At 41.3% G+C, this 144,179-nt stretch overlaps 1 protein-coding gene across 2 annotated transcripts; it reads right to left on the minus strand.

Annotated features, from left to right (window-relative positions):
• Positions 1-782: 782 nt before the first annotated feature.
• itga6 (integrin subunit alpha 6) lies at positions 783-72,172 on the minus strand. 2 transcript variants are annotated; one of them, XM_033023951.1, is made up of 26 exons: positions 71,927-72,172; positions 45,681-45,808; positions 37,356-37,435; positions 35,874-36,129; positions 33,111-33,233; positions 29,747-29,951; positions 25,431-25,624; positions 23,220-23,308; positions 21,255-21,382; positions 18,649-18,744; positions 17,329-17,390; positions 17,075-17,241; positions 16,399-16,539; positions 14,010-14,128; positions 13,490-13,679; positions 12,914-12,994; positions 12,622-12,701; positions 11,819-11,893; positions 11,590-11,692; positions 11,228-11,401; positions 9,938-10,039; positions 9,732-9,854; positions 9,531-9,629; positions 7,535-7,660; positions 3,760-3,887; positions 2,450-2,583 (listed from the first exon to the last, which is right to left on the minus strand). In XM_033023951.1, the coding sequence occupies exons 1-25, from the start codon at positions 72,100-72,102 to the stop codon at positions 3,780-3,782; spliced, it is 3,225 nt and encodes a 1,074-aa protein (XP_032879842.1). In that variant the 5' UTR covers positions 72,103-72,172; the 3' UTR covers positions 2,450-2,583; positions 3,760-3,779. The 2 variants fall into 2 exon arrangements, with proteins under 2 accessions (XP_032879841.1, XP_032879842.1); XM_033023950.1 differs by lacking the exon at positions 3,760-3,887 and having other exon boundaries at positions 783-2,583.
• Between the last annotated feature and the right edge of the window lie 72,007 nt (positions 72,173-144,179).

Genomic DNA, 144,179 nt, shown 5'->3' on the forward strand with positions numbered 1-144,179 from the left:
TTACTCAGTTGAGTTCTACAGCTGTTTGTCCAATATTATGGTCTCTGCTCAATCTGGCTTAATTAATATCAGTTTCCCATGATCAGGAAAGACCATTATACATGGGAGCAGAATTAGGTCATTGAGCCTACTCCACCATTCGACCATGGCAAAGGGAAAATGATTCTAGATCCTGTTCAATTGCCATGACCCATGGTAGAAAGGTTGATTGATTTATTTGTGCAGAACAGTGATGGAAGTCCGACTCTTGCCTTGTTTCTCTTTTCTCTCTCTCTCTCTATATATATATATATATATGCATGCATAACAGAATGAATTATAATCTGATTTCCATACATGAATATACTAAGGTCATTCATGTGCTGCACCTGTTGATCAGAGCCTGGCTCTACTGTGGAATGTAATTAGGAATGTAATTTAGCCTAACCTTATTAATACCTAATCCAATTTAAAAAGCATAAATGCTGCATTCAAGTGCAAGTTAAAAGACTCACTACATTATGCACCAGATTGCACAATTTCAAGCTGAAAAATGTAAAAGCTCTCTTCCGTGGGGGGGGGGGGGGGGGTACACCCACTCCAACACCCTCCCCCCCTCGGTTGCTCCACAATTTCTCACTCTCAACTCTCACCCAATGTTGGTAGCCCTGAGTAATGTGATGTTTTTATTTTTTTTAATAATCTGTCCTTTGAATTCACTGATAATATAAAAATGGATGTCAATGTCTGCTTGAAAGAAATACCTACAAATGTGCAAAATGAGACAAAGGACGACAAGAAAATGAATACAGTATCATGTGAATTTATAAACAAAGCAGAATTGCAAAATAAAAAAGACAATCGGAAAACAGAAAAATGTTGATAAGGATACTGGAAAATCCATACGGATCCATAGTCTCATCATTAGTCATGAAACTTGTAAAAGGAAGAATTGCAACTTGAGCAGGTAATACACTTCTTAACAGAACACTATGGGTAAAGAAAAATAATTGAACCAAGTAGAAATCTTCCTTAACAGATTTATCCATTGTTGAACATTGCTGGTTTGGGAGCAAGATTGAAACATGGATCCACAGGTCAGGACAAAAGATAATCTATCTTTCAGATGGTATGTACAGTATGCTCATGCGCCAATTGTAACATGAATAATACTGAATTTAAAGATAACACAATCTGAAAGGGACAGCTCAGATAATTACCTGGGATAAAGACATTTTTCACAAAATAAAACCAGCAGACTATGAACCACAACCAGCACTTGTCCAAGGAAAAAAGTTGACCATTGACAGAACAACAAACCTCTTCTCCAGTCTCAGTGCATTTTGTAAACTCCCTGTGATATGGGCATAAACACCATCCCTCCCAGTAAGCTTTCTTTTTCTTAAGCACTGTTCTTCCATAATAATTGGGTTAGTGTCTGCAACTGGCTGAGCACTCCCTTTCAATATTCTCTTCCTCCTCCAATATAATAGACGCATAATCACCACCCTCATGCTCTCAGGCACAAAATACTTTTATACCATCTGTAAATTTTCTTTTTCACAACTTGCAAACTCGCTAACATACTTTCCTTTGCAATGTAAATATGTACAGTGTTTTTAAAGTATTCTTGCTTAATTTTATGGTACAAAAACATTTATCCTCCGATATTGTAAAGTAACAAATTACGTTTTTGGACAAAATGCTTTAAGAATTCGAACAAACCTCATGAGTTCATTAAATATTTACCTTCCTTTTTCAGTAGGATGTGGTGAGTGTAGTTATTCTGAATAAAGCTAACTATAAGCAAATAGACAGTGCTTCATTAAGATATAACACCCATTTTATTCAGGTCTATATCTTGACTAAAAATATTGACCAAAGCAATAAGTAGTCCATTTCTAAAAGCAAGACCCTTGAAGGGAGATCTGTGGCCCTACTATTACTAAATGGACAATTTGATGACAACATAAATACCAGGACATTCTAAAATATATAACTATTTACAAATCTGTACATTTTTTTTCAAACTCTACATTTCTGCTCATCTGGGTCCTGGCAATATCAATTAAAAATTAATTGTTTGTTACAGCTGACAGATTAAAAAAAGCCTAAAGCCAAAATGTTGCTTAAATTCAATGGAAGTATTTTTTCACACCCACATCCTGAAGCAGACACTAATTCAGTCTCACATTGCTGCACACTTGGTTTGTAAGGCATGTCTTTAGTACCAAAACTTGAAGCACAGTCTAAAAAGCTATGAACACCAAAATGCATTCTGATGTAAAGGAGGGAGACATGCTGAGATATTTGATGTGCAGAGCAGAAAGACTCTGCGTTATCAAGAATCATCCTTTGTTGAAGAGAAGCCAACGCTGTACCAATATGGATGAGTTGCTTTAGACTCCCAAATTCAATTAGTTTAAGGCATTCGTGGATTTCTTAGGAGTAGCTCTCATTTTCTTGCCAAGTTGTCATCCATTGTTTCTTGCCTCTTTTCTTGCTTAATTTTTCATCCTCAAAGGGGCGCTCTTCTTTCCGGATTCGAACTGCATGGTACCGTGGAACACTATCTTCATAACGGGAACGTTTAAAAAATCCACACTAAATGTGAAGAGGCAATTAAAAGAATCAGTTGTTTATAATACTATACCCGTAGGAATAATTCTAGAGCATGCAAACCTGCTTAAGAATGCAATAGTTATTAATATTAAACATTTATAGTAATAAAGTCAAAACCACCATTAGCCCACAGCCTTGCAACACAGAAAGCAAAGAGAAGCCTTAAGTTTAGATATTTTTCAAGGAACTTGAAAATAAGTCTCCTTGAGAAACAGTGGAAACAAATTGACTTGCAGTTCAGCAAGTTGATTGGTTCAGGAGCAGCTCAACAGATTACATTTTCAGTTAAAATTTCTGATGGTGACATGGGAAAAACATATCTTCAATTTATTCCAAACTCATTGTAGCAGGATAATTACAGGAAATTTAGGGAATGAACTCCATCAAAAATATTTGTAACAACATAACAGAAGTTACTCTTTCCCATGATGAAAATATTTGTTTCTTTCACTATTGACTCCAGCAAACAATCCATTTAAAAAAATATTACTTTGGTGAGGAAAGATGCAAACTATAGAAGTCTTACTGATGTATTTTTAATAAATAGGTTTGAAATTACAAATCAAAAAACCTGAATGGTGGTTCAGAAAATATCACTACACAAAGTACAATTTGGAAAGAAACAAATTAATGCTGGACGGATAACTGCCGATAAAAAGTTTAAATCATTTCTGAGAGCTGGAACGTGCGAAATAACACAAGTGCGGAAGTTCCCGTATTCAGTCACCTAAAGGGCAAGCACCATTTCCCAAACAAGAAGTTACATGCAAAGAAGGCTGCAGCAAAGTTGCACAAATACTGAAAAGCTCCAATAAATATGACAGCATCTGTGTGTCTAAGCAACAGTTGGGGACTGTGTTTGCTAATTCTTCTTTGTAAGGAATTACATTTTCAATTCAGAAATAATTAATAATCTAATTGTATAATTTAGAATTAAGTTATATATTTAAAATGATTCCCCGTGTTATTTTTAACATCAGAATATTGTATTTGTATATTATCCACACTCCAATAAGCAAAAGGTTTTGTTTCAGTGTTAATGCTGTCAATCTGTGAGATGTATCCCTTTTGAGGAACAGGAAGATTAAAGTGATGCCAAGCTCCCCACACCATGCCATTCCAATCCAACAATCAGAGACCAATAGACTGACTATTTACCAAATTAGTGACTGTCAACATTATGCATCAGTAGTAAGTCTTTCTCTGTCAGATGGCTGAACATCGATCTCAGCCTTGTTATACCTGCCGTCATAGTGGGAACCTTTGTTTTTGCCGAAGAAACCAAACTACAAGATACAATGTTTAATAATCATTTTTTTCTGATGCCACTTACCAGTAACCACTTGTTATAATGTAAAACTTGTTGTTTTAACTCGTTAAAAGTTGCACACATATTTCACAGTACGCAACCAATCATAACCAGAATCCTCAGATGTTTTCAAAATACATTTAAAATACATTCAGAAGTGCATTCAGAAAGTATTCAGACCTCTTCACTTTTTCTACATTTTGTTATGTTACAGCCTTATTCTAAAATGGATTAAATTCATTTTCCCCCCCATCAATCTAACACACACAAATACTCCATAATTAAAAAGTGAAAACAGGTGTTTAGCAATTTTTGCAAAGTAATTAAAAAAAACTGAAATATATTTACATAAGTATTCAGGCCCTTTACTCAGTACTTTGTTGAGGCACCTTTGGCAGTGATTACAGCCTCAAGTCTTCTTAATTGGAGTCTATAAGCTTGGCACACCTGTATTTGGGTAATTTCTCCCATTCTTCTCTGCAGATCCTCGCAAGCTCTGTCAGGGTGGATGGCGAGCATCGATGCACAGCTATTTTCAGGTCCCTCCAGAGATGTTCGATCGGGTTCAAGTCTGAGCTCTGGCTGGGCCACTCAAGGACATTCAGAGACTTGTCACGAAGCCACTTCTGCATTGTCTTGGCTGTGTGCTTAGGGTCGTTGTCCTGTTGGAAGGTGTACCTCCGCCTCAATCTGATGTCCAGAACGCTCTGGAGCAGGTTTTCATCAAGGATCCCTGTACTTTGCACCGTTCATCTTTCCCTCGATCCTGACTAGTCTCTCAGTTCCTGCCGCTGAAAAACATTCCCACAGCATGATGCTGCCACCACCATGCTTCACCATAGGTATGGTATTAGCCAGTGCCTGGTTTCCTCCTGACGTAACACTTGGCATTCAGGTCAAAGAGTTCAATCTTGGTTTCATCAGACCAGAGATTCTTGTTTCTCACGCCTTTTGGCAAACTCCAAGCGGGCTGTCATGTGCCTTTTACTGAAGAATGGCTTCTGTCTGGCCACTCTACCATAAAGGCCTGATTGGCGGAGTGCTGTAGATATAGTTGTCCTTCTGGAAGTTTCTCCCATCTCCACAGAGGAACTCTGGAGCTCTGTCAGAGTGACCATCGGGTTCTTGGTCACCTCCCTGACCAAGGCCCTTCTCCCCTGATTACTCAGTTTGGCCGGGCGGCCAGCTCTATGAAGAGTCCTGGTGGTTCCAAAGTTCTTCCATTTAAGAATGACGGAGGCCACTGTGCTCTTCGGGACCTGCAATGCTGCAGAAATTGTTTTATACCCTTCCCCAGATCTGTCCAGATCACAATCCTGTCTCGGAGGTCTACAGACAATTCCTTAGTCTTCATGGCTTGGTTTTTGCTCTGACATGCACTGTCAACTGAGGTGTGTGCCTTTCCAAATCATGTCCAATCAATTTAATTTACCACTGATGGACTCCAATCAAGTTGTAGAAACATCTCAAGGATAATCAATGGAAACAGGATATACCCAAGCTCAATTTTGAGTGTCATAGCAAAGGGGCTGAATACTTATGTAAATGTGATATGTCAGTCATTTATTTTTAATCACTTTGCAAAAACACTTTCTAAACACTTGTTCTCGCTTCTTCATTCTGGGATATTGTGTGTAGATTGATGATAAAAAAAATGAGTTTAATCCATTTTAAAATAAGGCTGTAATGTAACAAAAGTGAAGGGGTCTGAATACTTTCTGAATGCACTGTATAAGAACAGAAGAAATAAAGTTTGCAGTTTATAAATCACGTTCATTACATGTAGACTCATTTAGACATAATATTCATAATTTATTTGTTTGATTTCATTTCAATGTTATTGCCTTAGTTTATTTTTTTTAATTAATTATTAAAATCTCTAAATGTCCTTAATTTCCAATAATTATAGAATATTTCTAAATAATTTTAGAATTATTCTAAGATATCAAAAAATACTTATTTTGACAGCCTCTAGGTCAGGCGACGTAGCCAATGTTCCTTTCAACAATTTTAGAATCAGTTATACAGTGTGGAAACAACCCCTTTGGCCCAACTTCACCGCACCAACTAGTGCCCCCTCTGCACTGGTCCTACCTGCCTGCGCTTGGCTCATAACCCTCTAAACCTATCCCATCTATGTACCTGTTCAATAGGCAATAGGTGCAGGAGTAGGCCATTCAGCCCTTCGAGCCAGCACCGCCATTCAATGTGATCATGGCTGATCATCCACAATCAGTACCCCGTGATCATCCATAATCAGCCTTCTCCCCATAACCCCTGACTCCGCTATAAGAGCCCTATCTAGCTCTCTCTCTTGAAAGTATTCAAAGAACCTGCCTCCAACGCTCTCTGAGACAGAGAATTCCACAGACTCACAACTCTGTGTGAAAAAGTGTTTCTCTGTTCTAAATGGCTTACCCCTTATTCTTAAACTGTGGCCCCTGGATCTGGACTCCCCCAACATCGGGAACATGTTTCCTGCCTCTAGTAGTGTGTCCAAACCCTTAATAATCTTATATGTTTCAATAAGATCCCCTCTCACCCTTCTAAATTCCAGAGTATACAAGCCCAGCCGCTCCATTCTATCAACATTTGACAGTCCCGCCATCCCGGGAATGAACTTTGTGAACCTACGCGGCACTACCTCATTAGCAAGAATGTCCTTCCTCAAATTTGGAGACCAAAACTGCACACAATACTCCAGGTGTGGTCTCAGGACCTCTTTGCTCCTATACTCAACTCCTCTTGTTTTGAAGGCCAACATGCCATTCGCTTTCTTCACTGCCTGCTATACTTGCATGGTTACTTTCATTGACTGATGAACAAGGACCCCCAGATCCCATTGTAGTTCATTTTCCCAACTTGACACCATTCAGATAATAATCTGCCTTCCTGTTTTTGCTCCCAAAGTGGATAACCTCACATCTATCCACATTAAACTGCATCTGCCATGCATCTGCCCACTCACCCAACCTGTCCAAGTCACGCTGCATCCTCATAGCATCCTCCTCACAGTTCACACTGCCACCCAGCTTTGTGTCATCTGCAAATTTGCTAATGTTACTTTGAATCCCTTCATCTAAATCATTAATGTATATTGTAAATAGCTGCGGTCCCAGCACCGAGCCTTGCGGTACCCCACTAGTCACTGCCTGCCATTCTGAAAGGGAACCGTTAATCCCTACTCTTTTGTTTCCTGTCTCTTAAATGTCTCTTAAGTGTTAGGATAGTACCTGCCTCATGATAGCATCTGCTTTAAATTTTGCTGGGAATCTTTGTGACTCATCCTTGTTCCCCCTTCTTCTATTGCACAATACCCAAGTTGAATGACCTATGTTGGTTCTCACCACTGAATTTAGAGCAGCGCTTCCTCGCAGATTCTCTTTGGGCTACACAGCAAAGGCAAATGCCATCTGGTTCTTAGCATTGTGGCAAGAGCTGACATTGGCATATATGGGAATTAATTTTGGCCCAAAATAGAGATATCTACTACTGGCTGGTTTAAAGCAAACTGTGATCAACTAAGATAAATGCCAAAATACACCACAAAGATTCCAGGTTGATTTACCACGGTTACAGTAACTAGTTCTGGAGTCTGTGGAATAAAAGGATAGATGCACTCACCTTCCATAATAAAAATATTAAAAGTGCCAATAACAGAATTCCAGCCAGGATCGCAACAAAAATGATCCACCAAGGAATTCCAAAATAATGGCTCACTGTTTTTTCAGGAAATACTGTAACCCGTACCTGAAAGAACATTTAATAAAATTAAACATCACAAAAAAATGCTCCTTTTCATTGCTGGGTTAACCATCAGAAAAGCCACCGATCAAGCACATTAGCACAACAACATTACATTGGTCCTCACATCACAATCATTCATGCACACAAGGAACTGGTAAATTCTTTCATAAGATATATTTACCGAAACCATCCTCCAGCAACCAGTGTAACTGCAAAGAAATAACAATAAACTCGAACATTTCAACCTTCAAATGAAAAATACAAGAAAATTATATACAAGGGGCTCTTTGCGGTGCCACTTCTATGGGTAAATGATATTTGATTAAGATTGTGAAATTCTTGAGTCAGTTGAAAGCCTGAGATGGAGGTACTTCCTGAAGGCTTCTGCCATCAATTTTGTTTCGCTACTTTTCACTAATGCAGGCAACTTGTTTAGAGCAAGTTTAAATAATGTTCATTAAAATTCATTACTTCTACCCAAATTAACAAACATTACCGATGTGAAAGGTTCCCTTCAACAACATTTACAAAATCTATTCATTGAGAAAAATCAGATTTTCAGATTCAGATTCAATTTTAATTGTCATTGTCAGTGTACAGTAATGCAATAATTAATTTCCAAGTCTTCAAAAGTCAAAGCGAGGACCAACACAAATTGGAGGAATAGCACCTCATATTTCACTTGGACAGCTTAAAACCCAGCAGTATGAATATTGACAAGTAACCTTTGCTTTCCATCTCTCTCTCTCTCTCTCGCTGTCCATCTCTCTCTCGCTCTTAGTCCCTCCCCCATCATCGTCCTCCGACTAGTTTCACTGTCTTCCTGATTAAATTTTACTAATTGTATGCCTCATTGTCACCTTCTCCTCACCTAACAATGAACCATTCTACATTTTCCTTGATCATCGTCCTTTTTGATCTGTCGGTTTCACCCCCTACACTGCCATATCTCTGTGACTTGACACTCAGTCTGAAGAAGGGTCTCGACCCAAAACGTCACCCATTCCTTCTCTTCAAAGATGCTGCCTGTCCCGCCGAGTTACTCCAGCATTTTGTGTCAGTCTTCAAAATAATACTTTATTATAGGATAACGGTCACCAGATATTGATGTTTAAAAATCATCATTAAATCATTGCTAATTTGTAAAGATATGTAGTGCTGGGATCCTGTCAAAAGTGCTTGGATTTAAATCTGCATTGAAACCTCTAATATCGTATTTAAATAGCTGAGTAGATGGACATTTGCCTGTTCCAAATTCAGCTCTTCAGATACATTCAGCTCTCAAATCTTGCCTTTTCACTAAAAGCTGGAGTAACACAGCGGGTCAGACAGCATCTCTGAAGAAAAGGAATAAGTGATGTTTTGGGTCGAGACCCTTGTCCAGTCTGGAGAAGGATCTCGACCCGAAACGTCACCTTTTCCTTTTCTCCAGAGATGCTGTCTGACCTGTTGAATTACTCCAGCTTTTTATGTCTATCGGTTTAAACCAGCATCTGCAGTTCCTTCCTACACTTTTCGCTAAAAAATATTTGGTGTCATTACATACAGTTTCACTGTGGGCTTGATAGCCACAATTTTTCCATGTAGTGGCTGCATGTGGTGTGTGCCCCTTGCAGCCAACATGCAAGTGAAAAGTTATCCACAAATCCTGTGCCTCTTGCTTTTTCTAACTTCCTATTCCTTAAAAATCTATAGTCAGCTGAACTCATAAATCCTCACTCCTTGACTTCAGTAATTATACGTAAATGATAATTCTATTCTATCAAATGCAATGCCTTCACATTAACTGGAGAAAATATTTCAGAAAATATGCATTAATGACGTGTCTTAATTTCAAACATAATTTCTTCATAATGACTACAATGTATATTACCTCCGTTTCTGCATTCTTAACCACAATGTTTTTGGCTTTAGATTCTACATTTATCTTGGCTTTAACAATGATGTCAAGATAGTTCAGCTTTGAAAATTCCTGCAAAACAGAATTAAACACATTTAATAACCAATATGTTAAAAGGAATTGTAAAGCCTAAGATTTATAAAAGGTTAATGCACACTGCTCAGAGATATTTACCTCGAGGAAAGTGCTGTTCCATAGTCGTGAATGCAAGACCACAAATGCATTGCTATCAAGACCTCTGAGGGGACACTTTATATTAACACATTTAGCACTAGCACGCTTATGCTGGCCACATTCCTGTGGAACATCAAGGTGAATAGTCAGTTTTGAGACAGAAATAAATATTCCAATTCAATTATTAAAGTAACGCCTGCACTTACCAGAGTTGTATACTTGCTTTTACCTGTGAAGTAAGAAGAAACTAATCCTGTATTCTTATTGTCCTCAACTTCTCTTCTCTTTCTTGTTTGGATTGGAGTTTCCTAGAACAAAATAACTGAGTAAATTGCAACGGTCACAAAATGTTCTGTAAATTAAGCCTGTAATTATGGAATGTGTTATCCGTGTTATTTTCACAAAGGATCATCATTTAGATAATGCATACTCAACTGTTCAGGATTTCAGTTTTCATTTAATAATTTCTGTTAATTATTAAACCACATAATTTTTGTCCTTTGATAATAAACCTGCATTTTAATAATAGTAGGGATGTGTGGAAAGGAACTGCAGTTGCTGGTATAAATAGAAGATAGACACAAACTGCTAGAGTATCTCAGCGGGTCAGGCAGCATCTCTGGAGATAAATTATGCATGACGATTCGGTTTGGGACCCTTCTTCAGATTAAAGTATGCCTATTCAAAAAATCATTATAGTTCAAGAGACAAGAAGATAGAGATGCGATTTCCAACGTGCCAAGTTATCTTGTGCAATCCAAATGCTGCACTTTTGGGTTTCTGGCTGATCACATGGGTGATCACTTTTGGAAACATGATTATTTGGGCTTTTAAAGCATGACAGGCTGTTTACTTTCTATTATATATTTACCATCTTCTGAAAGTGAAATACATATCATTTTAATAAAACTTAATTTTCATCCCCTCATCTCTACCACTATTAAAATGCGGTTTTATTTTCAAAGGACAAACATTATGTGGATTAAATGAAAACTGAAATCTTGAACATTTAGGTATGCATTAGCTGAATTTTGATCCTTTGTGAAAATAACAAAACTGCATGTCGTACAAACACTCAAATAAATCTCAGTGACAGCACAGCTCGGCATGAAAAAGCAGTGCCGGATTTAGATGAAGAGAGGCCCTAAGCTGTTCCACTTGTGAGGCCCCCAGCGACCGGACAGCCATGGCGGCCAAATCTCCCACAATTCAAAGCGAGAGAGAAAGTGCCCAGCGTCGACCAGTTGCCGTTGCAGTGCGCATGCGCAGGGCGGCCGATGATGTGCTGGCCGTGGTTGTGCGCATGTGCAAGGCGCTTATATTTTGGAAATGTACACCCCGTTTTTTTCAATTTTTTCGGGGGGCACCCTAGAAAGTGGGGGCCCTAAGCTATAGCTTATTTAGCTTATACGTAAATCCGGCACTGTGAAAAAGTATTCATTTCTGCAGAAATAACTTAAATCAACCTCATCTTTAAACAGTCAACAGCAAATTACCTTCAAGTTTCGTTCGTTAATCTCACTGCTAGGCTGACAAGATACAGAATCAATGCCTTTTGAGGTAATTTTCATTAAATAGAGTAGCCATTTTCCATTGTAAATCGCCTTTGGCCACATGATTTCAAGCCAAGCATCGTCAAGAGTTTTAAGTGATCTTCCCAAATTAATAATCTGTGGAAGGATAAAAGTGTCCAGTGTAGATATCAAGCTCCCATTGTTATCTAAAGCAGCTGCTGTGAATCTCAACACAAACAGTATTCTGTTAAAATGGACAATTTAAAAATTACTACGCATTATTTGGATTAAAATCAAATGATATTAACTATATTTTTCTTTATAGACGATGTTACCACACTTACCCTGAACTCATACTGAATCAAACTTCCTACATCCTCTTCAGTCTTCATCGCACTCTCACCTACTTTTTTACCTCCAAAATACACCTGAGATGGTTTTGCAGCACTGTTCAATCAGAAATACAATTATTTGTTTATATTTTATTATAGTTTCTTCTATCCAGCAACACAAATACAATACAGAGAAAATACTTGCATCAAAACAAGACTAGAGGAATGTGTTCCTACTCACCCAACTATAGACAAGAGTAGTTCAACCACTACTCTGGCGGTAGCGACGGATAACAGATTAACCTGTTCACTAGTCCTGTAAATGGAAATGAAAAGTTTAATCACAAATTACCAAATTGATCAAAAAAAAATTAGTTTAGATTCCCCGACAGCTCAATTGAGCAAAGAAGAAAGTGGTGAAGCCTGACAAAGCAGAGTAATTAAATATCAGTTTTAAATTGGACATGGCACTGAATTTTGTTTTTAGAACAACCATTGGGAAAAGTTGTAATTCCCAGTCTTAATCTCTAACCAGTATCAGTGATAAACAAGGCAGGAAATTAAATGTTGGTTCATTTACTCAAAGTAAATACAAATTCATCAGTTATTCTGCCATTCCATTTCATTAATGTGTTACTAGATATTACCTTGCAGATATTTATTTCGCTTTATTTTAGGTGAGGGGAAAGATTTAATCGGAACCGGAGGGGAAACGTTTTCAAACAAAGGGTGGTGGGTATATGGAATGAACTGCCAGAAGGTATTTGATGCAGATAATATAACAACATTGAAAAGTCATTTGAACAGGTACATGAATACAAAAGGTTTAGAAGGATGTGGGTCAAATACAGGCAGGTGGGACCAATAGATGGAGCATCTAGGTTGGCGTGGGCAAGTGGGACTGAAGGGACTGTTTCCATGCTGTACAATGCTATAAAATGCAGGCTTCAAGTTTCAAAAGCTCAGAAAATATCTATTACGTCATCAAAGACTGCAATTTTTAATCTATGTATAAACAAAGTACAAATGTGTAATTTGATTTACGTTTCAAGCTGCAGGTTGATGTTAAGGTTTCCAGTGTCCAGCGTAATTCCAGTTGTACTCATGATCAAGTGGAAAGTAACCTAGAGATCAAAATCATCATTGTATTATTTGAACATTTCACTCAAATGTCACATGTGACAATAAACTGACCTTGAAACATTTAGCATATATCAACATCCTGTACAAATTGTTTCTCCAATTTAGAACACAGATAAACACAAATTCTCTTATTTTATAGCCAGTATAAATAATATAAATATGCATCATGGAATATTAAAGGAAAATAGCATACCTCTGATCCACGTTTTAGAGGATTTCCCAAATCACAATGTGCTTGAGATCCATTTTGATTTGCAATGCATACTACTTTGTCCTAATATAAAAACAGGAAATAATATAAAAGTAAGTTTCTGTTACCGTAAGCAATCAATTAAAAGGTAACCTATGCAAACATCCAATAAAATTAAGCGGTTGTTAGCAGGGAAATATACTGTTCCGTGTAGCATTAACTAATCTCAACCAGAGCATCCAGTCCCATTCCTAGCCTGTAGGATGCCTGCTGGTGTTACTTGAAACTGGTGTATTTGGTGGAAATGAAGAGGTGGAGGGAGAAGATAAAGTAATAAATCAAGATTCCCACTCTGATTTTCATCCTGCCTAATACGTAGCATCACACCTATATATTAGATAAGGACAAACTAGACCCATATGATGAGATATTATGTACTCCCTTCTATCCAGCTAAAATATGCTAACCTGGACGAGGTGTATGAGTCTGCTGGTATTAATTTATTCACCTTCCAACCAAAGACAATTTTGGGAGTGGCCAAAGAAGCAACAAGTAAATGGAGAAAGTTGAAACCCTCACCTGATTTAGGGATGATACTCGATATGCAGAGTAAGTCAATGTTTTGGGGAATGTTGCAGTCAAGTGAGCCTCATGCGCATCATCCCCATCTTTTTTCGGATTGCTTGGATCAGATGGCTTGTTAGAAACAGTTATTTCCAATACTATATCCTTTTGGTCACTTAATTTAAATACTGGCAATCCATTATTCCTAAAGAAACAGCAACAAAAATAAATGATTGCATATTTCCCTTCATATCAATGAACAAATGTATTGGAGCATGGTTTCTCCATGCTCCAATACAAGGAAATGATCTATTGGTTGCCTATCTTCAGTACTTAATCCTTTTTACATTTATTGCAAACACTTATTTCTTAAATAAACTTCAATTTTATTCTCTGATCTATTATACTTAAACAATTCTCACAAGGGGAAAAATTCCTAACTTGTAATTGCATTGTTGTAGATCTATAATAAATAAATCTATAATATTGGTAAAATGAAAAATAAAATAACAAGTCAAATTTAAAATAAACTTACACTTGTAAAGGAACAAATTTGTCCTGCTGCTTTTCAACTCTGGAGCCAAACCGATATTTTAGTTGAAGATTACTCTGGCATATGTGGTCAGATCCACAACCTTCCTTCAAAAACTGGATCTGTATTAAAATCACAACCAAGGGAAACCATGCTGTATCATACTGCAATATTTGAATGAAACAAGCTTACTAACGCTTACTAACGCTACATATGAGCATCCAGAGGCCTCAACCTCATCCATGATTGGTTGGAAAGCTCAGATTCAAATATCTACATTGCAGTCAAAAATAACATATAGGTGTGATCATGGCTGATCATCCACAATCAGTACCTGGTTCCTGCCTTCTCACCATATCCCCCGACTCTGCAATCTTTAAGAGCTCTATCTAACTCTCTTGAAAGCAACCAGAGAATTGACCACCACTGCCTTCTGAGGCAGAGAATACCACAGATTCCAAACTCTCTGGGTGAAAAAGTTTTTCCTCATCTCCGTTCTAAATGGCCTACCCCTTATTCATAAACTGTGGCCCTGGTTCTGGACCCCAACATCAGGAACATGTTTCCTGCCTTCAAGCATGTGTAATCCCTTAATAATCTTATATGTTCAATAAGATCCCCTCTCATCCTTCTAAATTCCAGAGTATACAAGCCCAGCCGCTCCATTCTATCAACAGCTGACAGTTCCGCCATCCCGGGAATTAACCTTGTGAACTTACGTTGCACTCCCTCAATAGCAGGAATGTCCTTCCTCATATTTGGAGACCAAAACTGCACACAATAATCCAGGTGTGGTCTCACTAGGGCTCTATACAACTACAGAAGGACCTCTTTGCTCCTATATTCAACTCCTCTTGTTATGAAGGCCAACATGCCATTAGCTTTCTTCACTGCCTGCTGTACCTGTATGCTTATTTTCAGTGACTGATGAACAAGGACCCCCAGATCTCATTGTACTTCCACTTTTCCCAACTTGACATAATTCAGATAATAATCTGCCTTCCTGTTTTTGCCACCAAAGTGGATAACATCACATTTATCCACATTAAACTGCATCTGCCCACTCACCCAAGCTGTCCAAGTCAACTTGCATCCTCATAGCATCCTCCTCACAGTTCACACTGCCACCCAGCTTTGTGTCATCTGCAAATTTGCTAATGTTACTTTGAATTCCTTTATCTAAATAATTAATGTATATTGTAAATAGCTGCGGTGCCAGCACCGAGCCTTGCGGTACCCCACTAGTCACAGCCTGCCATTCTGAAAGGGACCCGTTAATCCCTACTCTTTGTTTCCTGTCTGCCAACCATTTTTCTATCCATGTCAGCACTCTACGCAAAATACCATGTGCTCTAATTTTGCCCACTAATCTCCTATGTGGGACCTTATCAAATGCTTTTTGAAAGTCCAGGTACACTACATCCACTGGCTCTCCCTTGTCCTTTTTCCTAGTTACACCCTCAAAAAATTCCAGAAGATTAGGCAAGCATGATTTATCCTTCATAAATCCATGCTGACTCGGACCGATCCAGTTACTGTTATCCAAATGTGCCGCTATTTCATCTTTTATAATTGACTCCAGCATCTTCCCCACCACCGATATCAGGCTAACTGGTCTATAATTACCTGTTTTCTCTCTCCCGCCTTTCTTAAAAAGTGGGATAACATTAGCTACCCTCCAATCCACAGGAACTGATCCTGAATCTATAGAACATTGGAAAATGATATCCAATGCGTCCACAATTTCTAGAGCCACTTAAGTACCCTGGGATGCAGACCATCAGGCCCTGGGGATTTATCAGCCTTCAATCCCATCAGTCTACCCAACACCATTTCCTGCCTAATGTGAATTTCCTTCAGTTCCTCCGTCACCCTAGATCCTCTGGCGACTAGTGAAGTCTTCCTCAGTGAAGACACAAACAAAGCACCTGTTCAACTCGTCTGCCATTTCCTTGTTCCCCATAATAAATTCACCCGTTTCAGTCTTCAAGGGTCCAACTTTGGTTCTATGTTATCTCACCTTCTCATCCACTCCCTACACACTAGGGGTAATTTACAGAGGCCAACTAAAGTACAAACCTGCACACCTTTGTGATGTGGGAGGAAATTGGATCAACTGGGTGAAACCCAGGTAGACATGCAAACTCCACAGACAGCAACCAAAGTCAGGATCAAACCCAGGTATCTGATGCTCAGAAAATATCATCAAATCATTGTAATAGACCATTTTTTGTAGTTTTCGATGAGTTTACCGAGAAGACAATTTTCTTTGGCTCATTCCTCTATTGCGAGTATTGAATATTCAAGCAAAAATAAATTGTTTTGTGGTTTGATTCACTGAACAATAGAAAATAAACATTTCTGATTATTACTTAAAAATCAGACTACTAACCTTTGAGACTGTGGGCTCACTCTGATGAAGGACAGGAGGCAAGTCAATTAAGTTAGAATGCTGCCTTTTCTTGCGCCTAGATTGTTTGATCTCTACTTCAACTGATATGGGAATCGGGCGCAGTTTATCTCTGATATTGTCCTGAAAATATGAAACAAAAACAGTGTGCTCTTGAACACATTTATGTTCATGTTTAAGAAGGAACTGCAGATGCTGCAAAAATCGAAGGTAGACAAAAATGCTGGAGAAACTCGGCGGGTGAGGCAGCATCTTATGACATGATAACTGTTATGCATAGGGAAGCAGCCGGTTTTGATATGTACCACTACTTGCCTATGTACCAAAAATGTGCTTAAGTATGTTTTAAAGATAGCACAGCTACTATTAAGTACCGTGGATGGAATACAAGGAACTGCACATGCTGGAATCTTGAGCAAAACACAGTCAAACAGTATCTGTGAAGAGAATAACAAGCGATATTTCGGGTCTTCAAACTTCTGGAAAGTGAGGGACTGGATGGGAGATGAGTGTAAGGATGAATGGAAAAGAGAAGGTTCTGAAGAAGGGTCTCAATCTGAACGTCACGTATCCACGTTCACCAGAGATGCTACCCGACCTGCTGAATTACTCCAGCCATCAAGCCTGACTAAAATGTTTACTATTGATAGGTTCTCACCCGAAACTGCAGCTGTTGAACGATACACACCAATTTGTTTTGCTTGTCTAGTACAATAGTGCCCACAACCTGGTTCTCCTGATCGTTCGATTGACCAATGAAGAAGGCTCTCGATTGCAGTTCCAGTTTTTTTCTCTCAGTGTCAGCATCAAGCTGGTAGCTCACAGCTAAACAGGAAATTAATCATTTTCAAAACTCAAATCACCAAAAAGAAAAAGAACAAAAAAAAAGATGGTAGATTTTCATTCACTTACTTATCCTGGGGTTGAAATTACTGGGTTTAGCTGTGTACTTAAAGCATGCCTTGACGGTCACACTGCAAAAGAAACACCAAGGAGCATAATGGTCATCAGTTAGTTCCAATCAGAAAGAAGAGTTAATGAACAACAACTAGAAAAAAAATGAGTCTGTGGTCACGAAATATAACTAACTACACCCTGCAAAAACAAAATAGAAAGACACAAACAACTGGAGAGGCTGGAATCTTGAGCAAAACACAAGGGCTGGAGGGTCTCAGTTGGTCTCAGGCAGCATTTGTAGAAGGAAATGGCCTGATGACATTTTGGATTGGGACCCTTCTTCAGACTGGAGAAGGGTCCGGACATGAAAGGTCACCTGTTCATTCCCCTTCCACAGATGCTGCCTGATCTGCTAATTTCTTCCAATACTTCATGTTTTGGATGAAAGAGGTGCCTTTTCTAGCATTAAGATGAACAATGTTGTTTGAATTTGGCAGTTACTTTCTACTGATTTGGCAAATATGAATTAATCCATAGTTGTGTGAATTTGTCTCCAAAATAATGGCGTATACAACATCAGAGTATGTTTCCTGATGTTTACATCCATAATAGCGTTTCCAGTATTATCTTCATCTTCAAACTTTATACTTTTCTCCAATGGCTCAGTCATTGGTTTACACAAATGCTCTGTGCTATCTGACCTCAACCTTGACTTGAAGCACGATAGAATGTCAATCACAAGCCTTCATTTTTATTCTCATATCTCCTGCCTAACAAACTGAACCCCAGGTCAGGCTACCTGATCAATTTACTTCCACCTCTCCTAGTGCTGCCAGTCAGCCCATGATTACTCTGCCTGCAGTTTCCAGTCCATGTTTCTTCCTTTTTACGATACACTGTGTTCATATTCAGAGTGAAGGGAATTGAGATTTAGAATGTGAATTTCTGTTTTGTGCCTTCCTTGAACTAGAGGATGAAAGCAACATTCAAATTGTGAAGGATTTACACATGACACTCATCCATATATTTTGGAGTTTAATTAATCTGTATATTTTGTCTTGAAAATTGGCAAATTTCCACATTGGTAAAGGGATGTTTTTGATTTGAAACAGAGACTTTGTGTATCCAGCATCTACCAGAGATTACCATCATCTTAAAAGGCTTTCTGTGAACTCAGCTGTATTGGACATCTTGCCCACCAACATCCAACCCTCTCCCCCACTACCCATTACCCCATTAGATTCTATACCATGGCAGTGTTTTAGACTAGTGTAGTCAAAGCAGCTTGAAAGCTTACATTCATGTAGATGCTCGCTTTTGTTTCTAATTACTCACCAAATTCCTTGCCCACCAGGGCAATTGTTTTCATTAATATTAATATTCTTGGGTGTAGTAGTAACTGTTTTCTCAATATTTATAACAGGTCGAGTTCTGAGAAAAAAAACCAATAAAATAGTTTAGTAAAGCAAGTGGCCTCTAGATTCGTTAGTCTGTGAAAACTTGCTAAAACAGTATCGAGGGCTACACCTGCACATCCAGGACAGTGGACATCTTTCATGCATGCACTTTGTGCAAGGGATTTGTGCAATTACAAGACCCAAAACATCATGTTTTTGCTCCTCAGCAAACACTGACCACTAGTAATTTCAGGAGTCTTGTGTACCAGCTGTAACTGAGAATGACGGACGACTGACTTCACACCAGCATCTCTTTATGAGGAGGAAGCTGTACAATCTGCCGTACATCTGCAGCAACCATGGCATTATAGGAACAGGAATAGACATCCCGATTCTTGGACACTGCGGATTGTAGTGGAAGAGGTGGAAGAAGTAGAGTATTGGGCAGAAATAGTGTCAGCGGAGAGGGTAGCAAGAGAAATCAATACCTGAAGTGGAGAATTTCGTTTAATGCCCCATAAATGTGTATGAGGTTAGTGGAAGATCAGCAAACCCCATCTGACAAATACTGCACTATTATATGTGAGAAAGAATTGCAGATGCTGGATAAAATCAAAGATAGACACAAAATGTTGGAGTAACTCAGCGGGCGAGGCAGCATCTATGGAGAGAAGGAATGGGTGAAGAAAGAGAAGAAGGAATAGAGTCCCCCTTGTCCTCACCTTCCACCCCAATCCTCTGACATTTTCGCCACCTCCAACGGGATCCCACTACTGGCCACATCTTCCCATCTCCACCCCTTTCTGCTTTCCGCAGAGACCGTTCCCTCCGTAACTCCCTGGTCAACTCGTGCCTTCCCACCCAAACCACCCCCTCCCCAGATACTTTTCCCTGCAACAGCAGGAGATGCAACACCTGTTCCTTTACCTCCCCCTCGACTCCATCCAAGGATCCAAACAGTTTTTCCAGGTGAGGAAGAGATTCACTTGCACCTCCTCTAACCTCATCTACTGTTTCAGGTGTCAACTTCTCTACATCGGCGAGACCAAGCACAGGCTCAGCGATCATTTCGCTGAACACCTCCACTCAGTCTGTCTTAACCTACCTGATCTCCGGGTGGCCCAACATTTCAACTCCCCCTCCCATTCCCAATCCGACCTTTCTGTCCTGGGCCTCCTCCATTATCAGAGTGAGGCCCAGCGCAAATTGGAGGAACAGCACCTCATATTTTGCTTGGGCAGTTTACGCCCCAGCGGTATGAACATTGAGTTCTCCAACTTCAGGTAGCCCTTGCTTTCTCTCTCCATCCCACGAGCCTTACTGTCTCTGCCTACATTCTTTCTTTGTCCCGCCCCCGACATCAGTCTGAAAAAGGGTCTCGACCCGAAACATCACCCATTCCTTCTCTCCATAGATGCTGCCCTGCCCGCTGAGTTACTAGAGCATTTTGTGTCTAGCCTCACTATTATACTTGCACACTTAGCACTATTTGAACACTTGCATTAACATATCTCACACCATGCACACCGTTTTAGCTACTCAGCCATGGCAGGCATCTGATGGCTGACAGGCGAGTTTGTCATGAAGCTGTTCTATTTAAATGCAATTGCACAGCCAGGTTGTGGTCTGGGCTGTTTTAGAGCAACAATACTGAAGATGTTTACTGGCACTGCGGCAAGGATAACTCTGAGGTTCATTTTGTAAAATATTGCAGTAATTAAACTGCACAACTGCTTCTGGAGGACATGATATCACTCAATACCAATAAATCATGCCATGCACAGCTGTTTATAAGGGCTAATGCTATAGTCTGTTGTACAATGAAATTATCATGTCTTATTTCTGGGCATCTTGTTAATTGGTACAGCACACCTGGCAAATGTGAATAGAATGAAAGCTTAGAGCTTGTAAACTATACTTGATTGGACAAGATTTCTACATGCCCCCAGTCTATCTGGATCTGGAGCTTCTGGGCAATGATTTAGCAATGTAGACCTTGCCCAATAATCCACTTCTTTTGGTCATTTGCTGGTGATTTGATGATTTCTGTTGTAGGTCAGCAATCTATAAATTGGTGTATTTTTCTCTCTCATCCAGCATAAACTGGCCTGACTGCAGGACGTTTCGTACAACTCTGCATTTCTCAGCCCTTAAAATTATTTGTTTCCTCCCCCTCTCTAACTGTCCATCTTTCATACTCCTTTGCTTTTGTTTTTTCACTCCAACACCTATCAACCAGATTTCATCACTGTTTGCTCCTAGGCAACCCTGGTCTCACCTCATCAACAACATTCCTTTTGTCCCATCCATCCCTCCCCCACACTATTTTCATCTTTAAATTAACTTGTTATCTCTTCCTCAGTTCTGACAGAGGTATTAAACTGCATTATTAACTCTGGCTCTCTTTTCACATATGGTGTCAGATCTGCTGAATAGTTCCAGAGCTTGCTAAATTTTCAAAAACAAAATATTTTTGAATTGAAAATGTTGTGGGATCGATATATTACACTCCTATCTATATGGTTAATGAGCAAAGCATCTCACCTGTATATAAAGACTGCATCACTGAGCGATCCAACAGCCATGTCAGGATAGTGGTTACCATCTAGATCCATGTTGCCAGCAAGAGAGTAGCCAAAGTGGTCGACAGATTGGTCTTTCGCATCAAGGATCTGGTTTATTTGCAACAATTACATTTTATTATTACTTTATCAGTTAGAGAACTAAATCATGCATCAACTCCAAAATGCCAGGAGCTGAATCTTTGATTACCTATTTTCCAACATTAACTATACTTCAAAATATACGTCAATGTATGTAAAGCTTTGGCATGCCCTGGTGTCATGAAAGATGCTATTTAAATTGGGTTAACGCAGCAGTTGAATTGCTGCTTTACAGCGCCAAAGACCCGGGGTTGATCCTGACTACAGATGCTGCCTGTGCAGAGTTTGCATGTTCTACCTGTGACTGTGTGGGTTTTCTCTGGGTGCTCCAGTTTCCTTCCACATTCCAAAGGAGTGTAGGTTTGTAGGTTAAATGGCTTGTGTAAATTGTCAGTAATGTGATAGAACTAGCGTATGGGTGATCATTGGGCAGCTTGGACTCAAGTAGGCCGAAGGGCCTGTCTCCACACTGTCTCTAAACTAAACTGAAAGTTTCTTCAATTAATAGTATCGCTCAAAAAATAGTGATGTTGTTAACAATGAGGAGGAAAGGTGCAGACTATGGAATATCATTGATCAGTTGCTAAAATTGGCAAAAAAATGGCAGAATTTAATCCTGTTAAGTGCAAGATGATGAACTTTGAGAGGAGTAATTAAGAGTGGGACACAAACAATAAATGGTGGGGTACCAGGGAATATTAAGGAAAAGTGTGCCCGCAATATATAAATCCAAGGATCGCTGAAGCACTGGAATATAAAATGGTGAAAGCAGCATAAGTGATGCTCACCTTCGTTAGCAAGGGCATAGAACACAAGAACAGAGAAACTTTGGTTAGGCCACAGCTGAGGTACACTGTTCTGGTTGCTACAATAGAGGAAGGGCAGACTTGCATGTGAGAGGGTGCGGAGGAGATTCACTAAGATATTGCACAGGCCGGAGTGTTTCAGTTATGAGGAAAGATTGACCGGATGGGGCTTGTTTTTCTTGGAATGGAGGAGGCCAAAGAGGGGCGAGATGGGGGAAATGGATAAAGAGCAAAATTATAAGAAACATGTTGATTGTAAGCAAGCAAAATACATTCTTACCAGGTTTTATGTAAACAAGTCAGATAAATATTAAAATAATAAAATAAAATACAAAACAGTGAACCCATACTCATATTCTGCCCCAATACTGGAGTTAATTTTGACTAGACTACCAATTTATTACTGTTAAAAACTGTTAAATATACTGTGGCTTATTACATTGTAGAATAAAGGTACTATTTGAAATCTAGTGTAACTATTTCAGTTGGAATGGCAAGACCTTAAATGCATAGCAGGTATTTAGGCTGGCGATTTCAACATTAAAACACTCTCTCGGCTAACTAATAACTCCCAGTATCCTTTGATATGAACTGTGACCATGTTGTCTGTCAAAAAAAGAGCAAAAAAGTTCTGAAATACAGCCGCTATGCAAAATACATAATTACATGACTGATATGCATCAAAGTTATACCCAAGCAAAAAATGCCCTATAGTTTAACCTCTTTATTCCTTTAGATTCAATCCCCATTCATCTGCAGTAAATTTCTGACAATGGCAAAGCTAGTTATAATTACAATTCACAGTAAATGTTAAGCCACCATTTCATTTTGGTTACATAACTCACACAATAGGTTCTGCAGCCAAATCACAGCTGATCAATTCACTGCGTTATCTACTGCTAGAAATAACCCATGTTAAATGTACAACAGAATAAAATCACAAACATTATAACTTTGTTGTAAAATTGAAACAATTGGTTTTCTGAATAGTAACAAATCACAAGCCTCCAGTATTGTAAACATTAGTTAAAAATCCTTACCTGAGCTGGGATTGTATTTATTCCAGAACTAGACCCATGGTATATAAAAACTTTGCCATTGCCATCATAAGGCGCTCCAATAGCAATATCTGAAGACGGATTAGCAGAATAATTAGCGCCTACTTTATAAACAGCCACCAAGTCTTACACAGCATGTCACAGTGAATTAAAGAACAAAGATAAAAAGATGACTACACCACATAGTGATTAGCACTGTGGTATAGATCGTTGTACTGATTCAATTTCTATTTTTGCTGAAATCTGCAACTTTTCAAAGCTATATGAAAGTGAATAGGCTTGGCCAATCAATTAAAAGTTATCATAAGATCATAAGTGATAGGAGTAGAATTAGGCCATTCGGCCCATTAAGTCTACTCAGCCATTCAATCATGGCTGATCTATCTCTCCCTCCTATCCCCATTCCCCTGCCTTCTCCCCATAACCTCTGACACCTGTACTAATCAAGAATCTGTCTATCTCTGCCTTAAATATATCCACTGACTTTGCCTCCACAACCTTCTGCGGCAAAGAATGCCACGCATTTACCACCCTCTGGCTAAAGAAATTCCACCTCATCTCCTTCCTAAAAGAACGTCCTTTAATTCTGAAGCTATGTCCTCTAGCCCTAGACTCTCCCACTAGTAGAAACATCCGCTCCACATCCACTCTATCCAAGCCTTTCACTGTTCTGTATGTTTCAATTAGGTCCCCCTTCATTCTAAACTAGTTTAGTTCATTCCTAAACTACAGAAAATATAGGCCCAGTGCCATCAAACACTCATCATATGTTAACCTACTCATTCCTGGGATCATTGTTGCAAACCTTCCCTGGACCCTCTCCAGAGCCAGCACATCCTTCCTCAGATATATTGCCCAAAATTGCTCACAATATATAATGAATAAAGGAAAAGTTAAGAGAGCACAATAATGATGGAGCCAAAAACCTGGAACCAGCTTTTATGGATTAATTGAGACTTTTCACTCACCCCAACAAAACAAAATTCCACATTTTTGCCGCCAACTTTCATGTTTCTCTATATGGATGGAACAAATCATCTCTCTAATGAGGAAGGGGGCTACAAGGCTGGGTGGGTTCTTAGGAATCCACTATCAGATGCACAGATGCCAAGTTCTATCACCTGTGCATTCAACATGGTCTCCAAAGGTTTAAAAAACATTTAGAAAGTCTTTGGTCCCCTGATGATGTAGGTAGGTCATGTGCAATTATCATTAACACCCTGTGGACCAAGAGAGTGATGGCAGATATAGTGGACTACATTATCAGAATCACATGATAACTCCAATATTCCAGTAGACATATGTGGTAGGATGTTAACCTCATGAACATCAGTTCTTATCCAGTTATCAATTGTATCAAGTTCTGCCTAAAAGTAAGAATTATCTGCCGAATGTGGGATTTATTTTGATCGGAGCAGTCGTGTTTTGGAAGTGTTAGTCAACAAAGCCAAGTAGATACAGTAAAACCCTCGCAATAATGGACCTGCATCGCAGAATTCAGTTGTAGTGGATGGAGGCTCCTGTTGCACCGCGTCCCCCCTCCCCCCCCCACTTCTGCCAATGACCCAATAAGATGGCGCCATGTGGCATCCTTCCGGTTGTGTGAGCGTAGAGAGCAAGCAACATGAAGGCGACGTTGGAACCAGGCCGTCCCTGGCGTACCCCGGGCTCTATAGCTCCCAGGTCCCGCGAATTCTCACGTTTAACCGCCACCCCCTCCCGATGCCGTTTTTCTTCCCTCCTGGCCTTGGGTTAAACTTTACCCCCCCCCCCCCCCACTCCGGTTATAGCGACAATCAACAATAACGGAAACCATCCCTCTCCTCCGTGGTCCATTATTGCAAAGGCTTACTGTATTTATCTTCAACAAATGGGAATGCTTTTAGAGTATGATTCAATTGCACTTGGAAAATGCAACATAAATCAGTTTTACAATGGCAAGATGTCTGAACACATCCCACCATTTTATATTTAAATATATGTTTGCATTTTGAATGCATTATAAATGCTAACTAAGAAATTTCTATCAAAATGTAAATATAAAATTATGTTTAATAAAGTAATACTGTTAGTTGTAAAAATACATACAAGTGCAAGCTATATTTATTGGTTATCTACATTTATTTACATACATGTAAAAAGCACAAAAAATCCATACAAGCTATTTCTTACAGGTTACAGCTATGATATTACCTGAAAATCCATCCTGGTCAATGTCACCTATATTCTCGACGGCTAATCCGAACATGGAGTCCTTGGTCCCATTTAATCGAACGAGATTGAATTTATTCCAATTCCCTTTGTTATTGATATAAACATATGCAGCCCCACCAATTTCCGCTTCCCTATCAAAGAACTGAGGTGCTCCAACCACAAGATCCTGCCAGCTGGGGAAAATAAACTCATTAATGTGCAGAAACAAACTTCCATCACTTTTTGACAATTTATCCGTGTTATTAACAATGCACACACACCACTCTGATACTTGCAGCTGCACAGACCCACCATTACACTACTATTGTTTTATTTGGTCAATTTCTATTGATTGGGACTTCATTGTATCGGGAGGCAATTATATGATCCCTCCATGGTGAAGAACATTTATTCAGTATTATATTTATTCAGAATTTATACCATCAACTAGGTTACAAAAACTAGATTGTAAACTTGCATTCTTGTGTTGAATTCAATTACTAACAATTTCTATTTTACAATCGAAATGCTTATATAACCATATCATAAAATCTGGCTGACCAGTTGCTTTTTCCATTATAAGCCACCTAATTTAATGCTGAACTCTTTCTTCGCTCTATCACACCAGTCTTCAATTCCCTTTTTAAAGATCTGTGGTCCTACCCCACCTCTAATATACAACAAGTGACCCACTCCACCTCCCTTCTAAATAAAACGCTCACCAGGTATTGGTGAGCAAAGGGAAATATCTTAAGGACTCGGCTAGGTATCGAATATAACATTACAAATAATGATTGGGTTACAAACTCCATCTCAAAATATATGATAAGCACCTTTCCGGAGCAGTCGCATTTCCTACATTACAACAGCGCTTACACTTTAAAATGTACTTTATTAGCTGAAGAGTATTTTTGGAATGGTTTAAATAGTGTTATATAAATGCTAGTTTTTTTTCCTTCTGTCTGTAACAACATTTATTCTAAAGTATGATAATTTATCTGCACTAGTTGGTATGCCAGCAGATGGCATCATGATTTGGTTTTTAAATGCTAAAAGGTAATTGTGTTAACTTCACACCCTCCACTCTATTTTACTTGAACAAAAAAAATAATTGCTAAAGGTACTCAGAAGGTTAGGCCACATCTGTGGGGTAAAATGGATGGACAATGTTACAAGTTGGGATCCTCCTTCAGTTATCTAATTATATCCTGTAGCAAGTTGCAGTGTATGTTCCTAGCAAAGATCTTAGAACAGAGCAAGATAGACTACTCCTGCAAAATCCAATGGACTGACTTATAGTATGCAACGGAGCGTAACTTCCTCCATTTCAGTAACCCCGACCCTATCTTTGATCTGACCCGACTTCAGTTATGCGTTCAGTTAAAACAGCACATACCTTGTACAGGGAGGAACTGCAGATGCTGGTTTAAACCGAAGACAGACATAAAAGGCTGGAGTAAATCAGCGGATCAGGCAGCATCTCTGGAGAAAAGGACTAGGTAATATTTCGGGTAGACTTTTTTTGATAGCTGCCATGACCCGTTTGATGTCATCCTTCGCCCTGTTCCTGGTCTCGGGACGCACCGATCTGCCGGACATGCAGTGTGTGTGTATATATATATATATATATATATATATATATATATATATATGTGTGTGTGTGTGTGTGTGTGTGTGTGTGTGTGTGTGTGTGTGTATATGTGTGTGTGTGGGTGTGCGTGTGTGTATATATATGTGTGAGTATAAGTGTGTGTGTGTATATGTGTGTATATATGTGTGTGTGTGGGTGTGCGTGTGTGTATATATATGTGTGTGTATATATATGTGTGAGTATAAGTGTGTGAGTATAATTGTGTGTGTGTGTCGAAGCCCGAGGGGAGAAGCGCCGGCACCAAGAGCGAGCGAATGCGCAGACAGACGGACGAAAGCAAAGATCATAGAGCGGCATAGGTGACATTTCGGGTCAAGACCCTTCTTCGGACTGACAGTCAAGGGAAAGGGAAACGGGAGATATAGGCATATCTTCCATTCATTTGTCCTTAGTACCGTCTATATCTATTGTTCCTCTTTCCCCTGATTCAGTCTGAAGAAGGGTCTCGACCCGAAATGTCATCTATTCCGCTCTATGATCTTTCCTTTCGTCCGTCTGTCCGCTCATTCGCTCGGTCTTGGTGCCGACGCTTCTCCCCTCAGACTTCGACAAACACACACACACAGCATGTCCGGTAGATCGGTGCGGGCCGAGACCAGGAGCAGGGCGAAGGATGACATCAAACGGGTCATGGCAGCTATCGAAAAAGTACCGAAATGGTAAGGGGGGAAATTTAAAAAAAACACCCGGAGGAAATAGATGTTTAACAAAAAAGGCGGCAGGTGATCGCTCCTTGTCCGTGTTGGAGGCGGGGGAGGATGGCTTGAGTGGGTGCAGGATTTTCTGGATCTCTTTCCTAATGGCAATATTTTGTATGTTCAAAGTTAATAAGGAAGACTAGGCAGGAATATCAACAAAAATCACCAGCAGCTGAGAAAAAAAAGATGATTTGTGTGGTATTTAATAAAATAATAGCAATATGAAGACACCATGACCAAAGCAAAGATACTAGAGCGGAGACGGAAGCTGGTTACGGAAATGGCGCAAAAGATTATCCATGACCTACTACGGCTTTTTCGTCGAGTTGACTATCTTGCTCCGCTCTAAGATCTTTGGTTCCTAGTCACTAGATTATAGGAAGGATCTGATAACATTAGAGGGGACTGAGTAGATTCCCAAACTAGAGAAGGTTAGTAATGAGAAAGAGGGCCAGATTTATTATTTATTTTGAAACTGAAGAGATTAACAGGATATTTAGGTCAGATTAGGAAAAGGGGAGGTGCAACGAGACCCGGGTGTCCTTGTACATCAGTCACTGAAAGTAAGCATGCAGATACAGCAGGCAGTGAAGAAAGCAAATGTTGGCCTTCATTAGCGAGAGGATTTGAGTACAGGAACAAGGAGGTCCTACTGCAGTTGTACGGTGCCCTGGTGAGATCACACCTGGAGTATTGTGTGCAGCTTTGGTTTCCAAATTTGAGGAAGGACATCCTTGCTATTGAGGCAGTGCAGTGTAGTTTCACCAGGTTAATTCCCGGGATGGCGGGACTGACATGATGAAAGAATGGGTCGACTAGGCTTGTATTCATTGGAATTTAGAAGGATGAGAGGGTATCTTATAGAAACATAAAATTCTTAATGGATTGGACAGGCTAAATGCAGGAAAAATGTTTCCGATGTTGGGGGAGTCCAGAAACAGGGGTCACAGTTTAAGAATAAGGGGTAGAACATCTAGGACTGAGATGAGGAAAAAAAAACGTTTTCACCCGAAGAGTTGTGAATCTGTGGAATTCTGTGCCACAGAAGGCAATGGAGGCCAATTCACTGGATGTTTACAAGAGAGAGTTAGATTTAGCTCTTGGGGCTAACAGAATTAAGGGAAATGGGGAAAAAGCAGGAACGGGATACTGATTTTGGATGATCAGCCATGAGCATATTGAATGGCAGTGCTGGCACGAAGGGCCGACTCCTGAACCTATTTTCTCTGTTTCTAGTTAATCAAAGTGCAAAACATTCCGAGGAGCCTAGATCCTTTATTTTGTATCTCAAGCCATTCCTTCTGGCTCTAAATTCTGGGTGCTTAAAAGGGCACAAAGTGCCAGAGTATAACTCTGCAGGTCCGGAAGCATCTCGTATTCTCCAGAGATGTTCCCATACCTGCTGCATTACTCCAGCACTTTGTGTCCTATTGTCGAAACCAGCATCTTCATTTGCCCAGCCATTCTTCCACAAACAAACCAATTGAAGTTATATTTCAGAAGACTTGTGTATTTCCCTTTAACCATCAATCATTTTACATGCTATTTCTTTGCTCTTTTTATCATGGTCAGATGAATTTTTGCCAATTGAGTCAGTATGCTTTCTTTTGGTCTTTCCTTATGAATAAAAATCAGGAAAAAAGTTAGCATGGTCTGCACTTTTGCTCACTATTGTGTTAACACATTGTGTGGGAGAGAGTGGAGATACATGAGATTGCAGATATTGGAACCGCAAGCAAAAAAACATACTGCTGGAGAGGCACAGCGGGTCCAGCGCCATTTGTGGTGTGAATGCACAGATGACATTTTGAGTCAGATTTGATGGTAGTTGAAGGTAATAGCTGGCAGAAAAAAAGGTGATAGCTGGCAGAAGAAAAAAGGGGTGGCGTGAAAGCTTGCTTGTCTGACACGTGACCTGCAGTATATCAAATTATCACTTGTCCCTTGCGACAGCTCAATGGACTAACCCGTCTTGATTAAGATCCACTACAGCAATATCATATCCAAAAGACGACGCTAGCCCTTCTCCATTCAGGATGTACTCGGTCTTTAGATTCTGTCTTTCCATCGTTAGGAAAAGAACAGCCCCAGTGTGGTTGGCTCTTGGTGCACCCGACACAATGGTCAATATGTCTTTCGATATGATTCCCTTGCCAGAGTCCAGAGAGAAGCCTAACACAGAACAGTAGAATGAAAGCACATATTCTAATCAATAAAACGGTAATGGACAGGTAATGACACCATAATTGTGTAATTGCATCATATCTGCAATCTATTAAATCAATACACATTTGCAATTCGGTTATGAGTATATCACATGGTTGGGGAAGATACGCTAGTGGCATTTAAGAGACTTTTAGATAGGCGCGTGATATGCAGGTAACGGAGGGATAATGAAGTTGGTCCTGGCATCTTGTTCTGCACAGACATTGTGGGCCAAAGGGTCAGTTCTGGTGTGGTACTGTTCTATATTCTATTGAGCAGTATGATCACATTTGGTAATAAATCAAGGCTCCTGCTGTTTTTTGTGCATCTGGCCATAATTCTCTGCAGTCAGATGTTCTGACGACACTATCATGGGAATCAAATGGATGCAGACTAAAGGTGACCTGCATCTGTGGAACACCTCACAACAAATAATTATACTTCATAAAAGCAAGTGGTTAATTATTCAAGTATACATTTCATGACACAAGGTATAAGATAATTTAAAAAATCAGTAATTAAACATGCCTTAGATTCTAACATTCCTTAAGCCAGTGAAGGTGGTACAAACCTCCACCGCTGGATCATAGCTGCTCAGACTGCTCTCTTCAATGCGAGTTTGTTGAGGGGGAGGTGGAACATCACCCTAGTACATTTTTTATTCGAACCAATATCGAAGGAGTACGCCTGAGTCACTTCCAAAACTTTCCTGGGAAAATTCTGCTCATTATGTCTTTAATAAGCCTCAGTAGAATTCATGCCAGCTCAAACCTGGCACACGTCCCATTTAGGCCATAAAAAAGACCGTAACTCTTTCAGTGACTAAGGCAAATTAATCAAAAGGAGATTAATGATCTTGGTCTGCAGGGAACAACGGCTCTTCAGGGAACAAAACATCTCTTTGGCATTTTTTTCCCTTTGGCCCAGACTTGCTGGGGACACCTTAGACTGAGCAACAGACTGAGCTCTTCTGGAATGTGTGTTGTGGAATTTGCAGCTTAGGTACCCCTACATCTCTCTGCAGTAAGTGAAATAGGCCCACTCCCACAAATAAGGATAGGGGTTCAACTTCACTCCAGGATTTGGTAATTCCACATTCTTAAACTTCAGCAAGTCCCCCGCCAATCTTGGAGCATGGCCACACAAGACAAACACCGTGTTAGGGGGATAGTGACAAATATTCTCTTATTCGGAGAGTTACTCTCTTTGAATCGAATTGCACAAGTTAACTACATAGAACAGTACAGGATTAGAACAGACTCTTCAGCCCACAATGTCTGTGCTGAACATGATGCCAAGACCAACTCTGAATTGCCTCCACCATATAATTCATATCCCTCCATATCCATATGCCTATCCTACACATTCAGGACAACTTTACTGAAGCCAATTAACCGACAAACGTCTACGTCTTTGGAGTGTGGGAGGAAACCAGTACACCTGGAGAAAACCCTCAGAGAGAACGTACAAGCTCTGTACATACAGCATAGTCAGGATTGAACCTGGGTCTCTGGCTCTGTAATAGACAATAGGTGCAGGAGTAGGCCATTCGGCCCTTCGAGCCAGCACTGCCATTCAATGTGATCATGGCTGATCATCTCCAATCAGTACCCTGTTCCTGCCTTCTCCCCATAATCCCCTGACTCCGCTATCTTTAAGAGCCCTATCTAGCTCTCTCTTGAAAGTATCCAGAGAACCGGCCTCCACCGCCCTCTGAGTCAGAGAATTCCACAGACTCGCAACTCTCTGTATGAAAAAGTGTTTCCTCATCTCCGTTCTGAATGGCTTACCCCTTATTCTTAAACTGGCGGTGCTGGCTCGAAGGGTCAAATGCCTACCCCTGCACCTATTGTCTATTGACTCCCCCAACATCGGGAACACGTTTCCTGCCTCTACCCTTAATAATCTTATATGTTTCAATAAAATATCCTCTCATCCTTATAAACTCCAGTGTATACAAGCCCAGTCGCTCCATTCTCTCAGCATATGACAGTCACGCCATCCTGGGAATTTACATTGTAAACCTACGCTGCACTCCCTCAATAGAAAGAATGTCTTTCCTCAAATTAGGGGACCAAAACTGCACACAATACTCCAGGTGTGGTCTCACCAGGGCCCTGTACAACTGCAGAAGGAACTTTTTGCTCCTATACTCAACTCTTGTTATAAAGGCCAACATGCCAATCACTTTCTTCACTGCCTGCTGTGCCTGCATGCATACTTTCATTGACTGATGAACAAGGACCCCCAGATCGCGTTGTACTTCCCCTTTTCCCAACTTGACACCGTTTGGATAATAATCTGCCTTCCTGTTTTTGCTACCAAAGTGGATAACCTCACATTTATCCGCATTAAACTGCATCTACCATGCATCTGCCCACTCACCCAACCTGTCCAAGTCACCCTGCATTCTCATAGTATCCTCCTCACAGTTCACACTGCCACCCAGTTGTGTCATCTGCAAATTTGCTAATGTTACTTTGAATACCTTCATCTAAATCATTGATATATATTGTAAATAGCTGCAGTCCCAGCACCGAGCCTTGCGGTACCCCACTAGTCACTGCCTGCCATTCTGAAAGGGACCCGTTAATCCCTTCTCTTTGTTTCCTGTCTGCCAACCAATTTTCTATCCATGTCAGCACTCTACCCCCAATACCATGTGCCCTAATTTTGCCCACTAATCTCCTATGTGGGACCTTATCAAATGCTTTTTGAAATTCCAGGTACACTACATCCACGGGCTCTCCCTTATCCATTTTCCTAGTTACATTCTCAAAAAATTCCAGAAGATTAGTCAAGCATGATTTCCCCTTCGTAAATTCATGCTGACTCAGACCGATCCTGTTACTGCTATCCAAATGTGCCGCTATTTCATCTTTTATGATTGACTCCAGCATCTTCCCCACCACCGATGTCAGGGAACTATCGCTGCACCACCATGAATCAGAACCAATTTTGGAATAAAATCTCATAGCACATAAAGAAGCCATTTAATGCTAAATCACTGTGCTAGATCGCTGAATGAGCCATCTATTTGTCACAAAATTATGCAATTACATACAATATATACATACACACATACATACACACACATAAAATGTTTATTCCCTTTACTCAGCGTACCTAAATAGCTGTTCGCAGGAACAGGCACCAATTTCTCATCCCTGATATTTTCATCACCGACTTCGTAGGGTCCATCATCAAAATTAATTTCCTCAATATCTCTGGATTCTACGTGCACAATACCTGAGGGGACAAACAGTTAATTATCAGCATAAGTGATTCCATCCAAAGTACAGGTGCATGTTGCATTACGGTCAGTATGCTGCAGGTTACTTTGAGCATTAAATGAGAATTTTTGTTGGTTTTACATTCTCAATTATATTGATTACACAATTGTACGAATTTCAAATATTTGAATATAATTTCAGTAACTCAACCTATAAATACAAATGATATGAGGAGACTGAAGAAGGTCCATCTGTCTCCTCAGATTCTGGTGAACTTCTACCGCTGCACCATCGAGAGCCTCCTTACCAACTGTATCACAGTATGGTATGGCAACCGCTCTGTGTGATCGGAAAGCATTGCAGAGGGTGGTGAGAATTGCCCAACGCATCACCGGTTCCTCGCTCCATTGAGTCTGTCCAAAGCAAGCGTTGTCTGCGAAGGGCGCTCAGCATCGCCAAGGACTGCTCTCACCCCAACCATGGACTGTTTACCCTCCTACCATCCGGGAGGCGCTACAGGTCTCTCCGTTGCCGGACCAGCAGGTCCAGGAATAGCTTCTTCCCTGCGGCTGTCACACTACTCAACACTGTACCTCGGTGACTGCCAATCAACCCCCCCCCCCCCCCCGGACACTCCTCCCACAGGAAAAACACTATGACTGTATGCATGTAAATAGATTTATTTATTGAAATCATATTCTATGTCGCTCTCCAGGGAGCTGCTAACTGCATTTCGTTGTCTCTGTACTGTACACTGACAATGACAATTAAAGTTGAATCTGATCTGAATCTGAATCTGATATTAAGAGTAGTCAGGAAAATGGTGGAATCGACTATGGGATGTGAAAATGGCATTTTGCAGAGTTTACATGTTCTTATGACAGGAAAATTTTGTATGATGAATCTGAAAAGTATCCCGAGCAATTTTACATACAAACCCGTGCATGGTCATGAATTCAAAGGAGGTTGAGCAGATTAATTTAACTTTACAAACAATTAGTTAAAATGAGTCAGAGAGGGGTGCATTGTGAGAATTCTGGCCTACTGGTATACCCACCAGACTGCAAATAATATGGGGCAATAGGGTCTCAGCCCCGTTTGGAGTTAGCAATGGTGTTAGACAAGGGGGGGATTTTGTCCCCATTCCTTTTTAATCTTTATATTGATGATCTGTCCAAACAATTGAAAGCATGTAACACTGGGTGCAGGATTGGTAATATTTTAGTGAACCATATTATGTATGCAGGTGATCTTGTGGTCTTTAGTCCATCTAGCGCTGGTCTCCAGCAGCTCCTTACTATATGTCTGTGTATGGTGTGGAACATGCTTGTAAGAGTGCTGTTATGATGCATTTTTATGTAACGTTGTCCCTAGTCTGGACCTTGAATCCGAAATAAAGTTTATTATTATTATATTGTAAACAGCTATAAATTGCCGATTCTTCATATATATATATACAGGTGCACAACCTTTTATCCGGTGTTCCGGAAACCGAAAAGCTCCGATAACCGGACATTTTTTCCAGGATGTCGTCTGTACACCAAAGCTCGCGTTTGGCGCCAAACTTGACCCGAAATGACCCACGGTCAACCCAGGTCTCTACTACTGTAGCGGCTGCCTCCTCCCCGGAGACCGGGGAGACACTTAAACATCTGTAAATCATTGCTTAAATGTTAGTCAGTTAGTTTGGAGGGCTTTTATGTGAAGGGGGGGGGGGGGTTGAAAGGGGAAACTTTAATTCTTAGTCCCCTACCTGGTCGGAGAGGCGAGGAGCGGGCAATGCCTTACCGGGTCGCCGTGCAGTAAGCTCCGGAGCGCTGTGGCCGCCGACTCCCAACATCGCGGAGCTGGGGCTGCGGGCGTCCGGCCGCGGGCGGCGCCGGTTGTAGCTCCGACCCCGGCAACTCTACCCCTGGCTGCGCGGCGCTCCAAATCCAGCGCGGCCCGCGGCCGGACGCCCGCAGCCCCAGCTCCGCGATGTTGTGTGTCGGCAGCCACAGCGCTCCGGAGCTTACCGCACGGCGACCCGGTAAGGCATTGCCCGCTCCCCGCTGGTATCCCAGCGCTGCGACGCCGCCGACTCCCAACACCGCGGAGCTGGGGCTGCGGGCGTCTGGCGCTGGATTTGGAGCGCCGCGCAGCCAGGGGTAGAGTTGCCGGGGTCGGAGCTCCAACCGGCGCCGCCCGCAGCCCCCAGCTCCGCGATGTTGGGAGTCGGCGGCCACAGCGCTCCGGAGCTTACTGCACGGCGACCCGGTAAGGCATTGCCCGCTCCCCGCCTCTCCGACCAGGTAGGGGACTAAGAATTAAAGTTTCCCCCTTCACCCCCCCCACCACATAAAATCCCTCCAAACTAACTGACTAACATTTAAGCAATGATTCCCCGGTCTCCGGGGAGGAGGCAGCCGCTCCAGACTTTTCAAGCCGCCCGCGCTACCTACCTAATCTACGCAAAAAATCTTCCATTCGGAAATCCGAAAAATTCCGAAATCCGAGAAGTGTCTGGTCCCAAGGCTTTCGGATAAAAGGTTGTGCACCTGTATTACTAATTTTAAAAAGTGAAACTTTATTCAGCAAACTTGATATGCTTATTTTACAGATATCGCATATCACAAGAAAACTAAATGTCACCGTGCTTTGCTTGGAAGAAAGTTACCTTTCCAGTTGTAGGCACCTGGAGCCCCGTACACACAATAATTATCACCCTTGGAGAAAGCACCAGCTACACCTTGCTGACAGATACCAAACTTTTCGTGACCTTGCGGTCGCCCGGCACAAAGTTTCACATTTACATCAGTTTCATTTCCTCGGAAAATTAGATCCTGGCTCAAAATATAGCACTGTCCGGTCACATCACGAGACTCCTCTACATTATTCACATGTCGCCTTTGCTCGTATCGATGCGCACAAACCTGAAATTACAAAATATTTTACATTCAAGATGAACAGTTAGACAATAAGAATAAGAATAATCCATGCAGTTACCTGATACAGCCCATCATTAAATGACTAGCCAGGAACCTATTCAACCGTGATAATCATTGCAACCATCTTCACCTGCTTCATCAATGAACTTCTTACCAACTTAGACTCAGAAATGATGTTTGCTGATAATTGTGTAATGTTTGAATCCATTTGACACTCCTCAACATATGGAACAGTGGGTGCATGCAAGCAGCAAGACCTAAACAGGCATGGGCTAAGTAACAGCTAGCCCGTGCAGGCATGGGTCAAGTAACAGCAAATAACATTCATGTCACACAAATGCCAGACAATACCATCTTCAAGAGCAGTCTAATCGATCCTTGATATTCAATGGCTTTACAAATGCCAAGTTTCCCATCACCAATGTCCCGCCGGTTAATGTTAACCAGAAAAATCCACTCCCTGCAAGTCAGTTTCCACATTTTGTTTTTGTTGTGCCTCACTTCGAAGTGATCATTTTTCTACTGAACGATTCCTGCCAAAAAATCCCCTCTAATTAAAAATAATGAATTAAAGCTACGTATAGTTTTAAAAATAATCGGTCCCATCTACTTCTGCACGGACAGCACCCAGGCTGAAAATATAAGTAATAAGCATATAAACAAATGATTCCTTAATAGCTTTATTGTAGTTACAATTCCACAAGGAAATCCTTCATAGATATTTCCATAGTAAATGAAGCAAAATGGGGTTCCAATTGGACAAGAAATGAAAGGTCTCTAAAGGAACGATAAATACAATAAAAAAATTGCCAAGAGCTGTCAGCAGAAAAAATAAAATGGAGTAATGGTTACACCTGAAGTTGTTGAGCTCAAAGGAGATTGTTTGCCACGTCAAAGGATGCTGATTTTCAAGTTCAATTGAGTGTCATTGGAACAGTTAGATGGTCACATTTAGCAAGGTTAAAAGGGGGTTCAACAGGTAACTAAAAGCTATCAGAAGCTAGTGTCCACTCATGTGGATTGAATGGAGATGTTCCGTCATTGCATTTAGTCTTCCTAGTGTAGATGAGCTAGTGTGGATGAGTTGTCGGCAGTAAATACAGTGGACTACTATGAAAATAGCACAGGTAGATGGGTGGAAGGAACAGTTGAGCACCAGGATCTGAGGAAAGTAGTCGGAAAATAACATTTGTGAAGAGCTCAAAACTTACCATAACCTTTCCTCCCGGACCCTGGCTTTCCACAGATACACCCATCCACTGATCATCTTTACTTTCCAGCGATAGGTCAACTGTAAAGAGGGTAAAAATAACCTTCAGAGACAATTAAACAATTAAATATTTCCCTTTAACCTTTTTTAATGTGCCATTAGGCTGTCCATAGTTCAGATCTTAGGCTCTGAGTGGTGGGAAAGAAGGTGGTCAAAGGACACGCCTCATATTTCTAGCACTGATGCTAGTTTGCAATGAGAAGGGCAGCAATTGTAGCATGTATAGTTCATGGAGATGTGGTCCTTCCCACTTGGATCCTCACAAAACCTTTGCAACCTTTAAAAATCACTAAATCTTTTGTAAGTGAAATTTGCTGCGACACGGAGCAGTGGAGGACACCTACAACATCTCGCCTGGCCAGGCAAACCTTGCAACTCCGACCCAGTGCCGCCACCAGGACTAAAGACCTTTATGGCAAAATTAAGTTTCTCCATTGTTAACAGCTTTGGACTTGAATTGCACAAAATGGCACTGGAAATGTTGTGACTCTCGTGTCCTATCTCAGTGTAATCTTCTACTCTAACATTCTTGTATTCAAGTATGTTTGTGTCCATCTATAGTAAGATTTTTAAATACAAAAAGGAACTTCACTGTACTTAGGAAAACAGAAATAGGGCACATCATCTGCCAAGCCAATGACACAGCTACACTTGCAGATAGGATTTACCACAGTCTCAAATGCTCAAAGCACTGACACTTGCCTAACAAAACTCAGAGGATAATAAACTCTGCAAATATATTTTATCTGCTGAGGAGCAAGGGAGACAAAAGTCCATTTAGGTAAGCTAACCTGATTTCCCCAGGCAGAATGGATAAAGAAAAGCCCATTCATAGTCTGCAATGTTTTCAGATTTTCTGCCTAATAAACAAATGACAATACCAATCTTCTTCTATCAAGACAGATAAAATATTTGTTTTGTTTTCTACTCTTTTGTTTGACAATGGGTCATTAACCAAGACGTTGACGTAGTTGCTTGCTCCAATCCCTTCCCACCCCCTCCATCCCCTGGTTCTTTCCCCTGCAACCAAAGAAGGTGCAAGAGATTCCACCAACCAACCAACGACTCAAGCAATCCTTCCAGTAAGGTAGACATTCACATGCACCTACACCAAACTGGCCGACTGTATTTAGTGCTTGCTATGAAACCTCCTCTAAATGGGAGAGACCAAGCGTAGATAAGCCAATGGTTTGCAAAGCACCCATGCTCTGTCTACAACAGCCACCTCAGCTTCCAGTTGCACATCATTTCAATTCCCCTTTCCATTCCCACACTGACATTCCATCCGCATCCCTTTCCACTGCCACAGTGTGACCAAACACAAACTAGAAGAACAAATCCTCATTCCACATGGGTGACTTGCACCACAATTATAATGAACATTGTATCTTCCGGAAGTGGCGGCGCTTTGATACAGCTGCGGCTCGCCTGCAGTCTGTCTGTTTTTACTTTTTGTGTTGTTTTTTTTGTCTAGTTTAGTAATTTTTTTGGTTATTAGGTGGTGTTATGTGTGTGGGGGGAGGGTGAAACAGGGCTTCTGTCTCTCCCTTCGGGGGAATGCGACTTTTTGTCGTATCCCCTTCTCTTCCCCCGTCTGCGCTGAGGCCTAATGGCGGAGCTGGCGGCCTCCAACCTGCGACCGACCTCGAGGGTCCGGAGGTAGAGCCAGCCAGGACTCACCAACGCGAGGCTGGCCGTCTTCGAGCTGTGGCGATGTCCGGGTAGCGGCACGACTCGGCGCTCCGGTGAGGGCAGACGGCGCGGGGCTGAGACACTGCCGTGTGGGCGGACCGGCTCCCGGCTGGAAGGTGCTCTCGTGGGGGCAGCCCGGTGTGGGGCTGAGACGCTGCCGTGTGGGCGGACCGGCTCCCGGCTGGAAGGTGCTCCCGTGGGGGCAGCCCGGTGCGGGGCTGAGACGCTGCCTTGTGGGCGGACCGGCTCCCGGCTGGAAGGTGCTCCCGTGGGGGCAGCCCGGTGCGGGGCTGAGACGCTGCCGTGTGGGCGGACCGGCTCCCGGCTGGAAGGTGCTCCCGTGGGGGCAGCCCGGTGCGGGGCTGAGACGCTGCCTTGTGGGCGGCCCCGTGCGGGGCGGAGACGGTGCTACGGCGGCTGAGGCGGCGTTCTGGCGGCGGCGACCTGGATCCGGGGCTCGGCCGCGGGCCAGTGGAGGACAATGTCGGGAGCTCGCAGGTCACAGGCTGGTGCCTGTTTTCCGGAGCACCCGTTGCAACAGCTGCGGGCAGCTTCGACCACCCCCGGGCCGCGGAGCTTGAACCGTGGGACTGATGCCATCACCCGGTGGGGTATCGCCTCGGCGCAGAGGGAGAAGAGGAGGGAAGAGACAGTAACTCTAAGACTTTTGCCTCCATCACAGTGAGGAGGTGTTTGGTGAACTCACTGTGGTGGATGTTAATTTGTGTTTATTGTGTTTTGTTATTATTACATGTATGGCTGCAGGCAACAGCATTTCGTTCAGACCGAAAGGTCTGAATGACAAATAAAGGATTCAATTCAATTCAATTCAATTCTATTTTCTGGCAGCCCATGCTTCCAGTGTTCCTTTCCCGCTCCCACCTGTCCACCAATAGTCTCTCTCCCTTCGTTCAGCATTTCCATCACCCGACACCCCTTACTTGGTTCCATCTGTCCATCAGCCCTCCGTTCATCTGGTTCCACCTATCACCTACCAACTCCTGTCCTTCCTCTCTTCCTATATTGGCCATTTTCCCCCTCTCCTCCACCAATCCTGGTACAAGGTCTAAAATGGTGAAACATCTCTTTTGTCTCCACAGTTGCCACTTCACCTGCCAAGTTCTTCTGGTGGATTAGTTTTTGCTCCAGATTCCAGCATTTTCGGTTTCTCCACATTATTAGTTGTGCGGTTTCTTGTTTCTCCACATTACTAATCGCAGAGAGAATAATTCTATATGCAATTCAATCATTTCTGGTAATTAGCTTTTCCTGTGTGTCCAAAATTAGTCAATTCCAGTACCATCCACCCATACCATTTTTTTCTTTTCACAAATGGTACCTTTTCTGCCAACTATTTCAGCATTCTCCTATTTCAGATTTCTAGCCATTATGTTGTGTTCAGCATATCACAGCAGTCCCAGCTTGAAGTGTCTGAAGAAGTCTCGGCCTGAAACGTCACCCATTCCTTCTCTCCAGAAATGCTGCCTGACCCACCGAGTTACTTCAGCATTTTCTGTCTACCTTCGATTTAAACTAGCCTCTGCAGTTCTTTCCTACCCAGCTTGTTTCATGTTCTCTACTGAGCTAATTCGTCTGCGTACATTTTTACTTTCTAGAAAGTTCCATTTGATTAACATTAATGTCCTCCCCTAAACCAATATCAAAAACAATTCCTAGACAACGTTTGGTGTCCACCCTATCACAGACATTCCAGTGTTCTTTCTTTTTCTTCCCCCATTTACAACTTTACACAACATTTTATTTCCTTTTTCCACTTCAGGCCTGCAACATTAACTCTGTGTCTCTCTCCAAGGATGCCTCCTGATAGTCATAGAGTGATACAGCCCAACTTGCCCACACCGGCCAACATTGTCATGTGTTCCAGATAGGACAATGAAATTCTTGCTTGCTGCTGCACAACAGAATATGTAAACATAATACAGAAAAGGAGATAAAAGTTCAGTGTGTCTATATACCATAGACCATATATATCTATATTACTAAAAGTAAGATCTTGACCGCTTTTGACTCACTGCAGTGTGATTTCGGAGAGAACGCCGCCAATTACGGCCATCACTTTTGGCCACCTTGCTCAGAGCCCCCCTCTGCCGAACTGGACCGGAGGATTTTTCCCACCGATGAAAAATCAGAGAGATATTAATGTCTAAAAATGTTTTGCCATTCTCTCTGCTGCCCCCGCTGGCAGCAGGGGGGAGGGATGATAAAACCCGAAAGTGTGGTGGCTCACTCAGAGGGTGACATCAAGATGGCGCCGAGTGCATGCGCATTGAATAATTCAGGAGAGCTGCTCTGTCTATGGTGAGTGTTTGTTGGATGTTATTTAAAGCACGTTTTTGCTTCAGCAGTGTGTGTGTGTGTGTGTGTGTGTGTGTGTGTGTGTGTGTGTGTGTGTGTGTGTGTGTGTGTGTGTGTGTGTGTGTGTGTGTGTGTGTGTGTGTGTGTCTGTGTCTGTCTCTGATCACGACTCAGCCTGTCGGTGACCCCCTCTCATACATAAACTAAACTTGTGGCTTCTTGGCGCCTGCCTTTAGACAGGTATACATTGGCCTGGCCAATAATACTGCTCCCAAATTCAAACTATATCCAATGGCAGGGGGTTGGGCGTGGCCTTCACCCCCCCCCCCCCCACCCCCCACCCAATTGGGAACAAAACGCTATCAGCCGCAGACTGGCGCTCAAATCAATACACACAGCGCTACAGACTTGGCCCGCAAATCAATACACACAACACTGCCGGTTTGGCGCGCAAAAGTTTAAACAGAGCGCTGTCGGCTTAGCATGTGGGAATTTAAACAAAGAGCTGTCAGCTGCAGCGCTATGGGTTCTAAGTATAGCGCTGCCGGCCACAGCACTATGGTCTTTAAATATAGCGCTACCGGCCGCAGAGCTATGAGCTTTAAACATAGCGCTATGGGGTTTAAATATAGCGCTATGGGCACAGCGCTATGCGTCACAGACTGTTCGGACAAAATTCTCTTGTAACAATTACCAGCAGAATCATCTGGCATACAGTACGAAAGTATTATGATTGAACAGCCAGAGGATTACATTTATCTCCTTTTAGGGAATGTCCCACTAGCGCGAGTTTTCAGCGACTGTCTTCCACTTTCAAGTTCGAAGGCACTCGACTGAAAACCTCGAGCTGGATCGACCGTCAGCGATGAAACAGCGAGCCGGATCAACCGTCTGCACACACAAACACACAAACACATCGCATAGGCGGGGGCCAGGGGAAGCGGGGGAGCGGTCTGAAATTCACACCCGCGATGAACAGGTAGGTAAAAGCACAGTCATGGCCCTGTCCCATGGTACGAGTTCATTACAAGAGCTCTCCCAAGTTTTTAAAAAATCAAACTCATGGCACAGAGAATGAACGTAGCGGGTACGACGGAACTCTGGGACGTCTCTTAGCGGCTCATAACGCTAATGGCAGGTACTCGGGAAGTCTCGCTAACGGCAGGGGGGGGGGGAGGGAGAAGGGGAGAGAGGGAGTGAGAAGGGGGGAGAAGGAGTGGAGACACTTTTAAGAAGCCGGACAATTTTTAATAAAGTTTTGCGTTAATTTAACATTACCGGTCGGTTCACTTACCTTTTTTTTCTCAACGAGCTTTACCTTTGACTACCTTCGACTAGCTTTGATTGCCTTCGATTACATACGATAGCATTACGACCTACTATGACCTACCTTGACTAAACTTACGAGTAAAAAAATATACATATTTTCCATGGCGACATTTATTTACTCGCGAGCATTTTACAACATGTTGAATAAAACGCTGCGACCTAGCTGAGGCCTCAAGTATGCGGGGACTACTCTCGAGCATGAAGGAGAGTTACAAAGACCCCCTAGGACCTCATGTCGACCATGCTGCGAGTATGAGTCGAGGGCAAACTCTTCTAAACTTGCGAATTAGGTCGCCGCAGTGGGACAGGCACTTTACTACATTGCACACATTAGCCCATGACAATTGACTGTGAATGAAATTATCTTTAGTGCTGTATTAGATATTTGGAAAGGACCATGTTTTCACCAACTAATTTTCTGAACCTGCCATCCATCTGGAAAACTAATGGTGAATTTACATGAGAGAGTAACTTCTTTAAAACATTCTCTCCAGTGTTGGCAGCAGATTAATTTCCACAGCAGCTGGGATCTGCATCAAATTAGCAACCAATATAGTATAAACACCCATTACATTTCCAATGGCTGGGAGGGAACCGTATCACATCATGAAGTCAGGCATAATCCCTGCAGTCAACTAAAGTCAGCGAAAGGCTTTCTGATAATAAAACTGATGTTATTTTATGTACAAAGTACACTGTAATATTGTGAGTTTCATTAAGGCACACAATGGGAACAAAATGAATTTGCAGTGATCACCAACTTTACACTCTGTTTAATTCTCCGACCTCCATGGAGTACTGAAGGCAGGTACTGGATGGTGAATGTTGTTCAACTCACTCATATTTGGAATGCTTACTGGGAACAGGAACAGAATACATGTGTTCCGTGGGCTGGGTCTTAATCACCTCATTGTAGTCACAGTAACAGAGTAACAGAATTCACCAGGTGGCCCAGAAAGCTAGTTGGTCGTATTGAGTCTTGAGTCCAATGTCACATCACAACATTCATGAAATGTTCACAAACGCAAATCATAGTTTGGTGGTCCACTTCCAAAACCATGCAAGCATTTTTTTGGACATCAGTTTATCTCCCTTTCCATTTGCCATATATTTGCCATGTCTTTTGATGCATTGTAAAGCATTATAACCATTTAGTTATTAAATCATACAGGAAACAGACTCTTCGGCCCAACCTGTCCAGGTTGACTAAAATGTTAGTCCCATCTAAGCTAGTGCATTTGCCTTTCACAAACGCAACACCTCCTTCAGATGAACTTGATCCCCAAGATTTCTTTGTTCATCAACATTCCTTAGCACCCAACCTATTACTGTACATGTTGTACCCTTATTGGACTTCCCAAAATGCATCACCTTACACTTGCTGAGATTATATTCCATCTGCCAATGCTACAGCCCAACTTTCCATCTGATCTGCATTCTGCTGTAGTCTTAGACAAAATTCATCACTGTAATGGTTTAATGGTTCATATTATCATATGTACCATGGTACAATTAATTGTTTTTGCATTTAGATCAGTAAGGTTATTTCCAAACACAAGTACAATCCCCATTTAAGTACAGAATACAAAGAAACAGCCCACTGAGCCCATAGGCAAGTTGTCAGGGTTTTGACAACATTTGTTCATCCACATGTATTAATGCATTCCATTTACTAATGACTTGAATGGAAATATATCACAAACAAACAACAGTCCCAGCACAGATCCCTGTAGTATATCACTGGTCACAGACTTTCAATCAGAAAAGTATTCTTTCACCTCTACACCCCACCACCAAATCACTTTTGAATTGAGGTAGCCAGCTCTTCGTGGATCCCAGGTGCATTAATCTTCTAGACCAACCTAGCATGCAGGATGTTGTCAAAAGCCTCACTAAAATTCATTCAGATACAGTCTACCTTTCATCAACCTTCTTCAATTACCTCCTCAAAAATAAAAAAACTCCAGCCTCTCCAGTCCACCCACATAATTAAATGTTATTCCAGAAATTATTTAGGTAAATCTCTTCTGTATTCTCTCCAAAACTTTCAAATCTGTCTAAATGTTTGGCACTCAGAATGGACCCAATATTCCAGTTGTGGCTGAACTAGTGTTTTGGAAAAAAATCATGGCTTCCTTGCTCCAGTATCTCTTGTTTATAAGGCTAAGATCCTATTTACTTATTTTTTAAAGAACACTTTCCAAACCAGCTCTGTTACTTTCAACAAATTGTGTGGATAGCGCAAATCTCTATCTCTTTTAGAATTTTGTTTCTTATTCTTTCCACCCAGTGCAGCGTTCCACATTTCTTTGCATTAAATTTCATTTACTGCTCAGACCTCCATTTCAATTATTATGTCTATTATTATCCTTCTCAAAACTTCTGAGCAAACACCAAATTTGGAAGTGGATTGCCCTATACCCATACAATTGGTGGACTCACTGTGGTGGATGTTAATTTGTGTTTACTGTCTGTTCTGTTGTTTATTATTGTATGTATGGCTGCAGGTAATGACATTTCGTTCAGACCGTAAGGTCTGAATGACAAATAAAGGATCTAATTTTAAAATCACTGATACATTAAGAAAAGCAATGACCATAGCAATAATTCTTGCTGAATTTCACCATTTACATACTCTCTCCCCCCCCCCCCCACCAATTTTCAAGAAACAACTTTCACCACCACTATTCGTCGTTGTTTATCAATTTTTTATCAATGTTGTGCAGTCCTGTAAATATTTCCAATACTTGGGAGCTTTTAATATAAATGTACATACGTCTGCTGCAATGAGAGGATAAGTTATGAAATATATTTACAGCTCTCCATGTAGCTTAAAGAATAAACAGTCAGCAGTATTTTCTTGTTTAACATTTTCAGCAAGACCTTTTATACTGTTAGCTATCCTGGCCTTCAATAAAATAACACTCACCATCATTGTCAAAAACGGCACGCTCACAGTCATTTTCTCTGTTTGTAATGGGGCATTTGTATAATCCTCCTGTTACTTTAGCCTTCTGCTCTGGAAATCCTTCTGCTTTCGGAGCACCAACCAATAACCTGTTCAGAATTCATTTTAAAACATTAGATGTGTGATCAAACAACACCACAGTCACAGATTATTGAATACTTCCGTGCAGGGCAGACAGAGGGGGAGAGCTTTGCAGCAGGGATCAGGGACTACAATATTCAACTATTCAATGGTTCAATAGTACGTTATTGTCACATGTACCTAGATACTGTGATTTGTTTTTGCATACAGTTCAGTATAAATCTCACCATACATAGGCAGAAATCATACTTAATTACAAGAGTGTAAGATAGTAGATTACTTGCACAGTGTCGGTACAAATACTACTTCAGAAGCAATTCTAAACAGATAAGCATCATATATCAATTTCAAGCATATCTTACAATTATCAGGAATATTCTGTATGAAGATTGAATACCTTCCTAATTGTTTTTTTATATGGTGAATATCAGCATTCAGGTCTGAGAAGAACAATCAATGGGAGCCAAAACCACAGAAATGTTCCTTTGTACTCAGTGAGAACACCAGCACCTGGGATGTACATGGCATATTTTTGTTACTAACTGTAAATTTTAAGGCATTATATTAAATTAACAATGAAACGCCAAGAAAAATACTAATTTTAAAGTAGAAACAAACATTTCTCTCTTCAGTCTTTTTTGAAAGGGACGTGCGAATACCATAGCTTCAATTAATTTCCTAGTTTAGTGGAATTGGGTGCATTCTCAATGCAAAAGAACAGCTTTCTCTATAGTTGCCTTCCTTCCCTCTTTTTGTTGTAAAGAACAGATAGTGGCTTTCATTTCACGAAGCATGATGACAAACAGCAATAGCCACAGGCCATTATTAAACATCTATGTATGACGTCACTGAAATCAACAGTCATGAACTTGAACAAAGGACAAAAGATTTATGAGAAGCTTGAAAACTTCTGGAAAAAGTACAAAGATCCTTTCAGAGGCCAAAATGCAAGGGTTTGCAGAACTGCACTACAATAGCAAAACAAAGGCTCACTGACTCCAACTCAAGCTTCCATTTGAAACGCATTCCTTCCTCCCTCAGTATAAATTCTTAAGTGTCCCAAAACTGTCTTAGAATTAAAGAGACAAGCATATGCATACTAAAATAATGCACTGAATAAAGTAGCACCATACATTTCCAGGATATTCTTGATCTTTAGAAATATTTTCAAGAATACTTATCACCTTTAGCAAAGGAGTACTCTTAGTCAAGGCATCACATAAACACAAATAGAGGCAGGCTTTGAACACCCATAAATTTGTATTATGGATTTTGCATAAAAATCAAGAAGCAAACTGGATAGTCAGTGTTTGCTGATTTCTAATCCAAAATTCAATGCTCCCAAACAACAGATTATCAAAGGGCCACTGAGCTCTTCCCATGTCTGCTCATTAACTACCCAGGTCTGGGTACAATAAATAACATATAATGAAAGTCAATGTACAAGCCTAAATTTGCTGCTTAGATTTTTCTTTTTGCAATGGTTATTCCAAATTGTGCAAAGTTAAGGGCTTGTCCCACTTTCCCGAGTTATTCACAAATTCTCCCGAGTTTTTCCCTTGATTCAAACTCGCAGAATGTTCGTAACGGGTCCGTAGATATATCGTAGCGACTCGTTATGCCAGCCGCAGGTACTCGGGGCATCCTCCCGACTATTTTTTTTACTCGTGTACATTTTTTATTAGGCTGGAAAAAGCGTCCCGACTTACCTGATGCCCCGAGTACCTACGGCTGGCATAGCGAGCCGCTATGATATATCTACGGACTCCTACGGCCTCCTACGGACCCGTTACGAACATTCTGCGAGTTTGAATCAAGGGGAAAACTCGGGAGAATTTGTGAATAACTCGGGAAAGTGAGACAGGCACTTTACTTGTTTTCGTCAATTTCTTGTTCATTGGGGAGAAGCAACTTACACAGAATGTAGGGTTCCGCTGGGTGATGGGAACATGAATAGGTGGAACACGTTATCTTATTGAGGTTCTCCTATCAGAGGAAATATTCTCTCAGCATTTTCTATGTCTACCCCTCTTAAGAAGCTTAGAGGCATTTCAATAAGACTACCTGTCACTCTTAACACTAATGTGTTGAGTACCAATCTATTTAACCTTTCTTAGGAGGTCAACCCCTCCATGTCTGGGATCATCCCAGTGAACAGGTACAGCGGGGATAATCTTCAATGATCAGTGAGTGATTATTAAACTGTGCCAAAAGGAAAATGGGGTTATGTGTTGCAAGTGGCATTATGATGGCCATCAGAAAAGCATCAGAGATTGCAGGCTCTGATCCTAGCAGTGATCACACATCAAATGAACATTAAGGCCTGTCCGTGGCCTCCCTAACTTTAACCATTAGGCCAAATGCAAGCTTGAGGAACACCTCACCGGAGTACATTGCAGCCTTCAGGACTCTGCACTGAATTTTCCAACTTTACATAATTCGCTCCTTCTATCTGCATCAGAACTGACCAATTCTGCCAGTCATCTGTTTAAAGAAAATTCTGACCAAGGGTCTTGGACCCAAAATATTAATTTGATTTCTCTTTCCACAGATGCTGGCTGACCTGCTAAGTGTACTTCCAGCCTCTGTGGTTTATTTTGCTTTTCCTTCAAATCGTTACTATTCACTCGCTTGCACGTGCTCTTATTGCTGTGGCTGTTCCAGTCATTGAGACCCTGCACTTTGCGGACCCAGAGCCCTCTTCAGCTGGCTGCAGATGTCTTTAGGAATATTATGAAGTAACTGGCTTTAGCAAACAGAGCATCGGAAACTAATAGTATTGATATTTCTGGAGGATAAAATCTTGTGGGTTCTGGTTACTTTCCCTCCTACAGGCAATGCAGTGACCCCTTAAAAGTGACATCAGTTTGCAATTGTTTTGCTGATTTATGGATCTCCATGTCAACTATCACTTCCAACCAACAATAATAAAATGCTTGTGTTAATGCAGACCTCGACATCCATCATATACCACGTGGCTCTTTTCAATAATGACTGTGAAATTTTGCAAGTCAGTGAATGCCATCAATGATGTCTACATGCAAACATTCATGCTCTAGTACTATTTCCTACGACAAAGTAAGAGCTTGCTCTCGATTATTTAAACAAAGCATCATTTAAACTAAAAAATAATTCAACATATTCTGAAGCTAATAACGATTAGCACAATAGGGGTTTCCTGTGGCATTTTATTTATATCTTACAACTTTTCCCCTCATTCACAGACTGCTCTTTTAATAATCTCATGCTATTCTCATGATTTGACAGTGCTTCAGTGTTGTGGTTCTTTAATTACTGGCCTTCAGTTTCCAGACGCTGTTACCACACTGATCACTCAGAACCCACAGCACAATGATGTTATCATGAAATGCATCAATGCTTTGTAGCTACATACTTAGAAGCTGAAAGTCAGTCAGAATTAATTGAATTTAACAAACTATTAATGCAAGTTGTACTTGTCAATTTTTTATTAAGTTAACAAAATATGTCCTTGGTTCAACTGCTTGTTAGCTAATATGCAGCCGGGGACTAGAAAATCCTAGTGACCAAGTTCAGCATGGAAGGAAAAATTGACTGCAATTCCCAGAATTGGACAACAGCCGACAATCTTTCTGAAAGAATGCATTCAGTATACAGAAATGCACAGAAGTTACAAGTTTAGACCCTTTCGGTCCAACCATTTCATTTGACCTCACCTCTGCTTACAAACAAATAGTCCTAATCCACATTGTCGCTTTCATCAATCAATATTCCAGACTGTTGTAAAATAGATCTAGAAATTCCATTGCATGGTGCAACATATTACTGCCCTACTAGATGGAATTTTATCAAAACTCCATTATGTAATGGCTACACCGTAACTTTTTGTTTTGGGTTCTTCATGAGCTTGGCACACATGCAAAGAATCAGTGGACACATCCAGTATTGTCAAGTGTGTGAGGCCCAATTTTGATGGTACACACGCTGTTCTGCATATAAGTTCCTGCAAACAGCATCTGCCTCACCCACTGAATTGAACTTTATCCAGAGGCTTAGTCTGTGCCAATGTTACAGCATTTTGGTATTATTAGTTTATCATTGTCATGTGTACAGAGGTCCACCAATAAACTTTGTTTTGCGTGGGTTCTAGGCAAATCACATTACCCACAAGCACATAGGTAGCATAAAAGAAAAATAATTCAGAATCTCATATTACAACAGCAAAGAAAGTCCTGATTAAAAAAACTGCAAGTAACAACAATACAGATCAGAAGATCCTGAATTTATCCCGAGTGTACAAGAGGACCATTCAAGAGTTTGATAAAAGCAGACGAGGCATCTTGAATATATGCTTTCAATCTTTTATATCTTCTATCCCCAGGGCAAACGTCACAGGACCATGAAGAAAAGATAAGGAATGAGGAGTGGGTGTCCTTAATTATGCCGACTGCTTTTCTGAGCCAGTGTAAAGTGTAGATCGCGTATTGCTAAGAATTGGTAAGTATTGAAAATTCATAAGGATACGTGTACTTCATTGGACAAATCATCGCAAACCACTCATTGGTATATAAAAAGGTGAATTTTATGAAGTACTCAAATTTAAATGAGGTACTCAAAGTTTGCCCAGTGTTAAAACTGTGGAACAGTGATTTATTTGCTTTACTTTCAATGACTTCCTTTCACAGAAGCTGCCAGATCTGTTGAATGTATTAAGCATTTTCTGCTTTTGTTTCAGGAAGTCAATCCAAATTTGTCAATTTTCATATTTAACCCAGGAATGCTGAGTTAGGATTATGACATCCCCTCTGGAAGATGGGTTGGTACTTAAATATGTTCACATTACTAATTAAGAACAAGAACAGTTTATGATACATGTCAATGAAACCAAGCCAAGTAGAAGCAAAGAAATGTGTAGGAAGGAACTGCAGATAACAGTTTACACTGAAGATAGACACAAAATGCTGGAGTAACTCAGTGGGACAGGTAGCATCTCTGGAGAGAACGAATGGTGAAGTATCGGGTCGAGACCCTTCTTCAGACTGAGAGTCAGGGGAGAAGGAGACAGAGATATCTCTATTCATTTCATTCCTTCGCTCCAGAGGTGCTGCCTGTCCTCCTGAGTTACTTCAGCTTTTTGTGTATATCTTCAAAGGAAGGAAACTTGGGAATCAACGATTTATTTTGACCAGATGCTACTTTGAGTGCTGATGTGAAATCAATAACTATGACATTCTTTTCTGAAGAAATGTTATGGAAAGTTTGAGAGTTTACAATAACTATGTAACTGAGGTTGAGTTTGGAAGTTTTGGAATCTCATATTTGCTTACAGCAGATCTTCACAAATACATCACCACCATTTCTCCAGTAGTAAGAGTGAGACGCAGAGAATGGTCTTCAATTGGAGGCTTAGGGCCAAATGTAGGCTCCATTGCAAAGAGGTGCTCATAGCTGAGATGCAGTTGCAGGAGTTTCTATGTTGTAAATTGGATCCATGGGTAGAGGTTCAGTTTCTTGTACATGGTCAGAACAGTAATGGAAAAGGTTCCATCACCATACATGGCAGCATATCGTTATCATCTCCTGAACAGTCGTACTTTACCAGTAGCAATGAAAGTGACCCTTATCCCCAATCTCTACACTTCAGAAGCCTTCCAGGACTCGACTAGACACTTATGTGGGCTCTTCCAGCTGGCCACTCAGATGTGTCTAGAGAGATGGTCTACTATTCGTGAGACCAGCCCCAATGACCTGGTACTTAGAGACGAGGCTCAAGATACTTCCTACAAGTGCAGGCTGTAATTGGCTGCATTTATGTCACCACCCGATCACTTATTAATTAATTCCATTGATTACATTTATGTCCAAATGGTCTGCAGTCTCAAGCTGAACTTTCCTCATGTAGCTCGCACGATTCATTCCACCTGCTGCACTCAACCCAACCAACAGCCAATTTCTGAAAATAGCTTTTATGGACCTTCCCCACTCTGATGCATCAATCAACATGCACGTTCAGAGCCTTCAGGAATTGTCATATTCTGAAGTGAAGTAGTGGGAGTTTAGACCAAACAGCAAGATTCAGAGAGTAATGAAGGAGCAGCGCAGCTTAGTGCATGGTGGCTCAAAGCTACAAGGTTCATAGAGCAAGAATGCCATCATCCTGCATCTAAATGGAAAGCTCACTTGCCTTGACTCATTCAACCCAGATAAAGCAGTCATAGTCATCTATATGTGCCCAGCCAAACCTCATTACTTATCAGTACACAAACTCCTCATTCCAAGCAGACAAAAACTACTTCAATACTGCGGAAGACCAGAAAATGTTGTTAATTATCTTTTAATTAAAGTTCAATAATAAAAACTTAAGACTTTGACTTTACACAAGTCCTCTATTTACAGACATTTGTGCAATTAGCATGCTACAATCTTTGCAGCATATGCAATCCCTGTGGCTTCAGGGACAGTTGAGATGCCCAGATATATGTTCTGACACCAGAAATTTCAGAGATTCTTCCATAGCTTACTCCAATACTTTCATATCCCCTCTCCCAGTGACACCTGATCTGCTCAGTGCTTCGAGCACATTGTTTTTATTTTCTGATTGGTTGCCACCTCGTGGCCTTCCTGCACTTTCATTTTTATGCGCTTCAGAGTATATTGCTGCATGACAGTAAAACAATGAATGCCAAGGTCAAAATATATTTCCCCTTAAAAAGGTGCAACTTGTTGCACGCAAACTCTTGGAGAGACTGGATTCCACTCTGTAGGAAGTTAACATTTCCATGGACAAAGATGTCGTTATAAAAGCCTGAAACAATGTGCTATTCTTCCATAAGACCAGTTCCTCCAACCAAGAAATAGGAAAAAAAATGCTGAACATGTCAGGCAGCATCTATGGAAATGAAAGCAGTTAATAAGTTCAAAGCACCTTCATCTAATGCTTCTGGTCAAAACATTAGAGGCTTTGATCAATTTGATCACTTTGATCACTCCAGCAGGAAGGCTTGGACTCTCCTTCGTCATCTTGGTTCAGCTGCTCCTGCCCGGTGCAATCCCCCCAAGGTGTCAGCAAATGTTGTAGGCTCTCGCCTGCTGGAAAACTCGAAGGTCGCCACTTCCAAAGAATCCCGACAAGAAGTGAGATGGAGCTAGAAAAAGTCCATCTCTTCTTCAAGAGTCAAGAATGTTTTATTGTCATATGTCCCAGATAGGACAATGAAATTCTTACTCGCTGCAGCACAACAGAACATGTAAACATAGTACACAACGGGAGAAAAAAAAGTTCAGTGTGTATATATACACACACACACATTCGCACATACTCAATAAATAAACAAATACTAGAATAGGTGGGACCCATTGGGTCCCATGTTCACAAGGGAGGGCTGGTCCCCCAACGCAATATTCCACCTCTCCACCAATTCCAATATTGGTGGCCAGTGGGGGGGGGGGGGGGGTTCTGGAGCACTAGTAAGGGTGTTGTGGGCCGAAGCGACTGGTTTCCAGAGGGCTAGTATGGACATTGTGGGCCGAATGGATTCTTGGGCTGGCAGCTCAGTCACTCAGGCCTGGCAGCTCAGTCACTCAGGCCTGGTAGATCAGTCACTCAGGCCTGGTAGATCAGTCACTCAGGCCTGGTGGGCTGGCAGCTCAGTCACTCAGGCCTGGTGGGCTGGCAGCTCAGTCACTCAGGCCTGGTGGGCTGGCAGCTCAGTCATTCAGGCCTGGTGGGCTGGCAGCTCAGAAACTGCCAGAATTCTGCCCAAAACAAGTGAGAGTGTGAGAGAGAAGGGGGAGAGGGTGGAGAATCAATTTTAAACATTTTTCATCTATTTCTGCAGATCACAGCAATGAAGGAGGAAAGTCTATCCTGGCCTGGATCTCACAGGGAGCCAATGAAGGGAGGGAGAAAAATACTAGGGTGGGGATTAATACTTGAAGAGGGAATATTTACTGATGGGCTGAAGGGACTCCTCCTGGGCTAGTACAGGCCTGATGGGCTGAAGGTCGTTAAAAAAAATTGGTGAAATCTCAGCGAAAGGCACTTTTGCTGGACTTTTCCTTTCCAGGCACGTACCTTTTGGGCCAAAATGCTCTTCCTGGGTTAATACGGGCATTTTGGTCAAAAGGGACTGGTTTCTCGGCTTATAGGGGCCTTGTGGGCAGAAATTAGTGGTTTCAGGCAGGCCAAACAACTCATTTCATTTAATTTCCATTGCCATTTCAGATTTAAGCACAGGGCAGGCCAAACAACTCGACTCATTTTCATTTCATTTCAATTCCATTGCCGTTTCAGTTTCAAGCACAGGGCAGCCGAACTCATTTTATTTTCATTAAGGGCCAACAAATCATTTATTGCAAGTACATTGCAGACTCACAGTTCAGTTGACTCACAGTTCAGTTGACTCACAGCAGAATCACAGTTGTGGCCTCTCCCTCGCGATCTTCCAGAGTGACCGACTCGCGTTCAGGCATCCAGGGTTTTATAGTCCTGCCCCCCCCCCCCACGGAAGGGGCGTTACCGTCACCATGGTGATTGACAGGCGAGAGGACCAATCAGCTGATCAATATTTTTATTTTTCATCGATCAGAAAAATCCTCGGGCTGCCGCAGCGGAGTAGGATATAGGGTAGCGATATAGGGTAGCATTTTTCTAAAATCAATATACAGCGCAGACAGGAAGTGGTCAAGATGAGACTTTTAGTTATATAGATAGATAGAGCAATAATAATAAGTCTGTTATAGTTCAGAGCTTATTTGCTGTCGTGTTTAATAGCCTGATGGCTGTAGGGAAGAAGCTGTTCCTGAACCTGTTTGTTACAGTTTTCAGGCTCCTGTACCCTCTTCCTGATGGCTACGGTGAAATGAGTGTGTGGCCAGGATGGTGTCGGTCTTTGATGATGTTGGCCGTCTTTTTGAGGCAGTGACTGGGATAGATCCCTTCAATGATGGGGAGGTCAGAGCCGGTGATGGACTGGGCAGTGGTCACAACTTTTTGCAGTCTTTTCCGCTCCTGGACGTTCAAGTTGCTGAACCAAGCCACGATGCAGCCAGTCAGCATGCTCTCTACTGTGCACCTGTAGAAGTTCAAGAGAATCCTCCTTGACATACCAACGCTCCGTAATCTTCTCAGGAATTAGAGGCGCTGATGCCTTCTTTATGATTGCATCAGTGTGCTGGGTCCAGGAAAGATCTTCGGAAATATGCACGCCCATGAATTTAAAGTTTTTGACCCTCTCCACCATCGTCCCATTGATGTGAACAGGATTGTGGGTCCTCATTCTTCCCCTTCCAAAGTCCACAATCAGTTCCTTGGTTTTACTGGTGTTGAGAACCAGGCTGTTGTGCTAGCACCATTTGGTCAATCGGCCGATCTCACTTCTATACTCTGATTCATCACCATCTGTAATTCGTCCAACAACAGTGGTGTCATCGGCAAACATGATGACAGAGTTCGCCCCATGTCCGGCTACAGAGTCATGAGCATAGAATGAGTAAAGCAGGGGACTGAGCATGCAGCCTTGAGGTGCTCCCGTACTGATTGTTACTGAGGATGAGGTATTTCCGCCAATTCAGACAGACTGTAGTCTGTGGATCAGGAAGTCGAGGATCCAATTGCAGAGGGATGCGCAGAGACCCAGTTCCGTGAGCTTTGTAGCCAGCTTTTTTTTAAATTCATCAAAAAATGTATTCAATTATTAAAAAATAATATTTACACTACAATTAAACAAACCAGAACCCACCACAATACAATACAAACAAATATCCTAAATAAACTACTATACACCTATGTTACAATCCTTATTGAGGATGCATTCAACACCCTGCGGTGTCCAGCGGTCCCGGAAATCCCCCACTTGGTAACCAGCTTGGAGGAGATGGTATTGAACGACGAGCTGTAGTCTATAAATAACAGGCTGAAGTAAGTGTTTTTATTGTCCAAGTGGTCCAATGCGGAGTGGAGAGCCAGTGAGATTGCATCCTCCATTGACCTGTTGTGGCGGTAAGCGAACTGTAGTGGGTCGAGGTTCTTGTCAAGGATGTAGTTGATATGTGCCATAACCAACCTCTCAAAGCACTTCATCACCATCGACGTTAGTTTCACTGGTCGGTAGTCGTTGAGGCATGTCACCTTACTCTTCTTGGGCACCGGTATTATTGATGCCCTCATTAAAGCAGGTGGGGACCTGAGACCTCAGAAGTGAGAGGTTAAAATTTTCCGCAAAAACTCCAGCCATTTGGTCTGCACAGATTCTGAGAACTCGACCGGGTATACCATCAGGTCCAGGGGCTTTCCGAGGATTCAACCCCCGAAGGATCTTCTGACGTCGGCATCCTCATGCCCCCTTTCTAATCCATACACTCCAGTGGATGTAGACAAAGGCCTGTCCTCTACTTAAGTTTGGAAAGCAGCAGTTGATGGGATCTACACGAAATTTCTGAAGAACCCTATGGACGCAACTGGCTGGCTGCTTTTTCCATCCATGTCCACTGTAGTGGAATTATCCCTAAGTTCCCTATGAGGGAATTATCCCTAAGGCATGGAGTCTAAATCGCCATCCTCAAGCCTGGGGAATCTGCTGATGATCCCGCTAGTTACCGACCCATCTCTCTCTTGCGCACATTCTACAAGCTGTTTGAGCACACTCCTGCTTTCCAGGATTTCTCCATTGGTAGAACCTGTTCTACCCAATTTCAATTCAATTTCAATTTCAATTCAACTTTATTGTCATTGCACAGATACAAGTATGGGTACAACGAAATGCAGTTTAGCGTCTGTTCGTAGTAATAATGCAATATAGAAATAAAAATACAGAATAAGCAAACAATGTGGACGGAGAGACTGGAGAAATCTATCGGCGGGACTCCGAGTTCAGCAATGTGATAGTGTTGTTGAAGAAGCTGTTCCTCATCCTACTTGTACGAGACCCGAGGCTCCTGTACCGCCTCCCTGATGGGAGGAGGGCAAACAGTCCATGGTTAGGGTGGGAGGGGTCCTTGATGATCTTCCCGGCCCGTCTCAGACACCGTTTTCGGTGGAAGGCACCCATGGCAGGGAGCGGGGCACCGATGGTGTACTGAGTGGTTTTCACCACCCGTTGTAGTGCCTTCCTGTCAGCTACGGTGCAACTGCTGTACCATACCGTGAAGCAGGTGGTCAGGATGCTTTAGATGGTACAGCGGTAAAAGTTGGTCAGGATCTGGGGGGGCAGGTGAGCTTTCTTGAGCCTCCTCAGGAAGTAAAGGTGCTGCTGCGCCTTTTTGATCAGATTGGAGGTATTGAGGGACCAGGACAGATCGTCCGAGATGTGTACCCCGAGGAATTTGTAGTTGGAGACGCGCTCCACCTCAGTCCCGTTTATATGGATGGGGGTATGTCTGCCCCCTCTGTTCTTCCTGAAGTCAACAATAATTTCCTTCGTCTTCTTGGAGTTGAGGACGAGGTTATTGTTGGCACACCAGGCTGCCAGGTGCTGGACCTCCTCCCTGTAGGCTGACTCGTCATTGTCACTGATCAGTCCTACTACCGTGGTGTCGTCGGCAAATTTAATGATGGCGTTGGAGCCATTCTTAGGGCAGTCATGGGTGAAGAGGGAGTAGAGAGGTTGTTGACTCTAACAGACTGTGGTCTACCCAGAGAGCAAGCTGGCTTTAGACCTGGTAGAAGCTGCGCACACCAAGTCCTTGCCCTCACTACCAATATAGAGGCTGGCTTCCAACGTGCCCTGAAAACAGGTGTTGCTCTCATCGATCTGTCATCAGCTTATGACACCGTGTGGAGACATGGTCTGTTGCTGAAAGGTTCCAGAATCTTGAAGTGCCAAACCAGCGTGCATGCCCTCTCACCCATCCTCAGCAACAGTAGATTTAGAGTCTCACTTGGGAACCAGACCAGCTCTGTCAGGACCCTGAATGATGGTCTCCCCCAGGGCTCTGTTCTAGCTGCCCTACTCTTCAACATTTATGTGAGTGACATGCTAACTACCTCGGCCAGGAAGTTTGCATATGCAGATGCCCTTGCCCTTGCCGACCAGGGATCTGCCTTTGAGCATATCAGCAGAGTGCTAACCCAAGACTTGAAGGGGATGGAGGAGTACTTCACCTTCTGGCAACTTCACCCTAACCCATCTAAGACAACTGTCACTGCCTTTCACCTCAACCAGCTCGCCAATGCAAAGCTCCGAGTGTCCTTTTGTGGTAAGCCTTGTGGTAAGAAGAATGAAGAATTCCCCAAGTACCTTGGATTCACCCTGGATCGCGCCCTCACCTCTCGTGAACACCTGAAGAGGGTGGCTGATAAACTGAAAGCAAGGGTCAACATCATCAGGAAACTTGCAGGCAGCAGCTGGGGATCCAATGCACACGCCCTCCATACCGCAAGCTTAGCCCTAGTCTACTCAACTGCCGAGTTTTGCTCAACAGCGTGGGCTAATAGCTGCCACACCAAACGAGTTGACACTGTCCTTAACTCTGCAATGCGGGTCATCACAGGGATGCTTAAGTCAAAACCTTTGCAGTGGCTCCCTGTCCTCTCTCATATTGCCCCTCCCAGCATATGCAGAAGGGAGAGGATGTTGAAAGATTGGTGCACCATCGAGGCTAACCTTGACCTTCCGTGGAAGACTTTGACTCCAAGAGTGTTGCACAATCCCACAGGCATTGCCACTTTCATTTCACTGTGCATCTTGCATGTGTATGTGACAAATAAAGTTGACTTGACATGACTGAGTGGCGCTGAGCCTGGAAAGATGCCAACACCAACAACGGAGAGGTCATTATAGACCCCACAGTGAAACCATCGTGAATGACTGCCCACTGAGGCCTTTCCCTGGGGGCATCAAAGCTATCCACCCAGTAAATGATGCTGTCCTGGCCTGGATGTCTACCCTTGATCTACAACTTTAGGCTGTGCACGCCATACGCAAGAAGATGATTCCATTGGCTCTTTGTGTGCTTCCAGTATTTTCTGGTTTCTCTTCTATCCCTACCTCCAAAAATCATGGATTTGATTAAGCTGATAGTTATAAGCTAGGAGTCCTAAAATGGGATTAGAGAACAGACAGGGGATGTTAGATCCCACCAAATATTACACCAGAGGTGAAGTGGATGTATAATTCACCAGTCTATATATGGGAGCTGGTATCACATCTTACAAGCAAGGGATGATGATTTACTGATCATTGGCACGTTATTTGCAACTGAGAGCAACTCAGCACCTAGATGTATAGAGATTGGAAGTTATTTCTGTGACTGTGTAGGTTCCTCCATCCAACATCCTAAACATGAATTAGCAAGTTAACCACCTACCTAATGTCACAGCTAATGTAGGTTAATAGCAAAAATGCAAAGAGGAGTTGATGGACATGAGAAGGAGAAGGAGCTGCAGGGAAACAGAACTAATGGGGTTCCTTCGGAGGAGCATGCACAGAACCACCAGCCTTCTATGTTTTACAAGAATAGGATGGGCTGCAATTATGAATAAGAAATTCCTAAACTTTTATCTTGTTGCACCTTTTGGCAACACTACAGTGTGAATTCCTGGCCCACAGAAACAAGGTTAGTGCCGTGTAATAAAATATTTCATGCAGATTATCCCTTCCAAGATTTTTTTAATGAACAGGTGATTGTAAAAAATCATAAAATTAACAAAGGAGTTAATTTATGTTACTGAAGAAAGGTGCTGTAATAGAGAAAGTAATTTGGCTGCTTTCACCGTAGAGAAGAGAGAATGCAAAACACATACTAACATTTTCATCACCTTTTAATAACGAAAGGACAAGATTTGTCACAAAACTCAGAACAAAAGCACAAGTATTTAGTTATAAATAGTTTGAATTAATGCAAAAAAAGTCCCTGCCTAAATGCAACAAGAGCATTAAACTTACAGTACAGCCAGCAACCAGGTGTGTAGCACAGAGATTATCTGGTGGGTTGTTGTACTTTGTTTTGGTTGTCCTATTACATGAGGGATGTGGAGGCTTTGCAGTGGATGCAGAAGAGATTTATTAGAATGTTGCCTGGATTACAGGGTATTAGCTATATGGAGAGGTTGGATAAACACACACACACACACACACAACAATTTAGTTTTCTACAAACCCAATGAACCTACAAATTTGTACGTCTTTGGAGTGCGGAAGGAAACCGAACATTGCTTTGGATTTCGGGAGAAACCCGATTCTCTGGTGCCAAGGTATTAACTCTACCGCTGCACCACCGTGCTGCCCTCTTGGTCTTGCCATCATGTTTGGCATGGACATTATAGACCAAAGGGTCTGTTTTTGTGCAATGCTTTTCTATAAATATTTTAATTATTACTACAGATACAGGGGGGTAAGTGTTCAAACAGAATCCCATAGCCTTTTTGTGCTGCATTCCCAATTGATTTATTGCTTGAATATGAAGCCACAGGCTCTTGCTTGTCACTATGTGATTTAACCATTGATTGGAGTCCCAGAAATGTTTAAAAGTTCACATGGGGAAAAAGTCTTTACAGTCATTAAAAAAAAATTAAAGTCCAATGTCAGAAGCCTCAGAGGCTTTATGAGAAGGCCTCATTAACACATGCATTCAGCCAAGCTATTTTTCATATCTTTAAAACAAAGATGATTTGTTGCAGAATTGCAAGTGAGATTCTTTACGTACTATGTGTCTTCTTTGATCAAATTGAATAATTTACCCAATGACGTGCAACTTAACTACGTTACTATTGTGTATTAATGCAGTTTTGTGATCAACTGCTTCTTTGATATTTTATTGTTGGAATACATGTTAGTTTTCAAATAAATGTACAATTTTACAACAAAGCAACATTTACAAACTAACAGTTACAATGTTATTTACTAAACACCTATAAATGATGCTGGTGTTATTTTCAGTATACCGTAAAAACTGTCACAAACACATGTATTTACGTGGCACAGCTTTCAAATACAATTTTGTATTCAGGCAGATTCATTAGCAACTAAATGTTTTGAAACCTGCATTCTAATTACAGGTGCACAACCTTTTATCCGAAAGCCTTGGGACCAGACACTTTTCGTAATTCAGAATTTGTCGGTCTTCGGAATGGAAATTTTTTTGCGTAGATTTTAACGGCTGGCTCAGTGGTAGAGGGCTCGGCTCATATCCGCAAGGTCGCGAGTTTGCGCCTTGATCCCGGCAGTTACTCGGTCGCGAGTTTGAGTCTTCAATGTCGTTTTTTCTTGCAGAATAAATGTCTGTATGAAATGCAGTGTGTTGAATGAATTCCTGAATTTGTAAATGTGCCCGCAGCATTGAATCACCTCTCGCACTCATGTCACCCTAGCGGGGCTACATGCCCTTAGGCGGCCTAGCTCGGGGATTCTTGAATCCCCGAGCTAGGTCGCGAGTTTGCGCCTCGATCCTGGCAGTTACTCGGTCGTGAGTTTGAGTCTTCAATGTAGTTTTTTCTTGCAGAATAAATGTTTGTATGAAATGCAGTGTAGGAGAGGTGTACTGACTGTGTGGGCAGAACTTTGGAAGTGATTGCCCACCAGTCTAAAAAGCCGCTGTGTCTCCCTGTCCCTGGGATAGCAGGGGGCGATCAAACAGCACAATACCCCCCTCCCCCTCCAACTCCAGAGGAATCCGCTCCCCGATGGGCCGCTACGGCGATAAGTGGCAGTTTGCCAACAGCCCGAGCTGCTCCCCTGTGTATCGTGAGTCTACCGTGGGAACTTTTTAACTCAGCGGGCAGGCAGCAGCAGATTGTCAATTATTAACCTTCCCGCGCAATATACCCCCACCTTCTCTTTTATGAATGGGGATTTAGTTCCCCTTTCTTCGAGGACCGACCGGAGGTTCCGCTGTCACCTCTGCGGGCCGCCCTCGGTGAACGTTTTCAAGGACCTTTCTTCAAGGACCGAAAAAATGGCCGCTATTCGGAGGTTTTCGTTATTTGGATCTTCGGATAAAAGGTTGTGCACCTGTACTTAATTCTAGTTATACTATCATTAATTCACTGCTATAATAGCTGGCATAAGCCAAAGCTAGGAGGCACATGTGGAGTATTTACAATTGTGTCATTCAAATGTTAATAACTGAAAATGGTATCCACATAAATTATGAATAGTTTCAAAAACATCCATTAACACTAGTGGGATTTTATTCTGCCAACTGTAATAAAATGTTTCAAGAGGTTGGTTAGGGCACAAATCAATTCCTGCTTCAGAAATGACCTGCATCTGCTTCAGTTTGCCCAGCACCACAACAGGTCAACAGCAGATACTATCTCACTGGCTCTCCACACTGCCCTGGACTATGTGGATAAGAGTATATCCATCAAGCTGCTATACACTGACTACAGCTTGGTGTTCAACATCATCCATTCCAAACTCGTCACCAAGCTCCAAGACTTGGGCATCTGATCAGTAACAGCACCAACAGCGCTGGGTGAAAACACATGAAGTCTTAGGGAGACCACACCCAAGGTCCTGGGGTTGAACCCAGGTCTCTGGCACTATGAGGCAGCAGCTTTACCAACTGCAGCACCCAGTTTTCATTCTTCTTTGCCATAACATCTGTTAACTTGAGCAGATGTGCACAGAAATGGTGGGACTCTGGAGGAGGACAAGAGAGGTCAAAATGTTTTACATGGGGAAACTCTCAGTGGTGGTTGAGAAACATGAAGCTCTGTGGGTGCAAGGATCAAGGGAAGGGCATGCATGTACACACAAAATTATATCTAAATATGTTCATTCTAAAATGATAGAAATATCTTGCTAATAGAGCTTACCTGCATTGGTGCCATTTTAATTCTATGCATTTACCCGTTTTTTTTTTTTAACTAAAATAGTTTGGGTTATTGTTGAATCAGACTTTGAATTATTATAAAATTACACCCAAGCAATGTGTTAATTTAGTGGTTAATGTGACTCTCACATTAAAGACATTTTTCTGATGTGGTCACACCTTGAAAAATAGTGAAGACCACTGACCAGAATTATGTTTCAAAAGTATAATCTCAAAGGTGCAAATGCAATTCCCAAGAATAGAAATTCATTCAATGCTCATTAGGCTTTCATATCTTTGATAATTAAATTAATGGTTAAACATCTTTAGGGTGACAAATAGATGAGGTGACAATTAATATCACAACTTCATCTGCACAAGAACATTGCCCTGCATTATTGAAAATTACACCAAGAATAACACCAACACCTTTGACCAAACCTGGAGAATGAAGTTGGATAATGTTCCTTCATGTACTTCTATGATACCTTTAGAGTTGTCATTTATTAACACTTCTGCCTGGCATCTTCATCTTCTGTGAACTAGGTGTTGAGAGAGATGGAGTTTTGCAGGAACTAGAGGTCTCTGATGCTCAAGCTCTAACATGGACCACCCATCGTTGGCTGGTGTAATTGTCTCCCAGTTAAACTGCACCTCCATTTTATAACCCTAATCGTCGATTTAAAATCCCTTCAAGGTATCACCCTTCTATCATTTTAATCTTTCCCCGCTACTAAGATGAATGCATTCCTCTAATTCTGGTTTCCCGAGCATCCCAGATTTTATTCGATAGAAGTACTTCAACAGTTGCAGACGTGCCTTCAAATACCATGTGCTTAAACTCAGGAATTCCCTCACCTTACTTTCATCCTTTAAAATATTCCTTAAACCCACCTCTACTCTCCCCATTATGAATGAGGCGTACACGAGTAGATATCATGTTTGGTAGCAGTCTTATGAAACACTTTGCTATGTTGTTATACATTAACAAGTGCTCAATACCTTCTGGTTGTTGAGCACAAGAGGAGAGTTTCTATTTTTAATATTATTAAAGAACCAAAGTAGCACAAGCATTTAGGATTACTTGCCTCACAAGAACTTTTAAAATTAATAAATAACAGGTAACATGGAAACATTCTACAAAAATAATTTATTCTATTCCTTCGTTAACAACAGGCGCTTGGACTTCCAACAAACACCCACTTACCTCAGCGTAAAACTGGACAGGTCGCTTACATTCCGTCAACACCTGGCTGGTCTCCGCGACAAGGTCATGGCACGTAGCGGTCTTATTCGACGCCTGGCAGGAACAAGTTGGGGTAGCTAGTCCATCAACATTTCGCACCTCTGCCTTAGCTCTTGTGTATGCCCCAGCTGAGTACTGCACACCCGAATGGAGTAGTAGCAGACATACTAGCCTGGTAGACACAAGCCTGAACAGCACCTTGCGAACCATCACTGGGTGCCTTCAACCTACTCCAGTCGAGCAGCTCCCTAAACGTGCAAGCATTCCGCCTGCAGGGATCCGAAAGCAAGCCGCAACACTGGGACTATCTCGTCGTGCCATGGACCCAGATCACCTCCTCCATCAGGCTATCAGCAGAAAGCAGAGGCCACCCCGACTGAAGTCCCATCACCCCTTTGCTCCACATGGAAAACAACTCCTAGCATCCATCCAGCCAGCTGAGACAAAAGCACACTGGATAGCCACCAGGTGGTCACAGGAGTGGAAGGCAACCTCATCTCCATTACACAGCTACATCTCTTCACCAGATAAAAGCTGTCCAGGGTCTGACCTCCCCAGAGGAGCATGGGTGAAGCTCAACACTTCGTATTGGAGTTGGGAGTTTCAATGCCAGCATGTGGAGATGGGGACTCTGCCAGAGCCCAGCCTGTGAATGCAGAGCAGAACAACAGACAGCCAACCATGTCATCTCTGGGTGCCTGCTCTACCACCCACCAAGTGGAGCTCAGGGCCTGGCAGACATTGACACAGAGACAACAACCTGGCTGCTCAACACCCAGCTTGAGATCTAACTATTCCTTAGGTTTATATTCCATTCGCAAGAAGAAGAAGAAGAAGAAGATGAAGATGAAGACGAAGAAGAGTGCTACTACCTTTGCTACAATGCGATTCTCCACCCCAATCTATAGAATGTTCTGTTTTTATATCCAAGAAATAATGTTATAACCATATTGAATGCTCCGACTCGGCATTTATTCGATATTGCGGCTGTTTCAATTAAACAGCTCCAGCTAATCTTGCTATCAAGAAACAAAAAGTACTCTTTTACTTATGAATCAGCTAACTACACTTTTCACCATTTTCAAGTTAATTGGATAATTATTTAAAATTTGAAGAATTAAGCAGCCAGCTGAAGGTCTTTATCAATTAAAATTTTAACATACGGCAACAGCACATTTATTGTTGAATTGAAATGTTGCAATTTACATAGCAAATGCCATTGTCGAGAATAGAATATTTTCAAATTTTTCGTTCAGTTTTCTGTCACCAAATGAATTAGAAGACAAAAGGTTCCCTTCTAGAGGTACAGCAATAGGGTGATTTCACGAAAGGTCACTGGAGCGTAGATCCGCACCCACGTGACCGAAAATTTTAACTGGGGGACAAGCGTCACTTCCGGTACATGTTAGTGAATGGCAAAACACGCACTTTCACACCCGTTAAAAACATCGAAAACGGCCAGGATTTGAGCTGCAATTTACTGAGCCGGTCGGGGTGACCGTGAGGCACAGCTACCTAAATTTACAGTAAAAAAAAGATAGAAACTAAGGTAAATACAAGAGGGAGCTGAAGGGGCAAAATAAGCGGAAGTTGATAGCGGACATTTTTCGTGGAGATTTAAAGATTCAAAATATCGGGAATTATCGCGTTTGCTCGCTGCATTTCATCAAAAGTAAGGCATTATTGGCTTTGTTATCTTTATTCATTTGTTAGATGAAAAGTATTAAAAGTTAGAAATCCTTCAGTAAAATTGCAAAATCGCCCATGGTTCTCGGGTGGGTTTTAACATGCAAAATGAAAACGCTTCTGAAGCTACATTCACCATTTAAGTATCCGTGAATCATAAATGCGTTTTGAAATAAATTTTACTCAGATGCAAGCTAAGGAATGGGATAATTCTCAGCTGTTAATTTGACAAAATCAGGGAATTTTTTGGCTAATAATAAAATGTCCTGATTTTGTCAAAATGTCCTGATTTTGTCAAATTAACAGCTGAGAATTATCCCATTCCTTAGCTTGCATCTGAGTAAAATTTATTTCAAAACGCATTTATGATTCACGGATATTTAAATGGTGAATGTAGCTTCAGAAGCGTTTTCATTTTGCATGTTAAAACCCACCCGAGAACCATGGGCGATTTTGCAATTTTACTGAAGGATTTCTAACTTTTAATACTTTTCATCAAACAAATGAATAAAGATAACAAAGCCAATAATGCCTTACTTTTGATGAAATGCAGCGAGCAAACGCGATAATTTCCGATATTTTGGTTCTTTAAATCTCCACGAAAAATGTCCGCTATCAACTTCCGCTTATTTTGCCCCTTCAGCTCCCTCTTGTATTTACCTTAGTTTCTATCTTTTTTTTTTACTGTAAATTTAGGTAGCTGTGCCTCACGGTCACCCCGACCGGCTCAGTAAATTGCAGCTCAAAACCTGGCCGTTTTCGATGTTTTTAACGGGTGTGAAAGTGCGTGTTTTCCCATTCACTAACATGTACCGGAAGTGACGCTTGTCCCCCAGTTAAAAATTTTGGTCACGTGGGTGCGGATCTACGCTCCAGTGACCTTTCGTGAAATCACCCTATACACCCAGTTCTCAATCTCCACCTTTTTCTAACATCTTCACTATTTGTGTGGGTTTTTTTTTTTTTTAAACTGGTTTGGGAATATGTATCCGACTACACAGAAGAAGAATTCACCTGATCAACCATAGATTAAAATGTAGGTGCCTGAAATGAAATTAAAGGACTTTTTCATTCCTCCATTGCCAAAGGCATCATTCAATTCAGTTCTTGCTGGATGCACAACCCTCTTCTAGAATCTCACTCAAATGGCTGTTTTTCATGAAGCCAATAACGGTGCGTCAACAGACTAACTGACCCAGCAGGGATCTACACAGCTGAATAAATTTAATTGAAACCCAAAACAATTCAACAGGACGAATGACCTCCTTTCTGATCTTTTGGGATCTACAGACAGTCACTTCTCTGCAGTTTTCATTGAATACCCGTCACAATTTGGAATTCAAGCTGATTTATCTCCTGCTGAAACTTGAGGGGCCATACTTCCACAAGACAAACTAAAAGGTCAATTGGAGTCTGCCAGATGGAGCTGAAATGTGCAAAGTTAACATCGCAGCAGCAACCGACTTCCATCCCCTGCCATAAACACATGTACATTCATGCACAAGCACAGACTAGCAGAGTTTACTTTAAAATAAAACAAGTTGAGTATGTGCTATTGTCCAGCCATGAAAAATTGTATTAATCAAAATTAGTTTTACTTCTTTGAACAATTAATCAGCAATTTTATGGGTCAAAACCAAGTATCTTATACAGCTGCATCTGTACAAATACAATATTTCCTCACAGTCTCTAGTGGCAAGCTTGCCTTCAATAACCTGGCAATAGTGACCCAGGGTATTTTGAAGGAAAGATATTAACATAGAGGGAACACAAGCAGATTTTTAGTTTTAAATCAGTTATTTGAAAATAATCTGTTTTCATCCATGCAAACAATGAAATGCTGCTTTACAAACGGTCTCAGGACACATTTGCTATTGATGTGTGAACGCGGTAATATTTTTGCCTCAGAATCAGATGCCCAGGTCAACGTTATTATACTTCAACAAAGTGTTAGAGCAACTCAGCAGGTCAGAGAGTCAGTGGAGAGAACGGACTGGCAACGTTTCGGATTGGTACTCTTCTTCAAACTGATTATCGTTGGGGGAGAAAGCTGGTAAAAGAGGTGCAGACGGGACAAAGCGGGACAAGTGATAGGCAAATACAGATGAAGTTTTGATTGACAGGTGGGTGGAATCAGTGATAAAGGCAAGACATTAAAAGGAGACCAAGTTGTATTAGGCAAGGAGAAAAGAGGAATGCAATATAAAGCCAAAGGTGGGGTTATAGGTGGAAGGGGAATGATGGGGGGAGGAGGGTGGATTAAGAGTAAATGAGGGACTTGGGGGATGGGAGACTATTGTCTGAAAGTAGTGATAGGAGGAAGGTGACTGAATTGTGGGAGACCAGGCACCCATTTAGCTAAACACTTGCACTCTGTTCATCCAGGCTTGCTGGATTACCTGGTTGCCAACCGTTTTAACTTACTTTCACAATCTCATGCCACCATTTGTATCCTTGGCCTCCACCATTGCCAGACAAGGGCACACAAACACTGAAGGAAGAGCACCTCATATTCCACTTGGATAGCTTACAACCTAATGGTATGAATGTTAAATTCTCCAATTTAATATAATGCCTCATAACCTCTCTCTTCTGTCACATTCAATCCCTCTTCAGTCACATTGCTCCTTTCCCCTCCTTGGTACACTCCTCTCCATTAGCAAGACCCATATGTCGCTTTTATTTCATCCACTTTTACCTGCCGTCACATTCCTCGTATCCCTCCCTTTACCTTTATATTTCACTCCTCTTCCCTCATAATATGAAACCCTTGTGTTTTCTATTACACCACGAGCTTTTGTCACTTATTCTACACATCTGCCAATCAAACACTCCTCACCTGCATCCACCTATCACCTGCCAGGCTTTGTCTCTCTGCAACTCTCTTCCAGCTTTTTCCCCACCCTACTGCAACCCGTCTGTCTGAAGAGTCCCGTCTGAAGAGTCCCAAACCGAACGTTGTCTGTCTATTCCCTTCGCAAATGCTGCCTGATCCGCTGGGTTCCTGCAGCACTTAATGTTTTGCACAACATTCCAGAATCTGGGTCTCCATAATTAAAATACAGTCTGGCATTATACCTCAGTCTTCAATGTAAAAGTACAAGGTCACTGAAGAACATGGAAACGTGACGTTTCAGAAGGGACCCTTCTTCACAGCCGACCCGAAACATCACCTATCCATGTTCCCCGGAAATGCTTCCTGACTTGCTGAGTTACTTCAGCAATGTGTATTAACCAGCATCTACATGTTTCTGTTACATGTTACTTGTTTCTGCATACTGCCTCAGTAATAGACCCAATGGAGGTTCCATAAGGCTGTGAATTAGAAGTCACCCAATATCAACTACTAACAAGAATCCCAAGTCAACCATACAGTACTTTGTTTCAAAACTTCACATTTAATTAGACCAAAGAAGGTGGAAAAAATGTTTTTACAGCCATGATCGAATCTAAATTTTTCCCTTACAAAAAACATAATTGCAATCGATTTAAGGCATGAAGCATAAGGCACTTTATGCCTTAAGTACTTATTAGTTAAAAAAAATAATCAAAGAATCTGTCAGGAATACCTAGAAATATAATTCTTAAGTATGAAGTGTGTTCCTCCTCATAAATATCTGGAAACTTGAGCCTCAAATGGAAGACCAACCAAATAACTATTTGACAGCCAACATAGAACCATATATATCAACCAGTCTCTTCCAACACCATCTTTATACATGTCCCACCCTACCAGCACAAATACAGATCAAATTTGTCTTTGCTCACTTTGACTAAACCCAAGAATGTTAAAGGCTGTAAAAATAAAATGTAATAAGGTGGCTTGGTTCCATCATTGAAAGAGTGGCCACTGTCTCTGCAACACTATTCAACGCTCTCCTTGCATCCCCAAATTCTACCCAATATAATCTTTAAATCATTTTGGAAATTGTGCTAATTCTTTCCTAATGCCTCATTCTTGTAATCCGTAATACCTCTTCTCACCATCTCTATGTTCCAATTCTCATAACACACCAAATTTCAATTACTCACACCTATTTAAATACTTTTTGAACATCATTAAAACTTATGTTTGGTCTTATATCCTTCACTCTTTGGCTACAATGGATACAATCTATGTTAGGTTGCAGAAACTTCTGCCGTTTGAATCCCTTTGTAAAGATCACCCAACACCAACCTCTCTCCTGTTACTTATTCACTTTTAAAAACCTTTCATCAAGATCTTCCTACAATAACCTGGTCTAACTCTTCAGCTTCTTCTTGCCAATTCCCTTTAATTGTGCAAAGCTTTGGGCATATTCTCCAATTAAAAAGAAACTGCATGCAATTTGTTGATCTTGTAAAAATGAATGGACCCATTATGATCACCAGTCCATCACACAGACAAGATTTCCCACCATAGACTCCATCTATAGTTCACACTGCCTCCGAAAAATAGCCATCATAATCAAATACATTCCACCCCAGTCTTTCCTTCATCCTCTATCTGTCTAGCAGAAAGGTACAGAAGTTTTAAAGCACGCACCAGACTCAGCTTCTTCCCCTCTTATCAGGCTTCTTTAACGGTCCTTCCATAAGCTAGGGTGATTCACACTACCCCATTGAGGACATTGGATTTGGTCAATGGAACTGATGAGCTTGAGAGCTGACAACTATATCCTGCACCATGTATTGCACTAGAGTTTGACTTGATTGCATTATGTATGGTATAACTGATCTGTTTAGCTAGCATGCAAAACAAAGCTTTTCAGTGTACCTCAGTACATGTGACAATAATAAACCAAACATGTCAAACACATCTGTACTTCGCTACACATCCCAACAGTACACAGGTTATGACGAATGTGAAACAATTTCAACAAACCCCTTTATTGGGGGTACAATGAAATAAACAGAATCCATCAGGTTGATTGATTGAAAGACACAGTAGGAAAACAGGCCCTTCGATCACCAATAAACTAAAAAACTGTTCCTATGTTATCGCACGTTTGCATCAATTCCCGACACACTGGGGGAATTTTACAGAAGCCAATTATCCCACAAACCCAAACGTCGTTGGGACGTGGGAGGAAGCCAGACGCCGGCGGTGTAAATACACGCAGTAACACGGAGAGCGTGCAAGCTCCACAGCAACAGCACCCGAGGCGGGGATCGAACCACAGTCTCTAGCGCTGAGGCAGCAGCTCAGTGCCTACTATTGGGAGTCTCAAGAATTGGTTTACTTTTTAATTTGTTGTCACATGTACCAAGCTACAGTAAAAAGCTATGCAATGCAGTCAGTCAGCGGATAGATTAACCCTGACCCGCTGAGTTACTCCAGGATTGTTTGTGTTCGATGTAAACCAGCATTTGCTGTTCCTTCCTAACAAGGTTACAATCAAGGCGTACGCCCCTGCTTGCGACTTGTTCCAGGGGGTCTTTAATGCCAAGGGGAAGAGGGAAATGCATTCAGCAACAGGTTTTACTTGCAAGAGGAGGCTGGCCAGCTCCACACCGACCTGCAACCATGGCAACCGGACCCGCCGCCCGACGCGGCCCCTCCCCCGCCCCCTGCCCGCCCCGCACCCACCCAAACCCCAGACGTTCAATGCACCACTCTCGCAACAAGTTTCTGGCAGGTTTTGTGCTGATGCACGTTCCGTGAAAGCTGCTATCGCCGCCTCGTCGCTGCATTGCAACGTACGAGGCGTGCAAAAAATATTTGCAGAGAAAAAGTTTAGAACAAAATTCCCTGAAAAAGTTGCATTTGTTCAGTTAAATAAATGTTAAAAAGGTTTCAATGCTGGTTGCAACCTTCTTTAATTAAAGGGCAGTAGGTGTATGATAATAAAAAGGCTTTTAGGATTACGTTTCCGATCATTTCCACTGAAGACAATTACGTGGGCTCATCCCGGCTCCAACTTTGCAAGACTTTGTGACCACCCCCCCTCGGGGGAGTTAGCGGTGCGGGTGCAACACACGGCGCTGCCGTGCATACCAATGATGGCTTCACCCTTCACCGCTTTGCTTTCTTTAATCGGGGTGGGACACCCAGCTACATTCTTCGTGAAATATCTGCAACCATCCTACTTCTAATAAAGATTTTTAATATTTAAAAACATTTCACTACCAGAAGATCGGCGTAGATTCATGGGAATCACAGAACAACCAAACACTAAGGGCAGCGGCAGCGTCTCCAGGGGTTTTCCTGGAGTGGCGGCGCTACCTCTATGCCCCCAGCGCCGGCAGGCTTGGGGAGGGGAGGGGGTTCAACAGGTACTGTAGCCGCTGGCGAAAACTTCTCGCTACACTTGCTTAACCTTTGCGACAAGTTTAAATTCCATACGCCTGCTCGAATGCAATCGCTCCAGTGAAGGTACGCGAGGTTACACCATACCGCGCAAAGTTCACACTTGCAATCCTCTCTACAACTCAGAAAGTAGCGTCCTCGAGTAAAATAAAAATCATATGTATCCATACTTACATTATTTTATCTGAAGGTTGTAACTGATGGTGCATAGCAAGAGAAAAACCAAACAGGCTGGACGGTTTTCCGGTTTTTTTCATGACATGTTGCGTATCCAAATTAAAAGCTAAAGTCCATTCCTTGAGGGAAAACAAAGACAGGTAGATAAGAAGCCACTGCTCTGCGGCCGCCATATCAGAAAATGCTCCTAACGTTATGTTCCCTGTCTGACTCTTATTCTGAGTAGCCGCCTTGTGTGGCAAATCATATTATAAAGTGACGGTGACGCCTCGCCCCGCCTCTCTCTCTCTCTGTGCCACTATCAACGCCTCACACACTTCAATAAAGAGGAAGTAACCCGACCCCAATCCGCAGCTTCAGTCCCTCCAACCCAGCTCGGCCCAACTCAGCTTTCTCCTCTTAATAACGCCGCACAAACTTGTCCCATTCCAACAAAACAAGAACTTCTAACTCAGCTAATCACGAAAATCATGCAAGTGTATGTTTTAAGTGACTTACCTTAGCAGTGCTTTCGTGAGAACCATTGCGTTATTGCTGGTAATCAATGCAAATCTGTTATCAGCCACTGTTTCTTATGATAATAACAATAGGTTCATGTTAGACATACATTCAATATTGGATCTGCAATTCTCAGATGAAACATACAAAGGGAATGATGGAAGAAGAAGGCAAGGAAATAGATGGCCAAACTGTTATCCATTTACTATTATCCAAAATGAATCAAGTTGCTTTATTTTCAAGATGAACAAAACAACTCTCTTTACACTTTCCTTGGACTGAGTATTCAATTTAGGTGATCAAAATATTAGAATGCACTGCCCTTTAAATGAAAATAATGTTCTTTGCATATTGGTAAGGTACCAGCTGAGTGGGAAAGATGGGAGAAGAGTTTATAAAAGGGATGAAATAATAGAGACTAAATTTAGGTGAAAGTTTTGTCAATCAATCATTCAGAAATACACCAATAAATGCAAATCTGAACGAAATTTCGTTGCATCTGGCTCCACGTGCGACATAAAATAACAAAAGGATAAAATAGATAAAAAGATAAAATGGATAAAAAGATAAAATAGATCACGGTGGCGGCACATTACATGGAATTCAAGTCTGATGGCTCGGGGGAAGAAGCTGTTGCAAAACCTGGCTGTTCTGCTCCTTATACTACGATACCTTTTGCCCGAGGGCAGCAGAGTGAACAGTCCATGATGGAGATGTGTGGGGTCCTTTATTATACTGTTGGCCTTAGACAAGCAACGTTTGCACATGATGTCCCTGATTGAAGGAAGAGAAGTTCAGATGATTTTTTCAGCCGTCCTCACCACTCTCTGCGCGGACTTCCAGTCGGAGGCTTTACAGTCCCCAAACCAGACAGAGATGCAGCTGATCAAAATGCTCTCTATGGTGCCCCTGTAGAAAGTAGTGAGGACATAGAAACATAGAAAATAGGTGTAGGAGTAGGCCATTCGGCCCTTTGAGCCTGCACCGCCATTCAATATGATCATGGCTGATCATCCAACTCAGTATCCTGTACCTGCCTACTCTCCATACCCCCTGATCCCTTTCGCCACAAGTGCCACATCTAACTCCCTCTTAAATATAGCCAATGAACGGGATGGGGGAGGTGAGCTCTTCTCATCCAGCGCAGAAAGTGCAACCGCTGCTGTGCTCTCTTAACTAATGATGTGATGTTTTGTGACCAGGTCAGACTGTTCGTGATCTCCACCCCCAGGAACCTAGTGCTACTGGCCAACTTTACATCAATGTCATTAATGTGAAGTGGTGTGTGACTGTGCCGTTTTTTCCTGAAGTCAATGATGACCTCCTTTGTTTTACATGCAAGTAAATGTAAGGTCTGCCTAATATGGAGAATTGAGCAGTGGTTGAGACTAATGGTGTGAAGGTAGAATCCACAAGACCCCAGTCAATATCAAATCCTAAAATTCACACTCTTTCCTTCAACTTAACACATGAGGCTATGTTGGCTGCCTTGCTCCCAAAATACACGCTGGCAACTTGATCACCCAAGCATTTTGTAGGACAATTACAAACATAATTTGCACTTTCATCCAATATGGGATCGAGAATAACTGCAGGCAAACAAACATGGGCAAGCCAATGCTGGTTATGGGTAGGGGCATTGCTGTCACAAAATGCTGGCAAGGGAGAGGTGATTGAAGAAAGTATTTGCTTATTGATTTATATGCTCACGACTGTACGGACAAATTCAGCTCTTACTCCATGTACATGTTTGCCCATGACTGGGTGTTATCTGTGTGGAGTTTGTACATTCTCCCTGTAACCGCGTGGGTTTGCTCCAGTATCCAGGATACTGAGTTGGATGATCAGCCATGATCATATTGAATGGCGGTGCAGGCTCGAAGGGCTGAATGGCCTACACTGCACTCCCTCAATAGGAAGAATGTCCTTCCTCAAATTTGGAGACCAAATACTCCAGGTGTGGTCTCACTAGGGCCCTGTACAACGGCAGAAGAACCTCTTTGCTCCTATACTCAACTCCTCTTGTTATGAAGGCCAACATGCCATTAGCTTTCTTCACCGCCTGCTGTACCTGTATGCTTACTTTCATTGACTGATGAACAAGAACCCCCAGATCCCGTTATACTTCCCCTTTTCCCAACTTGACACCATTTAGATAATAATCTGCTTTCCTGTTTTTGCCACCAACATGGATAACCTTACATTTATCCACATTAAACTGCATCTGCCATGCATCTGCCCACTCATCCAACCTGTCCAAGTCACCCTGCATCATCCTCACAGTTCACACTGCCACCCAGCTTTGTGTTATCTGCAAATTTGATAATGTTACTTTTAATCCCTTCATCTAAATCATTAATATGTATTGTAAATAGCTGAGGTCCCAGCACCGAGCCTTGCTGTACCCCACTGGTCACTGCCTGCCATTCTGAAAGGGACCCCTTAATCCCTAATCTTTGTTTCCTGTCTGCCAACCAATTTTCTATCCATGTCAGCACCCTACCTCCAATACCATGTGCTCTAATTTTGCCCATTAATCTACATCTACTGGCTCTCCCTTGTCCATTTTCCTAGTTACATCCCCAAAAAATTCCTGAAGATTAGTCGAGCATGATTTCCCTTCGTAAATCCATGCTGACTCGTACCGATCCTGCTACTGCTATCCAAATGTGCCGCTATTTCATCTCTTATAATTGACTCCAGCATCTTCTCCACCACCGATACCAGGCTAGCTGGTCTATAATTTCTTGTTTTCTCTGTCCCGCCTTTCTTAAAAAGTGGGATAACATTCTACATCTCCCAACATCTACCCTCCAATCCACAGGAACTAACTGATCCTGAATTTATAGAACATTGGAAAATGATCACCAATGCGTCCATCATTTCTAGAGCCACTTCCTTAAGTACCCTGGGATGCAGACCATCAGGCCCTGAGGATTTATCAGCCTTCAGTCCCATCAGTCTAACCAGCACCATTTCCTGCCTAAGGTGAATTTCCTTCAGTTCCTCTGTCACTCTAGACCCTCTGGCCACTAGTATATCAGGGAGATTGTTTGTGTCCTCCTTAGTGAATGTTCAACTCATCTGCCATTTCCTTGTTCCCCATAATAAATTTGCCCTTTTCAGTCTTCAAGGGTCCAATTTTGTTCATAACTAATTTTTTCCTCTTCACATACCTAACGAAGCTTTTACTATCCTCCTTTATATTCTTGGCTAGCTTACCTTCATACCTCATCTTTTCTCCCCGTATTGCCTTTTTAGTTATCTTCTGTTGCTCTTTAAAAGTTACCCAATCCTCTGGCTTCCCGCACATCTTTGCTATGTTATACTTTTTTATTTTTATACTGTCCCTGACTTCCCTTATCAGCCACAGTCGCCCCTTACTCCCCTTGGAATCTTTCTTCCTCTTTGGAATGAACTGATCCTGCACCTTCTGTATTATTCCCAGAAATACCTGCCATTGTTGTTCCACTGTCATCCCTGCTATGGTATCTTTCCAGTTAACTTTGGCCTGCTCCTCCCTCATGGCTCCATAGTCCCTTTTGTTCAACTGTAATACTGACACCTCCGATTTACCCTTCTCCCTCTCGAATTGAAGATTAAAACATAATATTATGGTCACTATCTCCTAATGGCTCCTTTACCTCGAGTTCATTGCACAACACTGAATCCAAAATTGACTTCTCCCTGGTCGGCTCCAGTACAAGCTGCTCTCAGAATCCATCACGGCGGCACTCCACAAAAGTTGGTACCATATCAACATTTAAAAGGCATTGGCAGGTACTTGGATGGGAAAGGTTTAGAGGAATATGGGCCAAACATGGGCAGGTGGAACTAGTGTAGATGGGACATTGTGGCGGTATGAACAAGTTTGGCCAAAGGGCCCACTTCCACGCTATGACCCTAATTACTTAAATGAATAACTAAGTAAATAATATATTCACGCAGAGTTTTGTTCTGTGAAGGACATAAGATTTTTTCCCTTTTTATCTTCCCTCTCCATACATGGGTATGGGCTCCAAGGCACAATTAAGTGAATCATTATTAATAGATGTAAAATAATTCATCTAGATACGTAGATGTGTTGATCTAGATGCAATGTCCAAGAACATTTGAAAGGCAGGATAGAATAAACAAGCTATTGGCGTTCTCTGCTGTATCCAATCTTTATATACCACATCCTCTCCCCAACCCCATTCTTTCCCAGTTTTTTGAGACCGTGATATATGAGACTGCCAATCTACCGCCAATCACCTTATTAATATATTTCTTGGCAGTTGTGTCAACAGAACTCAGGCTATAATTTAAGGTACCAAAATTCAATGGGCAGTGTACAGTCCCAATAAAAGTACTCACAACAAAAGGAAAATCTAGTATTTTAAAGAACACACTGCCTGCCTCGAACACATTCTACAGCAGAACTTCATTCCCTACCAGGGCAGGGAATAGCCCACTGAATTTCAAATGAAACAAAACTTCCTGGCCAGGAAGTGCTCAAGTGCAGTAATTGGAATCTTAATGGATGGGTGATCTTGTTGTAGTTAGTGATGCCTGCATAAATCAGGCTTAGTATAAAGATAAACTGGGTTAAGATAAAGGACAATGTTTCTGCTCCAAATCATTATTTAATGATTCCTTCCAGAAAGGATTGTGCAGATTTTGGATAGATGATAAAGGACACTAGTGGTTATTGCTGGATAGACTAACCAACAGAAATATATGTTAAAAGATGTGGCCAAGATGGAATGGTTGCTAGTTCCCAAAAAATTATAACAAGAAAATGAATGCAATCAGGAGATGAGAGAAAACAAGCTCAGCAAATGCTACCTGTGACAGCACTATGGTGGCACAAAAGCACAGCGATAGAACTGCTGCCTCACAGCGCCAGAGACCCAGGGTTGATCCTGACCTCGGGTGCTGACTGTGTGGAATTTCCACCTTCTCACTGTGAATGTGTGGGTTTCCTTGGGTGGCTCTGGTTTCCTCCTATATCCCCAAAATGTCCAGGTTTGTAGGTTTATTGGCCTCTGTAAATTGACCCTAGTTTATAGGATAGAACTAGTGTATGGGTGATCACTGGTCAGCGTGGACTCTGTGGGCCGAAGAGCCTGTATCACTGCTGCTACTTCAAACTGAACTAAACTACCAAACTGAATATTTGAAAAAAAGTAATGGACAGGATAATAAATTCATAACTTGTGGGTTATGTTCAGTAAAATATGAATCCCTAAAATTTAATAGCCGAAGGCGATTGATTACTGCATCACTACAGGAAATTGCACCATCATGGGAGAAATATGCCACCACCCACAACTGCCTCATCTAAACTGTCTGTGCATGTTGAAAGGAAATTATCTGTACAATATCTCCTTTTGCTTATACTATCTCCCCAGTCATATTTTACAATGACTATGGACAATAGTTGTCAAAGCTTCCCTATGCTGTATTCATCCAGTTATTAAATTGACAAATAGTAAAGGATATCAGATATTCTTCATAATGTACCATGTTCAACTTAAAAACCATTGGACAGGGCAACGTGGAGAGAAATTGTTAATGGGAGCGCTGAGAGAGAACTGATTTGGTCTCAGTTGTGATTTCCCATATGCTTGAGTACCTCGCTTCATCCAGGGTTCACAAATGAAGAATGACCACGTGGGTTAAGTACAATGGATCAGGCAGGAAAGAAAGGATATTAGTGAGGAAGTAGTAATGCAGGAATTTGGTGCATCTGCTAATTACTGTGAATATAAATAAGTTTAATGTAAATGGCATTAAAAAGTTTAATGGTGACACTGGCTCAGCAGTAGAGTTGCTCCCTTACAGCACCAGAAACCAGAAACAACTACTTTGATCCTAACCATGGGTGCTGCCTGTATGGAGTTTGTACATTCTCCACATGACTGTTTGGGTTTTCTCCGGGTGCTCCAGTTTCCTCCCACACTCCAAAGACGTGCAGGATTGTAGGTTAATTGGCTTTGGTAAAATTGTAAATGGTCCCTAATGTGGTGGATCACTGAGAGGTGATTGCTGGTCGGCGCTGACTCGGTGGGCCGATAAGCATTTTTCCATGCCGTGTTATCTAAAGCCTAAATATAATATTTTCACGGGATCAATTTGTTCCTCAAGTTGAAAGTTGGCAGTGAAGATGGTTATCTGAAGTTCCTTTGAACTGTTTTGATAAGTTGATACTAGCTAAAATCTTTTATTATGTTCTCACACAAATTTTTTAAAATCCTATATTGCTTTACATGTCCTACTTAGTTTGCACCACCTCAGCAGGGTTTATAGTTTACTGAGCTCTTGTCAGCCCTGTAACCAGACACTGGGATATACAGAGATCCTTCATTGTCTGTGGGAAAGAAGTGCCTGATCAGGTTGGCTTTTCCCTTTGGCTGTTCTGTGGACAATATCACCCATATCAGGTGTCATAGTGAGTCAAAGTCCATGTGGCTCTCTTTATCTGCAAAAATAATTTATTAAATGTCTCTTGGTGTGTTCATATATATATTCATTATTTATAGAGCTTTCGGTATAGAAGATCTCCTTGGGGAAAGGTCAGCGTTGTATCAGATCTTTCTATTTAAATGCTAATTTTCTGTTTAGTTTAGAGATGCAGCATGGAAACAGGCCCATCGGCTTGCGAGTCCACACTGACCATCGATCATCCATTCACGCTGGTTCTATGTTATCCCACTTTCTCATCAACTCCCTACATACCAGGGGCAATTTACATATGCCACACAATCTACAAGCCTGCATGTCATTGGGATGTGGGAGGAAATCGGAGCACCCGAACGAAATCCACGCGGTCACAGGGACAACATGCAAACTCCACACATGGTCAGGATCAAAACTGGGTCTCTGGAGCTCAACCATGACCCATTCCAGTGCTGCATCCTTTAAATATTTCCCTTGAACTATGTAGCTAACTTCCTCTTATTTTCCTCCTGTGATTTGACTTAAATAGCCACCTTTGGAATGATATTGAATTGAATCCTTTATTTGTCATTCAGACCTTTTGGTCTGAACGAAATGTCGTTGCCTGCAGCCATACATGTAATAATAAACAACACACAATAAACACTAATTAACATCCACCAAAGTGAGTTCACCAAGCACCTCCTCACTGTGATAGAGGCAAAAGTCTTAGGGTTACTGTCTCTTCCCTCCTCTTCTCCCTCTGCGCTGAGGCGATACCCCACCGGGCGATGGTAAGTCAGTCCCGCGGTTCAAGCTCCGCGGCCCGGGGGTGGTCGAAGCTGCCGCCCTCCAGTCCAGTGGACGCAGCTGCTGCCACGGGAGCTCCCGAAAACAGGCACCAGCCTGAGACCAGCGAGCTCCCGACGATGTCGTCCACTGGCCAGCGGTCGAACCCCGGATTCAGGTCGCCGCCGCCAGAATGCCGCGTCAGCCACCGGAGCACCGTATCCGCCCCGCACCGGGCCGCCCCCACGGGAGCGTCTCAGCCCCGCACCAGGCCGCCCACACGGGAGCGCCTTCCAGCCGGGAGCCGGTCCACCCTCACGGGAGCGCCTTCTAGCCAGGAGCCGGGTCGCCCTCACGGGAGTGTCTCAACCCCGCGCCGTCCGCCCTCACCAGAGCGCTGAGTCGTGCCGCTGCCTGAACGCCGCCGCAGCTCGGAGACGGCCAGCCTCACGTTGGTAAGTCCTGGCTGGCTCAACCTCCGGAGCCTCGAGGTCTGTCGCAGGTTGGAGGCCGCCAGCTCCGCCATTAGGCCTCAGCTCAGACGGGGAAGAGAAGGGGGATACGACAAAAAAGTCGCATTCCCCCGAAGGGAAAGACAGAAAGCCATGTTTCAGCCACCCCCCCCCCCCCCCCCCACACATAACACAACCTAATAACCAAAAGTTTAACTGAACAAGACCAAAATAAACCAACACAAAAATGCAAAAACAGACAGACTGCAGGCGAGCCGCAGCCGTTTCACAGCGCCGCCACTTCCGGAATATTCCATGTTCCAATAACCACTTAATTGAAAATATTTCAGTCAAATACTGTACATTGTATATCCGAGAGTCTTGTTACAGGACTGACAAGAGCCGAGACAGCTATGAATCCTGCTTGTTTATTTTGTTATTATTGTCATCATCATCATCATTGAACATCATTACCCTGTGTGGAGTATGAAATCCGCTATGTTAGTCACTGTGAAACTCAGTTTCGGGTGACCTCTTCAACCTCATACCTTCTGTCTTTTCATCTCTGGCCTTTGTACGATCATCTGCGAATCAAAGCCCCCCGCCCACCCCCTCTCCTCCCGCTCTTCCATATCCACATGCAAGGCTCTGTCCTGCCGCTCTTCTCTTCCAGCTTTCTTTCCCCATCCCCCTCCACAATCAGGACAGTGGCACATTGATAGAGTTACTGCCTTACAGTGCCACAGACCCAGGTTCAATCCTGACTATGGGTGCTGTGTGTACGAAGCTTGTACATTCTCCCTCTGCTCCCATGGGTTTTCTTTGGGTACTCCAGTTTCCTCCCACTCTCCAAAGATGTACAGGTTTGTAAGATAAATGACTTCTGTAAAATTGTAAATTGACCTTAGTGTGTAGTATAGTGCTAGTGTATGGGGTGATCGCTGGTCGGCGTGGACTCGGTGGACCAAAGGGCCTGTTTCCATGCTGTACCTAAAGTCTAAATCAGTCTGAAGAAGAGACCTGACCTGAAACGTCACCTATCTATGTTCTCCAGAGATGCTGCCTGACCCGCTGAGTTACACCGGCACTCTCTGTCTTTTTTTGTAAACCGGCATCTGTAGTTCCGTGTTTATCCATGCCTTATGCCTTCTTTACCACCCTGTCTAATTTTATTGCCATTTTCAGGAAACTATAGTCACTATTCAATAGCGCTTCATTTGTCACTTGTGCAACTACACGGTATGAAAAAGTATTTTTCCATATATTACAACTGTGGTCTCCGTGCCATTATGTGGTGCCATTATTCAAAGCCCAGTCAGGTTGGACCGTCTGGCCACCTTTATGTCCCGGGGCACCTCCTGCAGCCAACCTTGAAGGTGCTGGAGGCATTACCCCAGCTCACACTCCTACCACCCACATTCCTCGCATCTGACATCTCCAGCCCCCTCGCGGTTATGCCGTCTGCCGAATCTTTGGGCGGGCTCCGTCAAGCCTCCAGGCAGGTTACAGGTCCTGCCGACCGACAAGCCGTTGCGGACCCCAGGTTACGCCATCAACAAACCATCAGGCAGGTCTTCAGGCGGGTTTCTGGTCCCACCGACTGCGGAGCCTTCGGGCGAGATCTCGTTGACCGATGAACCTTCCAGGCAGGCACCGTGGCCGCGGCACCTCAGGAAGGCCAGAGTAGCATTTGGTGCATGTAAGTAGTGAGTTTTCTGTGGTGGTACAGCTAGTGTGGCCATGGAGATTTTGCCTCCAGTTTTATTAACCATCCAAATTAAATTTGCTATTTTGTACAATGTAGTAGGTATCTGTTGATAATGGTAATACATTTAGTTGTTTTCTTAGATTCCTCAGCAAGTTCCTCTCATCTTCTTATAGATATGAGTTAGTTCCTCCAAGCATTATCTGCTGAACCAAATTTGGCTTCAATCAGAGTACCGTCCTGCAGAGTTTTGGATTATAAATACAAACAAAAGCCCGTGACAGTTTTCCTCTCTCACCTGTTGCTGCCTCAGATGGGATTACAAACAGCATGGGCAGGATTAAATCTGCGAATTTTCTGATGTGCAGGGGTCTACTACCAATAACTTTAAAAGCTGTTGATTTTTGGAAATAATTCAGAACTTGAGCAGAGGAAGGATCCAGGTTGGTGCACAAGTTAAGTTCATAAAGTGATTGGGTAAACAAAAAACTTTACATTTACTGCTTGCAGTAATCCAATGTAGTCCACTGTACAAGCTTCTGCTTTAATTGCAATGGATTCACTGCCTCAAATTTCAATTCAGGTTTGAGCATAGCTTTTATAAAACATTTCCACTATATTGCATCATTCCTAGGTGTGCCCGCGTTTATATTCTGAGCACTCAACTATAATATGCATTGATTTTATCTAACACAAGTTTATGCTTGCTCTGTAAATGCTCCTTATACAAGTAATGAACTTGCCCATGGATTTGTGTGATGAATAAACATGAGCTTTCAGCCCAGTTTTATTGCAGTTAGTGCTGCAAAATATCCTATAGGGTGATGAGCAGATTGTAGCCTTAGGGATGTTCTTCTATGTGTGTAACCACATGATTTATCTCAGAGAACTAAGGCCTCTTTTAATGCATTTCTTTGTTACAAAGAACAGCTGGAAAGTGATCACAGTGAATTCCATTACAAGTGAGTTGATGTACAAAAGAAAATAACAGATTCTTTAATCTAACCATTCAGACAACATTATACAAATTCCCATTACCTCCTATACTTTCTTCGACAATGAAATGATTTTAAATGGCACTATTAAGCACAATTTCATTTACAGAGTTGTGCAAAATACTTTACAAGGAAACCGGTCAAAATATTTACAATTGCAAGATTTTTGTAAAAATTAAATTGGTTTAAAAATTGTAGAGATATACATTCAAAACCACACAAAAAAGCCAATTAAAATTTCAAATATTGTTCGTATGCAAAAATCATGATTTAATTAATAATTAAAAATTAAGTTGGTCTCTTTTATGGATGAAAATAATATCATATTTTACAATCTTTAATGAATAAATATGATAAATGATATAATAGAATTCCAAGGTAGACAAAAATGCTGGAGAAACTCAGCGGGTGAGGCAGCATCTATGGAGCTAAGGAATAGTTGAAGTTTTTGGGTCGAGACCTTTCTTCAGACTGATGTGGGGGTGGGGGAGGAGGGGGGGGGGCGGGAAGAAGAAAGGAAGAGGTGGAGACAGTGGGCTGTTGGAGAGCTGAGAAGGGGAGGGGAAGGAGGGAGAGAGCAAGGACTACCTGAAATTGGAGAAGTCAACGTTCATACCGCTGGTATGAACAATAGAATTCCATATCATATCTAAAATGTCCCGAAGCTCTTCACGTGTTAGAACATCGAACTACAGTGACTGTTAAACATGACCAAAAATTGTGCATAAGAAAGTCGCTAGCTGCATGTCCTTTAAACAGACAGGCTAAATCTGTATGAAGGAACTGCAGATGCTGGTTTAATAGACAATATACAATAGGTGTAGGAGTAGGCCATTTGGCCCTTCGAGCCAGCATCGCCATTCAATGTGATCATGGCTGATCATCCTCAATCAGCACCCTATTCCTGCCCTCTCCCCATATCCCCTGACTCCGCTATTTTTAAGAGCCCTATCTAACTCTCTCTTGAAAGCATCCAGAGGACCTTCCTCCATCGCCCTCTGAGGCAGAGAATTCCACAGACAGCGAAGACAGACACAAAATGCTGGAGTAACTTAGCTGGACAGGCAGCATCTCTGGAGAGAAGGAATGCGTGACGTTTCTGGTCGAGACCCTTCTTCAGACTGGTTTTCAGTCCGAGAGTGACAGTCTGAGAGACCAGAATAAATCTGACATTTATTATCAACCAGGATACCAGAAACAACAGAAACAAGTAGAGCAATAGGATCTTTACTTCGACATAATGACAACATTTTGTTCTTGCATTTCATTTTTAACATAAATATTTCAAAGAAAATAGATCAAGCTTGGATTTTTTAATCAGCTAACTCCACCAGGAACAGATCTGTTATTCCGTTCATTTGCTGTTGGTGGGACTTTGTGGGACATAAACTGACCATAAATAAATAACTGTACTTCAACAGTTATTGCAAAATAATGTGAGATATCCAGAGCATAAAAAGCAACTTCTTTCTGACCAGTTTCACCAGATTAACCTTGAAATTCCACAAGCGTCACTCTGCTGCAGAATGTGTGACAGGCTGCAAATGTCTGAAGAAGGGTTTCGGCCCGAAACGTCGCCTATTTCCTTCGCTCCATAGATGCTGCTGCACCCGCTGAGTTCCTCCAGCAATTTTGTGTACCTGCAAATATCTCTTCTTTTGTTTACCCTCATCTCAGTCCAAAACCCACTTAGGTGTCTATTTGAATAAAAGCAGCAGGTGCTCAGGCCATTAATGATAGGTTGTGAAAAGAAATGAAAAAACATCTGGTTTCTTTTTTATTTGAATAAAACATCCCGATCGACTCCTTTGGAATTTATTTCCATTGTTGTAGCTTTGAAACTGGCTCATTTTATGTACTTTGCCTCAGCTCTCAGATTCCAAACACAGCATACAATAGATGCATTGTAACAAAACATGCCACCAGTTATATGCACCAGCTAATGCAGAGAATTAAATCGAGAACAATACAGCAAGTTCTACTCAGACACCATGTAATTATTCACGGCAATGTCTTCACAAATCCCAATGCTATGTTGTTCATTTCCAGAATTGCTATAAAACTCCAGACACAATGTATAAAGTTATTTGAAATTCTATATTCTGTTATATTATAGATTATTGGTTCTTGTAGGAAGTATTTTGGGAGAATACCATAAAATAGTTTGAATCCACAAAGTACAATTAGTCACTCGCTTTTTGAGTAATGGAATTCTTGCTCTGACCTTATTATCACAATGGTGGTGATCAGCCAGTACTAATATGACTCTTTCATCCCTTAGCACTGTTATAGGCTGTTCAATTTCAGGAGCAGCTAACACCAGTTGCAGCAAGGAAACCTCTTTAAAGGGAGAATAGTGAGAAGAGGCCACATAGGAAGTCTAAAGTCAAGCCCTTGAACCTGGGTCAAATGCAAACAAAACATTCATAACCTCGCAATCATGGCACAAATTAAGCTCATCTCCCTTCCCAGCAAATGAACCATTTGGTTCCAACACTATCCAATGAAATATTATCCCATAACAACTGTTGAGCAAAGCTGAAAAAGTATCCATACATTCCAAAATAACACTGACCTGACTCTAATACATCTTTCACCATAAAAAAAAGACACCAAGTGCTGGATTTACTTGGCGGGTCAGGCAGCATCCCTGGAGAACACGGATAGGTAATGTTTCGGATCGGGACATTTCTTCAGACTTCAGCCCAGACCTGAAACTTCATTGGAGGCAATTCTATGCATACGTTCATTATTTTTTGAAGAATACTGTCAGACACAACAGAGAAAGAAGTCTTTATCCTTTCTGAGCTGACTAAATAAAATGGAGTTGACTTTCCAGAACCCAAGTTGCACTACTGCAGATGTGGCAGAATGTGGCAGAATGGAACTTGTGCCTACCCTTTCTGAACATCATTCAAAATTAGAACTTGCGTTCAGAGTGATTTGACCATAAGGAATCCTAACCTAGTCCAGGCCATGCCCTCTTCTTGCAGTTTCCATCCGGCAAGAGTTCCAGAAGGCTGAAGTCCCACACCACTAGGTTCAGAAACAACTACTTTCCTATAACCATCAGGTTCTTGCACGACCATGAATTCGTTTTTGAATTGTGTTTTGCACACGTCTTGTTTATGCACAGTATTTTTCTTTTCAATGTCTTGTACAAAGTATGTTTTGTGTGTTGTCTGAGTCTATATTCCTGTGATCCAGCTGCAAGCAAGATTTTCATTGTACCTGAACCCCACTGTACATTTGTACATGACAATAAATCCAACTTGGTTTGACCCTGCAGTGTCTGTTTCACAGAGGCAAGGATATTCAAAGGGAATATTTAGAGTTTAGAAATGCAGCATCGAAACAGGCCCTTCAGCACACATTGATCCACTGTACACTGGTTCTATGTTATCTCACTTTCATGTCCTACACACTAGATCAATTTACAGAAGCCAATTAATCCACAAACGTGCACATCTTTGGAATATGGGAGGAAACCGGAGCACTTGGAGAAAACCCACGTGGTCACAGGGAGAACGTACAAGCTCTGCACAGACAGCACCCATAGTCAGTATCGAGTTCGGCTCTCTGGCGTTGTGAGGTAGCAGCTCTACTATTGCGCCACTGTGTTACCAAAGGGAAGATAAGTGCATGGGCTATGTGGTCTGTTGGAGTCTCTGATGAAGGATAGAAAACAAGGTTCTGCTTTTAAATTGTACATATCTCTGTAGCAAAGCACACACTCTTAAATAGCAGTTTGTTGCTCTTGGATTGTTTGCTGTTTGGAGACAAGTAAACATGTTGTATGCAGGTCATCTAATGATGCATATCAAGTAAACACGTGCAGCTCCTGGTGAATAATGCTGGTATCCTGCCAGACCTATCTCCAGGATTGATATGACGGCAGGTGGCAAGGAATGGTTGAAGAGTCTATGACCTTGCAGCAAAATGTATCAATTGGCCTGGAAAATACTGAAATAATTTCTGCCTCACGTGCCATCTCTGATTTTCACTATTCCATGCCAACAAGGCTAAGCAGCTTCGAGTTTATAAATGCACCCCTGCAGTTGTATACTTTCCACAAATAATGGGCAAATAGCATTTAAACTTATAATACTGGTAAACAATTGCGTAAACATGACTGTGTATTTTCAATTAATTTAAGTTGATTATCGCGCCAGTCGTACTTGTTTAAGGATGAAGAGCCAGTGAAGAAACTTTTAAATCGACTAAATATTTGCCAGATAGCTTTAAATTCATTTATTGGTAACTGCTTTCACACAAGAGTATTAGGAAATAAATTATAAAAGCTGAACAAGGCAATTGATTTTTATTTTCTCTGAGGTCTCAAATCAATCCAGAATAAGAAGAACATTCAGTAGAAGCAAGGAACTGCAAAACAATGAGAAGCTCAGCAGGTAGACAAAAGTGCTGGAGAAACTCAGCGGGTGCAGCAGCATCTATGGAGCGAAGGAAATAGGCAACGTTTCAGGCCGAAACCCTTCTTCAGACAGGTCAGGCAGCATCTCTGGAGAACATGGCTAGGAAACGTTTCGGGTCAGGACCCTTCTTCAGACCCTTCAGAAGGACATTCATACCATTTCAGCTGAGTTTTGGTATGTTTACATGTCTGTAGTGCTGGTGCAGGTAAGAATTTCATTGTTCCGTTTCAGGGCATATGACAATAAAACACTCTTGACTCTTGACTCTCGTTTATGTTCTTGAAATGGAGAAACAATCTATCAGGCCACTTCCATTTGTTCAGTCACATATCCCTAAGAGTAGAATTGTTGGATGCTGATTTAACCCCTAAATCATCAATGAGCTTGCAAAATCATATTTCTAATGTGATTCATACTTGAAATTTATAGGCTGAGAAAGAATAAAATGTCACTGGAATCTTCAAAAGAATATTCATGAGAAATACTTTGATAAAATAATGTGGATAGAACCCTGCAGCAAACCTATGGAGGAGCTGTAAGCGTTGCTACAAATCTCTGAATTTGACCCAGTCTCCATTCCAGGCCTGTACTAAATGTGACAGTTCACTTTAGAAAAATCAGCCAATATTCTCCATCTTAATGCTAATTAATAACATAATCTACAAATACTGATGTGTGAACATCACTTGTGGACAGAACCGTTTTTTTACGATGCGTCCATGTAAGAGCAAACAGATAAAGAATGCCTTGGTGAAATACTAGAGGGGGGTTACCTGTGGACTCTTAGCCAAAGGGGCAAAACAACTATGAAATAACTGAGAAACAAATGGGGAAATAAAGGCTAGACAATAGACATCAAAGCCAACAAGGCATCATAGTGTTGCAGAAATTATATAATGGGATATAATGGTATACTGAATTGTAAGAATGGTCACCTATCCATTTTCGCGGAGTTTGAACCGGCCCATTCGCGGAGCTCAGATTCAGTCGCGGGACTGACTTACCATCACCCGGCGGGGTCACAACATCGGAAGCCTGGATCGCCTCAGCGCAAGGGAGAACAAGGAGGGAAGAGACAGAGACTTTAAGACTTTTGCCTTCCATCACAGTGAGGAGGAGCCTGGTGAACTCACTGTGGTGGATGTTAAATTTGTGTTTATTGTGTGTTTTTGTTATTTTATTATATGTATGACTGCAAGGCACGGAATTTCGTTCAGACCGAAAAGTTTTGAATGACAATAAAGGATAATTCAATTCAATTCAATTCAATTCTCCAGAGATGCTGCCTGACCTGCTAAGTTAGTCCAGTATTTTGTGTCTATCTTTTGTAAGAAACCTTAGTCTTCTCATAACCTTAGAATGGGGAATTAGGTCAAATCTCTCTCTGTTACACAAGTACTGCAATAGCAATTCAGAGCAAGAACATTGTGATGAATGCTCAGAATCATAAGAACAGTACACCACTGAAGATTGGCTGTCATTCTGATGACCATTTACTGCACCCCCTCTTTATCCTTCACATTCTAAATCACCGTGCTTGGAATTGCATGCAATTCTACACTCCGTGGATTGTCACCTTGTCGTGGTTGAGAGGCTTGTGTTGTCCTGAGATCCTGAGAGCGATGCCGTCTGGAGCTATGCTCCTGGTAGGGCCACCTATGGTGGTAAGGTCGAGGGGGAGGTCTCTGCAAAGAGCAATCCAACCAAGACCTCAACAGTGGAACAGGCGGAGGATGATGGCTGACTTTAGTGGAGCGTCACAACAGCTGGGAAGGCGGATGAAGGCTGCAGCAGAAAAGGGTCTCCGGTCGTCTTGGACTCCATGCCACTGGATTCTGACCCAGATCTGTCAAGGGCCATGTGGTGGCTGTCTGTGCACCAGTCTCCCCACGTTAAACAAAGTCATGCACAGGTGTCCTCCATTGGAGGACAGTCATACTCATTTCAAGTGACCGCCGATGATGATGATGATGATGATTGCTTAGATGAGCAAAGTATTTAGTAGAGGTTCATGTCACTTCCTTGCTTTTGTACACTACATACTGTGTATACTTTCAGTAATCTGGTTCTGTTTTTCCACAGCTAAGTTTCTGTGGGTCAGAGCGGTGTCATTTAGCAAACTCAATGATCAGGGGTTGATTCAGGGTTTCAGGATTAAACAATGATATAAAAGTGGACTTTCTGTTGAGGTTTACACATGGTTGTTTAGTCTCCTCTTGAAAGACAGCAGCATGTGGTGGGAGGCGCATTAGAATCAATTGACAGAAGTATAAAGAGAGTGGTGCGTTGGAGCAAGGAATTAAATGTTATAAATGGGACTGTGCTGTGGGAAATGACATGGCTACAGAAAAGTCATGCAGGAAATTAGAGCAAGGGAAGATCTTAGAGGAAATGAATGAACTGAAAATCCATGTGGAAATTTGGAGTGATTAAAGGAAAGTCTGGAGGCAAGAAGGAAATTCAACAGGAAATTCAGTCAGGAGTGAAAATATAATAGATAATATTTTGTTAATGTGTGAGATTCCAGTTCTTCTGTGTGCTGCCATATAATGTGAAAGTGAAGAAACGAAACTGAGCTTGAGCTCAGTTAATGTTATTTCAAGGAACATTTTCAGTTAATAAAGCAATCCGATAGTGCATGGTTTGTCCACTGGAGATCTCCATTGACAAGCCAAGCAACATCAAAAAGCCTTGATAATTTTACAACAATATGTGTGGCAAGGTAAGATACTGGAGGAATATAATCGCATTCACATATTACAGGGAAATACACTGGAAGAAACAGTTTTGGTGATATCTCTTTGTGACCTTGAAGTATCTGCTATTGGTATTTTATATCGCTGACAATTATAGGAGTATGGAGATAACTATTGTTTGATAGACCATGAGGTCAGAACCTATATATATCCCAGGGTGGAGATGTCCAACACTAGAGGGCATAGCTATAAGGTGAGAGGGGGAAAGTTTAATGGAGATGTGCAGGGAAGGTTTTTTTTACATAGGGATGGCCTTGAACACATTGCCAGGAGTAGTGATGGAGGCAGGTACAATAGTGGCGTTCATGACGATTTTGGGTAAGCACATGGAAGTGCAAGGAATAGAGGGATATGGATCACGTACAAGCAGATGAGATCAGTTTAACTTTGCATCATGTTCGGCACAAACATTGTGGGCCGAATGGTCCATTACTGGGCTGTTCTATGTTCTATGTTCATGCTGGATTTGAGATCTTGTTTTACTAACACTCTTTTCCTCAGGCAGCCAAAGGCTATTTCTGGAATAATGGCTGGGTAGGGGTTGATAAATTTTATCATCGAGGTAATTCTCATAATTTGGAAAGTGGTCTACATTTCCAGGGTGTTTTTTGAGACCTTTACTGTTTGAGGGGGGCAGTGTCATGTTGATGGGAGAGGGTTGGTGAATGAGTCTTCAGTGCATGTTTGGTGTAAGACTAGTTCTCTGGAAAGCTTCAGTGAACAAGTCAAAACACAAAGTGCTGGAGGAATCCAACGGATCAGGCAGCACCTGTGGAGGGAATGGACAGATAATGTTTCAGATCAGGAGCCTTCTTCAAACATTGTGGTCTACTCATAATTCCAGCATTGGCAGTTTCTTGTGTCTCCGGTGAACAAGTTGACATTGCTTCAGATGCCATCCCCGAGTGTGTGCACATTCCATCGGGTGAAGCTTCATAATAGAGGTTGGAGTAATATTGCTTCTAGAGATCATGTTATAATGGTTGAACACTTCCCCATTAACCTCTAGATTAGTTCCACTCCAAATGAAATCCTTTTGGAGATGAGGATTAGAGCAGTCATTCTTGACCCAAGTCTGCACAAGAATTGGGCTGTGGTGGACCTGCTGGTTACAAACATGGATTGTAAGACATCATGTGGCAGGTATAGAAGAGAGAGGATTTCCTGAGAGGGGACCAATTTGAGAAGGGCACTCCACCAACTCTGACAGTTAACGGTTGAGTTTAGTTTAGTTTAGAGATACAGCATGGAAACAGGCTCTTCAGCCCACTGAGTCTACACTGACCAATGATCACTTGTAACTAGTTCTGTTATCCTAGTTTTAGAGTCAGAGAGTCATGGAGTCATAGAGCCATTTTAGAGTCATAGATTCATGGAGCTATACAGCATGGCAACAGGCCCTTCGGCCCTACTTGTCCATGCCTGGCCAAGCTGGCATTCTGGACAAGTCTCAATTGTCTGCATTTGGCTCATGCCCCCAAACCCTTCGAATCCACATATCATTTCAAAAGTATTTGAAAGTCAAAATTCTTTAGGGTTATTTGTGAGTAAAGGCTATCTTCCTTGCTATCTCCTGCATTTTTTCTAAGAGCTGTTTTGCAGTAAAGATCATTTCCATTGTCACCTCTATTTAGACAGAATCCACACTGTGATTCGGAGAGAAGCACCTCTTCCCAGGCATAGGTGAAAGGGCTGTGAATTTTTGACTTAGGTTCCTCTAGACCAAGTTTTAGAACTTGGAATTTTTCTGTCTCAACATCTGCTCTTTAGATCTTACTGACCAAACATTACACAAAGGCCTTTCATCCACAACCTCCTGCCATTTTTCAAATGGAGAGCAGAAAAAATACTGCTTTACACAATAGATATTGTTGGGCAATACAATGCATTCACGTGTCTTTGATCTTTCAATGCAACAACGGATGTGAAGCAATCTCACAAATGGCCTTACTCATCCACGAGTGATTGAGTGTCAATAGGTTATTTGATTGCGACAGGGATCGTAGGATAAGATTAGATTAGATTAGATTAGTATATTGTCAGATACACCAGAATGCAATGAAATTCCTTCTTCGCATGAAGCTCACAAAGTAAACAGTATACATAGAGTAATGATAAATATAACATTACAATGACAAGTCCAAATCAATGGAAAAGTGCATGATTGTAGTGCAAAATCATGAGTCAAGAATGTTTTATTGTCATAAGAATACAAATTCGTATTTGCAGCAGCACAAAAGATTTGTATACATAATACTCACAGTGGGTCAGACAGCATCTCTGGAGAAAAGGTATAGGTGACGCTTCGGGTTGAGACCCTTCTTCAGTATACACAAACATATATATATGCGTGTGTGTGTGTGTGTGTGTGTGTGTGTGTGTGTGTGTGTGTGTGTGTGTGTGTGTGTGTGTGTGTGTGTGTGTGTGTGTGTGTGTGTGTGTGTGTGTGTGTGTGTGTGTGTATATAATTTAAAACAAACAGACAAAAAATAGACAATAATAGTCCAAATATATGTTCCCAAGTCTATATAGTTCGGAGCCTATTTGGTGGTCGTGGTGTTCAATAGCCTGATGATTGTAGGGAAGAAGTTGCTCCTGAACCTGGACTACAGTTTTCAGGCTTCTATACCTTCTTCTAGAAGGCAGGAGTGATATGAGAGCATGACCAGGGTGGTATTGGTCTCTGATGATGCTGGCTGCCTGTTTGAGGCAGTGACACTTGTAAATCCCTTCGATGGTAGGGAGGTCAGTACTGGTGCAAGTAGTCCAAAATAATATTAAAGTATAATAAAAGAATTAGCAAACAAGGTAAAGTTAAGAGTACGTGATAGCAGCTACGGGGTTTGGGGCGTGATCGGGACAGAAATCGAATCGCAGTTGGGAGGAATCTTCTTAAGTGTGGACATTTGAGATGACAAGCTCCTGTATCTTCTCACATAAGATAGATGAAAGAAAAGGGAATGGCCAGGGTGACAGGCATCCTTGACAATACGTTCAGCCTGGAACGTACCATGCAACATACCTGGGAAATGGGCTAATTGGAAGGAAGTGACAAACCCGTGATAGACTGGGCTGTGTTCACAGTTCTCTGCAGGTTCAGGCGGTCAAGAGCAGAGCAGTTGCCACACTAGGCTGAGATGCATCCCCTCAGAATGCTCTCTGTAGCACATCTGTAATACTTTGAGAGAGTCCTTGTGGACATACCGAATCTTCTCAGATGCTGAAAAAAGTAAACATGCTAAAACTTATTTATATTAATATTAATTCACATTACTACATATTATTATGAATAAATATTATTTATTTTAATGCTTGGTATTAATAAAACACCTCCACTTTCTCATCTAACTCAACCATATATATTTTGATCATGGTAGCCATTCTGAGACCCGATAAACCAGCAGGAAAGGCAGTGGAGTTTCCTGGTCTGCACCAAAGATCCTATAGCGGAGCTAAGATCAAAGATCCGCTATAAGATCTTTGGTCTGCACTGTTCAGCAACTCCTTGAACTTAATAAGATAAAAGGGGAGCCCGAAAACATTTAGTGTGAGATCATGATTGGGATGCAGTGGTCTTAGAAAGATTAGACAGCTTTCTGATGTTACAATGCCTCTATTGTTCTGATTGGTGCAAAGAAAGATCGCAGATAATGACTTCCATTTAACTTCACAGAAGGCATGAACTCTCGACAAATAGTTACAGTGACATTAATCATCGAACAAGAGGCCCATATATAGTTTTACACAATGGTATATAGAATGTGTCTGATAATTTGAAATTGTCTATTATAAAAGGAAAATTTGAACAATGCAGTAACTTGAATTCGACAGTTTCAATGAGATTGTAAAATAAAAACAACTGTTCAAATATTTACATCATTTCATAATTTAAATAACTTTAAATTGAGTTGAAGTATCCAAGGGCATCAAGAAGGTTTAGGACTGCGTCAGTCTTTCTCTTTAATAATTATGTATTTTTCTGCACATTTCATTGATATATTTGACATCCAAGATCAGAGGAGAGGAAAAATAATCTTTCATAACATATTGCACACAATGTAAACTGCACACGAATAAAGGAATCGGGTCAATCATGTTAAAATATTTTGACAAGATGTTAGAGCGTTCTCCAGTAGCAATAACAGCTAATTAAATTTAAACCTTCCTTTTAACTTGGAAAATAATGTTTTGAAGCTTCAAGAAAGTGGGAGCAAAACAGACTGCAAATAAGGGGAAGATATTTGACTGCAAATCAGATGAAGAACAGCACCTCATATTCCTCTTCCAATATTAGATACACTCTCCCCCTCATCTGCCCAGTTTTCTCCACTCTCCCCACCCCATTTACACATTTCTCTACACTCCCCACACCCCATAACACAATTCTCCATCCACCTAACTCCTCCCTACCTTGTGTCCTCCATTTTCCTCCTTGTGTCCTCCATTTTCCTTCCCACCAACCCCACATTCCCTTCCACCCATCATCCATCCCTCTGGTTTGACATTTCACTCTCCATCTTCCTTCCTCATCAGATTCCATCATCTGCACCCTTTTGTCTTCTCCACGTATCACCTCAGCTTGGTTATTTTCTCCAACCTTCTCTCTTCCATCGGACTCCTCTGCCAATCAACCTTCCTCACCTGAATCCACCAATCATTTGTTAGTTCCTACCCCACCCTCTTCCCCTGCCCCTCGCAACCAACTATTTCTCCTCTACTCCATCTCTCTGAAGAAAGGTCCTGCCCTCAAACATCATCTGTCCATTTCCCTCCACAGGTGCTGCATAACCCACTAAATTCCTCCAACAATATGTTTTGTTAACACAAATTGTGATAACATTTTATCTTTTCTTATAGTGAACATAGTTTAATACAGTACTAATTATCCCTGAAGTAACCTATGCCTGCAACTCAAGGTTGTAAACCAGAGCAAATAAATGTCCTACTGGGGACTAGACATGGCCTTTGGCCTTTAATTGCAGACACAAAGGGATATATTGCAGGTAGATATGGTGCAGTCCTGATAAAGGGTTATCAACGTGAAATGTTATCTCTGCTACTATACCACATAATCTGCCTGAACAAGCTTTTTTTAATTTTGTAAACCTGATTTAGAAGGTTATTATTTTCTTATTTTGTTGAGATTGAAAAGAGTATAATTTGCTCCTTGTAAACATCTTGAAGTCTATCTTCTTTGTGTTTTGCAAATTGAATTAGTTTTGTGGATAATGTTGGGAAATAATACTAGGAATGTAACTGAGCATCTACTTTTTATGCCTATAATATTTTAGGTTAATAGTTAGAAGCATTGCAACTAATTGTGTACTTATGTTTCACCTACAATACAAGTACACCTGCTTTACCTATAGTTAAAGCAAAGACTAACATTTAATGGCATGTGAATGTAAATAATGTAAATAAATGTTATATCATTATGATATAAATTATTAAAAGACAAAAGTATATCATAGTACCAGCAACTTGTGTCCAATCACGACCACCAGTACTATTAACAGACAAAAGTAGGGCATAGTACCAGCAACTTGAGTCCAATTCCGACCGCTTGTATTATCTGTGTGGAGTTTGCATGTTCTCCATGAGACCGCATGGGTTTCCTCTGGAACCTTCAGTTTATACTCACATCCCAAAGATATGCAGGTTGGGAGGTTAATTAACCACTGAAATCAAGTGTGAGGGTTGGAATTGATGGGTATATGGGGAGAATTAAGAAATAGGATTTAGTACCGGTTGAGTGCAAGTGTTTCCTTGACGATTGGCTTGGACTTATTGGGCTACAGAGCTCACTGCTGTGCTTTCTGACTGTGATTTTATGATGATCTGATCCTTGGTCAGATCCTAATCATAGAATATGTTTTAATTCTGTGACTCCATCCAGAGACCCCAGCAGTTCCTTAAGGTGAGACAGAGGTTTACGTGCACATCCGCTAACCTCATTTACTGCACCCAGTATACCCGATGTGGACTCCTGTACATCAGCGAGACCAAGTGTAGACTCGGCGACCGTTTCTCCAAACACTTGCGTTCGGACCACCAATGCCTACTGGATCTCCCAGTTGCTACCCATTTTAACACCCTTCCCATTCTCATACTGACCTTTCAGTCCTGGGCCTCCTCCATTGCCAGAATGAGGCCACACACCAACTGGTGGAACAACACCTCATATTCCGCTTGAGTAGCTTCAACTCAACAGTATGAATACTGAGAACGGTATTTCTCCAATTTTATGGTAACTGTTCACTCCCCAACGAGAAGACTGGAAAAGTATCGCAAAGTATCACTGAAAAGGAATGACTCAAAAACCTTAGTCATAGACATTGAGTGGGTCTGCCTCACATGGGAAATGAGCATTCCGTTTGAACTTGTACTTCTGTAATGTGTACAGAACAGCTTTAGTCAAATAGCACATTTACACTGAAGTTAGACGCAAAATGCTGGAGGAACTCAGCGGGTCAGGCAGCATCTCTGGAGAAATGGAATAGGTGACGTTTTGGGTCGAGACCCTTCTTCAGGCTAAGCATCTGGGGAGAAGGAAAGTAAGGATGTGAAGAGGTGTGAAGAATAAATGAATGAACGGTATTCAGAAGGACAATCAAAGCTAGAAACGATTAATCATAGAGGGGGTGCAGTAAGAGAGGGTGTTGCAGAACTCTCATTGGAGAGTTGAGGAGAGCTCTGTTGGAATGCGATTGCTGTCCATACACTGTAGTTCTGACCTCAGCAGAATCAAAAAGAGGGAAATATATTTAAGTGGGAATGCAAATCTCACAGGCATACATGGAATAGTAACTTGTTAGTTATTTGCACAATCGCTGACTGTAGTGGTAATATCCCAAAGGCTGTCCTTGGCTTGGGGGATGTTAGTCATATTTTAATCAATCAGGACTCTTTCTCCCCTTATTGTGTGGGGTGAATGGAGAAAATAAACCTGTCTAATTCAGAGAAAAAGAAAAAGAAAAAAACCCTCCCCATGTCCCCAACTCTAGCCCTAGCTCTAGCGCAAAGCACAAGGTCGGAGATGGTTAGATACTAACCCATTCATTGAAATCACATTCATTAGCTATTGTTTTAAGCATCAAAAGATCCATCTTGTACCTGGACCAAAAAATGCCTCCCCAGCCTGTCTGAATGACTACCGTCCGGTGGCCCTCACCTCGGTAGTCATGAAATGCTTTGAGAGGTTGGTCAAGAAACACATCTGCGCCTTCCTCCCTCGCAACATGGACCCGCTACAATTCGCATACCGTCCGAACAGATCCACGGATGATGCGGTCTCCCAGGTTCTGCACACCGCTCTCTCTCACCTTGACAGCCAGAAGGGGGGCTACGTGAGGATGCTGTTCATAGACTTCAGTTCAGCCTTCAACACGATAGCCCCCACCAGACGTGCTGAGAAGCTGCTGGATTTGGGGCTCAACATCCCCTGTGTGCCTGGGTCCTGGACTTTCTCACCGCCAGGCCCCAGGTAGTCAAGATGGGAGGAAATACATCGAAGTCCCTCACCCTGAGCACAGGATCCCCCCCAAGGTTGCGTCTTCAGCCCCCTATTGTACTCCCTGTACACACATGACTGTGTGGCCAGGTTCAGCTCCAACTCTATAATCAAGTTTGCTGATGACACTGTGGTGGTGGGCCTGATCTCCGATAACGATGAGAAGGCCTACCGGGAGGAGGTGGCTGATCTGGCACTCTGGTGTCAGGATAACAGCTTCCTCTTGAATGTCAAAAAAACTAAGGAGCTGATCGTGGACTTTAAGAGGGCACAACATCCGAGGACATACACACTATTGAAGATAAATGGGGATACAGTGGATAGGGTGAGCTGCTTTAAATACCTGGGAGTCCACATCTCAGAGTGTCTCTGAGGATCCTCCAGTGCTTCTACTCAGCGTCTGTGGAAAGCATCTTGGCTGGAAGCATCACAATTTGGTTTGGGAACTGCTCTGCCCAGGACAAGAAGGCTCTGCAGAGAGTAGTGCGTTCGGCCGAACGCACTATGGGAACTACACTCGCCCCCCTGCAGGAATTATACATCAGAAGGTGCAAATCCAGAGCCAACAAGATCATGGGGGACCCCTTCCACCCCAGCAACAGTCTGTTCCAGCTGCTACGGTCAGGCAAACGCTTCCGTTGCCATGCTGTGAAAACAGAGAGGATGAGAAGGAGTTTCTTCACAGAGGCCATTAGGACTGTAAACTCCTATCTCTCCAGGGACTAACTTACTGTACCAATTTACTGTTGTGTGATGTATTTTTAAATTGCTGTTTCTTCTTTTTTTTCTCTCAGCACCGCCATTCAATGTGATCATGGCTGATCATCCCCAATCAGTACCCCGTTCCTGCCTTCTCCCCATATCCCCTGACTCTGCTATTTTTAAGAGCCCTATCTAGCACTCTCTTGAAAGCATCCAGAGAACCTGCCTCCACCAGAGGCAGAGAATTCCACAGACTCATCACACTCTGTGAGAAAAAGTATTTCCTCATTTCCGTTCTAAATGGCTTACTCCTTATTCTTAAACTGTGGCCTCTGGTTCTGGACTCCCCCAACATCGGGAACATGTTTCCTGCCTCTAGCGTGTCCAAACTCTTAACAATCTTATATGTTTCAATGAGATCCTCTCTCATCCTTCTAAACTCCAGAGTGTACAAGCCCAGCTGCTCCATTCTTTCAGCATTTGACAGTCCCGCCATCCCTGGAATTAACCTTGTAAACCTACGCTGCACTCCCTCAATAGCAAGAATGTCCTTCCTCAAATTAGGGGACCAAAACTGCACACAATACCCCAGGTGTGGTCTCACTAAGGCCCTGTACAACTGCAGAAGGACCTCTTTGCTCCTATATTCGATTCCTCTTGTTATAAAGGCCAACATGCCATTCGCTTTCTTCACTGCCTGCTGTACCTGCATGCTTACTTTCATAGACCGATGAACAAGGACCCCCATATCCCGTTGTACTTCCCCTTTTCCCAACTTGATGCCATTTAGATAGTAATCTGCTTTCCTGTTTTTCCTACCAAAGTGGATAACCTCACATTTCTCCACATTAAACTTCATCTGCCATGCACGTGCCCACTCCCGCAACCTGTCCAAGTCACCCTGCATTCTCATAGCATCCTCCTCACAGTTCACACTGCCACCCAGCTTTGTGCCATCTGCAAATTTGCTAATGTTACTTTGAATCCCTTCACCCAAATCATTGATGTATATTGTAAATAGCTGCGGTCCCAGCACAGAGCCTTGCGGTACCCCACTAGTCACTGCCTGCCATTCTGAAAGGGACCCGTTAATCCCTACACTTTGTTTCCTGTCTGCCAACCACTTCTCTATTCATGTCAGCACTCTACCCCCAATACCATGTGCCCTAATTTTGCCCACTAATCTCCTATGTGGGACCTTATCAAATGCTTTCTGAAAGTCCAGGTACACTACATCCACTGGCTCTCCCTTGTCCATTTTCCTAGTTACATCTTCAAAAAATTCCAGAAGATTAGTCAAGCATGATTTCCCCTTCGTAAATCCATGCTGACTCGGACCGATCCTGTTACTGCTATCCAAATGTTCGGCTATCCCATCTTTTATAATTGACTCCAGCATCTTCCCCACCACCGATGTCAGGCTAACTGGTCTATAATTCCTTGTTTTCTCTCTCCCGCCTTTCTTAAAAAGTGAGATAACATTAGCTACCCTCCAATCCACAGGAGTTAAAGAGCATTGGAAAATTATCACCAATGCATCCACGATTTCTAGAGCCACTTCCTTAAGTACCCTGGGATGCAAACCATTAGGCTCTGGGGATTTATCAGCCTTCAGTCCCATCAGTCTATCCAACACCATTTCCTGCCTAATGTGGATTTCCTTCAGTTCCTCCATCACCCCAGACCCTCTGGCCACTACTATATCAGGAAGATTGTTTGTGTCCTCCTTAGTGAAGACAGATCCAAAGTACCTGTTCAACTCATCTGCCATTTCCTTGTTCCCCATAATAAATTCTCCTTTTTCAGTCTTCAAGGGTCCAACTTTGGTTTTAACTATTTTTTTCCTCTTCACATACCTAAAGAAACTTTTACTATCCTGCTATTTACTTCTATTTACTATTTACTATTTGTACTATTTGTACTATGTACTATTTACTATTCTTGGCTAGCTTACCTTCGTACCTCATCTTTTCTTCCCGTATTGCCTTTTTGGTTATCTTCTGTTGTTCTTTAAACATTACCCAATCCTCTTGCTTCCCACTCATCTTTGCTACGTTGTACTTCTTTGCTTTAATTTTTATATTGTCCCTGACGTCCCTTGTCAGCCATGGTCGTCCCTTTCTCCCCTTGGAATCTTTCTACCTCCTCGGAATGAACTGATCCTGCACCTTCTGTATTATTCCTAGAAATACCTGCCATTTGTGTTCCACTGTCATCCCCGCTAGTGTATCTTTCCAGTCAACTTTGGCCAGCTCCCCCCTCATGGCCCCATAGTCTCCTTTATTCAACTGCAACACTGACACCTCCAATCTACTCTTCTCCCTCTCCAATTGTAGATTGAATCTGACCACATTATGGTCACTACCTCCTAATGGCTCATTAATCTCGAGGTCCTTTATCAAATCTGGTTCATTACATAACACAAAATCCAGAATTGCCTTCTCCCTGGTAGGCTCCAATACAAGCTGTTCTAAGAATCTATCACGTCTAAGAATCACATCCATCTAAGAATCCATCAAAGACTTGTGTCCATGCTCTCATTTCACAGTTACCATCAGGAAGAAGGTACCGCAGCCTGAAAACCATGACCACCAAGTTCAAGAATGGCCTCTTCCCAGCAACGAACAAGATCTTGAACACTTCACAACACTAACCTCAGCAGCTATGAACTTCTATGGACTGTGTCTCTGCTTACCTCAATTTTTGCCCTGTTATTACTACCTAGTTTTATGATTATTAATTCATTAATTAAATCATTAATTAAAAATATGTATTATATTTTATCTTTCGGTATTATGTTTATGGGCCTGTTACACTTTCTGCAAGTAAGAACTTCATTGTTCCGTAACACTCTTAACTCTCTCTCTCTCTCTCTCTCTCTCTCTCTCTCCCCCCTCTTGGACACCCGCTGTGCCAGACTGCTTGTCTGGGTTTTCTGCATCAGTGCATGAATATAGATATGGTGGTTTCTCTCGCCAACTGTTCTACGGTGATTTCCCAACTTGACTCAACTTGGAATCCAACAGTGGAGAGCAAGTTTGCTTTTGCTGGGGAATCCATTCAAAGCGTCTGAACGAACGGGCTATTTTGCACATTTGTTTTATCGTTTTCCAATTTCTCTACAGTTTTTTCCAAAACATTTGGCAGAGCTTTGCATGTTTCTAAATGACAGAAACATGCAAAATCATTTGCAATATTCAGACCACATTGATAACCAGTTTAGCCAGAGGATATGACAGCAATGACGACCAAAGTACTTTTAGCAGCTTCATGCATGTGGTTTGCTCTGACCCAGTCTCCTTCATTGTGAAATGGTTTGTAAATGGAAAGTCCCATCATCATTGAGCTGAACTTGCAGCAAGTTCTCTGTCGGTCCAACTTTCCGTTGCACAACATAGAGAACTGGAAATTATGTGCTTATTTCTTTCGTGGAAGGAAAATTGAGAATAACCTGCACAATTTGCAACTGTGGTCCTGAGATTATCTTCCTCTTGTCTAATTCTTTTACGAACTTCTGCCTCAGACACAATTTAACAACTAGTATCTCAAGTTTATATCAATGTTTTTCTTCTTCACCTAAGAGGCAAACTGGAAATGACATGTGAGGAAAGAACTTACCTCCAGATCAGCCACGGCACTATTACATGGAAGAGCAGGCCCTCAGGGCCAAGCAGTTTACTGTTTAGTTCAGAGATACAGCATGGAAACAGGCCCTTTGGCCCACAGGGTCTGCGCCCACCAGCGATCCCTGCACAATAGCACTATCTTGCAGACTAGGGATAATATATAATTTTACCGAAGCCAATTAACCTGCAAACGTCTTTGGAATGTGGGAGGAAACCGGTGCAGCTGGAGAAACTGGCGAAATCCCATGCGGTCATGGGGTGAAGGTATAAACTCCGTACAGACAGCACCCAGTCAGGATTGAACCCGTGTCCCTGGCACTGCAAGGCAGAACACTTCCGCTGTGCCATCATGCCACTCACTGATTCTCCTAATTCATATGGTTGTATTGTTCCTGATATTCTGACCAATATTAGTCCTTAAAGAACATCAATGATAGAGAGACAAAGAAATGAAGATGCTTGTTTGCAAAAACAACACAAAGTACTGGGTAACCTTGGGTCAGACAGCATCTCTGAAGACCACGTCCTCCAGAGATGCTGCCTGACCTGCTAAATTGCTCCAGCACTTGTTGTTTTTTTAATCAATAAAACATAACCTACCCATTTAACATTATTGTCTAAAGTGAGCTTGCAATGCACAAATTAGCTGCCATGTTTCCTGTTACAAGAAATAAACTTCAAAAGTACATCAAAGCTAAGTTTGATAATGATAAGCAAAGAGTGATAGGAAGGGACATATAATTTATGGTTATAGTCCAACAGTGAACAAAGTCAAATTAAGCAACAATGATGGACTGTCGAAATCAAAGGCATTGTATCTGAATGCACAAAGCATTCTTAACAAAAAAAACTTGCGAGTGGCCCAAAGAGAAATAAATGAGTTTGACCTATTAATGTAATATAGTTGCATACTGAGCAATGTTGGAAACTAAATACCTTAGTGTAACTGATAGACAAAATGGATAAAGGTACAGGAGTCGGGGGTAGATGAAGGGTGTTAGAAGCTTTGATAATAAAGGATGATGTATGAGAAATAGTCATCTTGAGGAATGATCTTGGCTTAAAAGGATGAGAAATAGAATCGGAATATGTGCAAAGAAGAGATAACAAGGGAGAAGTTTATAATATCCTAAACAGCAGCAACTCTCGATTTTATCAGGAAGTAGCTGTGGGAAGACTGAGCTATCTATGACTGAGCTAGCCATGTGTCAATGAGGCTTATAACATTTCCAACACGAGTAGAAAGGCTATGGATTGGGACAATTTTACATTGCGATGAATGATCAAAACATTGATAAAATGTGTGAATATAAATTAGTAAGAATTGCCAAACATTGTAAAAATTCTACAACTAAGAATAAAAGAGAAGAAAATCCCTCTTCATTATTTTCAAGCCTTACATAAGTTTTATACATAGATATCTTGCTGTGCACATTGACTGTGTTCTCAGGAACAAGAGGGTTAATGGAGTCATCATAACATTTATCTATCTATATATATATATAAAACTGTGTGTGTGTCTGGCTGTGTGGCTGTGTGTGTTTCTGACTTGTGGCTGCCAGCCTTTGATTCGTTGCCACGACAACACCTGACCCACAAACGCCCTGATATTTTCCATTTCGGTAGAGATTTCACTTTTCATTCCAAGTATCCACTCCTCATTAAATTTTGTCGTGTTTATGTACACATTTTTTAATAAAATCCTTCTCCCCCCCCCCCCACTCACTCATTTTGTCGCTTCCTGCTGGCCAGCGACCATAACGGCTGCTGGCGCCCGCATCTCGCCTCAAAGACGCCATTTAAAAACAGCCGCACTGCTGATTCCTGAGCCGCTTGAGTTGGAGGACCACGTCTCCCGTGGGAGCTACGGGTAGGGAACGGCTGCTTGGGGGAGCAGACCCAACGGGTCTGCATTTGGTCTAGTTATATACAAAGCTCTGTTGTGAACTCCTGCCCTCCCTGCTGCAGCACAAGACTGTGCTAGGAACCTTGCAGAAACCCAGCAGAGAGTTGCCCCACATCTTGGTGGGTACTCAGGGAGGCGAGCAGGGGATGGCGCTTCCAGCTCCTGGAATTCGTTATCAGTAGGTTCATGTTTTAACAAGTGTACAGTTTGTCTTGGGAACGAATGAGAGATTGAACCTGGGTCTCTGTTGCTTTGAGGCTGCCACTCTACCAGCTGCACCATTGTGCCGCCTAATTGATATCGTGATATCAATTGCTGATGCAGTGAAAAAAACTACGGTTTGTTTGAACAAAAACAGAAAAGGACGTATAGTGGAGATATCTTCAGCAGGGAAAATTATTGGAGAAAATTATAAATGGATAGTATAAATAAGCATTTAGAGCGGGGTGGGTTAATCAAAGACATCAGGGTCAAAAGGTAAAGCTCAGATTGCATGCTGAGTGTTTACTGGAAGGTTATGACTGACTAATGTGATTACATTTTTTTTGAGGGTTGTTGAGGTTAATGTATTTGATGTAATCTACTGAGTGTATAACAAAGAATCATGCATCAGATCACCAATGTAAAGGCCCATGAGATCAAAGGAAAGTGGCATATTAGATTAAAAGTTGGTTCAGTGGGAGAAAGTACTGAGTGAAAGTGAAAGGTTTTGGGCTGTAGAGCAAAATGCAATAGCTTAACACGTGTCTCAGTGGTAGGCCCTATGTTTATCATGTTATATACCCAGGTGCTCCCTGTAGAGGTTGGTTGTCGAGGGTTTGTAGCCTTGTCAACAACCAGACTCCTGAAGGGAATGGGAGTTCGAGGACAGGCCTTCCGGCAAGCTGTCAGGTCGCTGTCAGAGGCTGCCGAGCGAAGCAGCAACTGGCTGTGGCTGAAGAGGAAGGACTCCAACTGGGCTGTAAACTAACCAGCAAGAGGGGTAGAACGGAGGAGAGCGCACCTGGGGTGCTAGGTGTTGCTGTTGAGCCCTCTGGAGGTGTCGTGGGCCTATCAATGAAACACCAAGGAAGGAGGGTGCCCACCTGATGACCCCAATTAAGTTTTTACCTCTACCCCCACTCAAGATAGTAAGAAGGTGCCAATTATAGTAGGGATTGTAATATCAAGTCCTATAAGCGCAACTAATGATCTGGCTTTCTGAGTAAAACCCATAACCAAGAAATTATGTTACTAAAATTGACTGTGATGATAGTGAAAAAATAAATTATAATTTACAGGAAAAACTATCAATGGACTGGTTAGGTGAGTCCAAAGTAGTAAATGCAGGGAGATCATGCCAGAACTGGATGAAGTATTCATTAGGCAACAGCAGGAGTACTGTGGACAGTTTTGGTCATCATTACAGTAGGAAGGGTTTGCAGTACAGGTGAGATTTACAAATATGTTGCTGTTCATCTAAGCAAATAAACCTGTCCGTGGCTGGGAAAAGTACAGGTTTTAAAACATCATAGGAGTACCCAGCTTACACTAGCTGAAATCAAAGTTAGTATTGGAGATACAGATGTGCAAGCAGAGTCTTACATTTTTTAATGTAGTTTAGCATCTATTATACCCATTATGAAATTTCATTATTTTGGAGTATTTAGTGCTGTTGTGGCCACCCCATTAAAGGAAGGATGTGGAGGCTTTAGAAAATGTGCCGAGGAGATTTGCCAGAATATGCCTGGATTAGTGGGTTTTAGCTCCAAGAAGCGGACTTTGATTGTTTACTCTTGAATGTCGGAGATAGCAGGGAGACCTGATAGAAGTATATAAAATTATGGGAGGTATAGATAGGGTAGATAGTCAGAACCTTTTTTCCCAGGATGGAAAAATCAAATACTAGAGGGCATAGCTTTAAGGTGAGAGGGGCAAAATTTAAAGGGGATGTGCAGAGCAAATGTTTTACATAGAGGGTCGTGAGTCACTGGAATGTGTTACCATGTGTGGTGGTTGAGGCCAGATACCACAGTGGCATTTAAAAGACTTTTGGAGAGACACAAAGATACGCAAGGAATGGATGGATGTTTGTTATGTGCACGTAGGTAAGGGATAGTCTTGGCATCATGTTGGGCACAGGTATTGTGGACATAAAGTCCTGTTCTTTTGCTGTGTTCCATGTTGTGAAGCAGAAATTACTTCATGAGGAGACACTAATTAGGCTGCAAAAGAAGCTCACATAAGATTTAATTATCAATATCCCAGAGTGGTGGAGAGGTGGTGCTCCCACTTGGAGAAACAGAAGTGAATTGCCGTCTGAAGTCACAAGCTCACAAACTGAAGTTTTTCATTGTCTGTGGGGATTCTGCAATTCTGCTTGGCATTAACGCATGCCAGGATCTAGGTCTGGTTACCTTCGTGCCTGCTGTCCATCAAATCTCTACCACTGAGGGCTCCACTCAGCAGATACTTTCACAATACAAAGAACTATTTGACAACAAGCTTGGAAAGCTGCCCATCAGGTACAACAACGGCACCGATCCAAATGTTACACCTGTGGTCCGGGGACCACTCCGTATCCCGCATGCTATGCGCGACAGAGTATACAATGAGCTCCAGCGGATGGTGTCCCTGGGTATCATTGCTATGGTTACTGACCCGTCTGACTGCATTTCCATCATGGTGGTTGCAACAAAGAAAAACAAGGAAGAAATCCGAATCTGCATCAACACCAGAGACCTAAACTCAGCGGTCAAACACCCACACTACATGATGCGCACAGTAGAGGAAGTTGCTGCTCAGATATGCAGTGCATCTGTGTTCACTGTTCTGGATGCCAAAAGTTCATTTTGGCAGATCCCGCTGGACCCCGACTCATCCAATCTCACCATCTTCGGCACCCCCTTTGACCGCTACAAATTCCTGAGAATGCCTTTTGGCATCAACTCTGCCAGCGAGGTTTTCCAACGCACGATGGAACAATTATTTGCGGGGTACCCGTGCGCCATCATTGTCGATGACATTCTTGTTGCCGGACACAACATGGCTGAACATGATGCCAATCTAAAAAAAGTACTAAACCGTGCTAAAGACATCCATCTCAAGCTCAACCCTCTAAAATGCCGATTTCGTGTCACAGATGTCAACTATGTTGGCCACGTTTTCATCAGTGATGGTCTCAGACCGGACCCCATCAAGACCATTGCCATCAATGAGATGCCAGTTCCCACTGATGTTACGAGTTTACAGAGATTCCTGGGAATGGTCAACTACCTGGGCAAATTCATTCCCAACCTCAGCGATATATCTGCCCCCCTGCGGGAACTGACTCACAAGAACACTGCCTGGTCCTGGTACCCACAGCACCAAAGAGCTTTCGAAATCCTCAAGTTGCAACTGGCCAGTGCTCCAACCCTCACCTACTTTGCTTTAAAGTTGCCAGTGACACTCACAAGTGATGCATCCCAATATGGACTTGGCGCTGCTTGCCTGCAGACTTCCAGCGACGGCGACTGCAGACCTGTTGCTTACGCCTCCCGCACCCTGACTGAAACTGAACAACGTTATGCTCAGATCGAAAAGGAGTTGCTTGCCGTGTATTTTGCCTGCATGAAATTCAAAGACTTTATTTTTGGCAAACCTGTGATTGTGGAAACAGACCACCAGCCGCTGGTCACCATTCTGAACAAACCCATTCATACTGCTCCGGCTCACCTGCAACCGATGCTGATGCAGCTACAGCATTTTGAATTTACCATAGTCTACAAAAGGGACTTGGACATGCACGGAGCTGACCGTCTATCGAGAGCCCCACGCAAAACCTGCGAACAACAGCCTTCAGAGCAAGACCAGTTCACGGTAATGATGGTGTCGTACGTACCTACTGAATGCCTAAGCAGCCTGGCAGAGCACACGGCTGCAGATGAAACCCTACAATTACTGTCCTCAGTTATCCAGCATGGCTGGCCGGATAAACAACACAGTACCCCATTTGCTATTCGCCCATACTATCTGGTTCACTACAGGACGGGGTCATAATCAAGGGTCACAAAGTAGTCATCCCAGCTGTTCTTCAGGACAAGTACTTTGATGCCGTCCACAGGGGCCACCCCCGGTGTGGAAGTAACTCTACAACGAGCGCAGAGCATGTTTTACTGGCCCGATATGACCAAATGTATACGTGAAAAAGTCGAAGCATGCGCTGTCTGCAACAGCCTAACGCCACACTAGCAGAAACAACCCTTGCTCTCACATCCTGTTCCTCCTCTGCCATGGTCCACGGTCGCTACCGACATATTCTAATGGCATGGAAAACACTAACTGGTTCTCGTTGATTCGTATTCGGGCAGGTTCGAAATTGGCCTCCAAACCATCACATCCAACGCAGTCATCCAAATGTTATTAAAGCACTAGAATTGGTTATAGGCCACCTGCAGCCAAACATGATGAACTCCATTTTCAAGAATTCAACAAATCAAATTATGAAGAAGGGTCTCAACCAGAAACATCACCCATCCTTCACTCCAGAGATGCTGCCTGTCCTGCTGAGTTAATCCAGCATTTTGTGTTTATCTTTGGTGTAAACCAGCATCTGCAGTTCGTTCCTACACATGGACATATTTTATTACAAATGTAAATAACACAGTAGATAAATGAGAACAAGTGAATGTTAGTTTTCAATGGGCATTCGATAAATTAGAATGTAACAGATTGTTTCATGAAGTAAGGGCTCACAGTGTTGGAAGTTGGCGAGTGTCTGGGTAATATACAGGTATTTGCAAGGATTGTTTGTCAAAAAGCAAGTTGGCATGCATGAGAAGTATTGAGGCACAAGATTTCTAAAATGTGATTCAAAATAAACTCTGCCAATACTGGAAATCAGAAACAAAAACTGAAACTACTACCAAAACCACTCAGTGTGTCAGGCAGTATCTGCAAGAAGAGAAACAATGTTAACATTTCAGGTTGAAAATACTTTGGCAGATTCTAAACAGGATTGACAGCATAGATGTTTAAGAAGGAACTGCAGATGCTGGAAAATCGAAGGTAGACAAAAATGCTGGAGAAACTCAGCGGGTGAAGCAGCATCTATGGAGCGAAGCAAATAGGCAACGTTTCGGGTCGTAACCCTTCTTCCGACTGAGCATAGATGCTGTGAGATTTTTTCCTCAGTCTGAAAAATCTCCAACTAGAGATGATAGGCTCGTAATAAGGAATTAACGATTATGAATGAGATGAGAAACTATTTCTTTTCTAGAGGGGTTGTAAATCTTGGAGGGTTGTTCCGAAAAAGATTGTGGATAAAGAGGGGTCCTGACTCGAAACATCACCTATCCACGTTCTCCAAAGATGCTGCCTGACCCACTGAGTTACTTCAGCACTTTGTGTCTTTTTTTTCTCATTGAGTACATTCAATGCTGAAGCTGACACATTGTGGGAATCAAGTGGTAAAGGGATTGGGCAAGAAAATAGAATGAAGGTCCACAATCTACCAGGACTTTATTGAATTTTGTAATAGGTTCAAAGTGCCACCTGTTGCAGGTTTAGTTTAGTTTAGTTTAGAGATACATCATGGAAACAGGCACTGCGGCCTACCGAGTCTGCACCAGTGATCTAGTGTGATCACACTAACACTATCCTACACACACCAGGGACAATTTAAAAGTTACGGAAGCCAATTAACCTACAAGCCTGTACATCTTTGGAGTGTGGAAAGAATCCGGAGCACCCGGAGAAAGCCCACTCGGTCACAGGGAGAATGTACAGACAGCACCCATAGTCAGGTTTAAACCCAGGTCTTTGAAACTGTAAGATATACTCTACCGCTTAAATGCCCACGACATTTTACATTCCATTTATTTCCCTGCTTGGGCTCTCCTAAGTTCAGATAGTTTCCATGATGAGAGAAATATAGCTTTGAAGACTTGGAGTCATCATAATCCACAAAAAGGCTGGACAACTTGGAACGATGTTAAGTTTTCTCTCATAGAGTTGCCAGAGTTGCTTGGATTTCAGGGCAGGGGAGTAATGTAAATGTTTTTGCTTCTAATGTGATTTTGCTTCTAACTTGTCTCTACTTGAAAAAGCATGTGCTTTGCCAACCTATCTGTTAACCAGCGCTTCTTCTTGCCATTGAAACATAAACCAAAGGAATCGTTAGATCTCAAGCCGGGTGTTGAGCAGCCAGTGTTATTACACAGCTTTGCAAGTAAAAACTTTGTTTTCAATTATAGTTTAATCTAATAAAAACTTATTTTATCACAACAAAATTAACTATAAAATGAAATTGCTAATTTTCTAACTACTTTTTCATCTAAGCAATGATGAGTTAGATCTATCTAATAGACCATTGGATATACTTTGTGGGTAAATTAAAAGATGTTCCTGTGTTGTACTGTTTTATGTTCCATGTTCCATGTTCCATGTTCCATGTTAAATCAGCAAAGCAAAGATTTTAGCAAGAAGATTAAGCAAATATATTAGTAAATTGATAAACCCTGATCAAACGGGGTTTATACCTAAAAGATACTCATTTAATAATCTGAGACGCCTGTTTAATATAATGTACTCGCATAAAGTAGAGGAAGAAGATATATCAATTATTTCTTTGGATGCAGAGAAAGCATTTGATCAGGTAGAGTGGCAATACTTATATAAAGTACTACAAAAATTTAATATGGGAGAGAATTTTATAACATGGGTAAAATTATTATATGATAAACCGATGGCAAGAATTTTAACTAATAACATGTTATCTCAAAAATTTCAACTATCAAGGGGTAATAGGCAGGGATGTGCACTATCACCCCTGCTATTTGCCCTTATGATAGAACCCCTGGCTGAAAGTATAAGAATTCATCCGAATATTCAGGGCTATAATACCAGAGACTCAAAGAATAAAATCTCATTATATGCAGACGATATACTTTTATATATTACAAAGTCACAAACGAGTATACCAAATTTATTAAACTTAATAGAGGAATTTGGGTCTTTTTCTGGATATAGAATAAACTGGAATAAAAGTGAAATCATGACATTAAAACCTCAAGAACCTACACACTTACTGAAGTTCCCCTTTAAAATCGCAACAGAAAAATTTAAATATTTGGGTATTCAGATTACCAGAAAATATAAAGCATTATTCAACGCTAATTTCATGCCTTTATTAAATAAACTTAATACGTTGATTAAATTTTGGAAAACACTTCCCTTATCATTATTAGGTAGAATAAATGCAATAAAAATGATCTTTCTACCACAATTACTATACCTATTTCAATCTATACCGGTATATATACCAAAATATTTTTTTTTTAAATTAGACTCTAATATTACTAATTATATTTGGGACTATAGATCACATAGAATCACCAAAAAACACTTATGTAAACCAAAAGAGGTCGGGGGACTTTCACTTCCGAATTTTATGTATTATTACTGGGCAGTGCATATTAAGAATATGATTTATTGGTTGGATAGTTCTACCCAACAGACAGAATGGATAAAAATGGAGAAGGAGGATTGCCATCCTTGTAATATAGGAACGATCCTCTTCTCCCCCAAAAAACTGAATAACACAATATATAAGAAGAACCCAATTATATATGGTACAATAAGAATTTGGAAACAAATAAAATTATCTTTAAAATTAAGAAATCTATCACTGTTAATGCCAATAGCGAATAACCCTTTATTTAAACCATCTCTTATTGATAAGACATATAACCAATGGGAAAGTCTCGGAATTAGAAGGATCGGGGATATGTATGAAATGGGAAACTTACTATCATTCCAACAACTACAATTAAAATTTAAATTGAAAAACAACCAATATTTTAAATATCTTCAGATTTGCGATTTCGTGAAAAAATATATACAAGGATATCAAAAAGTAACTCCTGACTTATTGGAAGAAGCAATGAATATTGAAGCTGACTCACAAAAATTAATATCATATTTATATAATAGTATTCTAAATATAGACCTACCATCGACAGAGGTACTTAGAGAAGAGTGGGAACGGGAACTAATGATAAAAATTACGAAGGTTAAATAGGAAAAATACCTGATATATATTCACAAATGTTCAATTAATGTAAGACATAATCTAATTCAATTTAAAATTGTACATAGATTATATTATTCAAAAACAAGATTGAACAAATTTTATCCAAATATATCCGCCACTTGTGATAAATGTCTAGCCCAAAAGGCAACTATAACACACTCCTTAGTTTCCTGCATAAAACTTTATAGATTTTGGAATGATATTTTTGAAATATTTACAAAATTATTCAAGACAAGAATGGAACCTAATACTGAAATGATTATATTTGGCGTAATGGAAGATGGGAATAAATTGAATACATCTCAAAATCTATTCCTTAACTATGGTTTAATAATAGCAAAAAAATTAATTCTTAAATTTTGGAAGGGTACATCAATACCAACGCTTAAAATGTGGATTGCAAGTATGTTGGACACCGCTCATCTTGAGGAAATGCGATTCCTCCTAATGGATAAATCAGACCAATTCATAACGAGTTGGTCTCCATTCGTCGTTTTTTTGGAATCATATGGTGCAACACAATTGTAAAAAATAACTGTTTCAGGACTGGACGAGGGTTGGTCAAGACTATAAATAATGATCTCCTTTTCTTTTTTTCTTTTCTTTTCTTTTCTCTATTCTATCTCTCAACTTTCTTTATTTACTCGTTTTTTTTTTTCACACACTATATATTTCACATCTTTCTATCCTTTACTATCTAACTTCTTTTTCTTATTCTAATCTTTTTTCAGTGTAATAAAAAAAAAAAAAGAAGTTGTACATAAAATGTATTATGAAAATATATATTAGGCACTTTGGTGCCATATGACTGTACTTACTTCTAATAAAATAAAATATTTTAAAAAAAAAAATTAAAAAAAAAGAAGGAACTGCAGATGCTGGAAAATCGAAGGTAGACAAAAATGCTGGAGAAACTCAGCGGGTGAAGCAGCATCTATGGAGCGAAGCAAATAGGCAACGTTTCGGGTCGTAACCCTTCTTCCGACTGAGCATAGATGCTGTGAGATTTTTTCCTCAGTCTGAAAAATCTCCAACTAGAGATGATAGGCTCGTAATAAGGAATTAACGATTATGAATGAGATGAGAAACTATTTCTTTTCTAGAGGGGTTGTAAATCTTGGAGGGTTGTTCCGAAAAAGATTGTGGATAAAGAGGGGTCCTGACTCGAAACATCACCTATCCACGTTCTCCAAAGATGCTGCCTGACCCACTGAGTTACTTCAGCACTTTGTGTCTTTTTTTTCTCATTGAGTACATTCAATGCTGAAGCTGACACATTGTGGGAATCAAGTGGTAAAGGGATTGGGCAAGAAAATAGAATGAAGGTCCACAATCTACCAGGACTTTATTGAATTTTGTAATAGGTTCAAAGTGCCACCTGTTGCAGGTTTAGTTTAGTTTAGTTTAGAGATACATCATGGAAACAGGCACTGCGGCCTACCGAGCCTGCACCAGTGATCTAGTGTGATCACACTAACACTATCCTACACACACCAGGGACAATTTAAAAGCTACGGAAGCCAATTAACCTACAAGCCTGTACATCTTTGGAGTGTGGAAAGAATCCGGAGCACCCGGAGAAAGCCCACTCGGTCACAGGGAGAATGTACAGACAGCACCCATAGTCAGGTTTAAACCCAGGCCTTTGAAACTGTAAGATATACTCTACCGCTTAAATGCCCACGACATTTTACATTCCATTTATTTCCCTGCTTGGGCTCTCCTAAGTTCAGATAGTTTCCATGATGAGAGAAATATAGCTTTGAAGACTTGGAGTCATCATAATCCACAAAAAGGCTGGACAACTTGGAACGATGTTAAGTTTTCTCTCATAGAGTTGCCAGAGTTGCTTGGATTTCAGGGCAGGGGAGTAATGTAAATGTTTTCTAATGTGATTTTGCTTCTAACTTGTCTCTACTTGAAAAAGCATGTGCTTTGCCAACCTATCTGTTAACCAGCGCTTCTTCTTGCCATTGAAACATAAACCAAAGGAATCGTTAGATCTCAAGCCGGGTGTTGAGCAGCCAGTGTTATTACACAGCTTTGCAAGTAAAAACTTTGTTTTCAATTATAGTTTAATCTAATAAAAACTTATTTTATCACAACAAAATTAACTATAAAATGAAATTGCTAATTTTCTAACTACTTTTTCATCTAAGCAATGATGAGTTAGATCTATCTAATAGACCATTGGATATACTTTGTGGGTAAATTAAAAGATGTTCCTGTGTTGTACTGTTTTATGTTCCATGTTCCATGTTCCATGTTCCATGTTAAATCAGCAAAGCAAAGATTTTAGCAAGAAGATTAAGCAAATATATTAGTAAATTGATAAACCCTGATCAAACGGGGTTTATACCTAAAAGATACTCATTTAATAATCTGAGACGCCTGTTTAATATAATGTACTCGCATAAAGTAGAGGAAGAAGATATATCAATTATTTCTTTGGATGCAGAGAAAGCATTTGATCAGGTAGAGTGGCAATACTTATATAAAGTACTACAAAAATTTAATATGGGAGAGAATTTTATAACATGGGTAAAATTATTATATGATAAACCGATGGCAAGAATTTTAACTAATAACATGTTATCTCAAAAATTTCAACTATCAAGGGGTAATAGGCAGGGATGTGCACTATCACCCCTGCTATTTGCCCTTATGATAGAACCCCTGGCTGAAAGTATAAGAATTCATCCGAATATTCAGGGCTATAATACCAGAGACTCAAAGAATAAAATCTCATTATATGCAGACGATATACTTTTATATATTACAAAGTCACAAACGAGTATACCAAATTTATTAAACTTAATAGAGGAATTTGGGTCTTTTTCTGGATATAGAATAAACTGGAATAAAAGTGAAATCATGACATTAAAACCTCAAGAACCTACACACTTACTGAAGTTCCCCTTTAAAATCGCAACAGAAAAATTTAAATATTTGGGTATTCAGATTACCAGAAAATATAAAGCATTATTCAACGCTAATTTCATGCCTTTATTAAATAAACTTAATACGTTGATTAAATTTTGGAAAACACTTCCCTTATCATTATTAGGTAGAATAAATGCAATAAAAATGATCTTTCTACCACAATTACTATACCTATTTCAATCTATACCGGTATATATACCAAAATATTTTTTTTTTAAATTAGACTCTAATATTACTAATTATATTTGGGACTATAGATCACATAGAATCACCAAAAAACACTTATGTAAACCAAAAGAGGTCGGGGGACTTTCACTTCCGAATTTTATGTATTATTACTGGGCAGTGCATATTAAGAATATGATTTATTGGTTGGATAGTTCTACCCAACAGACAGAATGGATAAAAATGGAGAAGGAGGATTGCCATCCTTGTAATATAGGAACGATCCTCTTCTCCCCCAAAAAACTGAATAACACAATATATAAGAAGAACCCAATTATATATGGTACAATAAGAATTTGGAAACAAATAAAATTATCTTTAAAATTAAGAAATCTATCACTGTTAATGCCAATAGCGAATAACCCTTTATTTAAACCATCTCTTATTGATAAGACATATAACCAATGGGAAAGTCTCGGAATTAGAAGGATCGGGGATATGTATGAAATGGGAAACTTACTATCATTCCAACAACTACAATTAAAATTTAAATTGAAAAACAACCAATATTTTAAATATCTTCAGATTTGCGATTTCGTGAAAAAATATATACAAGGATATCAAAAAGTAACTCCTGACTTATTGGAAGAAGCAATGAATATTGAAGCTGACTCACAAAAATTAATATCATATTTATATAATAGTATTCTAAATATAGACCTACCATCGACAGAGGTACTTAGAGAAGAGTGGGAACGGGAACTAATGATAAAAATTACGAAGGTTAAATAGGAAAAATACCTGATATATATTCACAAATGTTCAATTAATGTAAGACATAATCTAATTCAATTTAAAATTGTACATAGATTATATTATTCAAAAACAAGATTGAACAAATTTTATCCAAATATATCCGCCACTTGTGATAAATGTCTAGCCCAAAAGGCAACTATAACACACTCCTTAGTTTCCTGCATAAAACTTTATAGATTTTGGAATGATATTTTTGAAATATTTACAAAATTATTCAAGACAAGAATGGAACCTAATACTGAAATGATTATATTTGGCGTAATGGAAGATGGGAATAAATTGAATACATCTCAAAATCTATTCCTTAACTATGGTTTAATAATAGCAAAAAAATTAATTCTTAAATTTTGGAAGGGTACATCAATACCAACGCTTAAAATGTGGATTGCAAGTATGTTGGACACCGCTCATCTTGAGGAAATGCGATTCCTTCTAATGGATAAATCAGACCAATTCATAACGAGTTGGTCTCCATTCGTCGTTTTTTTGGAATCATATGGTGCAACACAATTGTAAAAAATAACTGTTTCAGGACTGGACGAGGGTTGGTCAAGACTATAAATAATGATCTCCTTTTCTTTTTTTCTTTTCTTTTCTTTTCTCTATTCTATCTCTCAACTTTCTTTATTTACTCGTTTTCTTTTTTCATACACTATATATTTCACATCTTTCTATCCTTTACTATCTAACTTCTTTTTCTTATTCTAATCTTTTTTCAGTGTAATAAAAAAAAAAAAAGAAGTTGTACATAAAATGTATTATGAAAATATATATTAGGCACTTTGGTGCCATATGACTGTACTTACTTCTAATAAAATAAAATATTTAAAAAAAAAAAATTAAAAAAAAAGAAGGAACTGCAGATGCTGGAAAATCGAAGGTAGACAAAAATGCTGGAGAAACTCAGCGGGTGAAGCAGCATCTATGGAGCGAAGCAAATAGGCAACGTTTCGGGTCGTAACCCTTCTTCCGACTGAGCATAGATGCTGTGAGATTTTTTCCTCAGTCTGAAAAATCTCCAACTAGAGATGATAGGCTCGTAATAAGGAATTAACGATTATGAATGAGATGAGAAACTATTTCTTTTCTAGAGGGGTTGTAAATCTTGGAGGGTTGTTCCGAAAAAGATTGTGGATAAAGAGGGGTCCTGACTCGAAACATCACCTATCCACGTTCTCCAAAGATGCTGCCTGACCCACTGAGTTACTTCAGCACTTTGTGTCTTTTTTTTCTCATTGAGTACATTCAATGCTGAAGCTGACACATTGTGGGAATCAAGTGGTAAAGGGATTGGGCAAGAAAATAGAATGAAGGTCCACAATCTACCAGGACTTTATTGAATTTTGTAATAGGTTCAAAGTGCCGCCTGTTGCAGGTTTAGTTTAGTTTAGTTTAGAGATACATCATGGAAACAGGCACTGCTGCCTACCGAGTCTGCACCAGTGATCTAGTGTGATCACACTAACACTATCCTACACACACCAGGGACAATTTAAAAGTTACGGAAGCCAATTAACCTACAAGCCTGTACATCTTTGGAGTGTGGAAAGAATCCGGAGCACCCGGAGAAAGCCCACTCGGTCACAGGGAGAATGTACAGACAGCACCCATAGTCAGGTTTAAACCCAGGCCTTTGAAACTGTAAGATATACTCTACCGCTTAAATGCCCACGACATTTTACATTCCATTTATTTCCCTGCTTGGGCTCTCCTAAGTTCAGATAGTTTCCATGATGAGAGAAATATAGCTTTGAAGACTTGGAGTCATCATAATCCACAAAAAGGCTGGACAACTTGGAACGATGTTAAGTTTTCTCTCATAGAGTTGCCAGAGTTGCTTGGATTTCAGGGCAGGGGAGTAATGTAAATGTTTTCTAATGTGATTTTGCTTCTAACTTGTCTCTACTTGAAAAAGCATGTGCTTTGCCAACCTATCTGTTAACCAGCGCTTCTTCTTGCCATTGAAACATAAACCAAAGGAATCGTTAGATCTCAAGCCGGGTGTTGAGCAGCCAGTGTTATTACACAGCTTTGCAAGTAAAAACTTTGTTTTCAATTATAGTTTAATCTAATAAAAACTTATTTTATCACAACAAAATTAACTATAAAATGAAATTGCTAATTTTCTAACTACTTTTTCATCTAAGCAATGATGAGTTAGATCTATCTAATAGACCATTGGATATACTTTGTGGGTAAATTAAAAGATGTTCCTGTGTTGTACTGTTTTATGTTCCATGTTCCATGTTCCATGTTCCATGTTAAATCAGCAAAGCAAAGATTTTAGCAAGAAGATTAAGCAAATATATTAGTAAATTGATAAACCCTGATCAAACGGGGTTTATACCTAAAAGATACTCATTTAATAATCTGAGACGCCTGTTTAATATAATGTACTCGCATAAAGTAGAGGAAGAAGATATATCAATTATTTCTTTGGATGCAGAGAAAGCATTTGATCAGGTAGAGTGGCAATACTTATATAAAGTACTACAAAAATTTAATATGGGAGAGAATTTTATAACATGGGTAAAATTATTATATGATAAACCGATGGCAAGAATTTTAACTAATAACATGTTATCTCAAAAATTTCAACTATCAAGGGGTAATAGGCAGGGATGTGCACTATCACCCCTGCTATTTGCCCTTATGATAGAACCCCTGGCTGAAAGTATAAGAATTCATCCGAATATTCAGGGCTATAATACCAGAGACTCAAAGAATAAAATCTCATTATATGCAGACGATATACTTTTATATATTACAAAGTCACAAACGAGTATACCAAATTTATTAAACTTAATAGAGGAATTTGGGTCTTTTTCTGGATATAGAATAAACTGGAATAAAAGTGAAATCATGACATTAAAACCTCAAGAACCTACACACTTACTGAAGTTCCCCTTTAAAATCGCAACAGAAAAATTTAAATATTTGGGTATTCAGATTACCAGAAAATATAAAGCATTATTCAACGCTAATTTCATGCCTTTATTAAATAAACTTAATACGTTGATTAAATTTTGGAAAACACTTCCCTTATCATTATTAGGTAGAATAAATGCAATAAAAATGATCTTTCTACCACAATTACTATACCTATTTCAATCTATACCGGTATATATACCAAAATATTTTTTTTTTAAATTAGACTCTAATATTACTAATTATATTTGGGACTATAGATCACATAGAATCACCAAAAAACACTTATGTAAACCAAAAGAGGTCGGGGGACTTTCACTTCCGAATTTTATGTATTATTACAGGGCAGTGCATATTAAGAATATGATTTATTGGTTGGATAGTTCTACCCAACAGACAGAATGGATAAAAATGGAGAAGGAGGATTGCCATCCTTGTAATATAGGAACGATCCTCTTCTCCCCCAAAAAACTGAATAACACAATATATAAGAAGAACCCAATTATATATGGTACAATAAGAATTTGGAAACAAATAAAATTATCTTTAAAATTAAGAAATCTATCACTGTTAATGCCAATAGCGAATAACCCTTTATTTAAACCATCTCTTATTGATAAGACATATAACCAATGGGAAAGTCTCGGAATTAGAAGGATCGGGGATATGTATGAAATGGGAAACTTACTATCATTCCAACAACTACAATTAAAATTTAAATTGAAAAACAACCAATATTTTAAATATCTTCAGATTTGCGATTTCGTGAAAAAATATATACAAGGATATCAAAAAGTAACTCCTGACTTATTGGAAGAAGCAATGAATATTGAAGCTGACTCACAAAAATTAATATCATATTTATATAATAGTATTCTAAATATAGACCTACCATCGACAGAGGTACTTAGAGAAGAGTGGGAACGGGAACTAATGATAAAAATTACGAAGGTTAAATAGGAAAAATACCTGATATATATTCACAAATGTTCAATTAATGTAAGACATAATCTAATTCAATTTAAAATTGTACATAGATTATATTATTCAAAAACAAGATTGAACAAATTTTATCCAAATATATCCGCCACTTGTGATAAATGTCTAGCCCAAAAGGCAACTATAACACACTCCTTAGTTTCCTGCATAAAACTTTATAGATTTTGGAATGATATTTTTGAAATATTTACAAAATTATTCAAGACAAGAATGGAACCTAATACTGAAATGATTATATTTGGCGTAATGGAAGATGGGAATAAATTGAATACATCTCAAAATCTATTCCTTAACTATGGTTTAATAATAGCAAAAAAATTAATTCTTAAATTTTGGAAGGGTACATCAATACCAACGCTTAAAATGTGGATTGCAAGTATGTTGGACACCGCTCATCTTGAGGAAATGCGATTCCTCCTAATGGATAAATCAGACCAATTCATAACGAGTTGGTCTCCATTCGTCGTTTTTTTGGAATCATATGGTGCAACACAATTGTAAAAAATAACTGTTTCAGGACTGGACGAGGGTTGGTCAAGACTATAAATAATGATCTCCTTTTCTTTTTTTCTTTTCTTTTCTTTTCTCTATTCTATCTCTCAACTTTCTTTATTTACTCGTTTTCTTTTTTCATACACTATATATTTCACATCTTTCTATCCTTTACTATCTAACTTCTTTTTCTTATTCTAATCTTTTTTCAGTGTAATAAAAAAAAAAAAAGAAGTGGTACATAAAATGTATTATGAAAATATATATTAGGCACTTTGGTGCCATATGACTGTACTTACTTCTAATAAAATAAAATATTAAAAAAAAGGAACTGCAGATGCTGGAAAATCGAAGGTAGACAAAAATGCTGGAGAAACTCAGCGGGTGAAGCAGCATCTATGGAGCGAAGCAAATAGGCAACGTTTCGGGTCGTAACCCTTCTTCCGACTGAGCATAGATGCTGTGAGATTTTTTCCTCAGTCTGAAAAATCTCCAACTAGAGATGATAGGCTCGTAATAAGGAATTAACGATTATGAATGAGATGAGAAACTATTTCTTTTCTAGAGGGGTTGTAAATCTTGGAGGGTTGTTCCGAAAAAGATTGTGGATAAAGAGGGGTCCTGACTCGAAACATCACCTATCCACGTTCTCCAAAGATGCTGCCTGACCCACTGAGTTACTTCAGCACTTTGTGTCTTTTTTTTCTCATTGAGTACATTCAATGCTGAAGCTGACACATTGTGGGAATCAAGTGGTAAAGGGATTGGGCAAGAAAATAGAATGAAGGTCCAAAATCTACCAGGACTTTATTGAATTTTGTAATAGGTTCAAAGTGCCGCCTGTTGCAGGTTTAGTTTAGTTTAGTTTAGAGATACATCATGGAAACAGGCACTGCTGCCTACCGAGCCTGCACCAGTGATCTAGTGTGATCACACTAACACTATCCTACACACACCAGGGACAATTTAAAAGTTACGGAAGCCAATTAACCTACAAGCCTGTACATCTTTGGAGTGTGGAAAGAATCCGGAGCACCCGGAGAAAGCCCACTCGGTCACAGGGAGAATGTACAGACAGCACCCATAGTCAGGTTTAAACCCAGGTCTTTGAAACTGTAAGATATACTCTACCGCTTAAATGCCCACGACATTTTACATTCCATTTATTTCCCTGCTTGGGCTCTCCTAAGTTCAGATAGTTTCCATGATGAGAGAAATATAGCTTTGAAGACTTGGAGTCATCATAATCCACAAAAAGGCTGGACAACTTGGAACGATGTTAAGTTTTCTCTCATAGAGTTGCCAGAGTTGCTTGGATTTCAGGGCAGGGGAGTAATGTAAATGTTTTCTAATGTGATTTTGCTTCTAACTTGTCTCTACTTGAAAAAGCATGTGTGCCAACCTATCTGTTAACCAGTGCTTCTTCTTGCCATTGAAACATAAACCAAAGGAATCGTTAGATCTCAAGCCGGGTGTTGAGCAGCCAGTGTTATTACACAGCTTTGCAAGTAAAAACTTTGTTTTCAATTATAGTTTAATTTAATAAAAACTTATTTTATCACAACAAAATTAACTATAAAATGAAATTGCTGATTTTCTAACTACTTTTTCATCTAAGCAATGATGAGTTAGATCTATCTAATAGACCATTGGATATACTTTGTGGGTAAATTAAAAGATGTTCCTGTGTTGTACTGTTTTATGTTCCATGTTAAATCAGATTTAGTTGCAGTTGTAAGTTTAAGCCACATCACCCCTGCCATTATGAAATGTATAAGGTAAGGGATGCCACCACTGAACAATAGGGGATAGAGTGTTAGAATCCCAACCAATTTTTGTCCAGCCCAAACTGTGACTGTGACATAAAAGAATGTGTGTTGAATCTCCTGTGATTGCATGAGAATGTGGCATGAGAAGGGACTTATAAGATTGTTAAGGGCTTGGACACAGTAGAGGCAGGAAATATATTCCCAATGTTGGGTGAGTCCAGAACCAGGGGCCACAGTTTAAGAATAAGGAGTAAGCCATTTAGAACGGAGACGAGGAAACACTTTTTCTCACAGAGAGTGGTGAGTCTGTGGAATTATCTGCCTCAGAGGGCGGTGGAGGTGGGTTCTCTGGATGCTTTCAAGAGAGAGCTAGATAGGGCTCTTAAAAATAGCGGAGTCAGGGGATATGGGGAGAAGGCAGGAACGGGGTACTGATTGGGGATGATCAACCATGATCATATTGAATGGTGGTGCTGGCTCGAAGGGCCGAATGGCCTACTGCACCTATTGTCTATTGTCTATTGACTTGCAAAGGGAACTGTTTCTTTGGAATACGAAAAGAGGAAAGCAGGAGAATTTCATGAAAGCGATGGAAATAGCAAAGGATGATCTTTTGAGCGGGGAAACGAGGGAGCTGGAGAGGGAGCACGAGGGGATCGCCATCCTGGCTGTGGTGGTGAGGAGAGGTGAAGAAATCAGGTGCAGGAAATAGATGAGATGCAGCCAATGGCTCTGTCAGCTATGGAAGAGGGCAAACCATGGTTAAGGAAAAGGGAAGACATCTCAGAGGCACCTACAGTACATAATAAATCTTGACCTCGAAGCAGATGTGACAGATTTAAAGGAATAATAGTTTCCTGTCTTTTGTATCATAAGAATAAAATAAAACTTAATTTACATTAAAATAATGAAACTTCCAAAACAAGCTCTTGATTCTTTATATATTTTTATAACTGAATTTCTGCATTTTCAATAATGGGCTCTCGCATACTCCACCACTGTATACATCAGCCATGATCAAATAGCAGAGCCGACTCGACGGCTGAATGGCTTAATTCTTATGATCTTGTACTATCTGACTAGATTGTACTACGATCTCATGCAGATTTGCATGAATCATTTGTGGATGCAGCAAATATACTAAAGGTTCCCAGCTCCTTCCTGTCCCTGATTTACATGCTGTCTTTTAAGACTGCAGGAAATGCTGAAGAAAATGGAAGGGAAAATAAAGGGAATTCAGCCAAACAAACTGAAGAAGGGTTTCGGCCCGAAACGTTGCCTATTTCCTTCGCTCCACAGATGCTGCTGCACCTGCTGAGTTTCTCCAGCTTTTTTGTGTACCTTCGATTTTCCAGCATCTGTTGTTCCTTCTTAAAAACTAGAGAAGTGCTGTGGTACAGTTGGACACAAAGTGCTGGAGGAACTCAATGGATCGGGCAGCATCTCTGGAGAACATGGATAGTTGATGTTTCGGGTCAGTACCCTTCTTCAGACTGGTATTGTTGAACTGTAAAGCTGATATCATTAAACAGTTATCACATCATGAAACAAGAAGGCATTGCAAATTTATTAGGAACGGGGCAATGAACATTTACATTTATGTAAAGTAGTAAAGTTTTAGTAAAGTTTATTATTCAGACATTCACTGATATACGGCCGATACACACAGCAATCTGAGTAATAGATAGACCACTCCCAAGTTCAGTGAGTCAGATGCATATTTTGTGAAGTTAAACCACAAAATATAAAACCATGTTACATTCATCAAACCAGTCCAATCTATGATATAATATAAAAAGGGTGTGACTGCAGATTCAGCTGAATACTAATCCTTCACCGTACTAAAGTACAAATTCCAACACATTTCCTGTTTGTTAGATACAGCTAGTGCTTGCAGAGTAATCAAATACACAAACATGAGTTGCCGAACACCTGGTTAAAGCAAGCAGGCTTTTCGAAGAGTATGAAGAGAAAAAGATCGCAAGCATTTGCTGAACAGTGGAACAACGCAGAATAAGACAAAAAATGTATGTTAAATGCAAGACAAACCAAGCCTGATTATCTAGGAAAGCTCTGAAGTGATTGTCATTTTGATCAGCATCGATTGTACTCATTTGAACATTGTCTCAGATGCTGGAAGTTACAAATATTTCAATAATCCTTTTGAAAACCTGGCAGCTGCATTCCCAGTTTGTTCTTTGGAAATTATAATGTCAAGGTGATACCGTTCCTTCAATAGTTAAAGATAGAGAAGGCCTTTCCCCAACTTGAAAATAACAAGGCCTCGGCAGCAAACTCTGGCCCTTAGTTCAGTTTAGCTTATTATTGTCACGTGTACTGAGGCACAGTGAAAAGCTTTTGTTGCGTGTTATCCAGTCAAAGGGTTCCGATCTGAAATGTCACCCATCCTTTTTCTCCAGAGATGCTGCCTGACCCACTGAGTTACTTCAGCACTTGTCTATCTGAAGAAAAAACTCTACTTAATTAATCGCCATTCACAGTGTGCAGATAAAGGGGTATAACATTTAGTGCAAGATAAAGTCCAATTACGATAGTTCAAATGCCTTCAATGAGATAGATGAGAGGTCAGGTAGAAGTATCTAGGAGATACTTCTGTACCTTTTATCTGATGAGAGAGGGGAGAAGAGGGAAAGACCAGGGTGAGACTAGTCCTTTATTATGCTGGTGTCCTTGCCGAGGCAGCGTGGTGTAAATTGAGTCAATGGGAGGGAGGTGGGTTTGCGTGATGGTCTGCGCTACGTCCACAACTCTCTGCAATTTCTTGCAGTCTTGCACGGAGCTGTTCAGAAAACCATGCTGTGATGTATCTCGATGTAAGAAGGTTTCTACGCTGTATCTGTAGAGGTTAGTGAGGGTTGTTAGAGATATGACAAACTTCCTGAGCCTTCTAAGGAAGTAGAGGTGTTGGTGTGTGTAGATTGGTTATGCATGTTGTTGGTTATGCATATACAAGTTAGCATCACTAACCCCACCCCACTGTAACGTTTATATTAGTACTTACATCCGGCACTGCTCAGTTCGAGCAGCAGTTAGGATGTTCTGACAACTAACCATCCTCTATGCTGTTAAAGTCTCTATGCTGATTAAAGATGACTTTGGATCACATAATGTGTATGACTCCTGTTTACACTCCTGTTTACCATGTGGTTTCTTGGCCATAGCTTCGATGTGGCTGGTCCAGGACAAATTGCTGGTGATGTTTATTTATAAGAACTTGATACTTTCAACCATATCTACTTCGGCGCCATCAATCAGCCGCTTGCCAAAAAAAGATGCAAAGTGCTCGAGTAACTCAGTGGGTCCAGAGACATCTTGGGAGAACATGGATAGGTTAATATGTGTCGGAAGGAACTGCAGCTGCTGGTTTACACCTAAGATAGACACAAAATGCTGGAGTAATTCAGCGGGACAGGCAGCATCTCTGTATAGAAGGAATGGGTGACGTTTCGGGTCGAGACCCTTCTTCAGTTTACCTGTCCATAACCCGCTGGGTTACTCCTGCACTTTGTGTCTTTTCATAGCTTTAGAGACAGTGAGGTGAATGGGAGTGTTCACATATAAAAAAGGCATATTTTCTCGATACAAAAAATCACATTTTTCTAATATTAAAAAAAAAATCTCTATAATTTTGAAACTAACAGATCCTATTTGCCAGCTGACAGCATGCAAATTATTTGTGAACAATTCCCATGATCAGCTTGAACATAACAGTGTAATGCCTAGTCCGAAGAAAAATAAAAAAATAAATTTGTTGACATAAAAACAAATCCACTCTGTGTAGGAAAGAACTGCAGATGCTGGTTCAAATCGAAGGTAGACACGAAATGCTGGAATAACAGCGAGACAGGCAACATCTATGAGAAGGAATGGGTGACGTATCGGGTCGAGACCCTTCTTCAGACTTCAGAATCCACTCTGTTCCCAACTAGAACACACCCTCTTCATTTGTGTAAGAAGGAACTGCAGACGCTAGTTTAAACCGAAGATGGACACAAAACGGTGGAGTAACTGAGCGGGACAGGCAGCATCTCGGGAGAGAAGGAATGGATGATGTTTCGGGTCGAGACCCTTCTTCTGACTGGTTAGGGATAAGGAAAACAAGAGGTATAGATGGTGATGTGGAGAGATAAAGAACACTTATATGCAAAAATGTAACGATGATAAAGGAAACAGGCCATTGTAAGCTGTTTGTAGGGTGAAAATTAGAAGCTAGTGCGACTTGGCTAAGGGAGGGATAGAGAGAGAGGGAATACCTGGACTATCTGAAATGAGAGAAATCAATATTCATACCACTGGGCAGTAAGCTGCCCAAGCGAAATATGAGATGCTGTTCCTCCAACTGAGTTTCTCCAGCATTTTTGTCTACCTAAGGTCTATGTAGGAATGGGAAGGAGAATTAAAGTGTCAGGTTGTCGGGAGATCAGGTTGGTTCACACGGGCTGAGCGAAGGTGTTCCGCGAAACGATCATCCAGTCTGCATTTAGTCTCGCCGATGTATAAGAGTCCACATCTTGAACAACAGATACAGTAGATGAGGGAGGAGGTGCAAGTGAACCTCTGCCTAACCTGAAAGGACTGTGCAGAGTCGAGGGAGGAGGTACAGCGACAGGTGTTGCATCTTCTGCGGTTGCAGGGGAAGGTACCTGGGGAGGGAGTGGTTTGGGTGGGAAGGGATGAATTAACCAGGGAGTTGCGGAGGGAACGGTCTCTGTGGAAGGCAGAAAGGGGTGGAGACGGGAAAATGTGGCTAGCGGTTGGATCCCGTTGGAGGTGGTGGAAATTTCGGAGGGTTATGTGTTGTATGTGACGGCTGATGGGGTGGAAGGTAAGGACTAGGGGGACTCTGTCTCTGTTGCGACTAGGGGGAGGGGGAGCAAGGGCGGAGCTGCGGGGCACCAAGGGGACACGAGTGAGGGCCTCATTTATGATGGGAAAGGGGAACCCCTGTTCCCTAAAGAATGAGGACATCTCAAATGTTCTAGTATGAGCCACCTCATCTTGGGCACAGATGCGGCGTAGACGGATGAATTGGGAGTAGGGAATAGAGTCTTTGCAGGAAACAGGGTGGGAAGAAGTGTAGTCGAGATAGTTGTGGAAGTCAGTGGGTTTGTAATAGGCGTCAGTCAATAGTCTATTTCTTGTGATGGAGACTGTGAGAGGGGAGGGAGGTGGCGGAGATGGTCCAAGTAAATTTGAGTGCAGGATGAAAATTGGTGGTGAAGTTGATGAAGTCCATGAGTTCTCCATGGGTGCAGGAGGTAGCACCGATGCAGTCATCAATGTAATGGAGATAGAGTTCAGGGATAGGGCCAGTGTATGCCTGGAACAGGGATCGTTCAACGTACCTTACAAAGAGGCAGGCAGAGCTGTAGCCCATGTGTGTGCCCATAGCTATGCCTTGGACTTGAAGTGGTTGTAGTCAAAGGAGAAGTTGTTAAGGGTGAAGACCAGCTCCACTAGGTGGAGTAGAGTGTTAGCAGAGGGAAATTGGATGGTTCTGTGGTTGATGAAGAAACTGAGGGCTTTAATGCCTTCCTGGTGGGGGATGGAAGTGTAGAGTGACTGAACATCCATAGTAAAGATGAGAGAGTGTGGGCCTCGGAGAGCGGAAGTCATTAAAGAGGCCAAGGGCATGTGAGGTATCTTGGACATAGGTAGGGAGAGATTGGACCGGGGGGGATAGGATGGAGGATATAGGTCATCACTTCATTTCATACCCTCTTCATTTCATTGCTGCATTGTAAACTTCTGGTCGTGATTCAGAGAGCAGACAGATGAGGGTGGGGAAGTGATTGTTTGGGATATTTGCCTTTGTTTATTGAGACACCGAGTATAAGAGCAGGGAGGTCATGCTTGAATGGTGAATCACTCTAGTTCCACCGCAGCTAAAGCACTGTGTACATTTCTGATCAATACGTTGCAGAAAGTATGTGATTGAGCATGAGATTTCTGAGGGTGTTGACAGAGATGCAGAATCTAGGTTATTAAGAGAGACAGACTTTGCTGACATTGCTCCTTTTGGCACAAAGAAGGTTGAAGGAAAATGTAATCAAGACGCATGATGTTGTGAGAGGGGACAGAGCAAAAAATGTAGAACCTATTTCTATTACCGGGGAGACCAAAAACTAATGAACATTAGGGTTAAAAACTAAGATTCATAAATTTAAGGTAATTTCTAGAAAGATGGGAGGGGCAATTGAGAAAACAAAGTTTTCACCCAAAGATAGTTGAAGGTAAGGAACTCCCTGCCTCAGGGAGAAACTCTGAATAAACAGTAAAGATGCCTGCACCTACACAATGATGGAATGAGTATAAGAGAATGGAATTAGTCTCTGTTTTCCAAGCAGGGACTCGATTGGCTGAATGGCCTCTTTCCATGCCATCATTTTCAATTACTGTAATTAACCTGTGTTTAGAGTCTAAAGTTTAAACCCACCTCCATTACATTGACTCCATCAACACTTCACCCATCATGTGACGATCTGGGCTACGTCCACAATTCTCTGCAATTTCTTGCATCCCCAAACCATGCTGTGATGCATCCTGATAAAACCAAGGCTCCAGCTAGTCACTCAAGTGGACATAAGACATCTCACAATATTATCTCAAAAAGGACAATGCCAGTTCTCTCTAGCATTTTGCAGCCCGACAATACGAATGCCGTTTATTTAACCGATATTTAGTTCATAATGTGCGGATTACCAAGAAGCATATTTGTGTTCCCAATGTGCACAAACTGTCAGACCTATACTACGATGACTTCAAGAAAGAGGATAATTAGTTGTCAAAAGCAAAGTGTTGGGGGAACTCAATGCAGGAAATGGACAGATGGTGGTTTGGGTCTAGGCTCCTCTGCAGACTGATTAGTTGCAAAACTGTTTGGAATGTCCTGGCAATATGAAAGGTACCAAATCTTTTTACTGCATCCGTTTAATGGAGAAAATGTTTGGTGTTAACTTTTCTTTTGTTTTAATTGATGGGCAAAGGCCTCACCTTCATTTCTGATGTATTGGCCGCTTCGTTCCACTCTAATTAAATTGTTAACTTATAAAATTATCTCAGATGAGATTCACAGCATTTACAACCACAGGTCATGTCGTTTTTGCAGAATTGCAGAACTACATGAATCAAGCAGTCTGAAGAAGAGTCTCGACTTGAAACATCACCCATCCTTTTTCTCCAGAGAGACTTCCTAACTAACTGAGTTACCCCAGCACTTTGTTGATATTGATGTAAATTTTGTGTAAAACAGAATTTAACAAGGCCAGAACTTAAACAATATTTAACACGTTAGTTCTGACTGAAAGTTGAAGTAGCAGGAAAGTAAGTAGCAAAATCACGTAAGTTGTCAGTCTCAAAGTATGAGATGGATGTATTACTCTGGTAGAGCCTGTGAACAAAAGCTACAAAGAAATAGCTGGTTACTCTTTGATCATGTTCATCGTTCCATTGCTGGTTTACTAAACTGTGCTGTGACTTTCACCCACCTACTGCCCTTAGGGAAATGGAAAACCAATACCACGTTCAAACAAACTGTAGATGCATAAGCAGATAGTTTTATTTCAAGAGAGTCAAGATAGAGTCACGAGTTGACATACCTACTGACAGGAGGATAATGAAATTCTTACTCGCAGTAGTTTAACAGACCCATAAGCACAGATAAATATAATAATGAAAAATTCCATAAAACAATATAAAGTCCACAATGTAACCAAAGACAATCAATAATTGAGGTTAGTGTTGTGTGCTGTTCAAGAGCCTGATGGTTTCTGTATAAACCAGCATCTGCAGTTCCTTCCTATGTATTAAAACCATAGGAACCTGGTGTTAATATGTAGGAAGGAACTGCAGATGCTGGTTTATACAGAAGATAGACAAAATGTTGGAGTAACTCAGCGGGTCAGGCAGCATCTCTGGAGAAAATGAATACGTGACATTGACATTCAAAAGATCATGGTTTAAGTTTCTGTACCTTGGAGTGAAATAAAAGCATGGCCAAGGTGGTGAGGGTCTTTGGTCATATTGGCTGCCTTTTGAGGCAATGCTTTCAATAGATCCTCTTTATGGTGGAGTCATTTGCTGCAGACACCAAAAGGGTGATTACTTCGGAGGTGTTCAGTCCAGTGAGTGGGTTATATCATGACTGGTTCAAGCATGTTGTGTTACAGCAAAGTTCATCTATTACCTCGCCTAGCAACACACGCAGGAACAAAGACAGACAGACAGACAACAAAGAAAGAAACAGCCAATAGGCACGTTCTCTAAGTTATTCTCAAAAGTTTGTGCAAACGAGTAAGCCAAAAATATGTCAGCAGAGTTATTATCACTATTTTAATTAAGCTTTTATGATGAAAAGAAATGAGAAAGGTTCTTCCCTCTCATGTTCTGAACTGCCTTTGCTGTGAGCTGGAAATCTTCACACATCCCCAACCCCCAGCCACTTACAGAACTTGTCTGCTCCCAACACGATAAACAGCAATGAAACCTGAAGGATAAATAGTCTGTTGGTATGGAAGTGGGCTTGGCATTGCCTCCACTCCCAAGCTGGCCAACAGCTTGCTTGCAGTCTCAATACCGCCTGAACAGTTGGGAACTGTTAACACCTCAGCAGCTGTTTGGTGTTAATGATTTTCAAAAGAAATGCTGAGAATTCACCCAAAACAATCATCCTCAGTTCAAACTATTCAGTACAAGTATTTCGTCACTTTTACAAGCCAAAATTCTGATACAGCAGGAACCTTATATTCAGCAAGTCTATTAACAAAATGATTGGAAATTAAACATCTGGAATAAAGATTTATTTTGAACAATTGTGGTATTTGGGTGTCAATGATTTTTCTTCCAAAAATAAACTTTATTCAAAATTAAAAAAATATTTATAACATACACAAAACAAGAACAGTGCAGAAATGTTTCTGACATTCTCAGCATCGATACTTTCCTGTCATCTGCAGTAGTATTCTCAAACTATCCTTAAACCAAACACCCTTGCCACTCACATGGCCCCCTGCGGTGATATTCCTTCCCTTGTTTGTGTCTTGTCTCCACCGGACTCTGCCCCACAGTGTCCTGCAGGGGGAGGACCCTAGACTACAGTCCTCCTCCACAGAGCCTTGGCATTGGCTGCACCAAGCTTCAGCAAGTCCCTCAGCGCGTTCTCCTGCCATCCGGAATAGTCCAGTCGGCAACATTTCCTCTCCCACATCTCGCAGATCAACAAGTTTTCGGGCAGATCAATGAGCATATTTCACCGAATTGGTGATCTTCCTGCAACACTTGGTGTCCATCTCCGGAATGGTTCGAAAAGTTCATTAGGATGGTTTATATCACCATGGGAAGCTTTCTGTGAGGAGGTATGGTTGATACATTTGGAATAAAAGGAGTTTAACAAAGTAGTTTAACAAAGTTCAATAAAGCTTAGAATGTGATAAATGTAGAACCCTGGTCAACATGCCACTGTTCACGAGGTGATGCAGCCTGCCTGCTGAGTTTGGTCAGCAGGATTATTTGGAGATGAGAAAGAGGGACTGCAGATCTATCCTTACTGGCCTATCTCCCAATTCGAATGAATGAACGATACTTTATTGTCACATGTAACTGGGTTCAGTGAAATTCTTTGTTTTGCAATTAATCTATTGAAACATTATTATAAAAAGTACATCAAATAATTATTTTCCAATAGAGATTTCAGGAAACGTTATTTAGGATTTCACACAATTGTTTGGAAATAAGATGTCTCAATGCTGCTGCAGAATTCTGTTGAACTATGAGACAGCATTACTACTAACATACAGTACATATAGAATCATACAGTGTGGAAACAGGCCCTTCGGCCCAACTTGCCCACGCCGACCAACATTCCCCATCTACACTAGTCCCACCCGCCTGCGTATGGCCCATATCCCACCAAATCTATCCTATCCATGTAACCTGTCCAAATGTTTTTTTTATGTTGTGATAGTACCTTTGTGTAAAAAAGGTTGCCCCTCAGGTTCCAGGTTAAATCTTCCCCCCCCCCCCCCCCCCCCCCCCCCCTCACTTTAAACCTATGTTCTCTGATTCTTCATTCCTCTACTCTGGGTAATAGATTATGTACATCCCCCTCTCCCACCCAACATTCAGTCTGAAGAAGGGTCCCGAACGGAAACATCACCTATCCATGTTCTTCTGAAATGCTGCCTAACCCACTGAGTTAGGCAGCATTTCCAATACTGTGCCTTCCTTTATACCCACAGACTGTTCTACAACTCTGAAGAAGGGTCTCGACCCGAAATGTCTCGACCCTTCGCTCCATAGATGCTGCCTCACCCGCTGAGTTTCTCCAGCATTTTTGTTTACCTTCTATTTTTCCAGCATCTGCAGTTCTTTCTTATACAACTCGTGAAGTGATCACATTGCTGTGTCATTGTTCCGATTAGGATAAAATCTAATAGAGGGATTAGTGTGGACAATGACTCTACGAACAACCATACTGGGCAGCAACATCTCATTCAGGTATTTACATCAGGGTGGTCAAAACAATGGAGGCACCAAAGTCAAACACAGACTGCTGCATGGGTCATTAACAAGCAATCTCTATGTTCCTTTGAAATGCCCGACAGGAAAACACAGTTTAAAGTGAGCAATAGGCAAACAGGATGGTCATTATCAGTGACTGGAGGTGCTAACTATAGTTGGGGTGGTTCAGGAAATTGGAGAGTGTCGAACCAAAGAACTGCAGATGCTGGTTTAGGCCAAAAATAGACACACAGTGCTGGAGTAACTCAGTGGGTCAGGCAGCATCTCTGGAGAAAAAGGATGGGTGATGTTTTGGGTCAGGACCCTTCTTCAGACTGCTGAATCACAGGGAGGGAGCAGTGAGAGAGGGTACACAAAAATGCTGGAGAAACTCAGCGGGTGCAGCAGCATCTATGGAGCGAAGGAGATAGGTAACGTTTCGGGCCGAAACCCTTCTTCAGACTGAGAGAGGGTGTTGCCAGGGGCTAAGGTACAACATTCTGGCAGGCAGGGTTGCTGGTGCTACACGTGTGGGTTTAAACTAAATTGTGGGGAGGGTGCTGGGACCGCAGCTATTTACAATATACATTATACAATTGACAAATTGGGAGTATAAAGATGGAGTTAAAGGGGAAGTGAGTACAGGAAAAGTTACAAAAAACTCCCGAATTAATGGGAAGGAAGGTTCGAGAAGGGATAAGAGAGTAAGGTCAGGGCCAATAGTGACCGTATATGAATACGCAAAGTATAAATAAAGTGGATGAGCTTGAGGCTCAGTCAGAAATTGGCAAGTATGACGTTGTGAGAATTACAGAGACATGGCTGCAAGAGGGCCAGGGCTGGGAACTGAATATTCAGAGGTATACGTCCTATCGAAAAGACAGACAGGTGGGCAGAGGGGGTGTGGTAGCTCTGTTGGTGAGGAATGAAATTCAGGCCCTTGCGAGGGGTGACATAGAATCAGGAGATGTAGTCAGTATGGATTAGAACTGAGAAATTGTAAGGATAAAAAGACCCTAATGGGAGTTATCGACAGGCCCCCAAACAGTAGCCTGGATATAGGGGGCAAGTTGAATCAAGGTAAAATTGGCATGTTGTAAAGGTAATGCTACGGTTGTTATGGGAGATTTCAACATGCAGGTAGACTAGGAAAATCAGGTTGGTACTGGACCCCAAGAAAGGGAGTTTGTGGAGTGCCTCCGTGATGGATTCTTAGAGCAGCTTGTACTGGAGCTTACCAGGGAGAAGGCAATTCTGGATATAGTGTCGTGTAATGAGCCTGATTTGATAAGGGAACTCGAGGTAAAAGAGCCATTAGGAGGTAGTGACCATAACATGATAAGTTTTAATCGACAATTTGAGAGGGAGAAGTGAAACGGAAGTGTCAGTATTACAATTGAACAAAGGGGACTATGGAGCCATGAGGAAGGAGCTGGCCAAAGTTGACTGGAAAGGTACCCTAGCAGGGATGACAATGGATCAACAATGGCAGGTATTTCTGGGAATAATTCAGAAGGTGCAGGCAGGATCAGTTCATTCCAAAGAGGAAGAAATATTCCAAGGGGAGTAAGGGGCGACTGTGGCTGAGAAGAGAAGTCAGGGACAGTATAAAAATAAAAGAGAAGTAGTACAATGTAGCAAAGATGAGCGGGAAGCTAGCGGATTGGGAAACTTTTAAAAAGCAACAGAAGATAACTAAAAAGGCAATACGGGGAGAAAAGATGAGGTATGAAGGTAAGCTAGCTAAGAATATAAAAGAGGATCGTAAAAGCTTATTGAGGTATGTGAAGAGGGAAAAAATCGTTAAGACAAAAGTTGGACCCTTGAAGACTGAAACAGGTGAATTTATTATGGGGAACAAGGAAATAACAGATGTTGAACAGGTACTTTGGATCCGTCTTCACTAAGGAAGACACTAACAATTTCACTGATGCACTAGTGGCCAGTGGATCTAGGGTGACGGAGGAACTGAAGGAATTTCACATTAGGCAGGAAATGGTGTTGGGTAGTCGGAGGGGACTGAAGGCTGATAAATCCCCAGGGCCTAATGGTCTGCATCCCAGGGCACTTAAGGAAGTGGCTCTACAAATCGTGGATGCATTGGTGATAATTTTCCAATGTTCTATAGATTCTTGTGGCTAATGTAATCCCATTTTTTAAGAAAGGCGGGAGAGAGAAAACAGTGAATTATAGACCAGTTAGCCTGACATCGGTGGTGGGGAAGATGCTGGAGTCAATTATAAAAGAACATTTGTATAGCAAATCGGTTCACGTCAGCATGGATTTACGAAGTGGAAATCATGCTTCACTAATTTTCTGGAATGTTTTGAGGATGTAACTAGAAAAATGGACAATGGAGAGCCAGTGGATGTAGTGTTCCTGGATTTTCAGAAAGCATTTGATAAGGTATCACATAGGAGATTAGTGGGCAAAATTAAAGCACATGGTATTGGGGGTAGGTAATGACAAGGATAGAAAATTGGTTGGCAGACAGGAAACTAAGAGTAGGGATTAACGGGTCCCTTTCAAAATGGCAGGCAGTGACTAGTGGGCTACTGCAAGGCTCGGTGCTGGGACCGCAGCTATTTACAATATACATTAATGATTTAGATGAAGGGATTAAAAGTAACATTAGCAAATTAGCAGATGACACAAAGTTGGGTGGCAGTGTGAACTGTAAGGCGGATGCTATGAGGATGCAAGGTGACTTGGACAGGTTGGGTGAGAGGGCAGATGCATGGCAGATGAAGTTATCCATGTTGGTGGCAATAACAGGAAGGCAGATTATTATCTGAATGGTGTCAAGTTGGGAAAAGGGGAAGTACAACGAGATCTGGGGGTCTTTGTGCATCAGTCACTGAAAGTAAGCATGCAGGTACAGCAGGCATGAAGAAAGTGAATGGCATGTTGGCCTTTGTAACAAGAGGAGTTGAATATAGGAGCAAAGAGGTCCTTCTTCAGTTGTACAATGAGACCACATCTGGAGTTTTGTGTGCAGTTTTGGTCTCCAAATTTGAGGAAGGACATTCTTGCTATTGAGTGAATGCAGCGTAGGTTCACGAGGTCAATTCCCGGGATGGCTGGACTGTCATATGTTGATAGAATGGAGCGGCTGGGCTTGTATATTCTGGAATTTAGATAGATGAGGGGGGATCTTGTTGAAACATATAAGATTATTAAGGGTTTGGACACACTAGAGGCAGGAAACATGTTCCCGATGTTGAGGGAGTCCAGCACCAGGGGTCACAGTTTAAGAATAAGGGGTAAGCCATTTAGAATGGAGATGAGGAAAAACTTTCATACAGAGGATTGTGAATCTGTGGAATTTTCTGCCTCAGAAGGCAGTGGAGGCCAATTCTCTGGATGCTTTCAAGAGAGAGTTAGATAGAGCTCTTAAAGTTAGCGGAGTCAGGGCATATGGGGAGAAAGCAGGAATGGGGGACTGATTGTGGATGACCAGCCATGGTCATCACAGTGAATGGCGGTGCTGGCTTGAGGGGCCAAATGGACTACTCCTGCATTGTTCTTTATTGTGAGCATTGAACTCATCCGGGAGTGATATGTCAACTGTTGCTTTAGCTACTTGGTTTCATCATGTGCAAGCCCTGTCACAGTTATCGAACATCCATCTGAGTCTTGGGAAGAATCTCTTTCCTTTTTTTATGGTCAAAACGGGTCTTCTTCTACGAATCTGTATCATCTGACCTGAATGTCAGAGATCCAGGTCTCAGTAAGTTTCAGATCTCCTGGTTCATCCAAGGCTTCTGGTTAGGGAACACTCAAATCGTCGTCTAGGAGCAAAGAGGTCTTTCTGCAGTTGTACAGGGCCCTAGTTAGACCACACCTGGAGTATTGTGTGCAGTTTTGGTCTCCAAATTTGAGGAAGGACATTCTTGTTATTGAGGGAGTACAGCATTGGTTCACAAGGTAAATTCCCGGGATGGCAAGACTGTCATACGCTGAGAGAATGGAGCAGCTGGGCTTGTATACTCTGGTATTTAGAAGGATGAGAGGGTATCTTATTGAAACATATAAGATTATTAAGGGTTTAGACACACTGGAGGCAGGAAACATGTTCCTGATGTTGGGGGAGTCCAGAACAAGGGGCCATTATTTAAGAATAAGGGGTAAGCCATTTAGAACGGAGATGAGGAAACACTTTTTCACACACAGAGTTGTGAGTCTGTGGAATTCTCTGCCTCAGAGGGCGGTGGAGGCTAGTTCTCTGGATACTTTCAAGAGAGAGCTAGATAGGGCTCTTAAAGATAGCGGAGTCAGGGGATATTGGGAGAAGGCAGGAACAGGATAATTATTGTAGATGATCAGCCATGATCACATTGAATGGCGGTGCTGGCTCGAAGGGCCGAATGGCCTACCCCTGCACCTATTGTCTATTGTCTATTGTTTATTGATTGGAGGGGGAAGGAAAGAAAACAGCAAGAGAGGAGGGGCACGACAAAGCCTGGCAGTGGCAGGTAATAGTTTAGTGCAGGTGAGCAGGGTTTTTTGATAGGCAGATGGCTAGATGAAGGTCCAAAAAGACAGTAGATGTGATTAAAAAGGATTGAAGAGTTGTGAATTGTGAAACTAGAGGAAGGTTTGTAGATGGAATTCTTCTGCACCCTCTCCAAAGCCTTCACGTCCTTCATATAGTGTTATGACCAGAACTGCACACAATTCTCCAAATGTGGCCTAACCAAAGGTTTATTGGTTATTTGCTTGGGTAGCTTACACCCCAGCACGATGAACATCGACTTCTCTAACTTCAAATAGCCCCTGCTTTCCCTCTCTCTCCATCCTCTCCCCTTCCCAGTTCTCCCACCAGTCTTACTGTCTCCGACTACATTCTATCTCTGTCCCGCCCACTCCCCTGACATCAGTCTGTAGAAGGATCTCGACTCGAAACGTCACCCATTCCTTCTCTCCAGAGATGCTGCCTGTCCCGCTGACTTACTCCAGCATTTTGTGTCTACCTTCAATGTTTTATACAACTATAACATGACGTCAACTTTTATACTCATTTCCTCATCCAATGACAGCAAGCTGTATGCCTTATTTACCACCTATCCACTTGTGTGGCCACTTTCGGGAAGCTACATAGGATACAAAGGATACAAAGGACATTTATTATCACATACACCAATTGGTGTAGTGAAACTTGACTTGCCATTGCTATGGATTTGTTGCCAAGATTTGTGTGTACATCAATGTTCCTAAGGGACGAACAAAACGCTGGAATGGTCCTAAGGGTCCAGCTATTTACTATATAGTTTCCTCTTGCATTTAACCTTCCAAAATACATCATCTCATATTAAACACCAGCTGACAATTCTCTGTTCAAATTTACAACTGATCTAAACCCTGCTGTATATTTTGACAACCTTGCTATCCACAAGATCAATTTTCGTGTCATTTGCAAACTTACTAATCATACCACCTACACTTTTTTTTTGGGGGGGGAATTTATTTTATTAGAAGCAATTGTACAGGGATAAGGCAATTGACATAACAGTTATACAATTATTGTACAGCTTGATTTTTAACATTGAAACCTAAATCAAAACAAAAGGAAAAAAAGTTGCAATGTTACAAAATTTTGAGATTTTAAAAATCAAGTCTGCAATTTATCCCATCAGATAAAGCATAAAAATAAGTTTAATTTGACACCTAATTCACTTTCTTATCTTCAGTATTAAAAAAGGTATGGACATTTTCATACTCGGAAATTAGCATCTTGTTCCCTATTGCTTTTCCATTGACTTAACACGAAAGCTGTGATCGAGGACAGTCAAATGCCCATAATTTTCTTAAAAATTAAGAGAACTGAAATAAATTTTCAGTTATTATAGATGGAAGCATTCTGAAACAAATATGAAACAATCTTACTTGGATGACCTGAAATTAAAGCATATAATTACAATACAATACAGTACAATACGGGTTTATTCGTCACATTGCACATAAAGTGCAAGTGAAATGAATATGTCAGCAGTGATACAGTGAGAAAGAACACACAATACACAATAAAGAGTTAACACAAACATCCACCACAGCATTCATCACTGTGGTGGAAGGCACAAAAATTGGCCAGTCCTCCTCCATTTCCCCCTGTGGTCGGGACCAGAGTCCAGAGCCAGTCCATAGTCGGCTCTTCCCCACCGGAGACCGCGGCTTCAGGATGGTGTAGGCCGCAGGCCGGCGGTCGAAAATTTAAAGTCCCTGCTGCGCCGCGGCCAGAAGCACCGCAGACCGCAGGGCCGGCGGTAGAAGCTCCCCTCCAGGGGTGATGGTAAGTCCATGCCGGGCCCACGGTAGAAGTTGGCCGCGGGCCAGCGGTGGAAGCTCCTTCTTCCCCCGGGTCCCCCACGAGGGATCCCGGGCTGTAGACGCCGTGCCAGCTGGAGCTGTGCAGACCGCGGCTTCAGGCTGCCGGCTGCCGCGGGCCAGCGAAACGGAGCGCTCCCCTCCAGCGAGCTCCAGCGAGGGCTCACCCGCTCCACGCCGAGTCCGCACAGCGCCCGCCGCTGAAGCCCCGGGCGCGTCTCCGGGAAAGGCCGCACCGATCCTCGTTGTTAGGCCACGGGGGAGGCGACCTGGAAAAAGTCGCCTCTCCGTGGAGGAGGCGACCGAAGCGGTTTCCCCCTCACCCCCCCACACCACCCCCCACACAAAACGCACAAAGAACCATTAAAAACATACTTCAAAACATACTAAAAAAACAAAAAAAGTTGGGAAAAAACGGACACGCTGCTGAATTAGTTAGTTACCCAATTGCAGCTAATTACATAATTCAATTACTAGATCTAAACATCTATCCATTTCTTAAGAAAAGATCAACATTTTTAAATAGCCTAAGTGGCCAAATAACATTTAAATCATCTTGCGAGTGGGTTTTTCTGGAACGCGATCATTTGAACCGTTGCGGTTGCAGTGAATTTGTACCCCATGTCGGCAGGAAAAATACTGCCAGTTCGGAAGGGCTCCAAGTCACCTTCTCGCAACTTAAAAATTTGATTAAAGGGATCTGAAGAAGCACTTTTTAATGTAAAAATAAACAGCCTACCTTGCCTTGTCCCCTACGTGAGATCCGTCCCGTTGTCGGCGTTCGCGGCTTTAGAAGATGATTTTTAATTTACTATAGCAATTAAATGATTCAATTAAGTTTAAAAATAACTCCAGAGAACGAATGTCGCAGCGATTTTTCGTCAGCAACTAAACAGGCTGAACAATATCGATTTCAACAGCCTGGAGGAAACGGCGTTTTAAACCCGCCCCCTCTCAAAGGCGCCAAAGTCGCGCACACGGGCAGTGACAGAACTGCAGCGCCGCTGAAGGTAAGTTTTGCAACATACCTAAAAAAAATGAAATAAGAGAGAAAAAAGAAGAGAATGAAGAAAGTGAAGTAAAATAAAAGAAAGCAAGAAAAAGACCCCTAAGCTACCAAAGAAGTGCAAGAGGAAAGAAAAGAAATAAGAAAAGAGAAGATGGAGATATACCTCCCCCCCCCACCCCCCCCTCACCCATCCCTGGCATCGGGTTTAAATTTGTGTTTAACTATTCTGTTGTTGCAGAAATTCAGTGAAAGGCAACCATGTCTTGAGAAATTGATCTGCTTTTTCAGCCAAGACAAGCCTAATGTTTTCTAAATGTAGTGTCTCGGACATATCAGTAATCCACATCTCCACTGTGGGAACTGTTGTCTTTTTCCAAAATTTGAGTATTAGTTTTTTCGCCGTTATTTGGCCGTAATTGAGGAAACGTCTTTGAAATATCATTAGCTTAGAGCAGGCCTCTGACATACATAATGTGATCAGTTTTATATCTGGTTCCAATTTAATTTTAAGTATTTTAGAGAAGATATCAAATATTCCCCTCCAGAAGTTTTGTAACTTTATACAGGAAGCAAAGGAATGGGTTATAGTTGCTTCTTGGAGGTGGCATTTATCACAAATAGTAGAGACGTTTGGGAAGATCTTGTTCAATTTGGTCTTTGAATAGTAGAGTCTATGTAGCATTTTAAATTGTATCAGGGAGTGCCTGACATTGAGAGAGCAGTAGTGTATGTATAGTAGGCTTTCCTCCCAGCTATCATTTGAAATTAATGAACCCAATTCGTCTTCCCATGCTCGCCTATGCATCTCAGAAGATGGGATATGTGCAATTAAAAGAGTGTTGTAAATGTAGGATATTAACTTGCTTGTATCGACATGTCTATTCATACATTCATCTAGTATATCTGGACTCATAAAATGACAGTCTTGTATATATGTTTTCACATAGTCTCGGATTTGAAGATATCTAAAAAGATTGCTTGCTTTCAAATGATATTTCTCCTGTAGTTCTTGAAACGAGAGGAAAATCCCCTTCTCGTAAAGATCTAAAGTAGACGGTTTAAACGAGGGATTGTTAGCGATTGGTAAAAGGAGAGAGAAATTTCTCAGCTTGAGACTTAATTTCAATTGTTTCCAAATGCGTAGGGTACTGTGTATTATCGGATTTTGCTCATACGTTGATTTATTCAGATGTGTTGGAGAAAGAAGAATCGGGCCTATATTAAAAGGCAAACAATGTTCCCTCTCCATTTTTAACCAATTTACCTGTTGACATGTATCATCCATCCAGTGGATTAAGTTTTTAATATTAGTTGCCCAGTAATAGAAAAGGAAATTAGGGAGTGCTAATCCTCCATTTTCTTTAGATTTACATAAATGTCTTTTATGTATTATATGGGTTTTATAGTCCCAAATGAAATATGTGATAACAGAGTCAAGTTTTTTTTTTTTAACTTTTGGGGAGATATATCAGTATTGATTGAAATAGGTATAGGAGTTGAGGAAGGAAAATCATCTTTATGGCATTTACTCTACCTATAAGGGAAATAGGGAGTGTTTTCCAAAATTGAATGAGGGCATTTAATTTAGTAATTAATGGTGGGAAATTTGTTTGAAATAGAGAGGTATATTTTCTAGTCACATAGACTCCAAAGTATCTAAAATTTTCAGTAACAATTCTAAAAGGAATGTTTTGGAGTTATGAAAGGTCTTGAGCTTTTATTGGCATAATTTCACTTTTATTCCAGTTTATACTATACCCTGAAAAGGAAGCAAATTGTTCTATAAGGTTTAATATATTTGGGATACTAACTTGGGAATTGGTGATGTATAAGAGTACATCGTCTGCGTATAACAAAATCTTGTTATTGGTATGTTTAGTATTGTATCCATGAATACCCAAATGTACTCTTATGGTTTCTGCTAAAGGTTCTATGGCTAAGGCAAATAACATTGGTGAAAGGGCACATCCTTGTCTATTACCCCTGGATAATTGAAATTTAGGTGACAGAATTTGATTAGTCAATATTCTGGCTGTAGGATTGTTATATAACAGCTTTACCCATGAAATGAAATTTTCTCCTAGTTGGAATTTTTCCAACACTGTAAAGAGATAGGCCCATTCTACTTGGTCAAATGCTTTTTCTGCATCTAAAGAAATAATTGTTAAATCTTCATTTATCGTTCTGTGTGAATACATTATATTAAACAGGCGTCTCAAATTATGAAGCGAATGTCGCTTAGGTATAAACCCAGTTTGGTCTGGATGTATTAATTTACTAATGTACAGACTTAGTCTTCTTGCCAAAGTCTTGGCTAATATTTTCTGATCTGTATTTAGAAGAGCTATTGCTCTATATGATCCAGGCTCTTCAAGATTTTTTGTATTTTTTAGGTATCAATGTAATGGTTGATTCAGCAAGGGTTTGTGGTAAGGTCTGTTCTTTAAAAGCATGTATATAAAGGGCTCGTAGGCTCGTGGGGAAATTAAATAATTGAATTTTTTGTAGAATTCGTTACTGAACTCATCTGGACCTGGCGTTTTTCCACTATTCAGTGATGTGATGGTCTCAGCACCTAATTCCTCTCGTTCCTCCACATTAAGTGATGGGAGGTTGCAATTGTCAAGAAAGTTTTTGATCTTTGCAGAGACAGCTGATGTTTTTGATGCATATAGATTTTGATAGAATTTTAGGAATCTTTCATTAATGTCTTTGGGATGTGTGAGCAGCTCACCTTTTTCTGATCTAATTATTTGAATAGTGTGATCTTTTTCCATTTTTCTCAGTTGGCGTGCCAGATGCTTGTGCGGTTTATCACCAATTTCGAAATAATTTTGCTTAGTGTATTGAAATATCTTAATAACTTTTGCCGAGAGGATCTGATTTAGCTTAAATTTTAATGCTGCTATCTTATTATGTTTAACAGTAGATGGATCAATCGCATTTTCTGAGTCAAGCTGTTTAATCTGTTTTTCTAATTCCAATTGTTCCAACCTGTTTTTTTTATTTTGAAAAGCTTGGTACGAAATAATGCAGATTCTGATAAAGGCCTTGAAAGATTCCCACAATAACGTAGCCGAAATACCGGGAGTGTCGTTTGTCTCATAGAATAATCCCATCTGTTGCTTCAGGTAGTTTTTCACAACAGTTAGTATTTGTGGATTAAATCTCCAGAACGTTTTTTTGTTATGCATTCCTTCTAGTTTCAAGGAGAAGGTTAATGGAGAGGTGTCATAAATGATGTTTGGTGGTATTTGGGGTTGAATGTAAAAGGGATCAGTTTTGAATCCACCAGAAAATAATCAATTTGTGTATACGTTTTGTGAACACCTGAATAAAAATAGTATTCTCTTCCGGATAGGTTGGCGATCCTCCATACATCGGTTATGTTTGTGTTTTTTATGTAAGTATTTAAAAATTCACTGGATTTTGAGTTTGAAATGTTTCTCCTTTGCTGTGAAGATTTATCCAAATTTGGATCTAATACACAATTTAGGTCTCCTCCAATTATCAGATTCTGCTGACACGAGTCTGAAATTATATTAAATATTTTATTTTAAAATTGTGGGTTATCAAAATTAGGAGCATAGATGTTCACCATAGTAAGTGGGGTTGAGTGTAATTCCCTATATATTATAATGTACCTACCTTCCTTATCGGCTATAGTGGATTTGTGTTTAAATGGTGTACCTTTACGAATCAGAATTGCAGTGCCTCTTGCTTCGGAAGGAAAAGTAGAGTGATATAATTGACCAATCCAGCTAGCCTTCAGCCTGTTATGAGCTCCATTTTTGAGACCACCTACACTTTCATCCACATTGTTAATATTTATTACAAACAACAGAGGTCCCAAGTCTATTCCTTGCAGAACCTCCTGCCAGAAAAACACACCTATATGACCACGTGTTGTTTAAGAAAGAACTGCAAGTGCTGGAAAAATCGAAGGTAGACAAAAATGCTGGAGAAACTCAGCGGGTGAGGCAGCATCTAATGAGCGAAGGAATAGGTGACGGCATCTAATGAGTGAAGGAATAGGTGACCCGAAACGTCACCTATTTCCTTCGCTCCATAGATGCTGCCTCACCCGCTGAGTTTCTCCAGCATTTTTGTCTATCCTATATGACTACCATATGTTTTCTTTGATTGAGGCAATTTTAGATTCAATTTACCGACTCATCATGGATCTCTTTCTTGTGAATTAATCTTCTGCACCAGCCTTGCCTGAGGCTCCTTGTCAAATACTTTACTAACGGAGGTCCCTGTCAAATCTTTTATGTTTCTTTTCATTTTCCTCTTCCCAGGATTAAGAAATCAAATACTGGAGGGCACAGCTTTAAGGTGAGAGAGTCAAAGTTTAAAGGATATGTGCGAGTTTTTTTGCGCAGTGGATGGTAAGTGCCTGAAACGTGCTTCTGGGGGTGGTGTTTGAAGCAGATACATCG

Source organism: Amblyraja radiata, chromosome 7 (assembly GCF_010909765.2).
Source record: "Amblyraja radiata isolate CabotCenter1 chromosome 7, sAmbRad1.1.pri, whole genome shotgun sequence".
Lineage (NCBI taxonomy): Eukaryota > Metazoa > Chordata > Chondrichthyes > Rajiformes > Rajidae > Amblyraja > Amblyraja radiata.

What these genes read in the sequence shown, in the direction of transcription:
- itga6 (XM_033023950.1), bottom strand. Translation starts at nt 72,102, where the DNA reads ATGGCGGCCGCAGAGCAGTGGCTTCTTATCTACCTGTCTTTGTTTTCC. An exon ending in GATGCAGTCTTTATATACAG is followed by an intron (nt 18,745 to 21,254) that starts GTGAGATGCTTT and finishes TTTTTTTCTCAG; the next exon opens with AACTCGACCTGTTATAAATA. An exon ending in TGATTCAGTATGAGTTCAGG is followed by an intron (nt 11,402 to 11,589) that starts GTAAGTGTGGTA and finishes ATCCTTCCACAG; the next exon opens with ATTATTAATTTGGGAAGATC.